Raw genomic sequence first — 110857 nt, forward strand, 5'->3', positions numbered from 1 at the left:
ACTGGCGGGACGGTGGGCCTTCCCCAGCCTGGGAGGTCGTGGATTGGCGAGCGAGTGAATGAATGAGAGCAGGAGCAGCGGTAGCTGTTGGAAAGCAGCTCAGGATCCCAAAGGGCAGCGGCTCCGGTGAAAAAGAGAGGAGTGCGTAGTGGTTAGAACAAGGGCTGGGAGTCAGACTTGGTCCCCTGGCCTGCCTTGGCCACGGTGAACTTGGAACCTCTCTGAGCCTCTGTTTCCTCATCTGTAACGTGGTTCCTTCCTTCCTTCCTTTCTTTTCAAAACTTATTTTTTTAAAAATATATTTTATTGATTTTTTACAGAGAGGAAGGGAGAGAGATAGAGAGTTAGAAACATTTATCAGCCGCCTCCTGCACATCTCCCACTGGGGACGTTCCCGCAACCCAGGCACATGCCCTTGACTGAAATCGAACCCGGGACCCTTGAGTCCGCAGGCCAACGCTCCATCCACTGAGCCAAACTGGCTTCGGCTCAAAACTTATTTTTATTGATTTCAGAGAGGAAGGGAGAAGGAGAGAGAGATAGAAACATCAATGACGAGAAAGAATCATTGATCAGCTGCCTCCTGGATGCCCCATACTGGGGTTGGAGCCCGCAACCCAGGCACATACTCTGATCAGGAATCGAACCATGGCCTCCTGGTTCACAGGTCGAGGTTCAACCACTGAGCCACACCGGCCAGGCTGTAACATGGCTTCTACATCAGCAGGCACTGTGAGGATAGGAGATCACGCCCACCAAGGGCAGGCACCATGTTAGTCTCTAGCTCCTTGGGGTCCATCATGATCAAAGGTGGAGGGGGTGTCGTTTCTACCTTCCTGTGGATAAAGAAAGACAGGGGAAGGGAACTCGCCTTTATCTAAGTCAACAGTGTACCAGAAACTTTATATTTTATTTCTCCAAACAAGAATCTCACGAGGCAAAGCTTTGTGAACTTAAATGTGTGCACGTATTTCCTGGGGAATCTTGTGAAAACGTGGATTCTGACTTAGCAGGTCTGGCGCTGGGGACCGAGATGCTGCATTTCTCACAGACTCTCAGACCATGCGGATGCTGCCGGTCCATGAGTACACTTGAAACGACAATAAGGTAGGCAAGTATTACTGCGCCCATTTCTCAGGTGAGGACACTGAGGGTCAGGGAGGAAACCCAGGTCTGCCTGACTCTAAAACCTGTGCTCCTTCTCCCATGCCACTAAAGGCTTCTCAGAGGCCGGATGACATCTCGACTGCCATAGGGAAGGAAGGTACATCAGACAGGCGCGGGCAGCGTGGATCCGAGGCAAAGAGAACGAAGGAGGGGCACATACTGGAACGTTATTGAAGCGCTTCAGGTGGGAGGACATACAGTCCCAGAATAGAGTGAGTAGAAAGGTGACAGACACAGTGAAGGGGGTTGTTTCTGAACAGAATGTTATGGTTTTATTAACACAACTACAGTGTGCACACAAGCCGTCTCTTCATTTTCCGTGCTGCGCAGCCTGGCATTGGATTGTGACCCCGATGGCCAGCAGGGCTGCTCTTCCCGCAGCGGCTTTGCGGTTCTTGCAGGAAATGTGAGCGATCTCCGCACAGTCAGGCTCACATCAGCAGCACTTCAAGCTCCCTGACGCTGTGGACCAGGAACTTCCAAAGGCCGCTGGGCAGCACGTGTTTTGTGTCCTTGTCGCTCTCTCATAGCCCACGCTGGGCATCAAGAGCTGGCCCTTGGGTCTTCTACACCTTCCATGGCCAGTGCCTCTGGGTGTCCGCCCGTTGTGCTTCGTTTTGACATGTTGGTCTGACCGGTGCCGGATGAACTTCTTGGTCCTCTTTGTGATGATCTTGGGTTTCATGGGGGGTCTAGGTGGCCATGGTGCGGAGTAGGAGATGGTGGCCAGCTACGTAGGCAGCCCTGAGGAAGAGCTGCTGTGAAGATTTGGAAGGAGACACGGGAGTGTGTGGGTGAGGAGGCTTTGGGCCCAGTCAGGGTACGGGGGGTTGGAGGACATGAGCAGCGTTGAGTCCAGGTAAGCTGCGTTTGTATCAGTCAAGGTCAGCGGGAAAGGGCAGTGCACCTCAAGGGAATGGAATGAAGGGGCAATTTACAGAGGCTTGGTAGTGGGAGGAAGCGAAACGGGATTGAGAAACCCCCACAAGCTGCAGCAGGCAGCCAGGCAACCCCTGGCCTGAGCAGGGAAGAGGGGAGAATCTACCAGCATTGCAGCATCAGAGAGAAGTTGACCAAAAGGAGCTGTGGTCATGGCCAAAGAACGAAGCCACTGCCCAAGCAAGGCCAGTGTGGACAGAGCATGAACACCCTGGATGTCTCTCCTCGCAGCCTCTCATCTCCTGCTCGTGCTTCCCATTGGCCAAATCCAAGGGAGCCGGAGGGATGAGCTCATGGAGACCAGCTTCGTGGGCCACAAGGCAGAGAGCGAATCTGGAGACTACCATGTCCTTGAATTCCCTATCTACTGCTTACTGGACGGCTGGTCTTGGGCCAGAGAGTTATCATCTCCGAGCCCTGGTTTTCATGACTGTAAAGTGGGACATATAATGGTACCTCTCCCATAGAATTACTGCAAGCATTCATAAACATAATGCACATTCTCGCCCTAACTGGTTTGGCTCAGTGGATAGAGCGTCAGCCTGTGGACTCAAGGGTCCCAGGTTCGATTCCCGTCAAGGGCATGTACCTTGGTTGCAGGCACATCCCCAATAGGGAGTGTGCAGGAGGCAGCTGATTGATGTTTCTCTCTCATTGATGTTTCTAACTCTCTATCCCTCTCCCTTCCTCTCTGTAAAAAATCAATAAAATATATATTTTTAAAAAAACAACCAAAAAACCATAATGCACATCCTTTTTTATTTATTTTTTTAAAAATATATTTTATTGATTTTTTTTTACAGAGAGGAAGGGAGAGAGATAGAGAGCCAGAAACATCGATGAGAGAGAAACATCGATCAGCTGCCTCCTGCACATCCCCCACTGGGGATGTTGCCCGCAACCCAGGCACATGCCCCTGACCGGAATCGAACCTGGGACCCTTCAGTCCGCAGGCCGACAGTCCATCCACTGAGCCAAACCGGTTCCGGCAGCACATTCTTGTCTCTTATAATAACTCTGCTGATCAGGAAAGAAGCTTTGGGGAAAGTACAAGGTTTTCTTTCTGATGTTGAGAGCTTAAAACATGGTGTTTTAGTGTCAGCTGTCCAAGTTGGAGTCTGACTTTCCAAATAAAAAGACCTCTAGGCCTCTGTCATATAGTCCTGACCCAGTCCTGAATCATTACTCCCATGCTGAAGCATAGTAACTCTCCCCATATTTTGATAGTTTAAATAAAGCACAAGAGACTATGAAAATGCCAGTTGATGTGGTTTTGGCTGCATCTCATCTGATGACTGTTGGAGAAACAGCAAAACATTTTCAGGAGACGGGAAGCTGAAAAACTACACCTTGTTCCTGTCACTGTCCTGAGTGAAAGACTCCACCACATTCCAAGATGCACATGCCAGAAAGCCAGGGGGCATCCTTTACCCTACCCCCTTACTCATATGTCCAACTTATCACCAAGTCCTGTTGATTTTATAAATGCAGCTCACTTCCATTGCCAGGACTCTAGTCCCAGTGCCCACTGTCCTTCACTAGGTTTCCACTCTTCCCATGGGTCGTCCATATAGCAGCCAGGGTGAGGTTTCTGAAATTCCAATCTTAGCATGTCATGTGTTGAAAACTTTTAATAATTTCCTGTTGTTCCAAGAATATTTGTCCTTTCAGGCCTCTCACAAGCCGATCTTGTGCATGTCTGTAGCCACCTATCCTGACCTGCTCACTCACTAACACTTGCTTCCTTTCAATTCCCCAGACCCAGCCCTCTCTCCTCCCCAAGCCTTCCTGCAGCCCAGACTGATGTTCTTTTCTGTCCATCCTCCTCCCCTCTTTCAGGCTTAACTCTGACTTCCTTAGGGAAGCCCCTTGGCCACCCTGACCAGGCCCCATCCTCTGTTACACTTTCTCCTGGCCCTCTTGTATTTTCCTTCACAGCACTTAAGTGATTGTGCATGGGATACATGGTTTGATGGGGTGTGGCCATTTAGAACGTTCTGTTTGCCCACTCACTGTCTGCCAGTGCTTAGCATAGTGCCTGGCATATAGTAGGTGCTCCAAGAAACATTTGTTGAATGAATGAATGAATGAATGAATGAATGAATGAATATGGAGAAATGGGCTCTCCATAGGCCCTTTCAGTCTCCAGCTCCTGAACCTTAAAATTCATTGTGTTAACATACGGAGGAGCTGACATTAGTTTTCTCTTTGAGGGCGTTCATATCCAGGGCTTTGGTGTTGAAATGAGAGAAATTACCCACAGATACAGTTGCGACTCTTTTATGACTTCTTAAAAAGTCATAGTCATAATCATAAGCTTCTGCGGACCACACATGGATGTCGCTAAGTCCGCCTGGGAAGCTCTGACCAGGGGCTGCATTATCCTGCAAATCCACTCCAAGGTGAGGTGGTGGTGGTGTGGTGGAGTATCCAGCTGAGCAGAAAACAGACATAACAAAAGTTAATCACTGCCAGCACTTAAGAAGAGCCAAGGCACCGTTCTAAGAGCTCCACTCATTTAACACCCACATTATGACGAAGGTCTTACTATCCCCATTTTACAGATGAGCAAACTGAGGCCAGTTAAAGACCTAGCCCAGGTCACTTAGCTAGTAGGTCTGCAGAGCTTGGTTCCTTGCCCTCTCTCCCTCTTTAGGCTTTGCTGTCTCTGGTTGATGCTGAATGCATCTCAACCAGTTTTTTGGTGCTATAGGCCAAAGGGATTTTCACCCTTAAATTCTGTGAGTTTTGATCCTGTTCAGGAGCCAAACCTGCTTCTCCTGTCTTTGTGTTTCCTTTCTCTTCTCTGTAGCAGAGGGCAGTGAGTAAGTACATCAATTCCAGAAGCAAATGCCCAAGTGTAAATCCCAGCGCAGACATCCCTTGGTTTCAAGCAGGTCAGTTAGCCTCTCTGTGCCTCAGTTTCCTTAGATTCTAATACTTGGATAATGCCTGGAGCTGCCTCGTAGAATGTGGCTATGAATACATGAATGAGTGCTGGTGAAGGGCTCAGATCAGCGCCCAGCACAGAATACATGCAACCTGTGTGCTTGGTGTTACTGTATTTTAAAATAGCAACAAACCATATTTCCCCAAAGAACAGACCTTGGTTGGAAAATATTTTAATCAGCTCATGGGTGGCCAGACAAGCCACCTTGCTCTGCTGTGAACTAGGAGACCCCGCCCCAGCCATGGCCCTGCCCTTTCCAACGGTGTGGCTTTGCACAACTTTCTAGCTCTTTCCGAGCACCAGTTCTCACATGTGTGACAGCAGGTGTCCCCTTCTCCACAGTATCCCTGTACATTCAAAAAACACGGCTCAAAGGCCTGGCTGAACCCGAGAGTCTCTTCTTTCTCACCAATTACCTAAGATTCACGCAGGCAAATAAACCACAGGGAAGCAGCCTGTTTCTCTGAGCTGGGCTCATGCCACCCCTGGGAAGCCCTGGGAGCCACTGGTAGCACAGCCTTAAAGCCACAGCTGCTTCTTCTCCAGTGTTCCACCTCGTGGGCTGCCGGGGGCTGGAACTGTCACCTCCACAGTGGGGTTGGCCATTGTATAGAAAGAACACCAGGAAGTCTCAGTCCTGACAAAGAAAATAATATCCCAGTGGCTCTTCAAGGCTCATGGCCTTCACCGCAAAGGCGCTGGAACGCGGGCCAGCAGCTCCCGCCGGGGGCGTCCCATGACTGTCCTGAGATGGAGGCTCCGGAAGAGATGGAGGTTCGGGAAGAGATGGAGGCTCGGGAAGAGATGGAGGTTCAGGAAGGTTTGGGTCTTTGACTGGCGGTGCTGGCAGAGGTGGGTTGTGCTTTCTCAGGGGGATTTGCACAGAACCTGCTTAACTCTCTTCTTGGTTGTGCTGCTGAACAAAAGATGGGTGCAGACCCATGGGCTCCCAGCAGGTGAGGAAGGAGGTGGGGAAGGAGGTGGGGAAGGAGGTGAGGGAGGAGGTGGGGAAGGAGGTGAGGGAGGAGGTGAGGGAGGAGGTGAGGGAGGAGGTGAGGGAGGAGGTGAGGGAGGAGGTGGGGAAGGAGGTGAGGGAGGAGGTGGGGAAGGAGGTGAGGGAGGAGGTGGGGAAGGAGGTGGGGGAGGAGGTGGGGGAGGAGGTGAGGGAGGAGGTGGGGAAGGAGGTGAGGGAGGAGGTGGGGAAGGAGGGAGGGAGGAGGTGGGGGAAGGAGGTGGGGGGAGGGAGGAGGGTGAGGGAGGAGGTGGGGAAGGAGGTGAGGGAGGAGGTGGGGAGAGGGAGTGAGGGAGGAGGTGAGGGAGGAGGTGGGGAAGAGGTGAGGGAGGAGGTGAGGATGCGGGTGAGGGAGGAGGTGGGGAAGGAGGTGAGGGAGGAGGTGGGAAGGAGGTGAGGGAGGAGGTGGGGAAGAGGTGGGGAGGAGGAGGTGGGGGAGGAGGTGAGGGAGGAGGTGAGGGGAAGGAGGTGAGGGCGGAGGTGGGGGAGGAGGTGGGGAAGGAGGTGAGGGAGGCCGGTGGGGAAGGAGGTGAGGGGAGGAGGTGAGGGAGGAGGTGAGGGCGGAGGTGGGGAATGAGGTTGGGAAGGAGGTGGGGAAGGAGGTGGGGAAGGAGGTGGGGACAAGGAGGTGAGGGAGGAGGTGGGGAAGGAGGTGGGGATGCGGGTGAGGGTGAGGGATGAGGTGGGAATGGGAGGTGAGGGAGGAGGTGGGGGAGGAGGTGAGGGAGGAGGTGTGGGAAGGAGGTGAGGGAGGAGGTGGGGAAGGAGGTGAGGGAGGAGGTGTGGGAGGAGGTGGGGAATGCGGGTGGAGGGAGGAGGTGGGGAAGGAGGTGAGGGAGGAGGTGGGGACGGAGGTGAGGGAGGAGGTGGGGAAGGAGGTGAGGGAGGAGGTGGGGAAGGAGGTGAGGGAGGAGGTGAGGGAGGAGGTGGGGAAGGAGGTGGGGGAGGGGGGGTGGGGAAGGAGGTGAGGGAGGAGGTGGGGAAGGAGGTGAGGGAGGGGAGGTGAGGGAGGAGGTGAGGGAGGAGGTGGGGAAGGAGGTGGAGGGAGGGAGGTGGGGAAGGAGGAGGTGAGGTGAGGGAGGAGGTGGGGAAGGAGGTGAGGGAGGAGGTGGAGTGGAGGAGGTGAGGGAGGAGGTGGGGAGGAGGTGGTGAGGGAGGAGGTGAGGGAGGGAGGTGGGGAGGAGGTGGGGAGAGGAGGGGTGAGGGAGGGAGGTGGGGAGGAGGTGAGGGAGGAGGTGGGGGAGGAGGTGAGGGAGGAGAGTGAGGGAGGAGGTGGGGAAGGAGGTGGAGGGAGGAGGTGGGGAAGGAGGTGAGGGAGGAGGTGAGGGAGGAGGTGGGGAAGGAGGTGAGGGAGGAGTGTGGGGAGGAGGTGCGGGGAGGGAGGTGGGGAAGGAGGTGAGGGAGGAGGTGAGGGAGGAGTGTGCGGGTAGAAGGTGGGGAAGGAGGTGAGGGAGGAGGTGGGGAGGAGGTGGGGAAGGAGGTGAGGGAGGAGGTGCGGGAGGAGGTGGGGAAGGAGGGTGAGGGAGGAGGTGGGGAAGGAGGGTGAGGGAGGGAGGTGAGGGAGGAGGGTGAGGGAGGAGGTGGGGAAGGAGGTGAGGGAGGAGGTGAGGGAGGAGGTGAGGGAGGAGGTGGGGAAGGAGGTGAGGGAGGAGGTGGGGAAGGAGGTGAGGGAGGAGGTGGGGAAGGAGGTGAGGGAGGAGGTGGGGAGGAGGTGAGGGAGGAGGTGATGGAGGAGGTGGGGAAGGAGTGGGGGAAGGAGGTGAGGATGGAGTGTGGGGCAGGATGTGGGGAAGGCATCGGTGACGGGAGGAGGTGGGGAAGGAGGTGAGGGAGGAGGTGGGGAAGGAGGTGAGGGAGGAGGTGAGGGGAGGAGGTGGGGAGGAGGTGAGGGAGGAGGTGAGGGAGGAGGTGGGGAGGAGGTGAGGGAGGAGGTGGGGAAGGAGGTGGGGAAGGAGGTGAGGGAGGAGGTGGGGAAGGAGGTGGGGAAGGAGGTGAGGGAGGAGGTGGGGAAGGAGGTGGGGAAGGAGGTGAGGGAGGAGGTGGGGAAGGAGGTGGGGAAGGAGGTGAGGGAGGAGGTGGGGAAGGAGGTGGGGAAGGAGGTGGGGAAGGAGGTGGGGAAGGAGGTGGGGAAGGAGGTGAGGGAGGAGGTGGGGAAGGAGGTGGGGATGCGGGTGAGGGATGAGGTGGGGAGGAGGTGAGGGAGGAGGTGGGGAAGGAGGTGAGGGAGGAGGTGGGGAAGGAGGTGAGGGAGGAGGTGGGGAAGGAGGTGAGGGAGGAGGTGGGGAAGGAGGTGGGGATGCGGGTGAGGGAGGAGGTGGGGAAGGAGGTGAGGGAGGAGGTGGGGAAGGAGGTGAGGGAGGAGGTGGGGAAGGAGGTGAGGGAGGAGGTGGGGAAGGAGGTGAGGGAGGAGGTGAGGGAGGAGGTGAGGGAGGAGGTGAGGGAGGAGGTGGGGAAGGAGGTGAGGGAGGAGGTGGGGAAGGAGGTGAGGGAGGAGGTGAGGGAGGAGGTGAGGAGGTGAGGAGGTGAGGGAGGAGGTGGGGAGGAGGTGAGGGAGGAGGTGAGGGAGGAGGTGAGGGAGGAGGTGAGGGAGGAGGTGAGGGAGGAGGTGAGGGAGGACGTAGGGAAGGAGGTGGGGTAGAGCAGGAGAGGAGAGAACCTTCCTCCAAGGGTTGAGATGCTTCTGTGCACACAAGGCTGGGGCAGGGGCTGCAGCTGCTGTTGCCTCATTTCTAAGGACTGATTGATTGGCTCAGGAGAGGGAGAGGGGTGACGGGGACCAGGGCTAATACCGGGCTCCTGAGCGTGTGGCCTGGGGACCACCACTGGTCAAGAGGTGCCTTCCTCAGGCTTCCTGTGCAAATGGTCAGCAATTCTCTGGACGTTCATTGTCACATACACATAACGGATGCTTAGTAGTAACGAAAAAGCGAGTTATTAAAGAAAGGTATTGTAATCATTAAGTTTGTGGCCAGGGGACAGGAAAAATTATCAACAAAAAGCATGCATGCCCTTCTCGGCCCTTCCAAGTGGGATTGACAGCAGATTGACTGGCCTGCTCTCAGATCTCTAGAGTTCTGATCAGGGATGGGCTACATGTGTATGAGAAAGGGCACGGAAACGATGCAGGAAAGAGAACAGACCTTCCAGGGGCCGGAGGTGGGAGAGAGGAGAGCGCGAGGGTGTCAGGGAGAGGAACGCCGGGTCAGCGGCTGCTTGCGGTGGGGCCCTGGGGAGAGATCCCGGCACAGAGGAGACTGTCAGGTTGTGGCCGCCCGTGTTTCTTGGGTCCTGTTCCTGCACGTGGCGACACACCCACCTGAGCCTGAGCCAGACGCCAAGCTGGACTCTGTGCCAGTTCCGGTCCCACAGGAAGCAGGTGCCGGTGGAGTTAGACGTGCAAGAGGCTTACAGGGCAGGACACCACGCGGTGGACCCGGGAGAACCTTCCGCCCACAGTGCGGGCCTGACCGAGAAAGGAAGCGAAAGGAAGGAGGCTGGGTGGGAAGTGCCGCAGCCGCAGGGCAGCAAGGAGGAAGTCGGCCAGGCCGACGGGAGCCCTGGAGGGAAGGCGACCCTGTGCAGCAGCCGGACATGGGCCAGACTGGCCTGCACGCCGGCCCTGCCTGCTCCACACGGGCTGCGGGCAGAGACGCTGCGGTGCTCTCTTGGAGAGAGTTCTGAGCCGTGTGTCCCCGTGGCCACCATCACCCCGAGAGCACAGGGTGACCCCAAAGAGGGCAGGTTTGGGAGGCAAAAGCCTGTTGCAGGAGCCATGGTTAGAAGGTGGGGAGGGGTCCCAGGATGAGGGCAGCCGGGACCCCCTGGGATGGAGGCAGAAGCTCAGTGTCAGTCACCCAGTTTGTGGTACTGGGTTACTTTACAGCAGCCCCAGGAAATGATACAGGACCCATTCCAGAAAAATCCGGTTCAACCCTGGAGGACGACAGCTAGCACTTCTGAAGAAGGGGCGGGCAGGTAGCAGGTGCGAGGGGCCGCACTCATTTGCTGTGTCGGCAAACTCATTCGTCAACAGAGCCAAATATCAACAGTACAACGATTGAAATTTCTCTGGAGAGCCAAATTTTTTAAACTTAAACTATATAGGTAGGTACATTGTTATTAACTTAATTAGGGTACTCCTAAGGCTTAGGAAGAGCCACACTCAAGGGGCCCAAGAGCCGCATGTGGCTCGTGAGCCACAGTTTGCCGACCACAGCCCTAGGGTAATGCCTGGCCCTGGGGATCTTGTTAAAATGCAAATCCCTACCTACAGCCCTGGACTCTGTGTTTAACACCTGCCAGGACAGCCTCACCACCACGGATTTGGGTCTCTGGGTGGTCAGGGCTGGGAAGATAGTGGCTCCTGAGTCCCTTTCTTTTTGGAGCAGGGAGAAAAGCATCACGTGTTTAAAGAACCTCTTCTGTGGCCCACCCTGATATAGTGAGCCTTCCGTTCGGTTCATTTAGTGTATTTAATCATCTGAACACCTCCTGGAGGCCGCTTCTAGTCTTACCCCCTTTTTGCAGATGGGGAAACTGAGGCCTAGAGAGACAAAGCATCTTAGTGTGCTATAAACAGTCAGACCCACAGCCAGCTGTCCGATAGCACACTGTCCCCGAATTCACTCTGACTGTGGGCCCCTTACCCTGCACCGTCCTGAGTTTCGGTGGAGCTCTGTTTAAGGCCAGTGCTTCTCAAGCTTTAGTGTGCCTTTGAGTCCCATGGTGACAGGGCAGGTCCTGGCTTCCATCTGCCAATACACAGAAGAGAGGAAAGACCGGCACCTTGGGGAGGTGGGGCAGGCGCCGTCCTGTTTTCCAGCCATTTGAACACCTGGACACCTGGACACCTGGAGAAGGGGACCCCGGGAGCAATTGTGTTACAGAGCAATTGGCAATTAATAGAGCTAAGAACCACCTGTTAATGGATTTCCTTGAAAATGAAACAGCTGCCCAATCGCCTGGTTAATCTCTCTAAGCACCTGCTTGCAATTACCTTCTCCCAGCAACGCAGTGGCCCCAGGAGCGGCTTCCTCTACAGTAGAAACAGCTGGGAGCGGGCCCATCATTAAAAACAGCATGGAGAGGCCTGCTGGAGCCCCGTTACCAAATGAGCCCTGGGCGGTGGGTGGGTGAGCGGCGGGCGCTGGCGGGTGAGTGCATGCGGACGGATGACCCTGGCTCCCTGCTTCCCTGGAAGGATCCTGCTGGAACCGGTCCGCCATGGAACCGCCGCAGGTCTGTAGTGACTTACAAATGCTGGGCGTTCTACAGAACAAGGCCGTCGACCTACTGCCTTTAAAAACCCTCTTTCTAACACGGAGGTGATAGAATGATTTTTCTTTATGGAACAGAGGCGATGATAAATGTATTACTTTTTTTTAAGTTCTTAGTTGATAAAATAAGCAGGCAGCCTTGTTTTAGCCCCTTGATGTCTTAAGTAGCCTGTGAAACCCACAAATCCGGAGACCTCGGCGTTCGGCCATTAGGATAAAGATAAGTGTACAAGATGTTAAGGGTAGCATCGCGCATAAGTGGGAAAGATGGGCAGCAACCAACATGCTTATCCGTCGGGGACGGGCTTGGTTATGTATTCTCAGACGGGGCGTATATGAAAGTGGAGGTTTGTGTGAGCCCCTCGTATATTAAGTGGAAGAAAAAGTCAAGGTGGAGACGGTAGTGGCTGCTGGAGTGGGCGCTGGGGCCGTGGGCTGACGTGACTGTGAGTCTCTGGGAGAAGCACAGACGCTTGGCGGTGGCTGCCTGTGGCGAGAGGACGCGGAAGGACGGTGGGAAGGAGATTTCCTTCTTATGACAGGCTCCCTGGGGCTGTGTGAGCGTGTTACCGTGTTCACGTATTAATGTTCCGACAAACGGTCTAATTAACCAAGTGGACGTCTGGGACCACAGCGAGGCGGGGTGTCAGGGAGGGGTCCAGGGAGGAAGCACCGGTGAGTGGCCTCTGATATGGGCTGTGCTCCTTGGCAGCGCGGCTGGGAGAGAGCCGGCCGCCCCGGGGTCCCCCGGCTGGTTCACATGGAGGCTGTTAGGATGTATGTGAGCCTGGGGCCTCACCCCTTTTAGGCTCTGCTTCTCACACCTGAGGGGCATATGAATTGCTAGGAAGGCTCCTTAGCACACAGCTTGCTGGGTCCCCCCTGACTCTGGAGGCCCGCCTGGGTGTGAGGGACCTACTTTTCTCGCAGGTTCCCAGGTGCGCTGACCTGCTGGTCAGGCCCCACGCCTAGGACCGCAGCTTCCAGGGTTCCAACCCCGAGGGTGCTGGCACTTCTTTCCCCAGAGGAGCTGCTAGCCCTTCCCACACGCAACAGGCAGCAGGTGCTGAGGGTTGATGGGAAGCAGAGCAGGGCGTCCAGCGGCTGCAGCTGGGAACCTTCGGGAACGTTCAGAGCACCCAGGCCTGAGCCACGTCCCAGACGGGTCAAGTCAGAACTTTTCGGCGTGGCCTCGGTCACGGGTGGTTTAAAAAACACCGCAGGTGAACAGGCTGTGCGTGGTGTCCTGTGGCTGCCTTGGCAAAGTACCACACACTGTACGGCTTAAACAAAAATGTCTCCGATTCTGGAGGCCGAGGGTCCAGGTCAAGGTGGGTCTCAGCGGGGTGGTTCCTTCCCCCCGCCCCCCCAAGGGTGGGGAGGGAGCGCCTATTCCAGGCCTCTCTTCTCTCTGTCTCTTCACAGCATCCTCTCTCTGCACGTGTCTGTGTCCAATATTTCTAGACAAGGACACCAGTCCTATTGGACTCAGGGCCACCCTAACCCAGTAGGATCTCATCTGAATTAATTACACCTGCAATGACCCGATTTCTAAATGAGGTCCCGGGGTCAGACTTCACCCTGTGCATTTGGGGGGACACAATCCAACAAATTCCAAACTGCGTGTTAGGTTTGCCTCTCAAACAGTCACGTGCACGGGCCTGACTTGGGGCCTTAACAAGATGCAGACTCTGACTGGCAGGTCTGGGGGAGGGCCTGCCCCTCTGCATTTCTAACCCGAGTCCAGGCTGGGTCAGGTCACAGGCGGGAATTACTTTGTCAGGTGTGATCATGGCATTGTGGTCGGTTAAGAAAGTGTCCTATTTTACCACGAGATGCAGACGGACACATTAAGGCTGAAATGTCAGGGTGACAACCATGTTCTTCCAAACAGTCCACAGCCAATAGGAAACACGGCAAAACGGAACGACTGTTAAATCCAGGGGTTGGGTGTGAGGAGGTTTATTTTATTGGTCTGATTTTCCTCATGTTAGAAAGTTTTATTTAAAACTTTCCAGGTGACTCCAAGGTGTAGCGGGGGCCAAGTGCCTCTGGGATGGATGGAAAGACAGATGGGCAGATGGGGGCTTGGTTCCAGGCCCCCTCCTGAGCTTGCTACCTGGGGCGATAGCTGTGTGCACCAGCGCCTTCTCTGTGTCAGCACTTTATTTTTATTTTTCTACCATCGTCACTTCCTTCCACTTGTCTCTGAGTCGGTGCTGGGAGGTGTCAGGAGCGGGTGGGATTCTGGGAAGCCGCCGCCTGGTTTCCCTGGCCTGGGGGGCTGAGGACAGGTTATGTTTCTGACCTGCAATCTTTGCTTCTGTGTCCCCAGCCCTTAGCATAACGCCCAGCACAAGGCAGACAATCAATACACGCGCGGAATGAATGAGCAACTGTACACTTACCCTGGGGGCCGGGCCTGCCCTGGAGGAGCCAGGCTCGGGGAGGTCCAGGGACCGGTCCCAAGGGCCGAGCCGGGTCGGAACTTCTAAGACTGCCCTGGAAGCAGGATGGAGCCCCAAACATGGTTCCGAATGTTCTAGCAGCCACATTTTCAAAGTGAAAAGGGATGGGCTACATTAATCTCAAGGATACATTTTATTTAACCCAAATGGCCAAGGTATTATTTCAACAGGTCATCTCTCTTTTAAAATTAAGGGGCAGAGGAGGAGGAGGATCTTCGTGGGGAGGGAATAGTTCTGGGCCTTGATTGCAGTGATGGCCACACAAATCCACATGTATGGTAAAAAGACAGAATCGTACACACGTACCCATATCAGTTTCCTGGTTTTGACACTGTATGATCATTATATAAGACTAGAAGCCCGATGCACGAAATACGTGCAAGAGTAGGTCTTCCTTTCCCCGGCTGCAGGCACCGGTTTCCCTCTGGCCACCAGCAGGCACCCAGGGCCCAGGCTTCCCTCGCAGCCCTGGCTTTGTCTGGAAGGACGTCCAGTCTAATTAGCATATTATGCTTTTATTATTATAGATGTCACTATAGGACAAAGCTGAGCGCAGGTATCTGGGATTTCTGTGAGCTATCTTTGCAATTTCTTGGGAGCCTATTTATTTCCAAATAAATGTTAACATTTTTGAGAGATTTTGCTACTGAAAATAACTTTTTAACCTAAAAGTTAAAAACTGAGTCTCTGAGCTCTGGTGTGCATGTCTGCGTGTGGACCAGCTCAAGCACTTGGTGGCCACGTGTGGCTGTGGCTGCTGCCATGGGCGGCCAGCTGTGGCCTTTAGTTCTTCCCTGCAGCACGGAGTTGCTGGGGGTGGATTCCGGAGGCCTGTCGGGTTGTCTGGGAGACGGCAGATAAGTTACTGACCTCAGGTCACTGCCTCTTCCGAGCCTCAGTCATCTGTGTCTGTGAAGTGGGGCTCATTGTGGCCGTTAGTCCCCCCCCGGTTGCTGTGAGATGTGAAGTAAGCTACTGTGCCTTGGGCCTTATCAGTAGCCAGCATTTCCTAGTGTTGCCATATTTGAAACCCCAAACGGCAGCTTCATCTGGCTCCCCTCATGTGACAGTACCTCCTGCCTCTGTCTGCGGGTCTCCCCCCAGCAACACACACTCCAGCATCTCCTCTGTTTTGGCTGCTGGGCAGGAAGCAGGATGGCATCGCCCCTGTGTACTTGGCCCCTCACTCCTGTTGCTGTAGCTAACACTGTCCCTTCCTGGAAGGTAGCAAGGGGGCTGGGGCTGGGGGCTGGGGACTCGGAGGCAGTCCTTCTGCGAAGATCCTTGCAGAGCCAGTTTCGAAACTGAGGTCTCCTTTGTGAGGCCCGGGCTGCCCCTGCGGAGGCTGCTTTTCACCATATAAGGCCATCCCTCCCGGGACGAGGATGACACAGGTGAGGCAGCTGCACCGCAGGGTCTCGCCCAGCTACACCGAATCGGCGCTAAGCGTGTGCACAGAGCTTAGCAACGAGGAGATTTTGAGGCCTTTTATGGTTTTAGCAGAAGAAAAACCTGTTGCCACAAAAGCAGAAGCACAGAGCTTTACGGTGGTGAGAAATAGGTTGACCTCAGGCGACACTTTCAGCCCAACCAGGATGTAACGCACCCAGAGCAGGTGCTCACACACACCCTGATGGGGCTGTCTGCTGGGGTGACACTGGTGGGAGATGCGGTCACAGGGATCAACTGCAAAATTTAAGCCAAGTGTGTGGGTGGAGGGGGGGTGTGTGGGGAGAGGGGGTTTGAACGAGGCATAAATCCTCCAACTCTGCCCCCACCCCAACCCCTCCTGAGTCTCAGGGCTCATCCCTGGGGTCTTCCTGGCCTCTGACCAGGTTAGGTTTCCCCACACTGACCTTGAACTCTGTTCTGTCTTCAAAAGACTTCACCCCTCTCTGCCCCCACTTTCTCATCTGAGCATCTGCGGTGGGGAGGAGAGGAGCCAGGAAGGTCTCCGGGAGGCAGGATTTTAGCTGAGGCCAGGGGGTGAGGAAGTGCAGATGGTCCGGACACTCTTCCAGGGGGAGTGGAAGGGCCAGTGCGAAGGCTCTGAGCTGGGGAGTCGGCAGGGTCCGGGGCAGAAAGGCCCTGTGTGCGGGGAGAGGTGGCCAGGCCCGGGGCAAGGGAAGCTGCAGCCCGCCCCCTGCACCCGGGACTGTGGGAAGGCACTGAAGGACATGGCATGGCTTCCTTGGTGGGGTCTCCCGCCGACTGCAGGTTGCAGGTTGCCTGGCGTGGACAGAGGCAGGAGCAGCCAACCAACCTTCCTGCATTCAGCCGCCTCCTGAGCGCCACCTGCGGGCCGGCTCAGACACAGATGAAGGCCCTGCTCTCAGGTCTCTGACTCCGGGCTGCTCACAAGGCGGAGTGGGGGGGCTGTCCCTCCGTTCTTCTCACATTGCTCTTCTCTGGGCTCTCCTTCCTCTGACCCCTCAGTGACTCCGATGGAGTTTGACGTGGGTAATTGGGGAGGCAGGAAGAGGCAGGCACCCCAAGGAATTGGCTTCTGCTCTGAACTTCCCAAACCGCTGGGCTGCACGTCTCCGCGTTGTTCTTACACCTGCTGGGAGAACACCCTGTCCTCTCCACCGTCCTAACTGGAGGGGAGGGACAGGCAATGGTTTAAAAGGAAGGACAAACCTTTAAAAGATACATGAACCAAAGAGCACAGCCTGGGAGAGGGACGGAGGAAGAGTGACTGGACGGCGCAGAAACCGGCCAGACGGCACCGCGGCCAGATGACCAAGGTCACCACCAGCAGGGATGAGTCCGGGGGCGGCATGTGCTCTCGATAGGGTGTCGGGAGTCCTTTGGGGTCTTCATCCGCCAAACCCACAACCTCAGTCTAACAAGAGAAAAACGTCAGACGGATCGATAGAGGGCGTCTCATAAAACCCCGACCAGCATGCCTGCCGACTGCGAAGGCCGTCAAAGCAAGGAGAGAGTGAGGCACCGGCACAGCCCAGGATGGCTAAGGAGACACGGCAAGGAGACACAAGGTAGGATCGCTTCTCCAGGCAATCTTCCCTCGTGGACACAGTCTGCGAGGCACAGTCCTGGCCGGTGAGGGGGCGGCATTTGGGGCAGCTACCAACCAGAAGCCCCCACCCCACTCCACACCCTCCCAAGACCTGTGGAGGGAGCACTGACTCAACTCCGGCTGTTCGTCTCCAGACGGAATCCTGTAAGTGACGTCATTCTCACAGACTCCCATTGGAGTTGCGCCATTGCCCACTTGGTCATTTTGGGGCAGGATAGTAAGAAGCTAGGAAAGTTCCCGGGCAAGTGGAATGAGGAAACGGAGACAAGATAATCAAACAAGGCCAGACAGTTCCAACAACTTACTGTCAGCCAGTGAGTCCCAGACTTTATGTCCTCCAACCAAGGACACTTGAGAGCAAGTGGTTTACACCCTCCTCCCCAACCAGAGAATAAACAGCTTAAGTCACCCTGGTCGGGGCGGTAGAGAACAGAGACCCCCTGAGTGCCATTTGTGCCAGCCAAACCCAAGGACGGATGAAGTCGGGGGGACAAATACCAAAACCCCCATTAAAGCCACACAGACTCCAGATAAAGGTCAAACAGTAAAGTCGACCAAAGAAGAATCCCATACTCATTTGGCTGCATCAGCATATTGAAAACATGCCTGGGAAGCTGACGAATATTCACCTCAAACCCCTCCATAAGATCCTCGCCCACGGATGCAAGAGAAAACCCTCACGACAGAGACCTGGTGCAGGCTCGCTCTAGAGCACGCCCGCCTCTTCTCGGGCACGGACTTTTACTTCCTCCTAAACTCTGAGGGTCCCCACAAGACTTGCAACTCGGGGATCAGCGGGCAGCGGCAGCTCGTCCCAGGCTCACCCGCTGACCTGTCTCCCTTTTCTCTGACTTCCCAGTGAGCTAACGCAGCCCCGCCCTGGCTCCTTTACTCTAGCGCAGCGGTTCTCAACCTGTGGGGTGCGACCCCTTTGGGAGTCGAACGACCCTTTCACAGGGGTCGCCTCAGACCATCGGAAAACACATATATAATTACATATTGTTTTTGTGACTAATCACTATGCTTTCATTATGTTCAATTTGTAACAATAAGATTGGGGGTCACCACAACATGAGGAAAGGTATTAAAGGGTCGCGGCATTAGGAAGGTTGAGAACCACTGATCTAACGTTTCTAGGGCCACAGCAGAGCCCCACTGAGGCTCTCTCCTGCTGCTGCTTCTACCCCACGTCCCTCCTGTGCTGCACTGTCCCCAGCTTTAATAAACGTGCTTCAAAATCACCTGGACTCCCATTGTGACATCTTCCCTGTGTGACGTCAAGAATCCGGGCACTGCAGCTGGCCTGAGGCAGACCTGCGCTGGGCCACTCCCGTCCAGTAACAACTTGGTCAAATTGCTTCAGGTCACAACCAGCCTTTGAAAACCTGAATTGAAACCCGAATTGAAAAGTGATTGTCGCATGACACATGGACAGCGGTGAGGTAAGAGGGACGGGTTTGGGGATACCGCACCAGCTTCTGAAGGCTGTAAAGGGAGTTGGGATGCCTCAAAGGCTGCAGCACAGGCTTTTGAGAGCAATGGTCATGAATTGGCACAAGCAATCATGGTGCAACCATAACATCGCCACAGGGTGCTGTGACGAACTGGGAAACGGATGCCAGCGTCCCGTCTATCACCTGGCACCACCATCAACATGATAGAGGGAAAGAGCGGCAGAGACTGGATACTCCCGAGCCACCTCCCAGTTCTGGGGGTGATTGGCAGCCCTGCTTGTGCCTTTCCGCGGGCGAACACCTCAAACGTGTGGTGCGCAGCACAGGCCCTGCACGGCGCGAGGAGGCGCTGCACGCAGCAGAGGGAGTGGGACCCAGCAGTCAGCGGCGCTCCTTTCCTGGCCCACCTCTCACTGACAGAACGAAGCTGGAAGAGCTGACGGTCCCAAAGGGCTGTGCTGTACGGGTTACAATGTGCCAACCTTTGCAAAGCCAGCACCAGGGGAAGACTGAGCTGGTCCCCAGCTCCCTCCTCTCCACTATTGTTGTCTCCTACTCTGTGGTGTGATATTTCTTTGCTCTGAATTCCATATAATGGATTTCACCAGTGAAAAATTCCATTGCATTCCATCTGTGATGGAGATCAACAAAAATAGTTAATGAAACCCAAAGAGCTAGCCTTTGAGACTCATGCAATTATGCTTTCTAATTTGAGGGGCAGTTAAGAAATAGCCATTTGGATGAAAACCCCCAGCAACTATGCAGTGGCTGTATTAAATGATTTGGACTCTAAATAGAATATTGCCCCCATGAAGAAGAGCGTTAAGCACCTTGTGAATACAGGTGTGTGTTTTTTAAAATAAAAATCAAGTTAGTTTCAGAAATCATCACAAAAGTAAATAAACATAGGATGGGATTGGCCCATTAATGGGGACAAATGTATCATAGGAACGTAAGACGTTAGTCAGGGGAAAGTGGGGGTGGGCGACGCAGGAACCCTCTGTATCAGATTCTCAATCTTGTGCATCTAAAACTTCTACAATTTGTGTTTTAACAACCATGGCGCGAGCACAGTATTTTGCAGTGATCATAAGCGCCACCTTGTGGGCACACAGCTACATTACCTGTGACTGGTCCCCACAAAACAAACTAAAAGGCAGGGTCACCAACTCCGGGGCTGGGAAATGGCAAAGGCCTGTTTCCTGCCCTGCAGTGACTCCTAATCAAGGTGCGGGATGAGGTAAAGCAAATACAGGATTCCTCATCACAGCTGGCATCTAGCTGCACCGTCACCTCGGGCTAGAGACTGAACGGATCCATCCCCCTGTCACTGGTCCAACACAGCTTCGTGGGGTGTGATCATGACGTCAGCTTTATTTCCTGTAGCCCCTTGAACCTGCTGGGGAGGGGGAGATAGCCACCCTCTGGTCACTAGAAAAAAGGCCCAGGACTTCCCCATGATCTTTCTTTTTTTCTTTAAAAATATATTTGTATTGATTTCAGGGAGGAAGGGAGAGGAAGAGAGAGATAGAAACATCAATTGGCTGCCTCCTGCACACCCCCTACTGGGGATCGAGCCCACAACCTGGACATGTGCCCTTGATGGGAATTGAACACGGGACCCTTCAGTCTGGAGTCTGATGCTCTATCCACTGAGCCAAACTGGCTAGGGCTAAAAATGTTCTTTTATAGAGTTTTGTATATTTAATTGTTTTAGTAAAAACCTATAAAATTAAAATATTACAGTAGAAAAAGGGGGAATATAATGGGTTAATAATTTATAAATACATTTATAATGTGTTTTGTTTTTTAAGAAAGGGGAAAAAACTAATACCTTTATACAGGGCAACCCAAAATATGTATACACACTCTGAATAATTTTAAAGGCAGTGTTTATTAAGATACATTTCATTTTCAAAATGTAATAGAATCTACAGACATTGTGTGTATACATTTTTGGGGGGGACACCCTGTATTTGTGTGGAAGAGTTAACGTAGCGAGTTTGAGACTACCATCTTTAGAAAGGCCTGCTTCCAGGGCTCGTCCATGGCTGACCTCGGGAACTTGGCACTTGAACTATTCCCTGCATTCCCTAAGGCAGTGGTTCTCAACCTTGGCTGCACATTAGAATCACCTGGGAATCTTTTTAAAATCCTGATTTCTGGGCCTCATCCTCCGGAAATTCTGTTTCTTTGTTATGGGGTGGGGCCACATTAGTAACGAAGAAACAGAATTTCTGGAGGATGAGGCCCAGAAATCAGGATTTTAAAAAGATTCCCAGGTGATTCTAATGTGCAGCCAAGGTTGAGAACCACTGCCCTAAGAGGAAGGGCAGTTCACTGTACCTGGGCTGCTTGCACAAACAATATGGCTTATACCCAACACCTGCTTTCCTTTTGGGAGTCTGGAATTTGGGAACCTGCCAGGCAGAGGGTGCCGGTGTGACCAGCCCCTAACAAAAACCTGGGCACTGAGTCTCTAATGGGCTTTTCTGGGCAGGAAAACTGCACCCGGTATTGCATTTTCATTGCTGGGGGGAGAGGGTCGTCTGTGTGATCCTTCACGGAGGGGAGCCTGGGGGAGGCTGGGCATGGATTCCCCCAAATGCCACCAGGGTCTTTCTTTTTCTTTTGCTGATTCTACACTTCTATGGTAATAAAATTAGTCAACTATATGCTGAGTCCCTAAATCCTTCTAGTGAATCACTGAATGTGAATGGTCTGAGATTCCTGGAACATCATTCATTAGTAAGATTATTCATTAGTAATCCTATATAATAAAAGCCTAATATGCTAAGTGTCTGGTTGTCCAGTCGGCCATTCAACCAATCAAAGTGTAATATGCTAATAATATGCTAAGACTGCTCAATTGCTTGCTATGTCATACATTGACCACCAGGGGGCAGATGCTCTGACCAGTAGGTTAGCTTGCTGCTGGCGTCGGGCTGATCAGGACTGAGCAAGATGGGCCCGACACGCCCTGGAGCCCTCCTGCAGTCTTTCCCCAGCTGGCCAACCTCCCAAGTCCCTCCCCGGCCCGGATCGCACACTGGTGGGGTCCCTCGGCCTGGCCTGCGCCCTCTCTCCATCTGGGCTGAGGGACCCCCCACCCCTGGTTGCACAATTTTCGTGCACCGGGCCTCTAGTCATCAATAACATAATGGTTTCTGCTTAGAGCCTTAACTGAAAATTTATTGATTGATTTGTTGAAATTGACATTCGTGGCATATGCGCGATGCAGGATGTGCCACGGGGGAGCCGGAGGACCGCCGGCGCGCTAGGCGAGCTCAGAAAATCCTGAGCATTTCAAACTCACCGGGGGTTCTCCAAAGAAACCCAGTTTTTAAAAGATATGCAATAAAAATGTACAAATTTGAAGCTTACACCAATATTATTCAAAATAGAAGAGTAACAGCAGCAACTGTCAAGAACAGAAGTCAGGAAACCGTGGCGTGTAAGTCAAATCTGACGGCTGCCTGTTTTTGTGTAGCCAGTGATCTAAGAAAGGCGTCGACATTTTCAATGGTTGAAAAAAGGCAAAAGAAAAATATAACATGTAACAATGGTGAAATTCAAGTTTCAGTGTAAATGTCGCAGCGGCGCACAGCCCTGTTCAATTGCTTGAATATGGTCTGCGTCCACTTTTGTGCAGCGGCAGTGGGAGTGAGTTGTGACGGAGACCTTACGGCTTGGAAAACCTAAAATATTTACGCTGTGGCCTTTCACAGGAAGAGTCCTCCAGCCCCGGGTTTGGTGCTGACACCAGGAGTTGTCCCCCACCCCCACCCATGGTGTCAGTTACCCACAGCCAACCCCACTCTGAAAATTCCAGAAATAAACAATCATATTTCTTAAGTTGCATGATCAGATCTCGCGCCACCTGCTCGGTCCTGCCCTGCACGTGAATCATCCTCTGTCCTGCCTGTTAGTCACATCGTAGCTTCTGGGTTTTCAGATTGACTGCTGTGCTTGTGTTCAAGTCACCCTTATTTTCCTTCTAATACAGCGGTTCTCAGCCTGTGGGTCACGACCCCTTTGGCGGTCGAACGGCCCTTTCACAGGGGTCGCCTAAGACCATCCTGCATATCAGATATTTACATGACGATTCACAACAGTAGCAACATTACAGTTATGAAGTAGCAACGAAAATAATTTTATGGTTGGGTCACAACATGAGGAACTGTATTTAAAGGGCCAGAAGGTTGAGAACCACTGTAATCTAATACCACGTTCACACAACTCTGATTACAGAATATCCTTATGATTGTCCTATCTTATTAGTTACTGTTAAGCTCTTACTATGCCTAATTTATAAATTGAACTTTATCATAGGTATTTTTGTATGTATAGGAAAAAAAATATAACAGAGAGTTCCGTACTGTCTGTGGTTTCGGGCATCCACTGGGGGTCTTGGAACGTAAAGGGCTTTTTCAAGGAAGAGAATTATGTCACTGATGTTGCTTGGAATCGCTGGCTCTTGGTGATACAAAGCAGATCGATTTTTAGTTGTTTTACTGTGTTTTCATTTGTAAAGCCAGGCTCCTCCCCTTCTCCCCCCTCCCCTGCACCTGGGTCGCCTGGATGCGCCCTGCCTGCCTTTGATTTGCTTCAGCTACAGGAAATCAGACTGCAACTGCCTGGGGCATTCCTGGGAGTGCACGAGGCTGTCCACAGGCTGTGTGCGTGAGAAGTACACGTACACCACCTTGGCTGCAGGTGACCGGCCGAACTCCAGTGAGCGGAACTGAAGGGCTGGTTACTCACTCCTGTCACTGAGGGCGGGTCTCTCATGGAGCTGCTGCTCCTTGGCCCGGGACCTCAGTGCTCAGGCCATATTCTCCACCAGGACTGTGCCTTATGAGCTGTCATCAGTTAGGCACAGCCCTGGGGCAGGGCAGGCCCGCCCGAAGGAGGTCTCTTGTCTGCTCCAACTTGGAAAGTGGCCAGGAGCTCTGAGTGGCAGGCGGGGTGGGGATGAAGGTGGGATAGAGCTTGGAAAGGCAGGAGACCCTTGACAAAGGAAAGGAAACGTTCAGATGGCCTCTGAGTTCCTGAGCCTGGAAACCCCTGTTTATTTCTTCACATCCCACCTGTTTCCTGAGACGGCCTTTCCCCCTCAGCCTCTCACCGTCCTTGATTTTTTCCCCTTTTAGCTTTCCCAAACTTCTTATCCACAGCGATTCCCTCCCTCACCCTCCAACCATCGTCTCCATTTAATTTAATCGCCTTCGCATTCGAGAAGTGGGCATTGATGAGGGCAGGGGCTCTGTCTTTCACTGTTGTGTCGCCAGCACCTGGCATGTAGCAGGTGCTCAGTATGTATCTGCAAGCTGGAGGGACAGCCTGCCCTTACCACCTTGGGACCTTGTGGTTGTCCTAGCCCAGTGATGGCGAACCTATGACACGCGTGTCAGAGGTGACAGGCGAACTCATTTTTTTGGCTGATTTTTCTTCGTTAAATGGCATTTAAATATATAAAATAAATATCAAAAATATCTTTGTTTTACTATGGTTGCAAATATCAAAAAATTTCTATATGTGACACGGCACCAGAGTTAAGTTAGGGTTTTTCAAAATGCTGGCACGCCGAGCTCAAAAGGTTCGCCATCACTGTCCTAGCCCCACCAAGCTCTGGCCATCAGGATCAAGTCCACAGTCTGACAAAGCAGGTATTAGCTGATAGCACCAGGAGCCCCGGGCAGCTCACCAGTAAAGGTAAGAGTTTTCATAGGATTTGTGGAACGGTGAGGTGACATGAAGCAGTGTTTGGGCTGCTCTGTGCAAAGCAGGGCCATATGTGAAGGGCCAGCATCAGGTCTGGGCTGCAAAGCGGGCCTGGCTCCTGTTCCCTTAGCAACCACCAAGCCAAGGCTCTGTGGGATGTTGCGCTCTGCACCCGGGCTGGAAATCCAGGCTCTCTCTTTTTTTTTTCCTTAAGTAATCCCAAACTCACAAAGCTTTGGCTAATTTTATTTATTTATTTTAAATGTTTTAATTGATTTTAGAGAGGAATGGAGAGGGAGATAGAGCACTGATGAGAGAGAAACATCAGTTGCCTGCCTCCTGCATGCCCCCTATTGGGGACTGAGCCCAAAGCCTGGGCCTGTGCCCCGCCTGGGAATCAACGGGTGACCTCTTGGTGCACAGGAGGGCGCTCAATCCACTGAGCCACCCCAGCCAAGCCCAGGCTCTTTTCTGGCAAAGTGATTTACATACTCTAGGAGGGAGCTGGGAGTTTCATTCTTCCTGGGAATTTCAAACAGTAAAGTTTCTGCTAATCTAGGATTTTAGAGTTCACAGTTCTCTTTGAGTAAAAGAGTCCTTCCTTAAAAAGGGGACTGTTTTACACTACAGCTTCAGCTGGGTGTCCTTGGGAAATACTGTCCCTGTGAACTGGCAGCCGGCTTTGTCGGTGTCGCCACTTCGGCCTGATGAATGGCCCCGGGGACGCTGTGGTGCTCTCTCAGTCTATGGGGCAGGGCAGATCTTTGTGGGTTCAGTGTAGGGATGAGCTGGAGGAGCAAAGATGCCAGGAAGGAGGCTGCTACTTCGATCTAGGTCTAGCCTGGACCTATATAGGGGAGTGGGTGGATGCAGGGCATATCTTGGAGGTAAAACAGATTTAGTCAGTAATGAAACATGGGGAGGGGGTGGGGAGGACACATCCAGGGTGGTCCCAGGTCTCCGACTTGGCCATGGAGGGAGGTAAACAGGAGGGAAGAGGCTGCGTTTGGGTCAGCTGGGCTGCATTTGATGTGCAGCCTTGTGGAGATGTCGGATAAGCACCTGGACGTGCCTGGGTGTGCAGGTTCGGGGGCCAGCACTGCGGAGAGGTGGGGATTGAAGTTATGAGGAAGGATGTTATCTCAGGAGGACGTGCAGGGTGAGAAGACGAGGTGGCCGGAGGGAGCAGCATGAGGAAGTCCAGTAGAGCAGGATCCGGGAAAGACTAAGTGAAAACCTACAGGGAGAGGGGAGGAAAGCCAGGAACTGAGCGACCTGGAAGCCCAGGAGAGAGCTTGAATAGGGAGGCAGGAATGACAACCGGGAACCACTGCATATTGGGGCTGAAAGTGCCGATACGTGACAGGGATTTAGTGACAGGGCCCCTGGGGCCAGGTTTCAGTGGTTTGGGGACTGAAGGGAAGGTGAAGAAATGGGGACAGCAGTCTTGAGACATGTTGGAGTGGAGGCAGGGTGGGTACTAGCTGGAGAAGGGCATGGGGCTCAAGGAAAGTGTAGTTAGCAAGACTGGAGAGACTTAAGCACGTTTAAATGCTACTGGGAAGGGCTAACAGGAAAGAACGCAGGCAGGACTTAGGTACCAGTGTTACCGGACGGGGGACCTGGCCCTGAGCGGGTAGTGTGTGTGTTCTTGACTTGGTGTTTGCAAAATTTCACAACGCGAGTCCGAGTGACTATGGGGGCACATTTATTAAAGCTGGGGACAATCAAACAAAGAAGAGCTCAGCGTAGAAGAAGCAACAACAGAGAGCCTAGGTGAGGCTGCTTTAGCGCACTAGGAAGTCAGAGAGAAGGGCCCTAGAGACAGGTTCATGGTTAGCCTAGGTGGCTGCCACTGCCCATTGCTGCTCTGGTTGCAAGTCTGTGGGGTCCCTTAGAGTTTAGGAGGTGCGTGTCTATGGGGAAAGAGGATGGGGATGGCACAGGTGTGCTCCCCAGAGGGAGCTCCCCCCACCCCCCCAAACTGAGTCCTTTGTCTTGAGGCTTTTATCTCTTTTGCAGGCGGGAATTTTAGGGGAGGTCTCATGGGAGGGTTTCAGCAGGTTATTCATCGTTTTCTAGGTGTGCCCCTCCAGGGCGGTGGTCTCCACTGATTGGTCAGTGTCAGGGCAGGGCGTCCTTAGCCACTGCGGCTGACCCTGGCTTCATCCACCTGGTTTTGCTGCTTTTCTGGGTCTGGAGCTGAACTACAACTGAGGCCCAGAGGTCATCTCTAGGGAGGTGACCTTCTGTATCTGCTGTAAATGGGTCTGCCCGTTTATTCAGCCATTTGTCTCAGTTTCCCTGTTCCACGTGTCCTGGCTCACTGGCCTGTCGTTCCTGGGGGAGGTAAGGGGTGGCCTGCAATGCCTGGCTCTGGTTAGGGGTTTGTACTCTCTTCAGGTGGGAGAGGGCTCCTGGCCCAGAACCAGTGGTGAGGCGAGAGGGGGATCAGTGGAGAGCGGCCTGGGTCTTAATCCAGGGGGCCTAGCAGTAGAGGGTCCCACAGCTGGGTTACCTGCCTCTCTTTTCTTTCACTATGTCTCCATTTTAGCCCACTCTTCTCCTCGGGTTATCTTCAACCCCATGCGCAGTCTGTTTCCCATCTACACGCTCATTTCCAGCCACACCCCCTTCCCAGCCACACCCCTGCTTTTCCCACAGCCCAGCTCCCGTTTTCTACTCCAGTCCAGACACCCGATCCCTCCCCAGGCTGGCTGCCCTGGACTCTCCCCTGAATTACCAGCTTCTGTTTTCCCCAGTTCCTATTCCAGCTGCACTAGCATTACTCCCTCCACTCCCACCTGCAACTTCCTGCCCGAAACCACTGCCCCTCCCACCTACATCCCGGCCCCGCCCAGTCTGTGGCCCCGCCCTTACCCGCCAAGGCCAGCCCATTCCCCATGATATGCATCGCCATTGGCTGACTCCCTCATAGGACTCCGCCCCCTCAGCCTCCACTTCTGCCATTGCGGCAGATAGACGCCCGTCAGTGCCGTCGCCTGGCAACAGGGCTGGCCGCTCCAGGGGGAAAATCCTTGAACAGCCCGACGGACCGGAAGGTGAGTCCAGTTTTCGGAGCTGGAGCTGCGAAGGTGAGTTTAGTTCCGCGATGATGGAGGGCAGAGGTGAGCGGAGGAAAGAGGCGCTGGCTCTGTGGCCTGGAGGCGGGGGCAGCGATCAGGGGCAATGACGCTGGTCCTGGGAGCGAAGCTACCCCGAGCCGCCCGGGCCCTGCACCTCCCTGCCACGGGCGCTAGGTGGGGGGAGGTTAGGGGCGATGGGGAACAGCTTTGAGGGATGGAGGGTCTCTCCTTGGGGTCAGAGCGCACAGTCACCCCGCACCTTCAGCCTTTCGTTTGCTGGAGAGAAAAGCGGCCCAGCCGGCGCCATCTCCAGGGCCGAGGCCACTGTCTGGAAGGGTGAGCAATGAAGCTGGTATGGACATGGGAGGGACAGGGGAACGGCTGTGGGAGGAGGAGTCAGGAGGTTGAGGTGGACTGTGGGGGGAGGGGGGTGGAGGAGAAGGGGGGCCTCCTTCTCGCATTCTGATCACAGCCTACTAGCTTTCCCCAGGTTAGCTGAGTCTGATCACTAGACTCAGGGCAGAGGGGAGAGGGAAAGAGAGCACCCTTTGCTGACATCTCTGCAGATGTGTCCGTGGGGCTCTCTGGGGGAGGAAGCCGGCCTCTGCAGGACAGTGCACCTTCCGGCCAGCGGGACTCTGCGGCCTGAAGGCTGGCTCGGGTCCAAGCCTTCTGCAGAAGAGCTGCTGGTTCTGGGCCATAAGCAGGCCTTGGAATGCTCCTGTCCCGACGAGGCGGTTGGATTCTTCCCAGAAAAGGAGGTACTTGAGGGTCAGGTCACCACTCTCAGAACTGTGGCCCCTTGAGGTCGGGGTTAGAGATTGACAAGCCAGGGTGGAGAGCATCCCCCAAAGAGCCAGTTGGAGAGGTTCTGAGGGGTTGACAGCTATCCTAGGACGCCGCCCATTCAGCAGACAAGGGCTCCCGCCCCCTCCCCTGCATTGAGGGAGTTTCTTCCAGGCTGTTTCTCTTGTTTCAAGGCAAGAACTCAGTGTTCCCTTGTGGGCTCATCTGTTTCTGTCTCTGGCTCCAGAAAGCAGAATTAATGCCCTATGTTACCTCACTTAACCCTTTCACCTCGTTACAGGGTTGGTGGCACTTCCTCCATTTTACTAAGGTTCGAAAAGGCATAGTACCTTGCCCTGGTCATACAACCAACAAGTGCTGAACTTGAACTCAGAGGTGCCCATCTTTGTTACACCATCACTCAGAGCCTGGGGCCCTGCGCTGGGGCAAGTGTTCTGGGTTCGATTCAGTGCAGTTCCGTGTGGACTCTCCCGCTCTGCCCCGTGGCCCCGTCCTTGGAAGCCAGGATTCCTCGCCCTCTGCCCTTCTGACATTTAGGGCCAGGGAATTTTTTGTGGGGTGGGCCTCCTGTGCACTGCAGGATATTTAGCAGCAGCACCCCTGGTTTCTACTCGCCAGATGCCAGCAGTGACTCCCTTCGCAGTTGTGACAACCAAAAACCAACTTGCCAAATGTCCCCTAGAGCAGCGGTCACCAACCGGTGGTCCGCGGACCACGGGTGCTCCGTGAGGTTCGAAAGGTTGGCGACCGCTGCCCTAGAGGACAGAACCACCCCCAGCTGAGAACTAATGGGTGCGCAATCTTGGCGTAACGTTGCGGTGCGTCCTCCTGAAAGAGAACTTGGTGTAGGGACCTACAGGAGACGCCGGCCAGCGGAGGGTGGCTGTATGCACAACTTGCCAGGAAAAAGCCGGTGCCGCATGGCGAGGTGCACCTGGGGCATTCCCATGCGAAAGCCATTGCTGGGACTGAAAGAAAGCCCAGGAACTTGCATTTGGGGAGAAGTAAGGACGCATAGAAGGCCTTCCTGTCCTTCCCAAAATTGGTTAGAGCAGCGGTTCTCAACCTGTGGGTCGCGACCCCTTTGGCGGTCGAACGACCCTTTCACAGGGGTCGCCTAAGACCATCCTGCATATCAGATATTTACATGACGATTCACAACAGTAGCAACATTACAGTTATGAAGTAGCAACGAAAATAATTTTACGGTTGGGTCACAACATGAGGAACTGTATTTAAAGGGCCAGAAGGTTGAGAACCACTGGGTTAGAGATTTCTGGCATGTTCACAGCGATCGAGGCTGGGATGGATGAACGGGGACACTTTGTACCATTATTTCCTCTGGCCTTGCGGGAGCTGTTTAAAAAGAGGCATTTTGAGATGTGTCCCTTCTCCAGTGCCCCACAGGCTAGGAATGGTGGGGCAGGGGGAGGGCATGTTGTTAGAAGCTGCCCCTCTTCCCATAGGCCTGAAGCTCCTATTTGAGGCTGCGACACACACACTCCTTCCTACTAGAAAAACTGGTGTTGCCTTGGCCTATCCTGTGTCTCCAACGGGCGCCGCCGCCGCCCTGTGCCCACCCACAAGCTGATGGCCAGCACCTCTCCTGGGCATTGCTCTGCCTTGGCTGCTCGCCCAGTCTTTCCTCTCTTGCAGTGTTTGGGCGCTGGGCAAGGCTGGCTGGGCACTGGGCAAGGCTGGCTGGGCACTGGGCAAGTGTTGATTTGTTTTCAGACAACAGTGGAGGGACTTATTTCCTGTGGGACAGAGGAGGAGGTGGGGTGGGCTGGAAGTGAGGTGCAGACAGAAGTCCCCTTGCTCTGTAGTCCCTTCAGGTACCTTCCCCACGCCAGGCCTCACCTCACCGATCTCGGGGTTCACCCCACACCCAGGTGAGCCTTCTGTGGGTGCCTGAAGACCCACCCAGCCAGAGCCTGTCTCGACTCCTGTGTTCTCACCCCGATCCCCACTGACCCTGCAGCGCTTGTCTGCCTCTCCCTGTTAAACAGGAGTTCCTGCAGGCCCAGGCCTGCCTGAGGCTTCTCTCCGACACCTGCTTTCTCTGACAGCCCAGCCCGGGGGAAGCTGAGCTGTTCATTGAAGGAATAGATGCATTTGCTGACGTCAGGAAGTGTCCTGCACAAGGCGGGACCTGTGGCCCCGTAGTGGCACAACCCCTGGGTACACTATCAGTTTCCGAGGAGCGGCCTTTAAAAGTTGGTGACCTTTTCGCCCCAGTCAGTAGGGCAGAGGGTGAGAAACCCCTTACCGAGGCTGGTGTCCCCGAGTAGAACAAATCCTTGGTTTTGAGCAGGGAGGGAGCTTGCTCAGCGTTCTGGGAACCTGAGGTGTGGCACTTGGATGTCTTCATAGGTTAAGGAGAAGCCAGAGGGGGTGTCATCTCGAGATCCTGGCCTTGCTGTGAGCTCTCCCCGGGGACTTCTGGGCTTTGTTGTTCTTCAGGGTGGGACAAATTGCTTCCTTGTATGTGCCGAGTCCCTGCCGTGGTCTCGGCCTGACAGGCCGTGGGGTACAGAGATGAGGCACCCTGGAGCCATCCAGTTGTGAATGGGAGAGAGAGCACTGATCCAGGGGGCCCCTGAGTGCTGTGGGCCCCTGGGAGCGAGTCCCATAGGAACTGAACATGGGGAGCTTGGGCCTTCTCAGGACCTCGGCCAGGCCAGCCTCCTGGGGTTTATACCTGGGAGCCCACAAGGAGGGGGGAGAATGGGCTGGTCCGCCTGAGAGGCCAGCAAAGGAATGACACATCCCCGTGCCTCATGCGCCAGGTTGGCTTAGGTGCTGGGCAGGTGGCTATGGGGTAGAGTCTCTTTTGTGACTCAAATTCTAGTTCTAGTCAACCAAGTAGCCATGAACCTGGGTGCTGGAGGTGGGGCGGTGAGGGGCAAGCAGATGAGCAAGCAGGCCTGTCTCCATTTTAGTTAAGGCAACGGTCAGTTCTAGGAAAGTCACAGATGCGGGTGGCCTCGGAACCCGAAGGCTGAGTGCAGTGGTGAGGTGTGCAAGGTGGACAGGGAGGGCCCTCCGAGCCAGACGAGGGGCAGGAAGGACCTGGTGCCCGAGTGGGCCTCACGCATCTGTGAGGCTGGCCGTGGGAGCCTGCCTGGGTGGGCGCAGCCTGGAGAGTTCAGCTTTGATGTGAAGCTGTGCTGACGTCTCTAAAACCTTCCCCTCCCAGGTGTTGGGGAGCTCTTCATCTCTTCCAGCGTTTAGGTGAGTCGTGGCTTTCTCATGTGACAGCCGTACGGTTTTCTAGAGGAAGGAAAAAGTGTGCTCTCTGGTATGAACACCCCATCCATCGAAGAAGGAGATGAATTCACTAGGGTACATTTTTGTACCATTTTCAGGATTTCAGCAGAATAACAAGATAGGACGCAGGGAGAGTCGTGTGACCAAACTTCTGGTGACCTGATAAATTGACACAGATTTTTGAGTGACTTGAATTACTTGGTTGTGGTGTGTGTGGAGGGGAGTATGAATTTAAAAATACTTTGACTGTCATGATTTACCAGTGATATATGTCAGGCTGTGACAGAACAGAGCAAAAGCAGGACCAGGCTGTACAGACAAAGATAAGATCACGGTGCATGCTCCCCAGATAATCCCCCCCGCCCCCTGGTAAACTCAAGCCGTGCAGCATCCTTCCTGATGCTAGCTGTAGCCCCTTTCTGTCCTTCCTGCGTCTTTGTTAAACATTCAGACACCCAGTCACTGATTTGCACCCAGTCCAGACTGAACCCTGCCTTCCCTGAACCTTCCAAGAAGGCAGCCCCAACGCCCTCCCAAGCCCCCTCACACGCTCTAACCAAGACCCCCCACACTTCCTCCCTGCAGCACCTTGGAAATGCAGCTTCTCGCTCATCTTTAGGGGGCAGCGACGTACTTTCCATTGTGGTTCCTGCTGGGCATCACCTTAGAATGTTTCATGAAGCGAACAGCGTGCAGGATGTAGGAAATTCACCTCAGAGTCAAAGATGTGTGCGCCCTGCTTCTCCCTTTGCTTTGCACTCTTTCCCGCTCTCTGCTGGCTCATCCCCTAACCCAGTCTTAAATGATCAGGCTGTTTCTTGGGGCTCTTAGAATAACTGACGGGAAGAGGACCGGCCAGTCTTGGCTTGGCTGCTTGAATTGTGCCCCTGGAGGGGACTAGGGGCAGCTGTGGTTAGAGATAGTAAAGCTGCATGTAGGCTGGACCTTGAGCCAGGGCCCCGGTTTCCTCCTTGGCACTTACGCTGCTGAGAAACTTGAGGAGTGGAAGTATTTAGATCAGATGGCCCGTGAGTGACAGCCCTACCCTGGGTTGCTAAGGCCTCGTTTGCAGCCTGCGTCTGCAAGTGCTCTGTCGTCCCTCCCTGGTGCCTCTGCTGGAGCCTTCCTGTTCGGGCTGGCGGAGCCCCCTGCCAAGATGGCAGTGATAAAAAAAAAAATGATGGAAAAAACAAGAATGTTGGAGAGGATACAGTGAAATCGGAACACTTGTGCTTTGCTGCTGGGAATGGAAAACAGTTTGGTGGTTCTTCAAAAGTTAAACATCAGATTACCATAGGACCCAGCAACTCCACCCCAAAGTCTGTACCCCCAAAGCTTGAAAGCAGGGACTCAAGCAAGTACTTGTGAATATTGCTGCTAAGAACATGCAAGTACTATATCTAAAAGGAAGAAACAGCCTAAAAGTCCATCAACAGATGGTGGATAAACCAAACGTGCTATCTCCGCTCACTGGAATATTACTCAGCCACGAAAAAGGAACACAGTAACAGGATGAGCCTCGAAAACACTCTGTTGAGTGGAAGAAGCCAGTCACAAAAGGACACACATGTATGATTCCATTTACATGGAAAGTCCAGTGTAGGCAGGTCCCGTAGAGAGGGGAGCAGTTAGTGGCTGCCAGGGGTTGGGGCAGGAGGAATGGGGAGTGACTAGTCATGGTTACAAGGTTTCTTCGGGGCACCATGGAAACGCTTTGGAACCATATAGAGGTGGTGGTGTACAACGTTGGGAATGTACTAAATGCACTGAGTTGTATCCTTTAAAAGGGCGAGTTTTATGTTAAGCGAGTCTCACCTCAACAAAAAGAAAGAAAAGATCCCAACTGTCCTCCATTTCCCCTTGGGGTTTTAACAGCCGGGACCTGAGGGGCCTGTTGCACACACTTGGCGCCCTCTGAGATCGCTGCCCCGCCCTCGCTGTCCTGGTGGGAGCTGGTTGACACGGGCAGTTTATGGAGTGCTTGTCTCTCTAGCACTTTCACCAAAGCGAGTTTCCAAATGAAGTTTAGGATAAGAATTAAGAAGTCACAGCACTTGCCCCTTAAGAGATTTTTTTTTTTCATCTGACTTAGCTTTTCTCTCTGAATCCATGGATCTGTAACGAGGTCTATGGTAATGAACGAAGGTCATGGGCTTTGGAGTACTAGTCTGTGCAAACTCCTGAGCTCGCTGGCTGGATAATTTAATTATCACAATGATCTCTGAGGTAGGGCTGTGATTTATTATTTTTATTTATTTATTATTATTTTTGTTAATCCTCACCCACCCCCATTGATTTTTAGATTTTTAGAAAGAATGGGAAAGAGAGTGGGAGGGAGAGAAGGGAGAAGGAGAGAAAGAGAAACACCCATGTGAGGAGACACGCACCCCGATGGGGCGAGGGGGGGGGGGGCGGAGGGGGGGTGTCGCGGGGACTGAACCTGCCATCCAGGTATGTGCCCTTGACTGGGAATCGAACCTGCAACCCTTGATGGGCAGACCGATGCTTTAACCACTGAGCCACAGGGTTCAGTAGTTTGCCCAAGGCTGCACAGCTAGGGAGAGGCAGAGCCACGCTCACAGGGGAAAACTTGTCACACAGCCTGTTCCCTTTGTCCATGATATTTTCAAGGTGCTGATTGTATTCGAATACATGTGATCATCCAGACAACAGGTTTTTAAAGTTTTAAACTCAGATTTAAAAAAAAAAAAGAATATTTAAATTAAATTACTGGGCTTTTTTCCTACTTTTTAGTTACATTAACTTGAGAACTGTGTTTTCAAATAGAGAAATCTAAACTGGCAATTACAGGCATGTTTTCAGAGATCATAGGAATCAGGATTGGGTTTTTATATTGACTATCAAGTCCCACCACATCGAAACAACACGACCTGGCTCTGATGCGTTTTAGCCGCATTTTACAGCTACGTCAACATTTATTAACTTGATGGTGTAATTATCAACGTTTACTTTCTATGGTTATGACATTTTGATTTTTCTCTCTACCTCGGTCCCTTCTCCTTCTGCAGAGAATCCTGCCAGCAATAAGGCAAGATGGGGAGCAGCGGGAGTCGCCTGGGGCAGAGTGTGAATTCGCAGTTTCTTCCTGAGGAGCAGGCGGAGGTGGACCGGTTGTTTGATGCCCTGTCATCGGAGAAAAGCAGCGCAGCCTCGCCCAGATCCTTTTCTCTGAAGGCACTCAAGGCAAGAGTCACAGCCGTCAATGGGGCTTAGTCCAGAGCGGGAGTCTGCAAACTATGGCCCCCGAGCCAAAATCGGCTCTGTGTTTGTAAGACTGAACTTGAAAAAGTTCCTTTCCTGTCAGGGTCAGGTAGCACACATGCTCAGCGTCGTGGACTCCTGTGGTCTCTGTCGCAGCTACTCTGCTCTGCCTTCGTCTCACCTTTCTAATGAGATTGAACAAAGGGGCCAGCCCCGCTTCCCATCTCCGGACCTGTCGGGTTCATAGGTCCAGTAACTGCGAAGGGTTCCTTTTGCCGTTAGGATTTGTTCAGTGTTTGATGTTCTTTTTGCCCTTAGGCTTTGTTAGGTGTGTGAAGTCCTAGGGACTTTATGGTTCGCCTAAAAAATAACGATGTTTCAAAGTCAAGGTTCATCGGACAAGGAGTTAAAATGCCTGTTTCCCCACCTTTTTGCCTTGTTCCCGGGGGGCTTTCACTGCCTGTCTGAGTGCTCAGACGGAGGGAAGACACCGGCAGAGGACACGGGCTCCTGTGCCTGGGCCGGGGGCGGGAGGGCCCTGTGTGAGGCGCTCTGGCAGCCTCCTCTGGTAGCGCATGCAGAGCGGGCGCCGATGGGCATCGGGGATCCCCCCGCAGATGGGCAAACTGGCCAGGGAGGTGATGTGGGGCACAGCCGTGTGGTGTACTAGTATGTGTGTGCATTTGTGTGTGCACACGTGTGTGCACAAGTATCTCCACTGGACCCAAATCACCCCCATCTGCCTGGTCACCCACCATGCTGGAGCAGACAGAACCAGACTAGACTGGAGGGCAGAGTGGGTGGCAGCATTCCTCAGTGTTTGTTGAGATAAATATGGCTCGAGTTGATCGGAAAGCCTTGGTAACTATATAGTTTCCGTTGGGAAGGAATTGGAGATTGCTTTTCCAGTAGACATCCAGAAACACTGACGGAAGGAGATATACTCCTTTGGAGAGTCAGGGTGGGGACCAGCTTTACAGGAACTGCAGAGCATCGCTGTGTCACAAACGGGGTAGTAGTGTGAGTGGTTCCAGGAGGATCCGTGTGCAGATCCCACCAGGAGGGAAGTTCGTGATTGGCTTTCTCTCACCATTTATTTTAAATCTCTGGACCAAATCTGATCTGATGTCGGTCAAAAGGAAAGCAGTGTTTACGGAATGTTATTGGCAAGACATTAATTAAGAACTAGGTTTAAAATTGAAATAAACATTAATGTAAAATGCGTGTTAAGCACACAGAACTTAGATAAGAAGTGAAAGCCAGCTACTATCTTTGGAAGTCCCTAAGATAGAGGAGACCAGATTAGCTACAAATAGACATATGCACCATATGTTAATAAATTGAGACGTGCAAATGGCAGCTGTCCGTGTAGGAGGAAGGAGATGTTCTAAGCAGAGTGAAGAGCAGACGATGGCCAGACGTAGGCATGACATGGCCAGCCATGGGGAGACTGGGAAGTTTGGAGAGAGGGGAACAGATTGTGGAAGAACCTGAGGGCCACGACGAGCCACAAGCCAGGGCACGCTATGCATGTGGGTCCTTGGTGATGTGAGGCCCTTCGGTGGGGGAGCGATGGTGCGTGTGAGGATCTGGGAAGGCTACATGCTGGTAGAAGCATCATGGCCTGGCAGTGGTTGGTCGTGGTCCCCTCGTTACCATGTTTAACTTGGACCCTGCCTAGCCCTTTCTCCTCCTTGCCCTTCACAGAGCCACATCGGGGAGGCGCTTCCCCCAGAGATGGTCGCCAGGCTGTATGACGGCATGCGGGGGGTGGACCTGGCGAGACCAGCGAAGGGGCCCAGCGAGAGCGTCTCCCAAGAGCAGTTCACACTGTCGATGTCCCACCTGCTGAAAGGGAGCTCCAGGGAGAAGAGTTTCATGATCCTGAAGATGATTTCTGCCACAGATGGTCCCGTGAAAGCACGGGAAGTCCAAAAGGTAGGGAGGCCCCAGGACCATTGCAGCCCTCCAGGTGGCATCGGTGTCCATCAGTGGGAGACTCGGGGGGATCAAGCCACTGGTGGAAGCATCAGAGATGCCCACCTTTGGGGAAGCCTAGGTCACATAACCGGTGGACAAAGGCCTTGGCAAAACCAGACCGGCTGAGGGATCATTAGGAAAATGAGTACCCAGGTTACATGATTTTCCCCCAATGTGACCATTGCAGTTGGCATTAAAGAGATAAAACACCCCCCCTTGCTGATAGGACGTAGGTCACCGGTCCTGGTAGAGATGTCATTCATGGTGAAATTGTAACCTTCAAGTTTACAGAGGATCTCGTCGGCTCTCTGGTGCATGTGCTGAGCCACAGGCAGGAGCTGAGAGGCTGGGCGCAGAAGAGCACTCCCGGCCCCCCGCCCAGGGTGCAGGCTCTAGCTGTGCAGCTGCTCTCCGAGGTGAAGTTTGCAGGCAAGTGCCCTGTGCGTGCCCACACTCCGAGGCCTTGGTGGTGGAGAGTGGTACCATCTGTCTCGATACTGTAGGCTTGCAGTCAAGTTTTGGAATCAGAAAGTGTGAGTCTTCCACCTTGGGAAGACTGTGTAGATCAGTGGTCCTCAACCTTCGGGCCCTTTAAATACAGTTCCTCATGTTGTGACCCAACCATAAAATTATTTTCGTTGCTACTTCATAACTGTAATGTTGCTACTGTTGTGAATCATAATGTGAATATCTGATATGCAGGATGGTCTTAGGCAACCCCTGTGAAAGGGTCGTTTGACCCCCAAAGGGGTCGCGACCCACAGGTTGAGAACCGCTGGTGTGGCTTGTCTGATTGATTGGTTGGCATATCACTGTTCATAGTATTTCCCTATAATCCTTATGCTGCAGGTTGAGGTGAGTAGCTATAAGGACACGTGATCGCCCACTCATACTGTCTCCCCTTCCCTAGACGGCGAGAAGCTGCTGGGGCCTGAGCAGCTGGACTATGACTGTGACCCCGCTGTGATCGAGGACTGGGTGTTCAGGGCCCACCTGGTGGCCACGTTCCTGAGTGTGGTCATCCACAGGGGCTTTGGCCTGCACTGGCCCCTCGATCTGTCCACGCTGGTCCCCGAGTGTCAGGTTGACCAGGGGCAGGAGTTTGAGAGCGTCCTGGACCTCCTGTCGGTCATCTACGTCAACTCCCACCTGCCCAGGGAGCAGCAGCACCGCTGGCACCTGCTCTTCTCGTCCGAGCTCCACGGCCACAGCTTCGCCCAGCTCTGTGGGCGCGTCCCACACCAGGGGCCCTCCCTGCTACTCCTCAAGGACCTCGACGGCCACGTGTTTGGTGGGTTTGCCTCCTGCTCCTGGGAAATCAAGCCTCAGTTTCAAGGTAAGACGTGGCCACCGAAACCCAGCAGTAGCAGGGTGCGCGTCAGGAGTTCTGGTCCGACGGCTGCGGCCTGGGGACCCCTGAGCACCGGCAAAGGCTGTAGGTGTTAAGAGGGTGAGCCGTTCTTCCGGCTGCTCCTCCACGTGTTTGCCCAGCTGTGTCTGGGAGGAGAGGGCACCGTGCTGCTGCTTTATGGTGGGTGAACGACTCATGTGTTTCCTTTGGTTCCGACGGCAGGGTCAGGTAAGCAGGCTGCGTATCCTGACTTGGATTTTAGGTTTTTTTAAATGGTGCCAGGTCCAGGTCGTGGGAGAGGCTGGGCTGTGGATGCCTCATGCGGGACCGGGAGAAGCCGGTTCTTTCCGATGGGACCGTCTTCCTTTCCCGGAACCCCTGTGTGTCTGCTTGCTGCCGCTGCCATGGAGTTTTGGTTTTGTGACTTTGTTGGAGTTTGGAAGCTCTTGTGGGAACTCGAATGCAGCGAGATCTAAATGGCTCTAGTGAACCTCCCCCTTCCTCAAAGAAAAGTGCTCTGATAAACGTTGTTAAAGGCCATTTTGAAAATGCTCATCTGCTGGCCATACTCGGGGGCGAAACTGCCTTCTGAGGGTTTGGTGTCGCTGTGTGTCCCCTGATGTGTGGCCCGTCTGCCCGAGTGTGTGTTCTCAGCAGGGTTCCTCGGGGCCAGTGGCCGTGGAGGGCTTTTCCTCGTGGCTCTGAGCGCAGGCACATTCCCGCTCTCACTCCCATGGGCTAAGTGAATTCTGGGCAGGGTCCCTCCCCGTGAGGGGCGAGGTTAACACCCTCCCTGGCTGTGTTAGTGGAAGGGAGGTTCCAGGGACCTGAGATGCGGGAGACGGAGGAGAGAGGCCTCTTGAACGGAGACTGCACATCCGAACCAGACGGTCACCAGTTTCCCTCCATTCTGCTGCGTCCCTCCCGCCTCTTCGTCTTCCTCTCGCTTTCAGCAGCGTGGGCAGCTGCCTTCTCACGGGCCCTCTGCTTTTAGTCTCGCCCTCCAATCCATTTGCCATATCCCAGCTCTTCTCCTGGAAACTCTAACAGACCCACTGCCCTCGGGGTGGTGCGCCTTTCATCTCCACTCTCCCGGCCCACTCCTGCCCCTTGCGATCCGCGCTCAGTCCCACTGAACCTCCTGGGTTTCCAGAACAGGCCCCGCTCCCTCTCATCTCAGGACGTGGCACATGCTGCTTTCTCCCGCTTCCACCTGTTCGGGACTCAGCCAAGGCCACCTCCTCCAGGAGGCCTTCCCAGCCACACGAGGGCCGTGTGCTCCCTGCGGTTCTCAGTCGTGCCGCAGGCCTCTGGGATTGTTCCTGTCTTCCCCGCTAGGCAGAGCTCCTGTCGGCTGGGGAGCCACATCCAGCTGCAGAGGTTTTAGCAGTGGCGGGCCGCCCGGTGCCTGGGATGGGGTGGAAGGAATCATGAGATGAAGGTTGGGTACCTCTATCCCAGAGATCCTGTTATTTCTAGGACTTTATTTTCTCTCGGTTTTAGAATGTTCTGGATCTTCAGTCTAGGTGCTCTCCCAGCTCTTCCCCACTGTCTGGGGTCCCCAAGACCACCCACACCTCATGATCCACTGGCAGCACTCATGGACTCAGGGTAGAGCTGTGCTCACAGCCATGGTTTATTACCGTGAGAGGACGCAGAACAAGATCAGCACAGGGAACAGGTTGGGGTGAAGTCTGGGGCAACCAGGCACCAGCTCCCAGCGTCCCCTCCCAGTGGAGCCCCCCAGGACATGCTGCCCTTCCCCAGCAACAGGCCCTGCCAGCACGTGTGAAGTGCTGTCCACCAGGGAAGCTCAGTAGGGGCTCAGCGCCCAGGGTTATACTGGGGGCCGGCCATGTGGGCTCCCTCTGCCAGGCATGAAGCAAAATCCCAGGCTCCCGGGAGGAAAGCAGCGGGTCAGCCCCTATCACCCTGTGTGTGCAAACAGTTCAGGCACAGGGAGCCACTCCGATCAGTTCTGGGAGTGGGGGACCCTCCCAACATCCATGTTCCCAGACCTCAGCCCAGGGCCAGCCTTAGAAGCTCTTCTGGGGCCGCAGTCTCAGGCCTGCAGCGGCCCCGTTCTGCATAGCCACCCTTCCCTGTCAGTGTCACAGGCAGTGGGACCCCCCCCCCCCCCCAATCTCCATCTCCAGGCTCTGGGGAATGACGAGGTGCTCTGTCCTGTGGGTGGAGGCTGTGCTTTAGGACATGGAAAAACGTACCCTGAGAACCATTAGAAATGAAAGGTTCGCTTCTTCCAGCTCCTTTCATATTAGCGCCAGGTTAGCGCTTCTGGGTCTAATGCAGCGGTTCTCAACCTGTGGGTCGCGACCCCTTTAGGGGTCGACCGACCCTTTCACAGGGGTCACCTGAGACCATCGGAAAACACATATAATTACATATTGTTTTTGTGATTAATCACTATGCTTTAATTATGTTCAATTTGTAACAATGAAAATAACATCCCGCATATCAGATATTTACATGACGATTCATAACAGTAGCAAAATTACAGTTATGAAGTAGCAACGCAAATAATTTTATGGTTGGGGGTCACCACAACAGGAGGAACTGTATTAAAGGGTCGCAGCACTAGGAAGGTTGAGAACCACTGGTCTAACGTTTTATTAACAAGCAGCGTTAACCTTCCTGAAGAACGGCGGAAATGCAATTACAAAGTTCTCCAACTGAGTTCGTTCTGTTCTGAAATAGGAGGGTGGAATCCCAGCAGAGGGCAGCCTTGCTGCAGAGCCCGTCACATTCAGAGAGAGCCTTCTTGTCCATTTGCAGTTGAAAGGCCCGTGGCTTTGGACTGGGCACAGAGCCTCGAGTCCGGCCCTGGCCCTGGGCAGGGTGCCTCGGTCCCCCAGAAGTGTGGGACGTGGCGCAGTGGGAAAGCAGCTTGTAAGTTGTGTCACGTGGGTGGTTGTCAAGCGTCGTCACTGTGAGAGTTACTGGTCGGTGGGAGCCTCACCGTCGGTGTGGTTTTGGCAGGTGTTACTGACTCCCTGGGTCCTTACCGCCATGTTCCAGGAAGAATCCTCCCCACGTGGCCTCCCTGCCGAGGGCAGCCCCCGATGGACTAGAGTGGGGTGCATTGCAGCCGAGGGGCCTCTGCTTTGTGGCCCCGTCGCTTTGCCTAGCAGCGTCAGGCTGAGTAAATGTTGGTTGAAAGACAGTCCTAGGATTGTGGAACAGAGTGATGCTGTGACCTGCATGGGGGCAGCAGGGTGGGACCAGGTAGCTCATCGCTTGCAAAACTGCCCCAACCTGCTGGGGCCACCCAAGCCCCTGGACTCAAGAGTCGGGTCCTAGAGTCGGGTCCGCTGTCATCTGGCTGCTGTGACTGCTCCAGGCTCGTCTCCCTTGTTGCCCGCCCCAGCGCTCACACACCCTTCAGACAGGAAATGGCCCCTGCTTTTCCCCACACGTCTTGTCCCTGGGCAGGGGGGTGGGGGACTCCTCCAGGGAGTGGCTCTCCCCACAGCCGTCTCCATCTCAGGATGTCCTTCGAGAAGCTCGGCCTCCAGAAACTCCCTGACCATCCTGACCGCACCCTGTGGATCTGTCTGGATTGAGGCCTGAGCATCGCTTGCCCAACTCTGTCCTTCCTGCTTCTTGAGGCCCCTGGGCTCGAAGCCCCCTTCATGTCTGTCCTCCACGTTTGTGCCCCATTAACTTCCCGGGCCCTTCCTTCTGTCTCATGAATTGTCTGACCCCCGAGTACCATGAACTGCCTCGCTGTGGAGGGGTAGGCTTTCAGGCCAATCACACAACTGTGGGGGTATCTCTGGTTTGGCTGCCCCTGAGCTTGGGCTTTCTGGGGGCCAGGGGTGCCTCCACCCCTCCCCTGGAATATGCTGAAGGTGCTTCTGGAATGAATGAATCAAGATAAGGAGGGTCCTGAGTCTTAGGATGTGTTCACACCCACAGTTTTGACTGGTACCTGCTCCGAGGCAGCATGCCCAGGCCCAGGCCCTGTCCATGGACAATGGTAGCCGGTCACCTTTCCCTGCCTGCCCCGTCCTTCCTGCGGGGCAGCGGGGCGTCTGCAGGTGTCCTCCTCTCCCCGTTGAGCCCAGTGTCCAGTGCCGACTGGAGGAGGCTGTGCCCACACCAAGTCAGGACCTGGAGTGACCACCGGGCTCCTTGCTCTGAGGTGAAAGGACACCCGCCCCTTTTGACTTGGTCGCATTCGTCCGATGAGCAGCAGGCAGAGTCCCCATGACTGCTTCCCTGTCTTCTGCGGGGCCTGCATGATGGCTGAGCCCCTGTGCGTGAGCTCAGGGCACATGTGAAGACCCATGTGATGGCCTCGCTGCTTTGCCTCCGAGCGGTGGCTTGTTTGCAAGCCCTGCTTCTCTCTGCCGGCTCAGATCAGTGATGCTGCGTATGTGTGCTCTGGTCACTTGCAGGGGACAACAGATGCTTCCTGTTCTCCATCTCCCCCAGCATGGCCGTGTACACCTGCACGGGCTACAACCACCACTACATGTACCTGAACCACGGGCAGCAGACCATCCCAAACGGACTGGTGAGGACTGGGGAAGGGCTGGGGACGTCCCACCTGAGTGTCCATCCCGGTGGAGTCAGTTCTAATACCCTGGGAGCTGTGTGCATTCACTCACCCGCGTGCCCTGTTCGCTCATTCTGCTCGGTGCCAGGGCTGCAATGAGTGAAGGGAGGACAGAATTTAGCTGGTGGAAGGACGGAGCCTCGGCTGGGGTGTTTTGGTGGCTTGTGTGTGATGGTGGATTTGGCCAATTTTCCTGGTAATCAGGTGGCCCATGGCCTTTGTGGCTGGACATGGTGTCGGTGTCAGACCTGTCACTGGCCTTGCTGCCCTGCCACGTGCCTGGGGGATGAGCCAGGGCTGGCCTCCCTGGAGCCATGAGAAATTGTCAACTGTAACTCACAAAGCAGTGTGTGGGGCTCCAACTGGGGTGACTGCACCTCCTGTCTGCTCTGTGCTCCAGCCTGGAGACTCGGCTATGGGAAGGGGAGAGTGAGGGTGAAGGCCAAGGGCTGGGGTGGGTGAGGGGGCAGGCGCCCATGCACACAGCAGCCCAGCACCTGTGGGCCAGCTAAATGTGGGTGAGAAATGTGCCTCTTACCAGCACTCCCGCCAGTTTTTTTCTCTCTGCTTAATAAAAAGCTCGTTTTGGGAAACTCCAGCCCTGGGTTTGCAAAGCCAGGGTCTAGGAGGGCTGGTCCCCCTGTCAGGATGGAGAGCACCCCCATGCTCTTTCCCAGGCTTGCTGCATGCCTGCCACGGGGCCACCTGAAGGCCCCCGACACCTCCCAGAAAGGGCAGTCTGGTGACCACAAGGGCAAAGGCTTTGGTCTCAGGAGCAGCACCCAGTAGGTCCCCAGGAATCGCCAATCATCAGTCCGAGGGAGAGAAGCCACTGAGAATCGCCTGCACTTTCTTGCTTTGGTCTCTTGCTCAAAAGTAGTTCCAGGCCACCAGGGCCACGAGAAGAGGTGGAGGTGGCACCCAGACACCTGATCAGGGAGGTGGAGCAGCAGTTCTGTCCTCATCTCCAGGAGCTTGGAGCCAGCACTGTGGGCGGGGGGCAGGGGGGGGGGGGCGGTGGCAGAACAGCTCTACGTCACTCCCCGGGCCTGTGTCACCCCGGGCCTGCTTCCTGGTTTCCCTCCTTGTAGGTGACGCACGGAGTGAGGGACTTACACCCTCAGCGCAGTGCCCTGGTCTGTGGGGCACGAGGGTCCCTGCTGCAGGTTTTCCATGAAGTTCTCTGTGCCCTGATGTTGTGTTTCTGTCAGCCAGTGTAGCCCCAAGAGAAAGCCATGCGGGTGGGAGTCCGGACACCTCAGTGATTGTTCCAGTAACTTGTGCTGGGATATGAAAATCGCACCAGTCAGTATATTTCACTTCTCATCCCGCGTCTCAGCCAGATGGCCGAGGCTGATGTGGGCTCGGAGTCGGACATGCAGGCTGGGGAGATGCTGACGGCCTTCCCTTCGCAGGGCATGGGAGGGCAGCATCATTACTTCGGGCTGTGGATCGACGTCGACTTTGGGAAAGGACACAGCAAGGCCAAGCCCACGTGCACCACGTACAACAGCCCTCAGCTGTCCGCCCACGAGGACTTCCGGTTTGAGAAGATGGAGGTGTGGGCGGTTGGAGACGCCTCCCATTCCAAGCTGGTAAGCGTGGGGCATTTCTCCACTTCCTCAGCCTCACCCCTTTTGCTAGATGGAAGCATCTAGAGACAGTTTCTTCCACGTTTGTTTCCCGAATTTGCTGGCCAGAGGGATGCCAGTGGGGGCACAGCAGAATCCTGTCGGGGTCCCTTGGGGCGGGGGATTAGCAGAATGAACCACCGGGAAAGTGAGGCCTGCCCAAGGTGGGAACTGGGGTGTGAGGGGCCCCCATCTGCAAGATGAGGTGGGTGGGGTGCCTTCTAGTTCTGTGGTTCTGCAATGAGTCATGGTTGGGCCCTCTGCCCCTTGTCACCTCCCAGCGATGGCATGCCAGGACAGGGAGACCACAGTGAGGGAGCCAGAGCCCCCACCACATTTCCTGTGGCAACAGTAGGCTGTTGGCCCCTCTGATAAGCTTGAAACATCACCTCCGGCTCTGGGCTGCACATCATTGGTCACTGAACACACCCATTTCCCTCTTTCCCAAGGCCAACAGCCAGAAGAGCATTCTGGATGCGGACCCTGAGGCCCGGGCCCTGCTGGAGATCAGTGGGCGGAGCCGCCACAGCGAAGGGTTCCGGCAAGCCCCTGACCAGGAGTGAGGAGGAGCCTGGACCGAGGGTGGTCCTGGAGCCGAGCGTGACCCCCCTGGACAGAGCGCTCAGCCTGCAGACCTTCTCCCCATCCTGTGGGTGCTTAGCTTTAACCTAGAGCTGCCTGTTCGTATCCTGAATGTGCTGACTCAGGACACAGTCACCCCTCCGATGCCATACATTGATTAGGGGGTGTGTCTCCCAGAAATCCTGTGTGTCAAATTAGCCACTTCAGTCTTGCACTTGGTAAATTTGGTCTCACTGAAGTGCAAAGACACCGAGACACTTGAGACCCCTGTTGGAATCAGCATTTGATGGGCATGTGGGTTCTGTGTGTAGGGGGTTTGGCCCGCTCAGGGGTCACTTGGCCTCTGAACAGGCTGTCACAGTTAAAGTGCCTTGACGTTCCATTTCGACTGGTAAAGGAGGTGTTTGCATGGGAATCGCGATGCTTTTTTATGTATTAATGGGGGGAAATGGCCGAAGATTTCGGGAGATAGCAGCACCCTGGGTCTGCAGTAGGTGTCTGTGAGGGTCCACTTCTGCCTTCTCAGCTGTTTTTAAATGAGTCTGTGCCATGAGCAAGTAGGAAATGAGCGTGACAGAGAAGTTACGTTCTGTTACTTATCCAAGGGGCATTTGGAGGCCCTGCGGCCTGTTTTATAAATTAGTGGTACCTTGGCAGCACTGGCCTGGGTTGCGGGCCTCCTGACACGCACCTGTCAGTCTCACCTCCCTGCCCAGTGCTGCTCCCACAGGGGAGGGCTGGCTCCCTTCAGACAAACCCCATGACCCTGAAATGCTAACGACCGCTTAGCTTAGGTGGGCTGGGCTTCCGAGCAGAGCTGCCATCTCCCAGGCCTGAAAAAACTATAAACACCCTATGCAAATCCCCGCCTTCAGGAAGCTGTGGGTGCCCCTCTCAGACATGTCACTGTGTCCTTGAGTCTTTTGCTCTGAACTTTGGCCTTTTAGAACAGCATTTGCCCTGATTATAAGCCATAGCAAACTGAGCTGTTTGCCTTTTGTAAGTTCTTCACTTTCTATCAGGAGGCTCATCAAACTGTGCACTCAGCAGTGCCCGTGACTGAGCAGAAGGCCCTGCGAATTAGCCTCCCAGAGAAAAGCACCCGCTTGGACGGTGTGCGGAGGGGCAGCGGCGTGACACGCACGGATGCAGTCACGCTTGATGTTCCTTATAAAAAGCCAGGTTATAATGGCTTCTCCGGTACCTTGTGTGACTTCCTCACAGATGGATTAGCAGTTGCAGGACCCTGGGACCCTCAGACATCCTCACCATAAATCTGAAGAATTCGGTCTCAAATCTTCAGCTTGTTGTGGAATGTTTTTTTCTCTTTATTTTTTATAAAATGCAATTAAATACCTCATTAATAAAAGTCCATTGGTGTCCGTACCTGGAGTACCATTTCCTGCTGCCTCTGTTTGTGGCTGTCGGGGAGGCGGAGGTTTTGTCAGCCTGCGTGCTTCCCGCCTTGCGCTTGCACTGATGAGAGGGCATGCAGGTTAAAGGGGGTTGCGTTTCCCAAGCTGCACACTTCCAGGGGGAGGGAGGGTGCCCAGACCGGGTGTGTGGTTACCTGGGGGACGCTGCCCTCACGGTGGGCCTGCGGGTGTGAGCACACCCTGATACAGTATCAGTTGTGGCCGGGCCACTGGCCGGATGCACCATGCTCTACCTGGGACCAGGAAGCCGGTGATACTAGTCTTAACAAATGTTCTTTTATGATCAGGAATAACAATTCAGGTTGTAAGGACCAGTGGTCTCTGTAAGTGCAGACTGACCAGCACCCAAAAAGGTGCTAGAAGGAAGAGGTGAAAAAATGCAGTTCCTGATACCAACATGCCTACTATTTTTCCCATCATATTTCATGGTAAAAAAAAAAAAAGGCCAAAATAGAAAGGGAAGTCTCCCTCCTGCTCCCTTCCCAGCATTTCCTTCCCAAGAGGCAAAAGCAAGGCAACTCCTTGCACACTCAGCTTGACTGTTTTCCACACTGGTGTGCCCCTCACTTTTTATTGGGTGGAGATGGCTCCATATTCACCCATCTGTCTTTTTTGTTTTCATTGACTGTGTAATGTCCCATTGTACGGACGCGGTGTCATTTCTAGGGTTCAGCCATCCCAGCTGCGGACGTTTGGTTTGTAGCTCACTGTGGCTGCAGCGACTACCCTATGTGTCTTGGTGTGATTTCTGTCTGGAGGATAAACTCTTAGAAGCTGAATTGTTGGATCAAAAGGTACATGAATTTTTATTTAGATATTAACCAATTAACCTTTCGAGCTCAATTTATATCTTTAACATTTCAGAGTGCTTGTTTGCTGTATTTTCGTCAACATGATATTAAGATTTAGTTTTTGTTTACTTGATACACAAAAACTAACTTTATTTTCTGTTTCTTTCATGTGTGACAGTGAGCAGCTCAATTTTTAAAAGCCACCTGTATGATGTCCTTTATCTGGCTTTCCAGGGTGTGGGTCTTCTCTAATTGATTGGCAAGAGTGCTCTTTTGAATGAGGCAAATTAGCATTTGATGTGTATGGCAAATATTTTTTCCAGTTTGTTCAACTTTATTTTTCTTTACATAATTTTTGCATTTTGTGCCATCATATTTGCCAGCACTTCCTATTAAGGCTTCTGAGATTTGAAGTTTTTCTCCACTTTTAGGTTTTAAAAAAAAACCCTATTTTCTACTTCTTTTGTGCTTTCTATTTTCATGTCTACATCTTTGAACCATTCAAAATGTATTTTAAAATAAACTTCTATCTTACCCCAAAGTAAATTCCAGTGCCTTTTATATTAAATGGTGTGCCTCTTTCCTAGTGACTTAAAATGCTACTTTCTCCTTAACTGAATTTATGAATGAACTTAGATTTTTGTCTCATATTTTAATTACTGGAATTTTATGATAAAAAGATGTAAGAGCTATTCCGCTATGACTACTGTCGGGGGTTTTTTTGGAGTTTTCCTCCATATGCTTGCCTACTTATTTTCCACCACCCTTGGGAGCACTTTATTTCTAAAAAATCTGATAGCACATTTTCGAGATAGCATTAAATATAGATTGCTGTAGGCGGAACTGACACTTGGCTAAAAATGTATGATTCTTGCTCTCCAAGAACAGGAATATCTAAGTTTGCTATATAAAGTTTTGTTGTCCTTGCTGGCACTGTAAGGGGATTTATTTTTTCTAAGATGATTATTTGAACATAGAAAAGTTCTTAATTTCCCCACATAGTTTGTACCCAGTTACTGTGCTTTTATCCAGTGGTTCTCAGTCCTGAGCCTGCAGCAGAATCATTGAGAGCTTCTTCAAATTCAGATGGTGGAGCTCCACCCCTAGCGTTTGGCTCAGTAGGTCTGGGAAGGAGGGAACCAAAGAATTTATATTTCTAATAAGATTCCCAGGTGATGCTGATGCTTCTGTTTCTGGGACCTCCCATTGAGTAGCACTGCTGTTCATTGTTGTTTTTTTATCCTTACCCGAGGATATGTTCATTGATTTTTAGAGAGAGTGGAAGAGAGAGGGAAAGACACAGAGAAACATCGATGTGAGAGAAACACATCAATTGGTTGCCTCCTGGGTGTGCCCCAACCAGGGGCCCGGGCCAGGGAGGAGCCTGCAACTGAGGTAAGTGCTCTTGACCAGAATCGAACCTGGGACCCTTCAGTCCGCAGGTCAACACTCTGTCCACCGAGCCAAATGGGCTAGGACAGTGGTCGGCAAACTCATTAGTCAACAGAGCCAAATATCAACAGTACAACGATTGGAATTTCTTTTGAGAGCCAAATTTTTTAAATTTAAACTATATAGGTAGGTATATTGTTATTAACTTAATTAGGGTACTCCTAAGGCTTAGGAAGAGTCACACTCAAGGGGCCAAAAAGCTGCATGTGGCTCGAGAGCCGCAGTTTGCCAACCACGGGGCTAGGGCATAAGACTTCTATTTTTGTCCCCCCAGCTTTACTGAGATATAATTTACACAGAACATTGTGAAGGTTTAAGGTATACAATGTGTGATTGCAGGCATTTTGATTGCATACCTGGAAATAAGGATAATTTCCCCACTCTTCTGTAATCTAGACCTTTTATTCCTTTCTCTTGATTAAGTGTATCAGGAAATGTTTTGAGAACTTTAAATGTAATGATACATCCTTCTCATTTCTGATTTTAATGGAAATATATCTAGTCTTCTATCATTAAGCATGATGCTGGCTTTTTTGAGATATTTTATATAAAGGAAGTAATTATTTGTATTTATATTAAAGAGTTTATATCAAGAGATACTGATTTTTTTCAGTTTTTTTTTTTTTTAGCATCCATGGTTTTCTTTCTTTTTTTAAAAAAAATATATTTTATTGAATTTTTACAGAGAGGAAGGGAGAGGGATAGAGAGTTAGAAACATAGATGAGAGAGAAACATCGATCAGCTGCCTCCTGCACAATCCCCTACTGGGGATGTGCCCGAAACTAAGGCACATGCCCTTGACCGGAATCGAACCTGGGACCCTTGAGTCCACAGGCCGACGCCCTATCCACTGAGCCAAACCGGCTAGGGCCATGGTTTTCTTTTTCAGAGTTATTAATAAAGGATAGGGTTTGAAATCTTGAGCTATCTTTGTATTTTAACTCACTTTTCCAATGTGTTAATTCAGCTGGCCCGTGTTTGGTACTTTTGTAGCAATGTGTATAAATGAGTTGGTCTGTAATTTTTTGTTTTGTTTTGGTCAGATTTTATGTAAACCATGCTTTAGTTTTAAAGTTGTGCTGGCTTTACAAAAATAATTTAGAACCTTTCCCTTTTCCAGGTTCTAGAAAAATGCAAGTGAAAGGAGCTTCTTAAAGTTTGGGTAAAATTCACCTGGTCCATTTTGATTTGGGGGGTGAGGGAGGACAGGGTTAACTCTTGATGAGCTTATCCATTTCTTTTATCAACTGGGTTGTTTTTAATCTCTACCCGGATCAATTTTGATAATTTTTATATTTCCATTTTATTTAAATCTTCAAATTAATTTATATAGAATTGACTAAAATATTTGAACTCTTTTTCTGGGTTTTGTCTCTTGTTTTCCTTTCGTTTTTCTTAGCTCGTTCTACCAATTTAAAAACTTAATTTTGCTTTCATATTATTTCTTCCTTCTTAATGTTTATTTTTGTCAGTGTTTTAGAGGTGACTGTTAAATTATTAAATAAGAAGCATGAAAGTAAATGAATATATAGAGCTATTACTCCTTCTTTGAGTTCTGCTTTGTTTAGCAGTATTGCATAAACACAATTTCTATAGAATTTTAGTACATGTCTAGATTTGTCTAACTACCACTACAATCACTCCCCTCCCCCAAACTCCTTCAAGTTTCCCCTATTCTCCTAATCTTTTTTCTTTTTGGGGGGTTAATCCTCACCCAAGAATATGAAATATTCTATAATTATAGAATATAGGGATTATAGAAACATAATTTTTTAAAATATTGATTTCAGAGAGGGGAAGGGAGAAGAGAGAGATAAACATCAGTGATGAGAATCACCGATTGGCTGCCTCCTGCACGTCTCCCCCAGGGCATGTGCCCTTGACTGAAATTGAACCTGGGACCCTTCAGTCCGCTATCCATTGAGCCAAACCAGCTAGGGCTATAATTTTTTTTTTTTTTCTTAAGAGATACTGGAAGGGAAGGAAGGAGGGGGAGCGGCAGAGAAACATTGATGTGTGAGAGACACATGGATTGGTTGCCTCAACCAGTGATGGGGAATGAACCTGCAACCCAGGTTCATGCCCTTGACCGGGAATCGAACCTGAGACACTCTGGTGCACCAACCACCGCTCTAACTGCTGAGCCACACTGGCCAGTGCGTGCTCCTCCTAATCTTAATCACTGGCAACCTCTAATCCATTCTCCATCACGATAAATGTCACCTTGAGAATGTTATGTACATGGAACCACAGTATGTAACCTTTTAAGACTGCTGTCACTCAGCATAATATCTGTGAGATCCATCTAAATTGTGATGTTTATGTTCCTTCTCTTTGTTGGGTAATACTTCATTGTATGGATAGGTCACATTTTTTTATTCATTCACCCATTTAAGGACATTAGGGTTGTTTCTAAGAGTTGGCTCTTACAGATAAAGCTGCCGTTAACAGTCATGTACAGATTTTTGTATGAACAGAACTCTTTTCTAGGAGTAAGATTGCTGAGTCATTGTAGAAAGTTTACATTTAACTTTACAGGACTTTGCCAAACTGTTCTCTAGAGTGGCTGTAGCATTTACATCCTCACCAGCAATATTTAAGATTCTAGCTGTTCTGTATCCTTGTCACCACTTAGTATTGTGTTTTTTAGTTTAGCCATTGTAATAGGTGTGTAGTGTATCTCATTGTGTGTCAAGGTTGCATTTTCCTACTGGCTCATGATGTTGAACATCTTTTCATGTACTTACCATCTGTATGTCCTCTTTGGTGAAGACTCAGTTAAGACTTTTGTAAATTTTCCAAAAATTTTTAAGTGTTAAAATTTTGCGTTTTTAAAAATACTCTGGATCTCGTCTGTTGTTAGATATGTGATTTGAACATATTTTTCTTCTAGTCTGTGTTATTTGCTTAATAGTAACTTTCATGAGTAAAACTTTTTCATTTTGGTGAAATTCAATTTATCATTTTTTTTCATGAATGGTACTTTTGGTGTCATGTCTAAGAACTCTTTGCTTAACCCTAGATCCCAAAGATTTTCTCTTTTGTTTTTTACTGTTTTGGTCTATAGCTCATTTTGATTTAATTTTTGTAGAAGGTATGAGTTTTAAGCCAAGGAATGCCCAGTTTCAATACTATTTGTTGACATTATCTTTTCTCCATTGTATTCCTTTTGGATTTTGTTAGAAATCAATTGGTTTTACCTGCGTGGGGCTATTTCTGGACTCTATTATGTTCCATTAATCTATGTGTTTATCACTTTGCCAATATTACAGTGTCTTAATTACTGTAGCTATTATAGTAAATCTTAAAATCAGGAAACATGTTTCTTCCAACTTTCTTCCTCTTTTTCAAAATTGTTTTAGCTATTTTAGTGTTGTTGTTTTTTTGTCTTTTCATATGAATTTTAGAATATGAGTGTTGCCAAAAAAGACTGCTGAGATTTTAATAGGAATTGTGTTAAGTCTATGGATCAATTTAGGGAGAACTGCCATCTTTACTATATAGAATCTTTCAATCCATGAACACAGTATGTCTCTTCATTTTTAAAGAAGGTTTTCTTTATTTTGTGGTTTTCATCATACAGATTCTATACATATTTTATTTATACCTATTTCATTTTTAAAAATTATAAATGGTGTTATATTTTAAATTTTTAAAATATATTTTTATTGATTTCAGAATGAAAGGGAAAGATAGAAACATCAATGATGAGAGAATCATTGATCAGCTGCCTCCTGCACATCCCCTACTTGGGATCGAGCCCGCAACCTGGCATGTGCCCTCAACCAGAATCAAACCTGGGACACTTCAGTCTGCAGGCCAATGCTCTATCCACTGAGCCAAACCGGATAGGGCTAAATTTTAATTTTCGATTGTTCATTGCTAGTGTACAGAAAATACAAGTGACTTTTTTTGTTCATTTTGTATCTTATGGCTTTACTAGACTCACTTATTCATACTAAAAAGGGTTTTGTTTTAGACTCCTTGAGATTTTCTGCAATGTCATCTGTAAATAGGATCAGTTTTCTTTCCAATCCCTTTTCCATGCCTTTTAACTTTCCCTTTTCCATGCCTTTTAACTTCCTCTTCTTGCCATGTTGCAGGAGCTAGGAATTTCAGTCCTATGTTGAGTAGGAGTGGTGAGGCTGGACATCTTTGTTCCTAATCTCATGGGGGAAGCATTCAGTCTTTCAGCATTAAGTATGATGTTAGCTATAGGTGTTTTCTTTTCCTTCCTTCCTTCCTTCCTTCCTTCCTTCCTTCCTTCCTTCCTTCCTTCCTTCCTTCCTTCCTTCCTTCCCTCCCTCCCTCCCTCCCTCCTTCCCTTCCTTCCTTTTTTTGTAGATGGTCTTTATCAGGTTAAGGAAGTTCCCTTCTATGCCTACTTTGCTGAGCTTTTAATCATGAATGGGGTTTAAATTTTATCAAATGCTTTCTCTGCTTCAGTTGATATGACCTTGTGGTTTTCCTCCCTTAGACCATGAATATGGTGGATTACATTGATTTTTGAATAGTGAACTAGCCTTCCATTCTTGAATTGACCCTACTTGGTCATGATCTTGTACTCTTTACATATGGCTGGATCAAATTTGCTAATATTTCATTGAGGATTCTTGAGGTCATGTTCATGAGACATGTTGGTCTGTAGAACTGTTTTTATCTGGTTTTGGTATCAGGGAGTGCTGGCCTCATAAATTGAGTTAAGTGTTCCCTCCTATTTTATTTTTTGGAAGACATTGTGTAGAATTGTTATGTCTTTAAATGTTTAGTAAAAGCCACCAGTGAAACCAGATTTCTTTTTTGGGGAAGAGTTTTAGACACAACTTCAGTGTCTTTACTACTTATAGGACTAATCAGATTATCTATTTCATCTTCAGTGAGTTCTGGTAGTTTGTGTTTTTCAAGGAATTTTTTTATTTCCTCTAACTTGTTGAATTTATGTGCATAAAGTTGTTCTTAGACCCTTATTGTTGGAATACCTTAAGGAGTTTATAATGATATTAGTGGCCCGATGCACGAAATTCATGCACAATAAAAGGGAATTAATTAGAGGAAATATTTTAATATTGCCATTTGCCTTTTCTCTATAATAGAAGTGTCAGAGATAAAAGAAAATTAGTAAAATGTATATGAAAATCTTCTTCCTGTCAGAGTCTAGGGCATGCCACGGGACCCAGAGTCAAGCCCTTGCCCACCCACGTGCACCTCGAAATCGTGTGAGATCCAGACCCGGCTGGCCCCACCCCCATTGGGCGAGATCCAGGCTCGGCTGGCCCCACCTCCGTCAAGCCCTGCCGGGCTGGGGGTGCAGCCTCAGGTCCCCCGGCCCAGCACCGGGCAGGCAGAGCAGCCTCAGGTCCCCTGTTAAGCTCCGCTGGGTGGGGGGGCGCAGTCTCAGGGCCCCTGTCAAGCCCCACCGTGCCAGCCCCTGCCCCACCCTGCAGGCACCCGTGCATTTTTCACGCCAGGGCTGCACGCATTGAGGTCTCGCACAAGGACACAGGCAGACGTGGTTTATAAAAATCATCGTGATTTAATAAATAGCGAGGTGTTTCTGTGCAGCCTCCTCACAGTCCGTCCCAGAGCCCGAGGGGCCCGTGTGGATGCGCCTGGGCCGAGCTTCCTGCTGGCCTCCCGGGAGAACTCGGTGAGCGATCCGCACGCTGCGTGTCCTAGAAACGCCCCTTCTCTGAAGAGGGCCCGGGGGAGGGGCGCAGTCACATAAAAATATAGCTTATCTGGGGCTTCTACATGGTCGGGCTCCACTACACGTCTTCCTGGTGGACCTGGGCTTTCCTGGCCGCGGAGCAGACTCTCTCACAGAGTTTGAGGAGCTCTGACAAGATGAACACGGATGAGGCCAGCCCGGTTAAGAGCAACAAGTCTGTGAAAAGGTGAGGAGAGAAAAGGGTCAGCTCTGCCCCCAGAGTTGGGCAGTGCCCAGCACGGAGGTGGCCTCCCATGCAGCTCTCAGGACCCCTCACTGCGGAGCTGCTCCCTACACCTCGTTCTAATTAGACAGGCAAGGGGGCCAGGAGCCGGGGACAAGCCCTTCCATGTCCCTGAGCAGCTCCACAAGGGCCAGTAGCCTTTCTAGGGGGTTCAGGGCAAGGGGCAGAGGGGCGGGGCAGTTTGCAGGTCACCCAGGGCAGCTGCCCCTTAACCATCGCTTCTGGCCCAGCCCACCCTGGCTTGTTCTGTGGGTTAATTCTTAAAGACACCCGACCCGACCCCACTGTATGTTATTGCTCAGAACCATCCCTGCTCCCTGTTGTCAACCATCTGGGACAAGTGGTGCCCAGTCATGGTGTTGCCTTCAGACCTGGTGAGCTGGCTTCGTTCCCAGTGGATGGAAAAATCCACGAACATTTTTTTGAGCGGGCGGGGTCTTTTGTCTGTGCCCACCGGGCGTTCACAGGAGACCCAGGAGGACACTGCTTTTTAGATTTGGGGAATAAAGCTGATTTCCCCAGTCTTGCCTCAGACCCCGTGCTCTGCCTGGGGGCCGCCTCACCTGCCTGCCCTGGGGTGGGTTGGCCAATGGAAATCTTGGGCGAGAAGAAAGGGTGGAGGTGGGAAGGGGTGGTATTTGCTCTGCTCCCTCCAAGTCCCTGTGGTCACGGTCTCTCTCTAGGGACTTCCTTCCCTTCAGGACCCAGCCCTCCTCCCACTTCTGCTCAGTCATCACAGCTGCAGGCAGAGGAGGCCAGGCCAACCCCGGCAGCTTCCCAAGAGAGAATGGGGGTCTGGGGAGGCCTAGCGAGGATGGGGGAGCCCTGGGGCTCTGCACAGGGAATGTGTGCGCCACTGCAGAGAGCGGGTCATGAAGTCGCGTCCCTTTCAGCAGTGCTGTCCCTACTGGTGGCCACTCCCTGTCTTCAGGTAAGTGGGTGTCCAGGTCACCCCTCCGCTGGGGCACACAGCATGTCACAGCTGAGCCCAGACTGTCACTGCACCTGCTGTCTGTGCTCTGAGCCTCCTTGCACAGGGAGGGGACGAGATGCCAGTCCCCTTCTGCCCTGGGCGGTCCTGCCAGAGGCACCTGCTCGCTGCAGTTCCCTGGGTTGTCCCTGTCCCCAGCAGCGGCCCTCCTACCCAGTGCAGGTACCTGTCTGGTCCTTGGGGACCCCGCTCCCCAGTTACGAGTATGTGGTGGCCATGGTCTCTGGTGATCCCGTCCTCAGGTCCCCTCCTACTCACCGAGCGCCCCCAGGTTCTCCGTCTGGAAGACCTTCTGCAGGGGGGGCACGTAAATCACGGCCAGCTGCCCTAGGACGGACCCGAGCACCGAGTACAGGAACATGTGGTTCCCGAGGAAGCCGATCTCGAATATCAGCTTGGTCTGCGGGGAAGGCACACGCCCCCGTCTCAGACAGGGATGCCCGAGCCCCAGAGCCCCCGAGGGAACCGGGCAGGGACCCGTCTCGCAGAGGACCCGGTTCAGTTCCCCAGGGAGGAAGCCGAGAGGCGGCAGGTCTCACCTGAGAGCGACAAGTCAGGGCATTGAAGAGGTCAAAGAACACAAAACAGGTGAAGGTCATGGTCGTGGTGCGCGGGGTGCTGGCCTTGTCCGCGGGGATCTGGAACACAAGTGCACGGGGGAGGTGATGCAGTCCCGCCCTGAACTTGGCGTCCACTGTGAGCCTGGCCAGAGCACCTGCAATCGCCTTGGGGTCCAGGCCACTGCACGTGAGCTGGACTAGACACGGATCGAAACCTCCCTTCAGTCCTGGGTCAATGGTGCGGCCCAGAAGTGTCTCCGAGCCATCTCCAGGACCTGGCCCTGCTGCAGCACCTGGGAGGGACCGTGAGCCTTCACTCCAGAATTGCATGCTGGGGGGGACCTCTCGTAAGTAAATGGAATGTCCCTTCCTCCAGCAGGTGACACTGCCACAGGTACATCCACTTTGCAGGAGGTCGCTTCCCACGAGCAAGGCAGAAGGCCCCCGACCCCAAGGGGAACCCAGCCTGGGAGGCTGAGTGAACAAAGCCACAGGCCCCTCCCTCCTCTGGCGCTGTTGGGACCCGTCTCAGGTCCCCCGCCTGACAGGGAGGGGGCGTCCAGGGTGAGAGGAGCTGGCCGTGCTCCAGAGCTTCCCTCTGCCTGACTCAGGTGGCCATGAACCCTCTCTGGCGCAGGTGCCCGTCACCATTCCTGCCTGAGACCCTCCGCGGGACCAGAGGTTCACCCGCCTCCCCTGGGGGGACACTGTCCAAACAGGCAACCGGGGGGCCTGAGAATCTGCATTTCCCCCCAAGGTCCTGGGTGCTGATGCCACGGCGGCGGCCCCTGCTGAGAACAACTGTGTTCCAACAGGAAGGTTTGCGTCTCTCCCTCCACCAGGCTCAGGACAGGGCGGTGGCGGCCCAGTGTCCCATCCCGCCTCCCGCACACGGGTGACGGGGGTTAAGGGTCTGCGTGGGCCACCTGCCTAGCTCCGTCTAGCTCACTGGATGCCTGGGGAGGGCCTCCTGAACCTGCAGGCCATGACGAGACCCTGCACCAGTGACCTCAGGGAATAAACAGATTTCAGACTGTTTCCTGGTGACAACAGAGAGGAGAGGCATGTGTCCCACTTAGAAAAAAAGTCTGCATTCTTTCTCTGCCCCTGAGGCCTCACATCCCTCTTGCCTCTTCCCACCTCTGCAAAGTCAGCTCCCAGTCCCCCATCCTCCACCCCCACAGCAGGGACTGTCCTCCTGCTTCCCACACGCCCAGCCCCGCAGTAGCCGCCAGGCACCGAGGGGCGCCGTGAGCACTGTCCGCACCTCTTTCCAGAAGATGAAGAGGGTCCCGCTGATGATGACAGAGGCCGACAGGAGGATCTTCAGGATGAGGGCTCTGCTGAGGATCATGTCTTTGACCTTCCTCGGCGGCTGCCGCAGGGTGTCTTTGTCCACCGGCTCTACGCCCAAGCTGCTCGGGACAAAACATTGGAATAAACCACTGAAAGAGGAGCCTGAAGCAGAGATGTGCTCAAGCCACCATGAAAGGCTCAGCCAGGATGGGGAGGTGGCAAAGGCATCCACGTTGCCCTGTGTGAGCCAGGGGTGTTCCCAGTCTCATGGGGCCCTCCATGTCCTCGCTGGGAGCCTGCCTTTCCCATCTTCCGACCCCTTCCCCCTAACCACCCAGTCCCTTAGCTCCATCTGGGGAGACCCCCAGAGCCTGGACTCAGGGCAGCTTGCCCACCTCCATCTATAACCCCCTCACCCGCATGCACACACACCTTGATCTTGGACCCACACGTAGTCATTTTTCTGCTCAATTTCTACCACAAGGGGATCCACCCAGAGCTGGGCCTGGCCCCATCCCAGCTGGCCAGACACATAGGATGCAGGCCCTGCCCACCACAGAACTCCCCATCGACTAAGGGACACCTGCCTCAGCCCATTCCGAAACAGTGGTAGGTGGTGTGGGGGCACCGAGGAGGGAACAGGCTGGGTGAGGCCCCACTGTGTGCAGATATGGCTGAGGTCCCAGCCCTGTGCTCAGGAAGAGTGTGTAGAAGGGGGAGCCTCTACTTTGGGGATGTGAGGTGAGGATAAAGTACAACCCTCTTTCCTCAGCAGCTGTCACTGGTGATGATGATATTAATCATAGTAACAGGAAATCAGCTACATCTGAAAGAACACCCACCATGTGCTTAAGCACAGTGAAGCGCCTTGTTTGCTTTGGTCATCCCGATTCCAAAGCTCGTTCTTCCTCCTGCACCATTCGCTAGCCTAACTCTGCTTTCTCATTCATTCAGCCACTAATTTACCCAGCTCCTGCTCTATGCCAAGCACCATTCCAGGAGCTGGGGATACTGCAGGGACCAAAAAAACCTTGCCTCCATGAAGCTGACATTCTGCTGGGGACATGGATTCTATATAATCAGGTAAGCAAGGAAGTACATTTTCCTGTCCAGGGAAAAATAAAGCAGGGTAAGGTGGCTAAGAGAGGAGGATGCTGTAGAGAAATCAGGGAGGACTTCTCGAGGTGGTGACCTGAAGGAAAGGGACTGGGCCATGCAGCTAGCCCAGGGACAGCATTCCAGGCAGAATGTCCATCAGCCCCTGCCCTTCCTGCCCAGGCACTTCTCCCTGTGCCCAGTGCACCACACTTAAGTTTTCCGGGGTTTCCTATGGCCAGTGACCATGTTTGCCCCCCCCCCCCCCCGCCAGCCCCTGCACAGAGTAAGGGTGCAGTCCGTGGAGGCTGGCAGAAGGGTGTGGTGGTCCCGGCCAGCCCAGCGCCTCACCTCTGTGCTGGCGGCCCGTCCATGATGATGTTGATCCACAGGATCTGCATGGCGTTGAGGGGGTTGGGCAGGTTGCACATGGTGGACAGAGCGATGAGGCTCAAGGCCGCGATGCTCCTGCGGGCACAAGCGGCAGAACAGGGCACGGTCAAGAGAGCTGGCCGCGCCAATGCAGCCCTCGGCCCTGGGTGAGGCCGGCCTCGACTTACGTGCTCAGCTGAAATCGGACAAAGTTTTTGATGTTATGGAAAATCCCCTTGCCTTCCTCCACTGCACTCCTGCAAGAGAGGAGGAAGCACTGATTCACAAGGAGGGCCTGGACTCCCAAAGGGCCTACTGCACCCCTGACTCACCCTGACAAGGGACACAGCGAAACCAATTAGATCCAATAGTTAGGTCCGGGGCACAGCAGGAAGAGAGAGCTGGGTTCGTCGCCTACTGTGTGTTAGAGGAGCCCTTTGCATGGGAAAGTCCTGGGTCACTAATGAAGTAGAAAACTGTCCAATCCCTCCCTTTTGTTACTAAAAAATTTGCAAAGGAACGAAAGCTGCAGAGCTATATACTAACTACATTTTCTCACCAAGAGGAACTGTTTTACGAATTCCTAAGGTGATTCCTTTTGTCAAGTCGGCAATCACATCAAACTCCAATATTTGAGATCAGGTTTAAGAAGAGTTTTTTCCCATCCCCATCGGTGTTAACGATCTGGGCATTTCTGTCCAATCTCTTTTCAGTTCATGAAATGCATGTATCAATGCAAACACACCATAGACTCAACCTGAACGTACTCATTTCTCTCACTCTGATGCCCTTCATTAACACCACAGTGTGAGCATGTCTCTGTCATTAAAATGTTCTCCAAAATGAGTTTTCTAATGGCCACGTCGTATTCCCGCCTCTTGCTGTTGGCACTGAGGGTGACCCAGGATTTCCTTGCACATGTGCTGCAGCTCCCCCCTCCGCCCCAGGCTTTCCCATCTGCTGCACTGTCTGCAACATTCCCCGGGTGCCGCCTGTGTCACCCCAGGTGGCTCCCATGACCCCACTTTAAGTGGTGTTTGGGCCTGAGGACACCTTATATCTATAGCACAGCGGATCCTAGGGGGCTGCTGGTTAACCCACTCATTTTTGCCACTAAAACAACACCCAAAGAGCAGCTTACATGATGGCCGAGAAGTCATCGTCCACCAGGATCATGTTGGCAGCCTCTTTGCTGACATCTGTCCCCGTCTGCCCCATGGCGATTCCAATGTCCGCAGCCTTCAGGGCCACCGCGTCATTCACCCCATCCCCCGTCATGGCCACAATCGCCCCCGACTCCTGCAAAGCCTTTGGAAAGAGGAGGCGAGTGGAGGCATGCAGCCTGAGGCCCTTCCTTCTAGATCAGCCGTGGGCAAACTACGGCCCGCGGGCCGGATCCGGCCCGTTCGGCTGTTCTATCCGGCCCGCGGAGCCGAAAGAGCGGAGGGTTCTCTTGCTCTCCCCTCCGCTCCTTCACCAGCAGCAGTGTTAACATGTATTAGTTCACACAAACACTCCATCCATGCTTTTGTTCCGGCCCTCCGGTCCAGTTTAGGAACCCATTGTGGCCCTCGAGTCCAAAAGTTTGCCCACCCCTGTTCTAGATCCTTCCTTCCCTCCTGACGCTCTGTCTCTCGCACTGTGGCTGACAGCAGAGATCCCTCTGAAGGGCACCGACATCAGCTGGCCTGAGTCTGAATCCCAGCTCCATCTGCAAGCCTACTATGTGCCAGGGTGTTCCAAGCATGGAGTCACCTCTGGCTGACCCTGGGAAGTGGGCCAGCCTTGAGCTTCTCAATCTCAGTTTCTCCATCTGCACAATGGGAGCAACAGCCCTTCCTTCCCAGGGCTGGAGTTAACAAGAATATGCCAGAGACCACTCGACTAACCAAGGCTGCTAGCCTCTTTTTATATTTCCCTTTGCATCACCCAACCCCCACTTCCTGATTTTGGTGCAGGAGGTGAAGGGCTCCCCATCAGTTCTTCCCTCCCCAGAGGCTGGGAAAGGCAACCGCTGACGCAGCTGCCCTGGACCCAAGGGAGGAAGCCAGGCTTGAGGACGGCCGGGATCCCGCCAGCTCAGGCCCTGCGCCATCCTGGCTGCCCTGGGCTGTGCCCCAAAGGACAAGCGAGGCAGGACCTGCCTCCTCACAGCTTACCTTTATGATTTTGAGTTTGTGCTTCGGGCTGGTCCTGAAGAAGACAGACACCTGAATATAGAGGCATGAAAGGGCAGAGTCCGTGAATGGGAAGCTGGAAACACAGCCCCCTCCCGCTCCCAGCGAGCCCCCGGGGGGACCCTACCTTCCCCACGCGGTCAGCCAGCTTGCTAGGCTCCATACTTTCCACCTCCTCCCCGGACATGGCACTCAGCTTCCCGTTGCACAGGCCGATGTTCTGTCCTGCGTGGTGGGGGGGATCCGCGCTCAGGGCATGCTCCAGGCCTGCAGCCGGGTCCCTGGCCTCACCCCTCACTCCACCTACCTGACATCACTCCTGCCTTGGCCACAGAAGAGCAAGGATAAAACCCACGATGGCTACCATTAGCTGAGCACCTGCTATGTGACATGATCTAATTCTACCCACAGAATTAGCCCACAACAAAGGCCATCTTATCCCAGGGTCACAGGGCTGGCGGGTGGTAACTGGAACCTGGCAGGGTTCCGTCTGGCTCCACGGTGCCAGGCTGCCTCGAGACGGAGGGGCAAGAAAACGGAGGTGTGGCAACCCTCCTAGCAATAAGAAGAAGGGGAGTAGGGGAGCGGGGTGGCTAGCTAGCCCTCTGCTGAAGAAGAGCCTGAGGGTCAGAGTGGGTCAGTGATTTGCCAAAGGTTCACAGCTGAGGGCAGGAGCCAGACGGAAACTATGCACTGGGTGGGATCGATGCTGCCTGTGAAGGTGAGGATCATGGATGAAAAGCCCTGGCACATAGTAGGCTTTCATTATACACGAGGGCTTTCCCCCTTTTGGAGACCCTGCCAACATTTCAGAGACGACAGCCTTTGAAGGTGGGATGCTGGGACGTGCACACTGAAAGTTCAGAATCTCTCCTCAGTGCCGAGCCGGCGGGCTCTCCGAGGAGTAACCAATGGCAGGACCCCACCGTGAAGAATGGCAGGTCCTGCTTCCTCCCCTGCCGCCCGCTTACCTATCGCCAAGGCCGTCTCCAGGGCATCCCCCGTGATCATTTTCACGGACACGCCGGACTCGGAGAGGACCTGCACGGCTTCCTTCACGCCCGCCCGCGGAGGGTCGATGATGCCCACGAGGCCCAGGAAGGTCAGCTGCCCCAGCTCGGGCCCAGAAGCCAAGGCCAGCACTGCGGAGAGAGCAGACCACAGAGGTGTCATGGGGCCGAGGGGACCGGTTTTAGCCGCAGTCAGCCCTGGCCCCCCTATGTCGCAGCTCCTCCTGGCGGTGGGGGGCTTGGGCACCGAGTTCCCGGACTCCGCAAGGGGAGGCAGAGATCTGTGCGGTGGTCACAGGCCTGCACAGGGCAGCGTGCCTCACCCCAAACAGAGATGCTAGAGACCCCTTCCCTGGCCCCAAATAACCTCTGGACAGAGGTTCTGTAACCACCCCCCTCCCCCCCCAAACGAGTGCCACGAGGAAGTCTGCGAGACGGCCTGCAATTCTATGGGTTCTCCTGGTCTGCCCCCAGCAGCAAAGCTTAGGGAAAATGTTCGGGCAGGGAACACGGGGGAGAGGACTCCTGTTTCAGTGGTGCAGAAGCCAGGCCCAGCTCCTGGGCGAGTGCTCCAGGGGGGTGCCCCTGACTGATAATGGAGGGGGCTGTGGTCCGAAGCCTCCAGCTGCGCCTCCCTAGGACAGCTGCCCTGTGCCCGACGCAGGTGCTGTTCTCCCCTTTCCCGAGGCCGAGATCCCTCCCCTTGCACCTGCCTGCTAGCAATGTGTTCCTAAGGGGGAAACCAGTGTGGCGAGCCCCGCTGCCCATCCCCCGAGGGATACACGTGTCCCGCGGTGTTTTCCAATACTTTCTCCGAAAGCCGACAGGCCGATAAATGACGCGACAGGACACGGGTTTTCAACACCCAGCCCGTAGGGGAGGCCCCGGCCCTGGTGCAGAACACTGGGGATGGCCAGGGAGTGAAGCGTCTGCCTTGACTGACAAGAGCTCTAGGCTTTCCTGACAGTAAGCGCTGAGCGAGACCCAGCAGGACAATCGCTGTTTCCGGGGCACCCCATTCACCTTAGGAAACTCAGGGACAGGGGCCGCCTCTCCTCATCCTGAGCTGCACCTGCATTAATGGGTGTCTTTGGTGGGGGGCTCCCTATCCATTCCACACTTGCTTGACTCTCAGTGGCAACTGCCTGCTGCCACTCTGACCACCAGCTCACAGACTGAGGACCCTGCATCAAGGCGCCTGAAAAGTCAGCGCGACATGCAAACGCCAAACGCGGGGCTGGCCACAGGCACTGACCCCGCAGGCCGAGCGACCCCATCCTCTTCTCTGCCTGCTGGCACAGGGACCTCTGCTGGGGCGTCAGCGGCAGGGGGATGCCCCCGTTGTTGTACATGGTACAGTAGCGAACCACCTCTTCGAAGGCCCCTTTCATGAAGTAGATGTCTTCCTGCCCCTTGGAAAGGACAAAAGGGAAAAAATCTGTCACTGGGTGCTTCCGGGTGATGTCACCTCAGCCACAGAGATGTGCACGGCAGGTGACTTACAGGGGGCTGTCAGCTTCTCCAGTGTAGGAGGGATGAGGTAAGTTTCAGGAAACCCACGCCATGGAACACCGCACAGCCCAGAAAGGCACGGGCTGATCTCTGACCCCCTCCGCCCCGCCCTGCATTAAGTCCCCATGTTAATGTCACTCAGCATGTTCCTTTAATGGTCATATCTCAGCCAGTGTTGTGTGTTAGGTATGTGACTGATTTTGCTAGATGTCTATTTCAGAACAAGACTGTTAAGGGGAGGTACCTCAGGTGGGGGATGGGAAGGGAGAGAAGGGGGGCAAATTATAAAGAGCTTTTATAAAGTCACATTTCCATATTTTTTTAATCCTCACCCAAGAACCTGTTTATTGATTTTAGAGCGCGGGGCAGAGGGAGGGAGGGAGAGAAAGAGAAAGAGACCATGGATGTGAGAGAGAAACAACAATCGCCTGCCTCCTGTAGGTGCCCCAACTGGGGAGCAAACCTGCAACTTTTTGGTGCCCTGGATGATACTCCAACCAACTGAGCCACCAGCCAGGGCCCATACTTTTTTCATGAGACTATATTACAATCACCTTCAGGGGCATGATTTGAAGGTATTAAGACATTTTTTACAAATCCATAACCCCTTTCAAACACCCAGAATTGACATGCCCACCCAAGACCTGGAATGAGCTGGTGGAGCTCCCCGCTGGCCTGAACGAGTTGAGAAATCTCAGCATAGACATAGATTCCAGAAAGAACGGGGGAGAGGGGGATGGTTGGAGGAAAAGGCAGAAGGCAATAAAAAGCAGTTTTTAAAAAAAGATTTTTTTTTTTTGTGCTAGCTGGTTTGGCTCAGTAGATAGAGCATTGGCCTGCGGACTGAAGGGTCCAGGTTTGATTTCAGTCAAAGGCATATGCCCGGGCTGTGGGCTCGATCCCCAGTAGAAGGTGTGCAGGAGGCAGCCAATCAATGATTCTCTCTCATCATTGATATTTCTATCTCTCTCTCCCTCTCCCTTGCTCTCTAAAATCAATAAATCTATCTATCTATCTATCTATCTATATATATATATAAAAGCCTAAGTGACCGTCCAACTGGTAGCTATGATGCACAATGACCACCAGAGGGCAGACACTTAACGCAGAAGTGCTGAGCTTCCTTGACTTGGCAGCAACGGTTCTCGAGTGACACACCTGGAACCAGAGAGGAGGGAGCCTGATTCTGGGGTGCGTCACCTGAGAACTGCCCTCTCACAATCTGGGACCCCTCAGGGGATGTCGGAGAGCTGGTTTCACCTGGTCCCTGCAGGCCAGGCTGAGGGACCCCACCTGCTGGAGGGATCCTGCTCACTCGGCAGACGCCCCAGGTGCGGCTGGCCAGGAAGGGACCGTGGGAGGTTGGCTCCAGGGCATGTCTGGCCCATTTTGCCCAGTCCTGCCCTACCAGCTACCTTCTAATTAATTTCCTTTCAATGTGCATGAATCCCTGCACTGGGCCTCTAATATATATATATAATTTAAAATTAAAAAATAAAGATTATTTTTATTGTAAAAAATATGTAAAGCTACAGAAAATTTAAAAAGAAAAATAAAACAACAGTCAGCTGAATCCCCACCCAGGAATAGCCACGAATAGTTTGGTATATAGTCCTTTAATCACTTATAACATGCACACGTGTGTGTCAATGCATGTGTGTATACATGAGCTCACTGTTCACATCATTTGTGGGGGACCCCCTTCAGAAATGAAGAATTGGTCCTTCACTGTGACAGTTAAATAAGCTCACGTGTGTAAAAAACTTAGCATGAGATGCGAAGGAAGGACCCAAGTTAGCCATGGCGTCAATTTATCAGAAGCCTAAGGTCGCTCTAGTAGTAATTACTCAGCAACTATATTACAGGCCAGCGGCTCTCGCCTTGAGCGTGCATCCAAATCCCCAGCAAACACAGATTACTGGCCCTACCCCTGGGTTTCAGGAGTCCAGGTGGAACCCGAGACTCTGCATTTCTTTTTGTTTGTTTTTGTTAATCCTCACCCGAGAGTATTTTTCCATTGACTTTTTTTAGAGAGAGAGTAGAAGGGAGAGGAGATGGAGAGGGAGAGGGGGAGGGAAACAGTGAGAGAGAGAGAGAGAGAGAGAGAGAGAGAGAGAGAGAAACATCGATGTGAGAGAGACACATCGATTGGTTGCCTCCCACACGTGCCCCATAGGGGCCGGGGATTGAGCCTGCAACTGAGGTATATACCCTTGACCGGAACCGAACCCATGACCCTTCAGTCTGAGGGCCAACACCCTAACCACTGAGCAACGGGCCAGGGTGAGAACCTGCATTTCTAACAACTTCCCAGTTGGTGCAATGATGGGCTGGTACAGGAACCCCACGTGGAAGACCAGTGACTCAGTTAAAAATCTCAGAAGACCCAAGATAGTCAAAGATTTGATTGCTATCAACTGTACTGTCATGTATTTGGAACCTCACAGAAGCAATGGAAACTCTAACCTCTCTCCCTGATGTCTGCATTTGCTTGATTTGGGGGGTGGGGGGGCTTGTGGTGGAAAGGGGCCGAGAAGCAAACTCACCTCATTCTTGGGGCTGCACTTTACTGCCATCCACTTCTGCTCTGAACTGAACGGGATCTCTTGTTTTCTCACGTAGGAATCTTTAACATCGCTTAAGTCCATCTAGGATAATAAAACGAAATTTTCAGCGAGGCATTCTAAAGCAATTTCTATGCAAAGCTCAGTCCATTTACTAGTAAATGACTCCCTAATGAAACCATCTCGGGCAGATGAGAAATCCAAGCGTTTAGCTCACGGAGAAAGGCCATTTGCTTTCAAATGTCCCAACCAGGAAAAAAAACAGCCTCTTTATCTTGTCCCAGGTGCAGAACCACGTGTCCCTGAAATAGCTCCAGCTGAAACTTGCTCAGAAACGGGAGCCTGTGGGGTTCTTGTCAGAAGAAACGTCAGACTTGAGGACGGAGCCATTTCCCCAAAGCGGTCCCCTGGGTTAGAGGGTGGCCTGTCGTCACAGCCTGGGGTCCTTGCCAGACCTGACATTTGCTGGCTCTTTGATGGTTTGCGGGCCACTTAGTTGACAGCTTTGAGCCTCAGTTTCCCCAGCTGACCACCAGTCCTAACCTGCGCATCCCGTTGCCTCACAAGGGGTGGAAAGCGGTCCCTAGGAGGGCGAAATATCCACTTTCTAAGTACTTAACGCGCAGACATGCATGCAGTACACCAACAGACATACAACATATCTGTGGTGTTAAAATTCCATGGAAGGAGTGACTAGGGACAAATGTCTAAAAAGGCTCCTGAAGGAAGGTATTATAGGTTGCACTGTGTCTGTCCCCAAGACACGGTGAAGTGCTAATCCCCAGTACCTGTGAATGGGATCTTATTTGGAAATAGGATCTTTGGTGATGTAACCATGGTAAGACGAGGTCCTTAGGGAAGGCCTAATCCAATATGACTGGTTCCTGGTAAGAGGAGGACAGCGCCACGTGAAGATGGACATACAGGGAGGACACTATGTGGAGACTAGAGGGATGCGTCTGCAAACCAAGGAGCACCAGGGATCACTGGGAGCACAGGAAGAGGAGCAGGGGGATCACTAGGAGCACAGGGAGAGTAGCAAGGGGAGCACAGGGAGAGGAACACAGGGAGAGGAGCATGGGGAGCACTGGGAGAGGAGAACAGGGAGCACTAGGAGCACAGGGAGAGGAGCACAGGAAGAGGAGCACAGGGAGCACTAGGAGCACAGGGAGAGGAGCACAGGGAGCACTAGGAGCACAGGGAGAGGAGCACTGGGAGAGGAGCACAGGGAGCACAGGGAGAGGAGCACAGGGAGAGGAGCAGGGGGATCACTAGGAGCACAGGGAGAGGAGCACAGGGAGAGGAGCAGGGGGATCACTAGGAGCACAGGGAGAGGAGCACAGGGAGCACTGGGAGAGGAGCACAGGGAGCACTGGGAGAGGAGCACAGGGAGCACAGGGAGAGGAGCACAGGAAGAGGAGCAGGGGGATCACTAGGAGCACAGGGAGAGGAGCACAGGGAGCACTAGGAGCACAGGGATCACTGGGAGCACAGGGAGAGGAGCACAGGGATCACTGGGAGCACAGGAGAGGAGCACAGGGAGCACAGGGAGAGGAGCACGGGGAGCACAGGGAGAGGAGCACAGGGAGAGGAGCACAGGGAGCACAGGGAGAGGAGCACAGGGAGAGGAGCACTGGGAGCACAGGGAGAGGAGCACAGGGAGCACAGGGAGAGGAGCACAGGGAGAGGAGCACAGGGAGCACTGGGAGAGGAGCACAGGGAGCACAGGGAGAGGAGCACAGGAAGAGGAGCAGGGGGATCACTAGGAGCACAGGGAGAGGAGCACAGGAAGAGGAGCGGGGGGATCACTAGGAGCACAGGGAGAGGAGCACAGGGAGCACTGGGAGAGGAGCACAGGGAGCACAGGGAGAGGAGCACAGGGAGAGGAGCACAGGGATCACTAGGAGCACAGGGAGAGGAGCAGGGGGATCACTAGGAGCACAGGGAGAGGAGCACAGGGAGAGGAGCACAGGGATCACTAGGAGCACAGGAAGAGGAGCAGGGGGATCACTAGGAGCACAGGGAGAGGAGCACAGGGAGAGGAGCACAGGGATCACTAGGAGCACAGGAAGAGGAGCAGGGGGATCACTAGGAGCACAGGGAGAGGAGCACAGGGAGAGGAGCACAGGGATCACTGGGAGCACAGGGAGAGGAGCACAGGGAGAGGAGCACAGGGAGCACTGGCAGCAGCCAGGCAGCTGGATCGCCAGGCCAGCCTCCCTTCCCTGCAGAGCAGCGGGAGTTGTTGAGTGGAGCCGCCCTCACTGTGTTAAAAGGGCAATAAGTTCCATTTGAATTACTGACATTTTCTTCCGTGCGTGAAAGGAATGTCTTAAAGCGCCTTGTTTACCTTTACACGGACGTACTGAAAGGGTAATCCTTCTCCCCTCATTCCTACCCTGCACTGGCTCCTGCAACATGGGGGAGAGGCAGAAATGTGGGTGCCCTGGCTCGTGCTGGGGAGGAACAGGTGGACAGATGGACACAGGACAGTGCGATGAGTGACAGTGCGATGAGTGACAGCTCAGGGTGCCTGGGTGAGCAGAGGCGTCTACAGAGGTGGAAATGGCAGTGAACTTGAAGAGAACGTCTGAGGTGGCCGTGAGTCAGGAGCAGAGTGGCTGGGAAGGAGCGGGAGGGTCCACTCCACAGGACAGGCACCCATGAGTGGGCTCCTACCTCGACAGAGGGGTCTGATCGGACCTCTTCTGTCATTTGTCCCCTGAGCACAAAGCAGAGAGGCACACCCATCAACCCACCACCTATCCCTTCAACACTCGGGAGCAGCCAGCCGCTCTGCACGGGCACTGGGCAGCGTGGAGGGCACTTCTGCCCAGTCTCAGAGCTCAGGGGCTAACCGCTGAGCCCTGGGACCAAGTGAATGTGTGAAAAGGAAAGAAAACATTCCCCACCTTCATTGCCAGGGCGATCAAGGCACCTTCCGTGGGCTGTCCCATCACGGTGTTCTTCCTGATGACAGCATTGTTGGCGACACAGCCTGCCTGCAAGGGGGCATTTCTGAATCTTTAGTTAATATTCGGAGCCGGCCCCTCTGGGTCCTGGGCCCACTCGGGCTGGAGAGAATCCCCACCAGCCCCATTGTAAATGTGTATTTCTCTCACGGTGCTGCTGACACCTACCTCCACCAATTTCCCCACGGAGACGTTGGAAAACTCCTTAACGACTTCCTTTGACGGTAAAAGACAGACTGTCCCTTGGCCATTGTACCCAACTCCGCTGACCTGCAGGGCAAAGGGACAGAAAGGATGTCATTAAGAGTCAGAAATACACTCCCCTGGTTGAGCCATGATATCTTTTCTGGGGATTCATTCCAAGGACAAAATCCTGGCCACACCCACGGCTTCAAGCATGGAGACAGATGCTCCCTGCAGACTGCATGTTAGCGGAACCGCTCACTAACAGCCACGAGTCGGTAAACGGCAATAATTTTGCTCTGCAGCCAGGAAAAATCTGGGTAAGAAAACCAAGTAACAGCACCGGAGAGTGCTTACGTTCTAGAAAGAGCTAGGCAAACCTTTCCTTCTGGCGCCAGACAGCAACTAGTTTAGCCTTGTGGCCCATGCACATCTCCGTTGCGACGACTCAGCTTTGCTGTTTGGCATGAAAGGAGACACTGACTACCTATGAAAGGGGTGGCAGCGTGCCAAGAAACTTTATTTGCAAAAGTAGGCCCTGGCCCAGGGCTGTCACGGCTGACCCCCTGGTGTGGAAGATTTTGTGAAAAAAGCAAGATACAAAATTGCACATTCCAGGAGCCTACGACTGTGCTGACACAGGAGAGACTCAAAGCCCAAATGGACTAATCGTGATGCGTTTACTGTGGGAGCTTATGGGTAAGAGTCTTCTAGCTTTTATTTTATTTTTTTTAATATATTTTATTGATTTTTTACAAAGAGGAAGGGAGAGGGAAAGAGAGTTAGAAACATCAATGAGAGAGAAACATTGACCAGCTGCCTCCTGCACACTCCCCACTGGGGATGTGCCCGCAACCAAGGTACATGCCCTTGACCGGAATCGAACCTGGGACCCTTGAGTCCGCAGGCCGACGCTCTATCCACTGAGCCAAACCAGTGAGGGCGTCTTCTAGCTTTTAGATTTTATAATGTGCTTATTATTAAATATAATAAAAATGAAGATGGCACCGAACCGGTTTGGCTCAGTGGATAGAGCGTTGGCCTGCGGACTGAGGGGTCTCGGGTTCGATTCTGGTCAAGGGCATGTACCTTGGTTGCGGGCACATCCCCAGTAGGGGGCGTGCAGAAGGCAGCTGATCAATCTTTCTTATCGACTTTTCTAACTCTCTATCCCTCTCCCTTCTTCTCTGTAAAAAATCAATAAAATATTTAAAAAAAATGAAGATGGCTATCTTAAATCAGCCATGTTCCTTGCAGCTGTTGGTAACAAGGACTTTGCTCTATTTGTTTTCTCCGTGTTTTCTAGAAGTCTCCCTGTGCTTTCTCCAGGAAGGAAAGGGTCTGGCAGGGCACACCCTTGTCTTGAACCTTGTAATTCACACAGCACTCACCTCGGCATGGAGCCCATCAGACGTTACAAGCTGGCTGACAGTCATTTCGTTGGCGGTCAGGGTCCCCGTCTTATCAGAACAGATAACATTGCAGCAACCTGCCAGGAGAAACAGCAGAGTTTATAGAAAAAAGCAGTTCATCACCACCAACTCTCAGGCCTGTGAAATACCCATGTTGAATGAACATGGCACCAAAACATCCATTCAATCCAATTTTTAAGGATTCAATTAGCTGCGCTCCCTCACCTAGAGTCTCCACGATCGGCAACTTCTTCACAATGACCTGCTTCTTGGCCATCCGCAGCACTCCCAGGACCAGCGTAACCATGACAACGATGGGCAGACCCTCTGGAATGGCAGCCACAGCCAGGCTGGATAGAAAGGCCAAATGGGTCACTTTTAACATGGACTTAAGAATGATATGAGTTCCCACTGGGATTGGCAACACTTTCCCCTGGTGAAGCTCATCTCTAGTGTCCCCAAAGTTCCTGTTCTATTCTCTGTTCCCCATTCCATGGTGCACCTGCCTCCTTCTTCAACATCCATTGCGCTGAGCCCCAACCACCCCCTCCCTTCCGCCAACACACACACACAGTCCTGCTTTTGGGGAGGGATCTTATCTATCAGACACCCACATTTTAGTGTGAATTAGTCTGCCAGCTGTTTTGTCTCTTCAAGTGTTTCTGCATCTAAATTGTTCTCATTTATTAAAGAGAAAAGTTTCTGGGCCCTGGGAAAGGAATTTCCAGAATCAGGCAATTAGTAGGAAGTGGAATTTTTTGCTTCAGTGGGTCCTCCCTTAAATGTTCACTTTTCATTGCTCTAATGGTTTAGACACTTCTGGTAGGGAAGCCAGACAGATAATTAAAATTGAGGGAGGCAACGTAACACGGCTATGCCTTTAGCAGACCTGTTTGGGGTATCCGCTCACTTCTTTATCATCCCTACCCCTTCAACTCCTTACTGTGGGACCTCGCTCTCCCACGGCCATAGTTGACTGGATTAGAGGAGACCATGTGTTCCAAGCTGAACCAGTGAGCTTCTAGTATTTGGGAATCTGAACCGGGATTTCGAACATGGACCCCCTGCCTGTGGGCAGGATGTCAGCATGTGGTAGGCTGTTAAGAAAGGGATCTTTGTGCCTCAATTTGGCTCCAGAGCATCAGGGCTGACTGCTCCCCCATCCCACATCCCTGGGCTGGCCTGACCGAGGGCAGAGGGCCAGATAATGACCAGCTGACCTCAGGCCGATGGGGGAGGCTGGAGATGAGCGAGTGAGAGGGTCCTTTTGTGCAGATCTGTGCAGTAAGCATCACCACACCACACCCACCAGGGTCACCCTCTGCATGGGAACCTCCAGCAGAACCCTGCAGGCCTTCAGTAAATATTTGCTGAATGAACGAACTCACAAGTGAATATGTGGCAGGAGTCTCGACCCGCACTGGCCTAGCACATAGCGAGCATTCTACGTGGCTGGTTAATAATCAGAAAGCCTAGCTGAGGAGGCCCATTCAACCAAAGTCACACACAGCTAACATATTTCACCCAATTTCAAGACAAGGCTGCTTGTGAAAAACACCATTATCTTGGGTATACTAAGAAAAAATACCGCCAATTCCTCAGCAACACGGTGCTTTATCGCAAGTCTGACTTCAGAGAAGTTAAGATGTGAAAAAGGATGTGCATCTTAGAATTAAAGAAATGCGGTAATGATGGTGGCCTTTTACCCGGAGACAATGGAGCATTCAGCTATAGAAACCAAGATGACTGACGTTGGTCGAGGGACTGTGCCTGGTTGCCATGGGGATGGCAGCGGGCCTGCGTGGTTTTATGGCACAGGCTGCCAAGGCTAGCTGAGCAAACATCTACGAGGGTTATGAGGGGCCTTCCCCCGGTGTGGCGTGGGGAGGGGGGTTTTGTACCAGGAAGCTTTCATAATAACAAAAAATGAATCCACAAACTGATAAAGATAAGGATGGAAAAGCAAGTATACCATGGGTCCTCTTGAGTGTCTCTCGAGGCAGAGGGAACAGGATAAAGTGTTTAAAAGAATGCCTCCCATTCATGTATTTTGAAGAGTCTCTTCCTCACTGGCTATCCTGCCATTTCTACATTCTAACGTGGTGGTTCCGCGTGACTTCAATTCTGCTAAAAACCTCCTTTCAAAGTCACAAGTGAAATGGACAGTCAGTTTTCTCTTAACGGTAAGTTACCCCCGATGCAGTAAAATGAATGAGAGGAAAGGGAATGTTAAGACAGGAAATCAGGAATGACCTTGAGGAGATAGGGTGGGATGGACAAGGAAGGCTTTTTTGTTATTTTCCTGGAAAGAGTTAACCGTCTTTGGCTCACAGGACTTCCCATGGTGTATAAGATGGGAATGGAAAGCTTCATTATTTCGGGGAGGTCTTTGGCACCATGGCACCTGGGAGCTCAGGCGTCCCAGTCCCTCTGCCATCACCCGCCTCTGACGGCGTAGTCACCGGAGGACTCCCTCCAGGGGCTGACTTCTTCCCTGGCCCTGCTTCTTGCCGGACGCTGCCTGGGGCAGCTCCTCGTCACTGCCTCGCTGCTCCGAGTGCTTCCCGAACCGGGAGCATCAGCACCCGTCCTGTCGCTAATGGTCAGGTAACCGTGTCCCTTCATTCACACAGATAAGCTTGAGCGTGTGCCAGAGCCACCCAGCCCTACGGCGAGGCTCTCCTGCCCACCGCTCAGCCCTGGCGAGCAGCACCTATGGCCTGCGAGCAGCACCTATGGCCTCCGGTCACTGCGAGGTGCGTCACTGCAACTTACTGTAACGACAGCTGCACACAGGTGTCTGCCAACACTTGACTTGTTAATATGCACCAGAGAGGCTCGGGGACCCGATGAAACACCGCATTCCTAATGGTCTGCTCCACGCTCTCCTTTGTGGTCTTTTTTTGAGATACAATGCACATGCCCTAAAATTCACCCTTTTAAAGTATGTAGCTCAGTGGTTTCCAGTAGAGTCAGAGTCGTGCAACCACCACCAAAATCAAGTTCAGAACATTCTTAGCACCCCCGAGAGAATCCCTGCAACTGTTAGCAGTCACTCCTCGGCCCGGCCTGGAGGCCACGCGTCTGGCTTCCGCCTCTATGGCGTTGCCCAATTCGGACATTTCACATGAACGGCGTTACACAGTCTGTGGCCTCTGTGTCTGGTTTCCTCCACTAGCATCGTGTTTTCTAGGGCCACCCACGTGGCGGGCGTCGGTGCTTTTTTCCTTTTTGTGGGTGAATAATATTCCAGGGATGATCTTTATCCGTTCATTAGCTGATGGGCATCTAAGCTTGTTTACCCCATGGGTTTGGTGTCCTAAGTGTCTATGTTTGCTCACAGACATTAAAAGAATTTCCCATGTATCACCTAAAGCAGTTTGCAGACACCAACAGCAGGGGGGCCACGCTCCGGAAGCCACGGGGCTTAACGTGAGCCCAGAAACGTGTTGGCTTTTGTGTGCCCCAGAAGGCTCACCAGCTGCCCTTCTGCTGGGACATACCCAGTTAGAGACCGTCCCTGGCACTCTGCCTCCCTGGCCGTGGCGAGTAGCCGTGGAAAAGCTGGGGCAACTTCAGCCACTGAGCCTGCACCCTGCTCATCTCCGCATCATCCACCGGGCCCGGGGGTGTGACTGTCGCTTGTTAGAGTCACCATGTGGAGGGAAGGCAGGTTCCTCGGGCTTAAAGCCAAGGGCCCTGGTTCTCAGCCCTGCCATCAGCTGTGTGGCCTCAGTGACATGACCTTTATCATCTCCTGTAGATTCCTCCGTAAAAGAAAGACCTAGAGGGTACTTCAAAGGGATACTAGGAGCAAACACACACTGTGCGCTAGGATTGTTGCAGGAACCTTCATGGGCTCTCATCTCATCCTCGCCATGACCGCAGGAGGGGCTATCTCATCACTCCCATTTTACAGAGGAGAAAACTGAGGCACAGAGAGTGTAAAAGTCTGCCTAAGGTCACACAGCTAGCAGTGGTAAAGCCAGAATGTAACCCTAGGCAGGCAGGCAGGCTCTGGAGTCCACACCGTTAGCCAGAAAGATCCAAACCCACGGGCAAAAAAGTAATGGGAACAGGGGGTCCAAATCATATGCTTTCATTTGTTTCGCAAGCTTTCCCTGGGCACCCCCACCTGCCAGATAATGTATTCTTGGGAGCTGCGCTTGGGGTGAGGAGGGCGCATCTTCCCCACACTGTTCCCGCGTCCCAATCTTCCTGCCTTGTCTTGCTGCACTGACGAGGGAGGGAGGGCATGGAGCCCTTACCTGACCCCAATCGTGAACATGCTGAGAAGGTGCTTCCCCTGCAGCCAGCCAGTGAGAATGATGACGCCTGGAGAAGAGACCAAAACAAGACAAAACATGTGTGTACACACACACACACACTTCAACACCTAAAGGCATGACAGCATTTCAAGTGTTTATAGGAGAAGAGACACAGGGCAGTGATTAATAACCTCAAGGACTTGTAGCCACTTTTTCCTCTTTAAGAAACCCTTATATCTACAAAGAAGAGTGTTTTACTTGCTCTGGAAAAGATCCAGCCAGTTCAAGTCAAGAAAGGAACAACTGGATTGCTCTGGGCGATTGTAGACAGCTGCAGATTATTCCAAGAACCCCCATGTGCCGTGCGGCTCCAGGACTCGCCCCGAGGTGGCTGAGGTGGCAGGCGATGCCTCTTCCGTGATGGGCAGATGGGCCACAGTTTCCTGAGTATTTTTATCTTGCCATGTTCACGATTAAATACATTCCCCTTTCCATGTTCTCCTTCATCAATCATTTACCCAATATTTACTAACCACCAGGCCCTGTGTTAGGCTCAGGATACATGGAGACTGTCAGGGGCGGACCCTTGAGGGCGAGAGGTGGCATGAGCCATGCCGGGACCCGTGAACGTTCACAAGAGGTCGGGCAATGGGGAAAAGTCCTGGGGCCTCTGGGGCAGCTTCAGTTTACTCATCTGTAAAGTGGGGATAATGACTATGCCTTCCTCAAGGAGTTGTTTCAGGATTTAAGAGATAACACATCTGAAGTGTTTAGCTCAGCCCCTGGCCCACAGCGAATGCCCAGTCATTAACTGTTGCTGCAGCTGGATGGGAAGTGCTGGGAAGGTGAGTGGGAAGGTGAGTGGCCTTCCTGTTGACACTGGGGGATTTGCTAAAGATCATCAGCTCTGTTTCGCAGGAACAGGGAGCAGGGCAAGTTATGAGCTGTGTGATGGTGGTGGTGGTGGTGGTACTAGTGTGTGTGTGTTTGTGATCACAGGTTCTGATTTGTTATGTGGTTGCTGTTTCATTCATACTATAATTAGCTACAGAACTCAGTAGTCAAATGAAATCTTAGCAGGAATCCAAATAAATCCAGATGCAAAAGGTTGGAGGGCAGCAGCTGTTAGAAATAGGGGTGGGGCAGTGAGTCTGGAGCCCTAACCGTTAGGATCAGAACCACCCCTGCCCCCCCGCCCCATCAGGCCTCCCTGCAGAAGGCTGCAGCCTATGTGCACATCTGACAAGTCATGTTCAATAACTTCACATTGGCAGCTTGAAACTGGCCATGCTGAGAGTACTGACACCACAGAAATTGGCAAACGCTACTCTGCCCTGGAAAGTTGTTAAACATGTATCAGGGCACCACTGCTGCCCTGCATCTCCCACTTGGGTCCTTAGCGATCCATGGAACCCAGTTGCAAAACTCCAGCTCCTCTAGAACAATTCTTGAAATATTTATTATGAAGTAAAAGGTCTGAGTGGTAGTGTGGGCTGGTCACACACGTGCCAATTTAACTAAGCTTTAATTTAACTTGAGGAATAGTGGCTTAATGTAAGGCAATGGCCTTGTAGGACCCCTGACTTGGAATTTTTTATTTTTTATAAACAACTTCATCTTGGGGAAAGTCCTGTGAATACTACCTATTTGACAACTTAAAGCACATCTACTTGCTATTTGTTCTCGAGGCTACTGGGGTAGAAGGAGCAGTGCCCACTACAGCACTATGTCCTGCAGGTCACTGCAATTGCCCAGAGCACGTGTCAGAAAACTTCTTCTGTAACCAGCCAGAGGGTAAATAGTTTCGACTTCATGGGCCACATCGTCTCTGCTGCAACTCAGCTTGGCCACTGTAGATAGCAGGTGAATGGGTGTGGCTATGTTCTAATTAAATGTTATTTATAAACACCGAAATCTGAATTTGAACTGAAACTTGAATTTCATATACTTCTCATGTTATGAATACCAGAGGCCCAATGCACGAAATTCATGTAAGGGGCTTGGCCCTCGCAGCTCCTCACAGCCCCGGCTTCGTCCCTAGGGTCGTCCGGATGGTCTTTCTGCTGTTTGGTCTAATTAGCATATTAGCTCTTTATTGTATAGGATTATTCTTCTTTTGATTTTTTCAATCACTTAAAAATGTAAAAGGTATTCGTTGCCTGTGGGCCATTACAAAACTAGGTGGCGAATCCAGTTTGGCCCAAGAGCCACAGATTCCAATCCCTGCTTTGGAATGTGAAATGCCTCTGGGCATTCTAGTCTGCCCTGAAGCCTGGGCAGTATGCAACCCCAAGGATGGCCAATAAGTGGCGCTCACAGCCACTTTCCCTTGTGTCACTCATCCTCCCAGTCCTCTTGGCCACCACAGTCCCACAGTCCCCTCACAGCACAGCCCCACTGGCTTTCATCAGACCTGGCAGATTAAAACCCATTTTTCATCACAGCTCCAGGACAAAGGAGGGCAGCGAGGAGGGAAGAGGGCATAGAGCTACTTAAAAACAGTAAACCCAGTGAGTCAGAAAACTCTGAGCAGTTAATCCAAAGTGTGAATTTGGAAAGAAGACTAGGCTGGAATGTTGGGGAGGGGTGGCCAGGGAGGGAAGGAGACAGCCAGGGCGCATCCTCTTAACCACTTTGCTAAGTTCACCACCTCCTACAGGCGGTAAAGGACTGGGGATACCTTCCGTACTTCTGAACTTATTTTTTCCCATGCCCGGAATGCCCAATCCCCTCTTTTGTCACCTGGCCAACTCCTACTCATCTTGCAAGACCTGGTTTAATGTCACCTCCTCCTTGGAGTCTTCCCAACCCTTCCACACCAGATTAACGGCTACATTCACATTTCATATTTGTTCAGGCATCTCTGCTCTATTTGCCTGGGGCCCTCCCCTAAACCACATCTTCCAGTCTCCCTTGCAGATAGGCAGGCTGTGTGACTCCATCTGACCAACTGAACATGAGCAAAAGTGACGACTTCACTTCCTGGTCCGTGCCTTGAAGTTTTCCCACACAAGCCTCTGTGCTCTCTGGCTAAATAGAATTATGACCAGCTCCAAGGACCCAGAGGAAGGGAGAGCAAAGATACAGTGGGGGCCTGGGCCCCTGAGCTGGCATTTGAAGGTGAGCTGTCCAGAAAAGCCAAGCGGTCGCCAACATTTCAGACCTCACGGACCACCAGTGGTCTTGCAGACCACTGGTTGGCGACCGCTGCTCCAGAGGTTTCCTTAAACCAGTGGTCGCCAACCTTTTGGACCTCACGGACCACCAGTGGTCCGTGAACCACCAGTGGTCCGTGAACCACCAGTTGGTGACAGCTGCACTAGACCAAGAACATGCCCGTGGACTATGATATGGGCAGGAAATAAACTTCGGCCATGTTAAGTCACTACAAGGCAGGGGCTGCCTGTTACCTCGTCTGACTAATACAGAAGCCTTTTGTCACTGTCAGAGTCTCTGACCCCAAACCCCCATCTTCACCCAGGTGGGCAGTAAGCTATTTGAGCAACAGCTGGGCTATTTGGGGCGCCCTCCCCAGTCCCCAGGACCGAATGCAAAAGCTTCACTCACCAATTATGAAGAACGAGAAAAGTGTCAGTTGTTTCCCCAGCTTGTCCATGCTTCTTTGTAGAGGAGTTTTAGGTGTCTGCAGGATGGGAACAGAGGGTTTCTTAGAGGACATCCCAGCAGTATCCCACGGTTTCTGCCTGGCTCATTTCTATCCTGAGCTGAGTGACAATTCCACAGGGGTACACATATGTAAAAACTCACTGACCTCTACATGTAATATCTGTGCACCTGACTGTCTGTAAGTTATATCTTGACAAAAATCCTAACACATGTCTTAAAATAAAAATTAATTTTTAAAAATTATACTCACATTAACCACACGATCCTCATTCCTAACAGGCCGGCAGGACTGGCATCACTAGCCAAGAAGATCTCAAACCCCAGCTCGCAAGAAAACCAAAGCCCCCACGCGCCCTTACCTCTTCAGCCCGCATCATCTTAAACACTTCTCCGAACTGAGACCTCTCCCCTGTTCCGATCACGACTCCCTGGGTTCAGGAGAGAGAAGTGTAAGGTCTGAGGCCGGAAGCCTGCTGGTGACAGAAGCCATGGCCCCCAGCGCGCCTCAGGGCTCACCTGCCCCTTCCCGTACTGAACCAGGGTCCCCATGAAGACGATGTTTCTCAGGGCGGTGAGGTCCCCCTCGCCGGTCAACGGGGTGTCCGTCTTGCTGCATGGCTCAGCTTCTCCCGTGAAACTGGACTCGTCTACCAGGAGGTCTGTGACCTGGGGGAGCAAAGGGAAAGGTGTGGAACCTGCCCGCTCGCCCTGTGCACTGGTTTTCACGGCACAGGACGATGTCTAACCCCTCCGTGTCCATCGCCAACAGACAACATAGAATTCCTCGAAATCAGGGGACAACAACCAGAACGTGACCCGAGAGGCCTCAAGAATCAGAAAGCTTTGAACGTGTGGCTCCTCTCAAAAAACAGGAAAGTCTTGTATCTTCTTTTACATTATTTTAAGTTTTAATATAACATCTAAACAACACATAGGCAATGGCTAATTTAGAATATACCTTTCAAAGCAACCATGCCTTTCAGCTAACATTCCACATGCTGTCCCCCCGCCCCCCCCTTGAAGGAGGCCATGAAATCGGTGAGGTCTGAGCATCACTGAGTCAGGTTATTCAGTGACAGCCCAAGGTCATATCAACACCAGAAACATGGACACTGACACACTCATTCTCATATTCTCTCTCTCTCTCTCTCTCTCTCTCTCTCTCTCTCTCTCTCTCAAAAAGGAGGAGGAAGGTGCCAGCATTTCTTTAACATCTACTGTGTACTAAGCCCTGCACTGAGCATGTCACACAGCTTATCTCCAATCCTCACACCCACCATGAAAGATGCTATCATTTCCTCCATTTTTCCTATGGGGAAACTGAGGCACAGTGATACTGTGCTCAAGGTTAGACAGCTACTCAGCGGCAGAGCAGAGGTGGAGCCAAGGCTCTGCTTCCAAAAACTGCCCTCCCAACCATCTTCCAAACTGACCACAGACCCAGTAGGCATCGCTCAAGAGGTGAGTCTGCTGTGGCCAGAACTGTTAACAGGCACTTTTGAGGACATTAGGGGCCTAGGATGGCCCGACCCCTCAGGACCCTGTTATCTGAGCATGTAAGACCCACTTAGAGAGAGGAGCCATCTTCCTGCAAACTCACAAGAGAACCGTTAGGTCACCAATTCTCAAATAGGAGCCGGAGAGTCCTCCGATTTCAAAATTTTAAAATTCAATAACAATCTTTTAAAAATATTCCCAATGCTATGGGATCCCAGTCCCCAAGAAGGCAGGGGCTACCACTTGCTATGAAATGCCCATCTCCCGGTCCTCTGTAACAGAGCTCCCAGGGTGTTGGGAGCGGTGAAGTGCTCCACCACACAATCCTACTTCCCAGCCTCCCTTGCAGCTAGCTCAGTACCACACAATCCTACTTCCCAGCCTCCCTTGCAGCTAGCTCAGTACCACACAATCCTACTTCCCAGCCTCCCTTGCAGCTAGCTCAGTACCACACAATCCTACTTCCCAGCCTCCCTTGCAGCTAGCTCAGTACCACACAATCCTACTTCCCAGCCTCCCTTGCAGCTAGCCCAGTACCACACAATCCTACTTCCCAGCCTCCCTTGCAGCTAGCCCAGTACCACACAATCCTACTTCCCAGCCTCCCTTGCAGCTAGCTCAGTACCACACAATCCTACTTCCCAGCCTCCCTTGCAGCTAGCTCAGTACCACACAATCCTACTTCCCAGCCTCCCTTGCAGCTAGCTCAGTACCACACAATCCTACTTCCCAGCCTCCCTTGCAGCTAGCTCAGTACCACACAATCCTACTTCCCAGCCTCCCTTGCAGCTAGCCCAGTACCACACAATCCTACTTCCCAGCCTCCCTTGCAGCTAGCCCAGTACCACACAATCCTACTTCCCAGCCTCCCTTGCAGCTAGCCCAGTACCACACAATCCTACTTCCCAGCCTCCCTTGCAGCTAGCTCAGTACCACACAATCCTACTTCCCAGCAGCTAGCTCAGTGTCTCCAGAATGAGACAACAAGACGTAAGAAGTCACCATAGTACTGGGGAAGATCTTTGAAGGTGGCGGAGCTGATGGGCCCCTTTTGCCCTTCTTACCTTCCTCGTTCCCTGCCTAGGGTTGCTATCCTGGAGTTCCAGAAGCCACCTTACATGCATCAAGGGGATGGCCACTCCAGGGAAGGCAGAGTGGAGACTGGGGAGCCCAGGTCCTTCATTCCACGGACACTCCACTTCTGGATACTCCGTGATGTGAGAGAGAAATAAATGGCCCTTTGGAGCCAATATATATATTTATCTTCATCTCAGGGCATGTTCTGATTTTTGTCCCCTGATTTCAAGTCAAACACAGCCACCAACTGATCTAGAGTTTGCATCTGTGTCTTTTAATCCCGAGGGCATCAAAGGAAAGCCAAAGAATCTCATGGGGCAGCTCCTGACCCACAATGAAAGAAAAAATGGGAGAACTGAGCCAACCAGCACCACGGGCTGCTAACCCAGAGGCCTGGGCAGCAGACATTGGCACCACATCCCAGTGGCACTCAGAGATCTCATTCCCAAACACTGTCTAGTGGGAACTGACAATAATTTGGATAAGTTGTACTTGATTTGAAAACTTGGCTTAGGTTCACAGTTGTATATAAGTTTGAAGCACATGGAATTTGTACGTCAAACTTATATACTTGTTCACATTTAAGTAACACTGTAATAAAAACAAGTCAACACTGAGAAGGGAACCCCTCCACTGGCTATGAGAGATGTAATTGGAACCATCTGATGTTCTAATCCCGTGGTCGGCAAACGGCAGCTCGAGAGCCACATGCGGCTCTTTGGCCCCTTGAGTGTGGCTCTTCCTAAGCCCTAGGAGTACCCTAATTAAGTTAATAACAGTGTTTAAGTTTAAAGTTTATATAGTGTAAGTTTAAAAAGTTTGGCTCTCAAAAGAAATTTCAATTGTTGTACTGTTGATATTTGGCTCTGTTGACTTATGAGTTTGCCGACCACTGTTCTAATCAATCTAATCTGCAGCTGAAGGTTGGGGTGGGAAGTGGAGGGTGGAGGGGCTGGTGTGGGATGTGGGGGGGATGAGCTGGGAGAGAAGGGCTTCCTGGGGGTTCTGGGATTGGATCAGACCTTGCAGGATGAGCAGGCTTTTGGTGAGTGAATCGGGCAGACTCTCCAGGGAGGGAAAACAAGGCAATTTGGGCAATTGATGGTGGGAGAACATGGTAATCACATACTTGATCAAAGCAACTGAGATGGGGGAGACAAAGAAAAGACTCCTCCCAGCACACATCAGCACTGAAAGGACAGGAGCCAGGAGCATTGGCACCAGTCCACCCTTTGGGCTACAGGTTCTTGGGAGTGGGCAGAGGCAGACGCTGTCCCGGTTCTGAAGCCACAGCGGGGAGGAGAGCTGCCCCTGCCCTCAGGGAGCACTGAATGGAAGATAGGGCTCTACCAAGACGCGAGGGCAAAGGCGGGAAGTTTGGTCCACGTGGGGACACGTATGGGGACTAGTTTGACTAGAGCAGAGCATTTGTGAAAAGTGTGGTTGGAACCCAATTGCATTTGGCATTGATTAAGAAATTTGGATACTGCCCAGCCAATGTGGCTCAGTTGGTTGAGCATGGTCCTATGCACCAAGAGGTCACCGGTTTGATTCCTGGTCAGGGCACATTGCTGGGTTTCAGGCTCGACCTCCAGGAAGGGGCATGCAGGAGGCAGCCGATCGATGTTTCTCTCTCATTGATTTTTAGAGAGAGGAAGGGAGAGGGAGAGATAGAAACACCAATGATGAGGATTGAGGCTGCAACCCAGGCATGTGCCCTGACGAGGAATCGAACAGTCACCTCCTGGTTCATGGGTCAACACTCAGCTACTGAGCCACACTGGCCAGGCTGAAGAACTTTCTTGAACCTGCTGTTTCCTGGCCCTAAGTGGCTTCAAAATGTATATAAACTCTCCTGGATCTCAGAGCTTACGAGCTGATAGAACTATTAACTGTGTTGCAACTCTGTTGGTATGTTGTCCAACGGGGTTGCAACATACCAACAAGGAAATCTGTAGCGTGTTCACAGGTGGCAGCTGGGTTAAACCCTTACGGTGTCAACAACCAGGGACAATTTGATTTATAGAAACAGGGCAGGGAGAAATCCAGTAAAGTTGTAAAGATGTTATTTGGGGTTTTAAAAAACTTTTAAAGAACTATTGTGGAGACCGGTAATGATAAACAACAAAACCAGCAGCTAATTCGCGGTGACTGCTAACCCACATCAGGCACTGTGCCAAGTAGGCTGCAGGTGTTAGCTTGTTTCTTCTTCCTGATAACCCTGCAAGGTGGGAATGAACATTGTCCCCTTTGATAGATGAGAAAACTGAGGCTCAGAGAGGCCAATCCCTCCCTCAGAGTCACATGCTGGCAGGTGCTGGGTGGGGTTTTGAAACCCAGGGCCCCCTGACATCTAACACATGCCCATCACTCACCGGTGCCAGGCACCATTCTGAGCACTTTGCATCTATGAAGTCACTTGATCCTTACAAGCACCTTTTGGGGCATTATCACCGCCCTCATTTTACAGATAAGGAAACTGAGGCTCAGAGAGGTTAAGTAACTTGCTGCAGGTCACACAGCTTGTGAATGATGGACATCAGGTTCAAGCTCAGGCTAACACTCAGCCTCTGCGCACTAACCACTTAGGAGCACTGCCTCTCCATAGCACCTGTGGTGGAGATGGCCAGTATCAGGACCAACCCTGTTCCCCTGGAATCCCCAAGTTGGGAGGCAGTGCCCCCTCTTGGTGGGGAAGTGGACAATGTCAGACTGGCTTCCCAGGCTTTCCGGGGGACAATGGTTTCTCTAATGGGATCCCAGTGCCCCAGACCTGCGTGCTGGATGCCAGCACAGGGAGGAGCGGAGGGCGAGGAATCCATTCTGGTGTAGGAAGGGGCACCAGCATGAGGTTGAGAGAGAATGCCTACACACACACACACACACACACACACACCCGCCTGGTCCCTGCCCTGCCCGGAGATCTGAAAGTCAGGGCAGAGAGGCAGAGAAGGCTGAGTGGCCCTCTGGCCCTGCCTCGACTTCAAAGCCTGGCCAGCACTTGTAAACGCAGGGCCCAGGAGTTGGCTCCTGGCCTCCTCACCTATCTCCGTCCCCCGCCCTTCACACCACCTTTTAACAGCATGCTATTAACCCTCCAATTCCTGAGAAAATAAATAAGTCAGGCAGATAACCTGTGCTTAATCCTCTATCACTAAACGCTCTGAACAATTCTTAGGCTTTATTGGAAAGAGTCATAAAATAGATTACTCCCATCAACAGACCCTCTGAACTGGATTAACCTTTGTTCTCGGAGCCTCAGGTATTGTTCTGTGAAGCTGTGGCACCCTGGCACCCACAAAGGTTAGGGGAATAGCTTGCCTACAACCCATGTCCCTAAACGGAGCAACTGTAAAAAGCTTGTGCTACTTTTTATGTCTGCATCGGTCTGGTTCCCTTCTCGTTCCTCAGCAGTTGCTATCACTCTTTCTGACATCAGTGCGGCTGTTTCTAGAAGGAACTCTTGCCTCCTTCCTCAACCCCACCCTGGTTCAATTTGCTGCTGCAGTCTGTATAAACCAGAGTCATGCCATCACAACGTGTTAGGCTTATAGCTAAAATGGGAGTACTTGATTTGTGAAATACAACTTGAGGAGCTTTGTGCTTAAAATTAGCTTGTTTGCTAACTCCCTGGCTTGTGTGGTGCATGTGTGTGCGTGTGTGTGTGCACGGGTGTGAGGGAGAATGCCCGCCTCTGAGAAGCTAAGCGTCTGCACATCCCACCGACCAGGGCCTGGGACCCTCACCTCAGTGAGACGGATGTCTGCAGGGATCCGGTCTCCGATGGAGAGAGACACGATGTCCCCGGGAACCAGGTCGCGTGCCAGCAGGTGCTGGAGCCTTCCTTCTCTTATGCTGCATTTGAAACAGTAAAAAGCCGAAGCACGCATGTTAACATCCCAGTTTTATGCACTTTGATAAATATGAGCAAAGATGATGGAAACACACTTTCCCTTTCAGGTATGGACAAACCTTTGCAGTGTTGCTATTTTTTTAAAAAATATATTTTATTGATTTTTTACAGAGAGGAAGGGAGAGGGATAGAGAGTTAGAAACATCGATGAGAGAGAAACATTGACCAGCTGCCTCCTGCACATCTCCCCACTGGGGATGTGCCTGCAACCCAGGTACAGGCCCTTGACTGGAATCGAATCTGGGACCTTTCAGTCCGCAGGCCGACGCTCTATCCACTGAGCCAAACCGGTTAGGGCTGCTATTTTTTTAACTCATGTATCCTAGGAAATGTTTGGGGAGCGTGTGTGGCTTCTGGGAGACCCTGGTCCTTGTCTGAAGTGTGGAGCTTCCCCTGTTTACCCGCCTGGACACGAGGCTGGGCCACACGGCCTCCAGCGCCTGCAGCTCTAGGTCAGTGGTGCTAACGCTTCCTTAATGGAGGCAGTAGCTTGTGTCCTCAGAGGAGACACCACCCGGGTGTGCAGAGCCCGTCTTGAGAACTCAGGGATGGCAGAGCCTTGTCAGAGCCCGGAGGAGCATCTGCAGTGTCCGAGCAGCCCAGGCCCACCCTCCCACAGGGCCAGGACCATTGCTCAGGGCCATCCACCTCTAGACAACAGACGTGCTTCTGTGCACAGGTTGCAACTGTAATCCCACCACACACTGCCCTCCTCCAGTGGCCTCCCAGATGGACTCCTGCCTCCCCTCTGGCTTCCTCAACTCATCCCGCACACAGCAGAGAGCTCTTTGGGTACAAAATCAAACCCTCCAGTGGCTCTCTGATGACCTTGCCATCAAACCCCAAAGCCCTGCTAAGGCCCTCTCGATCCAGACTCGTCTCCTCCTCACACCGGCCAGCCCCTGAACACACCCAGCTCTTTCTAGTCTCAAGGTCATTGGTGACCATGAATGCTGGAGCAGGCATTCTCCTCCTCCTTGATAATAGAATTCAGCCTTGTTCCGGTGTCTACCCTTCCCCCCACAACTGTGTGCCCCAGGGATGGGTCCTGACTGGCTGAGATCAGCGGAGTGATCCCACCCCCTGCCCACGATTGGCGTAGGCACAGGCATGTTTTGCAACACTGGCCTTTGAGACATGAGTGGACATTCTGATGGGGCTCATGCACCTGTTCACACACACACACACACACACACACACACACACACACACACACAGAGCCTTGTCTCCTGTTTGATCCTTCATGTCTGGCTGTGATGCTGGAGCTGTTGCAGCCTCTAGGACCATGAGGGGAACCAGCCAGAGAACAGTCAACAAGCTGAGGATGGCAGAGTAAAGACATTAAAAGGACCAGGTCCTTGGTGCCAATATCTTCAATTAATTAACCCCACTGCCCGCCCCCCCCCCCCCAAGGCCCCTTGCCATGAGACAACACAGTTTCTCATGTGTTTTGTGCAGTTGAGTTTTCTGTTCCTTGTAGCCAAGAGCACCTATCAGATACACGGCGGCTGTTCTCTCAGCTCTTCCCGGGGCTGGCTCCTTATCTTTCTCGGGCCTCAAATGTCGGATCGGGGGGCCTGGCCTCCAGCTACTTGAAGTTGTCCCCACTCCTCCACCAGCCACCACTGTACCTCTGTAGGGATTTTTGTTTGTTTGTTTTGGTTTTTGTGGGGCTTTGGGTGTTGAGGGGTCTCGTTGGCTCTAACGCACCTAATCATGTTCACCGTTATAACCCAGCACTATTTTCCCCAGCACACAGTAGGTGCTCAATAAATATTTAACGGCTGCACAAAGGGTGGAGGGAATGCAGGAAGGGTCTGCATGGCAGGTGCCTCTCCTAATTTGTAAAACAGGCCTTGGAGACCCAGAGAGTGAGGCTGCATATCTGCGATGCTCTTTCAACTCTGCCAGGCTGCCTGCCACCGCTGCTCCTGAGAATAAAATGTCTTTTAGGAGCAAAACTTCTGAGGACATCAATCATGTATCTATTCACCTGAAAGGTCAAGACTTGATATTTAAACTTAATGTCACATCAAACCACATCAATCATTTACGCTTCCCTTTGCTCACGGGACGAGGCCACACATCACACACCTGGATTTCCAACAGCCTTATCCATCCCCTCATTAAGCCCAGGCATCCTTACTGTCCCCAGTGACCCTTCCTGCATTGATTCATCCTCCCTCGTGCCTCTGCATACCCTTTTTGTCTCTATTTCATTATTCATTATTCTCTATGTTACACACACACACACACACACACACACTCCTGATTCCTGGAGAGGTGGAACTCTATTTCACAAGATCTTGCTATCCACCAGCCCTGTGGCTCAATGGTGCCATATACACTCAATATATGCTAAGGTTCTTTCCCCAGAATTATCCTTCAGAAAATAGGTACTGTATGCTGAAGTCCTTCCAAAATACCTCAGGTCATGTAATACCTGCCTCTGACACATTGTAAATCCTCAGTAACCATATTTAACTGGACATGTACTAGACAGCACAGATTACAGAACATTCCAGAAAGTTCTACTGCACGACACTGTGCTAAGCAGAAATGCCCACGAGGTATTGCCAGATATTTTTGTCTTTTCCTTTTTAAATATCGTTGGTAAGGGCTGCGCGATCACAAGCAGCAACGTGGAAATGCCTGGACAGGAGAGAGGCTGGTGGGCTGCTAACCAACTCCCTGGAATTCATTCCCATGTCGTCCCACCCTTCAACCCATGTCCTGATGCCTCGGCTTGTTAAAGCCCCGCATCTCAGCCTCTTGAGTCCACCCTTTGAGAATCCAATGAAACCTCTGAACGCTCTCTTTTGGGAAAACGCAGTTTTGCACAGTGTACGACGGGTTTCAGGGGCACCCTCTTCCTGAGACCATTTCCATCGGTGGCCCCCAGGCCAGGCACCCTGACTAGATGCTAATGACAGACTGGAAGCCCAGAGAAGTTGAATGACACACCCAAGGACTCAGGTAACCCACTGGCAGGATGACCGGCCCAGAACCCCAGTACAACATGGTTTCCCATGTCACCCTACAAGGGATACAGAGTGTGCCAAACTCACCAGCCCACTGGCTCCCCTGATGAACCAAAAAGTCCCAGAGGTCTCTGACTTACCAGTTACACTCGGGAGGTACCAGCTTGGTCAGCTCTTCCAGAGATTTCTCCGACCTGTACTCCTGGCAGGAAGCACATCAAACATGCTTTTCAAAGGTGGGGATTCCACAGAGCTCCCGCCACGCCCGGTCACCCCAACGGGGGCCTCGGGAAATAAATACACACCTGGATGAAGGCGACAGTGACCACGATCAGCACGGCCTAAGGAGCAAACGGGAGGGGCGTTAACACCGGCTGCACAGCGCATGAGTCCAGGGAGTGAGGGGAGGTCATTGTCTTTCAAAATATATTTCTTTTTTGTTTGCTAAATAAGTGTACTGTGCAGAACCTTAGAAAAGAGATAAGCCAGAAAAGAGCAGCAAAATCACCCCAAGTCCTACCATGAGAGGTTCACGTTGTGGGGTACCCCTTTAGATTTTTCTGCATAGACACACTTATCACACAGGGTCCTTATAGTGTAGACATATTCTTTTACAAACTGCCTTTTCACTCAACAGCATCCTGTAAACACCATTCCACATCAGAAGGTGTGGCTCTAGCCCAGGGGTGGGCAAACTTTTTGACTCGAGGGCCACAATGGGTTCTTAAACTGGACCGGAGGGCCGGAACAAAAGCATGGATGGAGTGTTTGCGTGAACTAATATAAATTCAAAGTAAACATCATTACATAAAAGGGTACGGTCTTTTTTTTTTTTTTTTTAGTTTTATTCATTTCAAACGGGCCGGATCCGGCCCGCGGGCCGTAGTTTGCCCACGGCTGCTCTAACCCCAGCCTTTTAAACCGAAGCAGCAAATAATTTCATGGGGTGGAATGAGTCCGTGTTTGTATTTTGGGAGTGCTTGACAGACAGAGAAAGCCGGAATGACGTCCATCAAAAGGGGTTCAGCAGAAGCCAGACATCAGGTCACACATTGCGTGGTTACATTCGCATAAAATATCCAGGACTGGGGACTCCACAGAGACAGAAAGCAGACTGGTGGTTGCCAGGGGCTGAGGAGGGGAGATGGGGGGCGACTATAATGGGTATGGGGTTCCCTTTGAGGGCAATGAAAATGTTTTAGAACTAGATAGAGATGGTGGTCATACAACATTGTGCATGTACTACATGTACTGCATTGTTCACTTTAAGATGGTTGATTTTTTTATTATGTGACTTTTCACCTAAATTTAAAAAAAAATGTTTTAAGGCGCTCAGTGGTTCTCTCTAGGTAACAGATTACAAACAATTACTCTTTTTAAATATATATTTTAAAAAATATATTTATTGACTTCAAATATATATATATTTGAATATATATATATATATATATATATATATATATATTGACTTCAAAGAGGGAGGGAGAGGGAGAGAGAGATAAAAACATCAACGATGAGAGAGAATCATTGATTGGCTGCCTCCTGCATGCTCCTTACTGGGGATCGAGCCCACAAGCTGGGCATGTGCCCTTGACCGGAATCAAACCCAGGACCCTTCGGTCCTCAGGCCGATGCTCTTTCCACTGAGCCAGACTGGCTACGGCTGCACACGCAGCCAGGATCGAGCAATTCCATCTGGGTCATGGGAGAGGAACTCCTTGCCACCGTGTTCCAAACGCCAAGCACCTGGGCACCCACCAACGGAGCGATGGCCACATAAACCCCGACACCCCCACGGGGGCAGAGAAGGAGATGGATTTGCTTCTCTTTCTTTCTGCCGCATTCTCTTTTTTTCTCTACCGCCGAACTCTGTTTTCCTTGCACAGTAAGTAAGCAAACCCTGGCAAGCCCCTGGGCAGTGAGCGGGTCTGGGGACTGGTGCTGCCCGGGCGCCGTGCACTCACCGCGGTGATACTGATGGCGTCCTCATAGTTCTTCGTGAGGATGCTCACCAAGGCCGAGGCCAGCAGCAGCAGGATCAGCGGGTTCTTAAACTGAAAGATGAAAGCAGGGCAGGTGGGTTCTTCGCTGGGCTTCTCACTGTGCAGCAGCGTGTGCGACCCGGGTCCTTACCCAGAGCCAGGCTTCCAAGTCAACAGCTACAGTGACCCAGGGCTGGGGGAGAGAGACCCCCGCCATCCAATGGTCCCCCTCCTGTAATGCCCCCACTGCACTTTCATTGACATCGGCTCCCGGGGGTCACACAGCAAACAGGTGAGAGAGCCAACGGGAAGCACAGCCCACCTGCCACCAGTGCTGCCCTGGCCGCGGATGATCAGACTCTGCCTGGCTCCTGGAGCCCCTTCTAAGCCCACACGGTCAGGGAGAGGCAGCGAGGGGCTTGTTGGAACCTCACTGTGAGGGGAGCTGGTGATACACTGGGCAAGCAGCAACAATAAAAACAACCACCATTTACTGGGCACACGTCCCTGTTATGACTCCTGCTTGATAAGGGAGCAACCAGAGGCTCTGAGAGAAACTGAATTTCCCCAAGATCCATTTAGGTCAGGCTGACTCCTTACCCTGTGCACTTAACTGCTATGCTCCAATCAGGGCCCACTTATAGATACAGGACAACCTTTATTGAGCAACTCAGTACGTGCTAAGCTTCTTCTTATGGAAAACTCGGAACAGTGTTTATTAGTCCCATTTTCGAGATGGGGAAAATTGAGGCTCAAGGAAGGCCAAGAACTTGCTTAAAGTCACAAGGCTGGAAAGCGGGATTGGAGCCCTGAGAGCCCGACTCTAGTACATGCTTCCAGGGCGGCATGTCTTGGGTCGTGCTCAGGTGGAATTCCTAACGGCGAGTCTCCTGAGTTGGAGCAGCAGGGCTGCCTTGTGAAGTGGTGAGTTCCCCGTTACTGGAGGAGACGGATAGGAGATGCACAACGTCTGGCACACGGCAGGTGCTCAGCGAGTGTAAAGAGTTACTCAGTGAGTGCAGATGGGCTTTCTGTACTCAGCAAGGGGGTGGGGCTGGAACAGGGCCTCAGGTGGGGATTAGGGTTAGGAGAGGCAGGTGTCAGGGATGGGAGAAGGGGTGCAAAAGGAACTGCCTTCCAGGATTCCCACCGATGGACCAGGGACAGACAAGGTTGAGATGAATAAACATTCCCACTCTTAGAAAGTGAAGAGATTTTATTTATGGAAAGGCCCTGGCTGGAGGCTGGAGGAGAACCTTTGGTATGAGGTTGACAGGGCAGAGACAGGAAGGAGGATGGCTGGGGAACTATGGGGGGCGGGGTGGGGTGTCCTAGTGGAAGGGGCAGGCAGGGCAGAACTGAGGAGGCCCGACTGTAGGAGGAAAATGTGCCCCACAGCCAGTGTGTCCGCCTCCTTCCCTGAACCCCAACTTCCAGGAACCTCCACTATCTCCTTCCAACACCGGAATTCCAGAAAGCTTCTGGGCAGCCAGAGCCACCTGCATGCAGAAGACCATTTTGCTGCCAACATGCATCAGTGAATGGCATCCCAGTGCCCTGAGAACCAACCAATGAGCAGGGTGGGGACTGGAGGAGAGTGTGAGGATGCTGCAAGGAGTGCTCTGATTGGTCCCTGAACCAACCAATCAAGAAAGCTTTAAATGCTGAGCCAATAGAACAACAGCTGAAGCCTGGATGGGGTTGGGGCGGGGATTGGGGTTAGGAGAGGCAGGTGTCAGGGCTGGGAGAAGGGGTGCAAAGGGCCAGGGAGAAGAAACCAAGGCAGCCTGAATGCCTTCAGGTATCTGGGAATATCTGCCTGCTAACTGGGGCTTTCTGAGCTGGTACCGGGTGGGTGATGGGGATCTTAAGTTCTAAACTGGAGCTTGCAGCCATGTCCATTTCCAATTTTTCTTTCCTCTTCCCAGCGGTTTCCAGGCATTTGATTTGTGCGCCCTCCATTCAGCACCCTGCCTGCACCAACGGGGGCGGGGGCCCTGCAGCTAGGCGCCTGGCTCACGGCCCAGCATCGCACTTGCTGCTGACTGACTTTAGGCTCCAGTTGCCTGATACACAATAGGGCGCCAGTAAGATCGGAATTTCAGATAAACAAAAAACTTTTTTTTGTTATTGTTTTTTGTAGATGTAGGTCCCATGCACCATTTGGGATCTACTTATACTATTGTTTTTTGTTCCTCTGTCTAAAATTCAAATTTAACAGGACATTCTGTGTCTCTATTTGCTAAATCTGGCACCCTTACACAGTCTGGAGATATCTCCATTTTTTTTGTATTCACCCTCCTCATCTCAAAATGGAGATTAGGAGGAAGATAAAGTAAGTTAATGTTTACTTACTCAGCTAGCATGGTGCCCGGCAGGTGGAAAACCCTCTGTGAATGTAGCAACTGCTGTTCCTGATCATGGCTGCCTGGGGAGTTAGTGAAGCCTCGTGGCTGTCCCTCCTGCTGGCTGAGAGCAGCCTGAGTGCAGGAGAGCCTTCTTTATTTTTGCCGTACAGATGCCCCACGCCCTGGGACTGGTCCAAGGACACCCTCACTGAATATTTAAAGAAAGATTGTCCAGCCAGTGTGGCTCAGTGGTTGAGCATCGACCTATGAACCAACACATGCCCGGGTTTCGGGCTCAATCCCCAGTGGGAGGCATGCAGGAGGCAGCTAATAGATGTCTCTCTCATCAATGTTTCTTTCTCTCCATCCCTCCCCCTTCCTCTTTCTCTAAAATCAATTAAAAAAACTATTTTAAAATATTTTTTTTTAAAAGAAAGACTGCCCGCCCTCCCCATTAGACATGCAGGGAATGACACCTACGGTCCTACCTGATCGAGATATTTCTTCCACACGGGTTCAGTGTTGTCCGCGACAAACTCGTTCCAGCCGTGGACCAGCCTGCGCTGGGTCACCGAGAACTCTGACAGCCCGTTCTGTAAGTCCACCTGGAGGGAGACGGTCAAGCCCACGCTCACTGGTGGGCCAGTAAGTGCCGAGGAGCCCACGCCACAGAGTCCCCACTCTGCACCCAGCCACTTGCACCACCAAAGACCGTAAGCACATAAGGGCAGAGAGAGAAGGAAACCCACAGCCCGATTCTTTTTCAGTCAGACGGCACTCCTGCCCTACAATTACAGCGGAAAACAACAACTCTCGGCCTAAATTTGTCACAGGGAAATGCAGACACACATTTTCTTCTTGGGAAAAAAAAAGTCCTTGGAAAATGGTACAGCCACTGTAACAAAACAATATGGAGCTTCCTCAAAATATCAAAATAGAATACCACACGATCCAGCAATTTCACTTCTGGGCGTGGATATACCAAAAGAGTTGGAAGAGGATCCTGAAGAGATATTTGTGACGTGTGTTCATAGCAGCTTTGTTGTCAATAGCCAAAAGGCGGAAGCAGCAGAAAGGGAGAGACTGTCCAATGGGTGCAGAGTGTGCATGAATGCGCTGCGGAGATTGGTTGCACAATGTGAATGTGCTCATCACCACTGAGCTGGACACTTGCAAATTCTTATGATGGGAAGGTTTATGTTGTGCACTCACCACCGTTAAAAATAAAGTAAAATGACAGAAAGAAGGCCTGTCCCTAGCCACAATACTAGCTAAAATTATTGTACCGTGCACACATTGTGCCAGGCACAGCTTCAAGCTCTTTACACAAACTAACATTAAAATAGTTCACTTGAGTTGGTAATTGCGTAAGGAAATGGCACGTTCTGGCTGAAGCAAAGCTACCCTTGTTTTTAAAAAGTTGACAAGACAGCTCTCCCAGGCGGTAGAGGTGGCAGGGAACGCTGAATTGATTTCTGGATTCCTTTCAGTAAAGAAAATCAAGCTCACTTTCAAGGTGGTGTAAAAAGTCTAGGCAAGGAAAACATTTCCTCTCTCTCTCCAAATACTAACCAGCAGGACTTGAATTTAAACAGACTTTTGAATTCTTCTCCAGGAAAGCCTGGCATGAAGCACGATCATCCAACTTCCCTGAAATTGTGGCCTGTGCCCACAATTAGTAATGTGTTTTTGTTGTTGTTTTTACCAAGTGGGCCATGAGTGAACACTCAAACACAACGTTATGTTTGCTCAGTTTTCTAGGTAAAGAAAATTAAACACGTGAAGCAAGCAACATCCTTCAGCCTCAGGGAAGAGTTTTATAGAGTGGGGTGTTCCCTCCCCTCTCCTCTCCTCTCCTTTCCTTTCCTTTTCATTTTGCACTGCCCAGAATGCAAGAATTTGGTTTCAGGAATTGGCAACATCATAGATGATGAAAGATGAAGGGTGAGAAGAGGTGGTGGTTAAGAATTTGAGCTTTGGCCCCAGCTGATTTGGCTCAGCAGATAGAGCATCGGCCTGTGGACTGAAGGGTCCTGGGTTCGATTCTGGTCAAGGGCATATGCCCGGGTTGTGGGCTCGATTCCCAGTAGAGGGCCTGCAGATTCTCTCTTATCATTGATGTTTCTATCCCTCCCTTCCTCTCTGAAATTAATAAATATTTTTTTAAAAGAATTTGAACTTTGATGTCAAAACACGTGGATTCACCACTGGCTGTGCTACTGTATAGCTGTGTGTGTTATGACTTCTCTATGTCTGATCCAGAGAAACAAGTAATTGAGCATCTGGGAGAGGGGGGTGCCAGTCCTCTGGAAAGGGCCTCACAGGAAATCAGAACAGTTCAACATAGAGGGAGAGAGGGAGACAGAGAAGGAAAGAGGGAAAGAGAAACATAGATGTAAGAGAGAAACATCGATGGGTTTCTCCCACATGTGCACTAACTGGGAATCGAACCAGAAACCTAGGTATGTGCCCTGACCAGGAACTGAACCCGAAACCCTGCGGTGCACGGGATGACGCTCCAACCAACTGAGCCACCCGGCCAGGGCAACAGCATTCTTTAAACAATGATAACAAAAGTGTCAGCACAGAATTCTAAAGCAGCTTTCAGGACACTGTGTTCCTTTCTGCTTCATCTGAAACCTTTCCCACAACTGGCATCAAGTGCAAATCCAATTCTTACGTAAAGTGCTTCGGCCAAATCCTCTCTGCGGCATTTGCTCGCCTCCTTGGGTGGCAGGGCTGCCACCGTCTTCTCCTTCTCGATGGCTTTCAACTCACATTGTTCATCAAACTGTGAACAAAGCAGATTGCTGTTAAGCAAGCTGAGGTTTTGTGCTTATGCATCTTTTGTTTGTGTTTTTGTTAATCCTCACCCGAGGACATTGTCCATGGACTTTTAGAGAGAGTGGAGGGGAGAGGGAAAGACAGGGAGAAACATCGATGTGAGAGAAACAGATTGAGCGGCTGCCTCCTGCATGCGCTCTGCAGCCGAGGTACGTGCCCTTGACCGGAATCGAACCTCGGACCTTTTGGTCCGCAGGCCGATGCTCTACCCATGGCGTCAAACCAGCTAGGGCCGGATGCGTCCTTTTAAAGTATGACATACAATTAGAAAGTGGGCGCATCTTCACTGCACAGATCAAAGTGTCACAGACTGAGCCGTATAACCAGCCTCCTAACCACGAAACGGACAAGCCGGCCCCAGGAGCTCCTGCAGGCGACCTGACCCCCTGGAGGGGAATGGCCGTCATGGTCTCACCAACGTAGGTTACTTTTCCTGGGGTTTGAAGCTGATATAAATGGTTACGTGTAACACATACTCTCTCCCACCTGGTTCCCTTCTATTCAGTGTTCTTAGTGAGAGTCACCAAGGCCGTCGCATGCAGCAATGGTTTGCTAAGTCTCATGGGTGTATAATATTCCACTGAATAACCATAGCAGCCCCCCTCCTCATCCATGGTTTCAGTTACCCATAGTCAACTGTGGTCCGAAAATACTAACCAAGGAAGTCCAGAAATAAAAAATGTACAAGCTTCAAACTGCTCTCTGTTCCGAGTAGTGTGATGAAATCCTGCCCCCACCTGCTCCATCCTGCCTGAGGTGTGACTCATCCCTTTGTCCGTGTACCCACCCTGTGTACGCTCCTCACTCCCAGTCACAGCTGTCTTGGTTATCTGATGCACTGTCACTGTATGGCAGTGCTGTGTTCAAGTAACCTTTATTTACTTGGGAATGGCCCCAATGCACAAGAGTCGTGATGCTGGCAACTCAGGTATACAATAAAAATTAAAATTAAAATTAAAATAAAAAGTCAGGCCGGCGTGGCTCAGCGGTTGAGCGTCAACCTATGAACTAGGAGGTCATGGTTCAATTCCCGGTCGGGACATATGCCCAGGTTGTGGGCTCGATCCCCAGTGTGGGGGGTGCAGGAGGCAGCCGGTTAATGATTCTCTCTCATCATTGATGTTTCTATTTCTCTCTCCATCTCCCTTCCTCTCTGAAATCAGTAAAAATATATTTTTTTAAAAAGAGTCATAAAGCGCTTTCTTTAAGTGAAAGGGTATATATGTACAGAACAAAACCCCATAGTATATATAGGGCTCAGTACTATCTGAGGTTTCAGGCATCCACTGGGGGTCTTGGAACATATGCCCAGCAGATAAGAGGGACCACTGTACACCACGATGTATTTATCTGTTCTGCCGTTGTTGGGCATTCGGGTTGTTTCCGGTTGTTGGCTAATACTGACACATCTGTTTTTAAAGCAGCCTTATTTAATAGAATCGGAACTCACAAGGCTGACAGAGCAGGGCAACAGTTTACATAGCTAGAGCCCTGAACCTTGAACTCCTGGGATTCTCCATCAGCTTGCAGCATGTTGTGGAGTGTCCCTGATGGAGACAGGGGTCTCGCAGCCTCTGAACTAGCCCAAGAAAGGGGGAGCCCGCTGAGCTCTGGGTGTCTGACCGGCCTGGGAAGAAGCATAGGGAGCACCTGGAGGGCATGGGAGGACATAACACAGAAAAAACCTCAGAATCCAGAAAACATGCAGTGCTTTTGCAGAATTATTCTGAGAATTCCTATGCCCAGGACACGATAACCATCTGTTCCTTTTCTACCAGGTTGTTGGGCCCGGGCAGGAGGAAGGGCTCACCTCTTCCCTCTTCCTGCAGCCAGAGCAGAGGCCGCAAATTCCTCTCTCCCTTCTCGCCAGCCCCCCGACAGCTCCCACATGCCTGACTCGCTTAGAAATGTTCTACTAACCACCTCTGTCCCCGGGGTGCTGCCCGCTTAGGCAGGGGCCAGGAAGCACGCGGGGATGGCACCGGCCACTCAGCAGGCTCCTCGCCCGGCGTGAGCTTTCCGTAGGCCACCGTCACGGTCGCTGTACGAGACTCACTAAGAAAACTGCCTCACAACATGACACAGAATGCTGCTTCTGTCCTCACATACCAGGTAAAGGGCTCCATTCTCACTCACACCACAGACAGGGGCGTGCTCCCCTAAAGGACCTGCTCTCCCGGCTGAGCTCGGTCTTGCCATTTCTTTGCGGCATGACCATACCCAATCCACTTCTTGTTCAGCATCCCGCGTGGCCCTGGAAAATGTAAATCCAGGCCTCTCTCTCCCTCCCCCCACCTCTCTGCCCTCCTCTCTCATACACACACACCATGCCTGAAACACGTGGGGAGATTCCAGCTGCTCTGAGGAGGAAAACCCAGCAGCCTTCAGTGGGCTTCAGCAGGCCCCACCCCCCATGTTCGCCCACAAGCCTGGTACGTTTGGGCAGCAGCACACCAGCTCACAGCCTGCTTCCGGGGCCCATGAGACACATGCTGTCCATGGAGGAGCCCTGTGCCCCCCGTGAAGGGGCCTTGCTAGTGGCCCTAAGGAGTCCCATGCACATTTCGTGGCCGCCACACCAGGCTCTAAGGCAGGATTCTCAGCCAGGGGCGGTTTGCCCCCAGGAGACTTGGGCAACACCTGGAGGCATGTTTGGTTATCATAACTGGCGGGCGAGGGTGCTGCTGCGTCTAGTGGGTAGAGGCACACATGCTTCCAAGCACCCCCCAAAGCACAGGACAGCCCCCCGCCCCCCCAATGATCTGGAACAAAAAGGTCAGCAGTACTGAGGGTGAGACACTGCTTGGAGATAGATGGATTATTCTGTCTTGACATCTTCCCAGATCAGATCAGTCAACCTGCTCTACCCTCATCATCCTGACTTCTTTGTGATGCCACTGACACAGTCACCAGCAAGTGGTGGTCATTAAACGCCTTTATCCGCTCACAATGCAGCCACTCCAGAAGGCAGGACCAATGTCTGGTACCCCGGGCTGCTCCCAAGGCAGTTATCAATCAGAGCTCAGGACACCCCTGGAAATGTGCATGCAGTTATTTCTGCTGGCCATGTGGAACGAATACAGGCTCTCAGCCACAAGCCTCAGTTTACCTAACTGTCATTTCCTGCCAAATGGGGTCGATGATGTCTCCCTGGTCATGCTTTCGCAGAATCAAGCAAGTGCATACATATCAATGGCTTAATGCAGCCCAGACCCACTGGGAGCTCCCAGTAAATGCCAGCCCAGGACCCCCTGTGGGGACCAGGCCTCAGCACCTGGCTGGAAACACGGTGATGGTGACATTGCTTGGGTGGCTCAGCTACTTGTAGGAAACTCAAGAACAGGAAGGAGCAGAGTGCAACAAAAGGAGCACAGAGGTTGGAATGGCACAGGCCAGGTTCAAATCCTGCTCTGTCACTGACCGGCCCGGTAGGAATGAAACCAATTCATAGAGACAGGAAGGAGAATGGTGGCTGCCAGGGGCTAGGGAGGGAAGGGCAGTGAATATTTAATGGGGACAGAGTTTCAGTCAGGGACAATGGAAAAGTTCTGGATGCCAACAGTGGTGATAGTTGTGCAACAATGTGAATGTACTTAATGCTGCTGAACTGTACATTTAAAAATGGTTAAGCCCAGCCGGCATGGCTCGGTGGTTGAGTGTTGACCTATGAACCAGGAGGTCAGGGTTCAATTCCTGGCCGAGGCACATACCTGGGTTGTGGGCTCGATCTCCAGTGTGGAGCGTGCAAGAGGAGACTAATCAATGATGCTTTCTCATCATTGATGTTCTATTTCTCTCTCCCTCTCCTTTCCTCTCTGAAATCAATATTTTAAAAATAGGTATATTTTTAAATGGTTAAGATAGTAAATGTTATATATATTTTACCATAATAAAAAATATCCAGAAAATCAACAAAACAACTTCCCTGCCTTTGTGGATCAAGGTTAGCAGGAGTCACCCTAGCCAGTGCTGCTCAATGATTGGAGCATTGGCCTGCAAACCAACGGGCTCAGGTTTGATTTCTGGTCAAGGGTATGTACCTGGGTTGCAGGTTTGATCCCCCGCCCCAAGGTGTGCATGGGGGAGGCAACCAACTCTGGCATCAAAGTTTCTCTTTCTCTCTCTCTGCTCCCTCCCTCCCTTCCTTCTTTCCTCTCTCCCCCTCCAACCCTCCCTTCCATTCTCTCTAAAAATCAATGGGAAAATTATACTTGGGTGAGGATTAACAAAAAGGCTAGCAGGAGTGCACACCCTTTCTCAGGAATTGGTGGGCTCTGACAGGTGCAGGGCAGGGCTGCCCAAGCTCTGGGAGCCAGCCAAGTGGCTGAAAGAGGCCTGTGGGGTTACGGGGGAGGGGCAGGGATAGGCAGCCTGGAGGGGAGGTCTGGCTGAGGACACGCCTACCTACCATGTGGTCAGAGTCTGAGACCAGTGGGAGGCCTCCAAAGTAAAAGCCATCTACACACTCCCAGGTATGTGACCACAGAACTGAAAGCAGGGACTCACATAAATGCATGTTCATGGGTGATCCCAGCAGCACCATCCACACAGCCAGTGCCCAACCATGAGTGGTGGACAAACACCACGTGCTCCAGCCACACAGTGGAACATTATTCAGCCACAAAAAGGACTGGGGTGTTTCCCCTCAAAAAAACATATCAGGAAGTCCTGACCCCAGGGGAGGGGGGTGGAAGTGAGTGCTAATGGGGTGAGGTTTCCTTTAGGGGTGACACAAATGTTCTGGAACCCTCTTTCGGGGTTCCACTAGAAGTAGTGGTCTCACCGTGCTGTGAATGTCCTAGATGCCACTGAATTGTTCACTTTAAAATGGTTAATTTTACATTATGTGAATTTCACCTCAATAAAATAAAGATGAAGCCATTATAGGTCACAGATAGGAACTCCCTATACTATCTTGAACCCCTGGAGGTCTCAGACCTCCGCCCCGCCACCTCCTCGCCCTGCCCTGCCACCCCCTCCGCCTTTCATCTCCTCTGTCCCCACTCTCTCCCGGAAGCATTTCAATATTCTTTCAGGTTTTCCACCTGAACCAGAGCCTCGTGCCTGGGCTCACAATAGAGACGTCCACACTTCCTTCTCTCATTTGCCACAATCAAGCTCGGTAACAAAGTCGTCCACACTCGCTGTCTCCAATTGTTCACCTCCCATCCCCTTCTCAACCCATTTGGGGGGCCTCCCAGGTCCCTCCTGTGGCCCGAGGCTGCTAGGATGGGGCCCGAGGCTGCTAGGATGGGGCCCGGGACCCGAAACACCACCCGCGAAGGCTCACTCTGTCTCATTCCCAGGGAGCAGAGCCCTTGGGCCTGGGACTGAGCACGTGGCCTCGGGCCCCTGCCCGCATGGGGGTGACTTCTGCACAAGGTGCTCACATGTGGCCTTCTCGCTCCCTTAGGGCACACACTTTGTAGGCGTCTGTCCGGCTTGTGTCATGACATGTTCCATTGGTAACGAGAGTGGCACGTCCTGATGGAAGTCAGGCGCCCCGTGGGGCACCCCTGTCAAACCTGCGTCAGGGGGAGCCCCCCCCTCCCTTCTCCTTTGTGTCTCCTTTTTTTAAAAAGTTCTTTTTTATTAAGGTGAGAGCCACATAGCATAAAATTAACCATTTTAGAGAGTTCAGTGACATTTAGCATATTCCCAATGTTGTCCAACCACCACCTCTATCTAGTTCTGAGACATTTCCATCACCCCAAAAGGAGACCGCATCCCATTATCAGTCACTCCCCATTTTCTCCCCCCTCCCCACCCCCGACCCCCAGCTCCTGGCAACCACCCATCTGCTGTCTGTCTCTATGGACCGACCTACTCTGCATATTTCGTACAAATGGAATCACACAGTGCGTGACCTTTTGTGCCTGCTTTGTGATCCCCAAAGTATTGTTTGCCCACAGCAAACAGACCCACGCTGGCATCCCAGGGTAGGCGATGGCGAGTGGGGCCTCCCTGAGCCCCGAGGAAATAGTCCGGAACGAGGATGTCTTAGAGTGTTTTCCCCAAGCTGACAGCTCAGCGCCAATATTTAACCGAGCGGAGGCTTCCGGAGGGAACCGCACAGGGCAAACATGGCATTGCTGAGAGACGAGCTGGCTGAGAGAGCAAGCACGTGGCACCTGAGGGCGGGCCAGCCTCCTGCGCCAGAACTGGGCTCTCTCTGCCCTTCCTCCGGGCTCAGAGTCACTTCATTTCAAGCACTGACTGGCTTAGACCCCAAGGATTGCTTCCCTGTTCAATGACTGATGCAAGCACTTATTTCTTCAACGTATTTGTCCAAATCCACCCATTGGCTGCCTTAGTTTCCCCTCCAGAAAGTGGGGGTTATAATAGCAGCGACTACAAAGTTGGGGAACCTCTGGGATCTTGTAAAAATATACCTGCCATGGCCTATCCTGATGGCTAGGTCAACAGAGTGGGGCCTGCTTTTCAGGATTCCTAAAAGCCCCGGTGATTCTAATATGCAGCCAGAGCTAAGCTGAGGATACCTGGGTGGAGACGCATTTAAAGACCAACCCCATAGGGTCCTGTTCTTAAGAGGCCACCACGTTGGAGGGCAGAAAAGCCCATGGCTCGCAGGCCAAACACCAGGCGGGAAGTGCCTGGGCCCTGGAGAGCCGTGGGAGTCCAAGCAGGTGCCCCCAAGTCTTTCTAGAAGTTGGACCGTCAAGGGAAGGAGCTAGACAATACAAGCGTGTCCAACTAACAGGTTACAGCTAACAGGCCATGATGATGACAGGACAAAACAGCCAATCTGAGGTGTCTACCTGGGTGCCGTTCTGCACGTGTGCACCTGAGTAACCCCACCAGGATGCAGCCTGGCACCTCTCCAGCTCCCAGAAGTTTCCCTCGTGCCCTTTTCACCCTGTGAAAGCTGACCAACGTTTGGACTTCTATCAACATGGATGTGTTCTGCCTGTTTTGGGACCCCACACACATAACATCACATCAGGTACTCTTATGTCTGGCTACTCTCAATCAATGTCATTTACTGAGATTCATCTGTGTTGTTCCATGAATGTGGTTTCACAGCTGGGATTCATTCTCTTTCATTGCTGTGTAGTATTTCAGGTATCCCACTGCATGGATGTGCCATAATTTATTTTACTACCAGAGGCCCAATGCACGCAATTCGTGCAAGAGTAGGCCTTCCTTCCCCCGGCTGCCGGCACCGGCTTCCCTCTGGCCACTGGCAGGCACCTGGGACCAGGGCTTCCCTCACAGCCTCAGCTTCATCTGGAAGGTTGTCCAGAAGGATGTCAGGTCTAATTAGCATATTACACTTTTATTATTATAGATTTGCATGTGATTGGGCACTTAGTCTAGTCTGGCCTATCATACACGACACTGCTACGAACAGTCTTTGAGCAGATATAAGCCCTCATTTCTCCTGGGCACATCCCCAGAAGTGGAACCGCTGGGCCACAGGTATCCACCCCTTGGGTTATAGTAGACACTGCCAACCAGTTTTCCCAGGAGTGGTACCAGTAGCAATAGATTGGGAAGAAAAAGATGTACAATATTGTACCACATTAGCCGATGTAACACAAAAAGGAGAGTGTGTATTTGCTTGTTTATAAGGCACACCTCACACCAGGCTGGAAGACAGAGGCAGTGAGAGGCTCCTACTGGACACCCTTTGGTACCTTTTTGAATCCTGCACCACAGTCAGAATTGATGATTCAAAGAGGGAAAACCCAGTCCTGACCAAGCGTGGGGGCAGAGCCCGTGCAAGAGGGGGCTTCCTAGTACAGGGATACTCAGAAAAGGAAAGACAGAGCAGGTGAGCAGATTAACTCAGGAAGGTGGGGGAAGAAGGGCCCCAGGCACAGTGTGGGCAAAGTGGTGCACAGGGGAACCACGAGGAGCTGGCTCTCTGTGGAGCACAGGAAACAGGAGGCAGGATCCTTGGGCAAGAGCATCACAAATGGACTCAAGAGGACCTGCCCAACACCTTTCAATGTCAGGGGGGAACCCCTAAATGTAGCAAGCCAGGGGGAGGGAACAGCACTAGGCCCACATCTCACTAATCTCGGCTTTAATTCTAGTTCCCCCGGCTACCAGCTGTCTGACCTGCAGCAAGTCCCCGAACTCCTATTGAAGCATCCATCTTCTATAAAAACTGCGGTTTGAAATTTTAACCTGCTATTTTGGCTTCTGTAAACGCTTGCTAGCTTAAATGATAAGGAAAATAAGATTACGCCCAGTCCAGAGAGGCCATAAACCATCCCCAGATGGAGTTATCAGTGCTGGCGCCAGGCCAGGCCTTTGGTTGAGGTCTCAAAGCCCCAGCACATAGGGCTCTTTAAGAACTTGCAAAAGGGACAGGAAAAACCCTTATTTGGGAGACAAAGAACTGGAAAAAAGTATAAATAGGGAAAGCTTCCTCCATGTTGTTTGCCCAGCATTTGAAAGGCATTTTTCTCTGGGCCTGCACTTAATAATCATAATCATAAAGTGTAACTCCAGTTCTCTAAGCATTGCTTGGTTTTCTCCGGCCTTCTGCAACACTATGAGCCTCAGTTTTCTCTTCTGTCAAATGGGAATAAGGTATTCCATAAGGAGGATTGCTGAGGCAGGGCTCCTTCAACTCCAGTCAAGATGGGTTCAGAGGTGTTTCCCAGTCCTTGAAATTATATCTAGGTACTGTGTGTGTGTGTGTGTGTGTGTGTGTGTGTAATGGTGGTGTGGCCCCAGCAGCAAAGAGCTACAATAGGATGAAATGTGACATCCAGAATACATATCTTGTTTACAGGCAGTCAAGGCCCAAGTGAGGAGGTGGCCAAGCAAGGTGGTGGCCAGTTTGACCCCGAGCCAACAATTGGTTGGCAAGGTGAGGAGACTTCTTATATACAGGGAGGTTGTGCAATAAGTAAATATACTGAGGATAATGGGAGCTGCCCTTCTCACTGTTGGTGAAGGGAGTTACACATACAGAGAGCTGGCACTGACCCTGCGGAATTGATTGATTGAAATCTATGGTTTCTCACACACACACACCTCTGAGAGGGCCTAGAAGCAGTGACACCCCCAGCATGCGCACACCTCGCCCCAGATCTGGTTCTCCATGTTACTCTTCAGTAAAAAGAGCCGAGAATCCTAGGAGAATTGGCTGATCCAGGGCTGGGGCAGGGAAGGTACCAAACGAGGCTGGAATTTCTTACTGTGCCAGAAAGTAGGAATGTGCTCAAAGAATGAAAAAAAAAAAAATGTCCAAGATTCAAGATGTCACCATGGAGAGGCTCCTGTTGGCCAAATCTGGGACAATCTGAATATCAAAATGAGGGATGCTAACAAAATTTTACACCCTTAATAAAATAGGAATCCATGACTTGACAATGATACATGAATGAGGAAATAAATGACCAAATACGTAAAGGGGAAGCTCTTCCTCATACCAAAATGCCAAGGAACCAAGGAGGGAGGAATTCGCAGACACTGTAAGAGTAATTGATTCGAACAAAGATCATCAATGGATGCTAAAACTAAAGGTCTGAGAAACAGGCTACCGACAACCTCAACATGGATCTCCATAAAATACTTACTAATGACAGTGGGGAAAACAGAAACTTATAGAGAGAAACCAGGCCAGGAGAGAGAAAACTCCATAACAGAATCCAGGCAGCCCTGGGTTCCAACCCTGGACAGGCCACTGCACCCTCGAAGCCTCAGATTTCTGCGGGGACGTTTGTAAGGATTCAAAATAACGTGGAGCCTCCACAGATGTCCATTGGAACAATGTTCTAATCATTAAAACAGGAAACCATCTGAATGCCCATCCATGGGTTAAATAAAAACGCCTACACAGCAAGAAACTGCTCCTGAACTGTCCTAGAGTATACTTCAGAAATGGGGAGGGTGCAGGTACACAGAATTACCCTATGTATATTTTTAAAAACATAGGTTTTTTTTAAAAAAAAATAAAAATAATAGGTTATCTAAGTGGTTAGAGCATCGGCCTGGTCAAGGGCGTGTTCTTTGGTTGCAAGTCTGATCCCCGGACCTGGTCAGGGTGTATGCAGAAGGCAATCAGTCAATGTGTCTCTCTTACTCTCTCTCTCTCTGTGTCTCCCTCCCTCCCTCCTCTCTCCCTTCCACTCTCTCTAAATATTAATGGTGAAAATATCCTTGGGTGAGAATTAAAAAAAAAAAGCATAGAGTTGGGTGTGAATAATAAATACTGTGGTCAGGTGCTGCCCTAAAAGCTTCCTGTGACCATTCCACTCCACAACAGGTCTCTGTCGTGTGTGCAGTCATGACCTCATGTACAGAAGGAAAACCAAGGCATGGCAGACTGAGGAATGTGCTCAAGGTCTCACTGCTGGCAAGCGGCAGAACCAGAATGCGCATCTAGGTAGCTAGGATCACAGGCTCTAGTGCTGCTAACCACAGCCTTTCAGGAACTGCAAGGAAGGGGCCAGGACTGCCCAAGCAAACAGCCATCTGATTACTGCAGACTGATTAGATGCAAATAGTACCCACAACCTCAAAACACACCAAGGAGGAATGTGGGAGCAAAGTGGGGGAGTGAAGGAGAATTTCACATTGTGCAAGTTTTCCTTGTGGTTTATGAAAATAACCATGACACGTTTAGGAAGGAAAAAGAAAGGGAGAAAAATATATATATATATATAGTTCCTGGTTCATAAAAAACAGATTTAAAAAAATCTAATAGGAGCATAATTCAATGAAGGCAAAACTGTCACTCAAATGGCAATATGCTGGTATTGGGGGGAACAGTCACAATTGCATGGGGGACAATAATCATGACATGCTGAAGGGGTGAGAGTTTCTCTGTGGCTCAGCGAGAAAACCAGTGGCATCATCGTGCAGCAAGTGCTCGAGGCACCCATGAGTTAACCCTCAAATGTCGCACCACTGAGAGGTGCCGTCCCATTGCCAGCGGGGCTTTGTGTGAATCCAGTCTTTGTACACAGCTGCCTGCCACAGTCGATGAGCAGCAAGATGGTCATCAAGACCAAGTGAAGAAATATTCTTTCCACAATGCCCGCCGCTCATTTCCTCTCCCAGTGACCCAGCCAGTTCTACAGTTACCCACTGACAGCCTCCCAAGTGGGCGTTCACAGGCTGCTGGCCCCAAACTAAACCAGCAAACACATTTTTGAGACACTTAAATGCCATTTTGTACATGTAAGTAGACATTCTCAGCCTGAGCATTATCAAAATCCAATTTAAAAGAGTCTAAATAAATAGAACTTAAGACTAATAAAAATACTAACAAAACTCGCTAACTCTGGATCACACCATGCACATGGTTTTTATGTGAATGATCTCATTTAAGAAACGATTTCTTCCTACCACTGAGAAGAAAGCTTCTCTCTGCTGACCTGATGGTTGGGTAGCTTTCTTTCTACCACGGCAGCCTCTAAGACACCCCCCAATCATCCCAGCCTCCCCGAATTCACACCCTAGTAATCCTGCCCCCTTGAGAGGAGGCTAGGCCATTCATCCTTGGGGAAGCATCCTTGAGGCAGCCCTGGGGAGAGGACTATCTAGCCAGGCTCAGAGACCCGCAAGCAACCACGGGAGTGAGCATGGGAGCCGATCCTCCCCCTGCCATTACACGAGTCTGCTGGAACCCAGCCTTCCCCCTGCAGAGTTCCAGGAGGATGAATCCGCTCACCAACCAGGAAGGCGGTGCAGGTGGAGCCAGGCAGTCTCAGTTAAGAGGTGGGAGCCCTGAGGGTCCAAGACAACCTTCACCGAGTCATCCTGGAAGCAGGTATTTCTGGTCCAGCATTCTCCTTACCCAACCATCAGGTCAGCAGAGAGAAGCTTTTTTCCCAGTAATAAAGGGGGTTTCTCTTACACTTTTCTTTTCATTACAATGGAAATACAGCCAGAGTGAGATGTCCTAGGCGCCATGAGAACTGTGCTTAGTTCCTGCCTCTGATGCTTCTAACTCTGGCTCCATACTAGTCCCGTCTCAACCACCTGTCCCCCACCCAGTCACTCTGTTCTTTATTCTCCATCACATCTGGGACCTCTGCATGTTAAACATCTCTTGGTTTCTCTGTTGGCTGTCAGCCTGCCCCATGAACTCTGTTTTATAGAGAAGTACTGTTAGTGCCTGGCCCCGCTGTGAGCCTTGACATCCCCATCTCTCATGGTTACAATAACACTTCTCTTGAACTGAAGAGACCCAGGAGGAAATGCAGCAAGTTCTCAACAGTAACCACTATTATAACTGGGTGACGGGGCAAAGTGGTTGGGAGGTTGAGACTGCCCAGCGCGCCGCGTACAACATGTGCTCATAAAAGAGTGAGGACTATTGTGGAAACAATCACTGTAGCAAACTCTGCTTCTTTTTTCAAATTTCTTGAGAGGAAAAAGAGTTCCAATTGGAGGGCATAAAAGTGAGAGCAAAGGAGGTGTTTGGGCTCTGAGCTGAGCTGGCAGTAAGCAGGTCGCCTCCCTGGGGTGGGCTGGCCTCCCTCCCTCATCACACTCCCCATTTGCCTTTACACTGTGTTTCTCCGCCTGCCTTTGATGCTGGCTGCCTGGGTCACACTACACTGACAATCATCCCACACCCCCTTCAGGGTGCAGCGGAGAGCACAGGTCCACAGCCCAGGGGGGAGCCCCTGCTCCTCACACCTACAGACAGGCTGAAGCCCTGTCCCACCCTCTTGAGGCCCCTTTAAAAATTTGGGGGGGAATGAAGTCCATTTCGGTGCAGAGATCGAGCTCACCCCAGCAGCTCTACTCATGCTATTTCATCCCCATGCCTGGCACACCTGGATGATACCCGGGGCACCTGGACAGCTCATAAAATCTGATCATAACCAAGTACATACACAGCAGGAGTGTTTGAAAAATACCAAGCGCAATGCAAAAACCAAACAGTGGAAAGAAAAACAACATAGAAAGGGCAACCATGTTAGCAAACTAACCTCAAACTTCTTTAACAAAACTCATCGCATGGCATCTCAGGAGAGAAATGGATTTTGGCAAAATAATGGAACTCTTTACCCAATCCATGTTTAACACACAGTGCTTCAGAAAAATAAATTTGAGAACTACTAGTTACACAGCCCTGTGGTCCACCACCCTAGTGCCAGAATTCACCTGCTAATATCCTAATATGCAAATTGCCCCCTGAACTGGGAGTTCAACCGGGAGTTCCAGGGGGGGTGGCCTGGCAGCCAACCGCCTGCAGTCACCTGCCCCTGATCACGCCCCCACCCCCCCTAATTGGGAGCGGGCTGGCCAGCCAACTGCCTCATCCCCTTCTCTTCCCCGCCCCACCAGCAGTCTGATCACCCTGATGGGGGCAGCCGGACCCCACCCATGCATGAATTTGAGCACTGGGCCTCTAGTCCATTTATAAAATGCCACTTGAAAATGCACCAATATTTAGGAATCCTACAACCAAACTGTTTGACTATTGTCATTCTTTGGGAGGAAATTAAATATTTTAAATCAAGTATTTCCAGCTGATCTGTTCATTAAAAAGTAAACTTTGAAGTTTCCCTTCACCACTCGAAAGGCAGGTGAGCGCCCCCCCGGGGGACTATTTCAGGATTTTACTTTTCAATGACTGGTTAAGCTTAGAAATTCGGGGCCCTCTGCTCTGGTATCCTGCTGTGAGTTCTGATGACAAGCTAAGGAGAAAGTAGTAAAGTCACCGGTCACCACTGTCACCTCTGGCTCCTCCAAGTGGCAGGGCTTTTTGGGGACAGATGTGTCAGCTAGTAAGCACTCCCCTCCCTGCGAATCTTGTTGGTTTATTCTAAAGAGTCACCTGAAGGTTGCAAAGTCAATATACAAACCTGAGTGGTTTTTTAAAAGGGCACTGGAGACATGGGAAGCGAAGCTGGGAGGCCTGGCTACTGTTACCTTGACTTTCACCATTATTTCTATGATTGCTAAAACATGCGCGCAGTTTTCTGTTGCTGCTGGTTTTACATCACTCCTCCCCCCGCCCCCAATTCAAGTAGCTTTTGAAAATCCATATAGCAGCCTAGCTGTGGAGACCCGGGAATTTCATTTCTCCGGAGTCGGGAGTCGGAGAAACCTGGGTTAAGTTCCTAGCGAGGTCGTTTTCTAGCCCTTGGAGGGACGTCTTTAACTGCCTCGCGCTCAGTTTCGCATCCGCCAAACGGGGTTAAGAGGCAAGAGCGCTGGGCCGGAGCAGAAACGCGAGCTGGCGTGGCTCTGAGACGCTTTTCTCCAGAACCGGGCGGTGGAGGGCGGGCTGGAGGTGCGCGCCACGCGGACGGGCTCGGGGCGTGGGGTGCGGAGGGTGGAGGGTCAGGTCCCACGCTCCGCGCCCCGTCGTCCAAACTCACCAAGGTTTCCAACTCGCCCCTCTCCAGCCGCTCGTACTGATGGCCTGCGCCCGAGAAGCCGAGTTTCTGCAGGAACTTGGAGCAGCGTGTCTTGACCATGGTGAGCGGCCGGAGGCCCCTCGCCCAGCCTCCTGTCCCGCCGCCGGCGGCCCCCGTGAGCGTGTCTGGGTCCCTGGTGAGGCCGCGGCTGGCTGCGCGCGCCCAAGCCTCCCGGGCCAGGGCCCGGTTACCAGGGAGCCGCCTACCTGCGGCCGCAGGTGAGGCCCCGCCCCGGGGCGGAGCTGCGCACCGGGCGGCACTGGGCGCACCTGGCCCGCCCCCGCCCCGCGAGCTCCCGGGACTTCCAGGAGAGAAGTGGCCGGCGAGGCCGGGAGCTGCAGCTGCGCCTCAGCACCCGGGCTGCTTCCCAAACTTGCCAGAGATGAGAGCCACCTGGAGCGGGGGACGGGGAGCCAGAGGGCGAGCAAACGCTTGTTTAAAATGCCGGTTCTTTGACCCCGAGTCCTTGGGTCTGAAGCGCCCGCAGCCGGACTTTAACAAGCGCAGGTGACTCGCCTGGGGGCAGTGGTTAACCCCAAGGTGCCGAGAGAGCACGTGGACAGGAGCCGAGAGAGACTCCTACCTCTGCTGTGGCCCCTGGACCAGCCACGGGGACTCTCTGAGCAGAGGCTCCCTGGTCTGGAGTGGGAAAAGGCCAAGATCTCACCTCGACTGAGGGCCTTGAGGCCCCCACAGCCTTTGTGCTCTGTGTGGTCTTGGGGGATCTCTGAGCCTTTTAGTCTCATCTGCAGAATGGGTTTCTGCACTTGCCGATGGAGGGATCTCGGGCAGTTTTCTTAAAATTTCAGCCTTAGTTTGCTGATCTGTAAAATGGTCACCATGATAGTGCCTCCTTCATAGTAAAATGGAGAGGATTTCCTGGACAGTGTTGCATAGGGAGGGCTCAGGACAAGGGCAGGGCTTGGCACAGCGTATGCTGGTGGTCTCCTCATCACCGGGGAAGCTGCTGGGCTCAAATGCCTCCCAAAGTATGTGAGTGAATGTGTAGTGTAGACGGTGCCCAGCCTCCAAAGGGATGGATTAAAAAGTGTAAGGGCTTTGGCTTCCTATGGGACAGAATCCGTAAGAAGAACCACCACTTAGGGAGGTGGCTTTGGGGAAGGCTGTGCCACTCCTCTGGGCCTCAGTTTTCTGCTGTATAGAGTGGGATTACTTAAGGAATGTAGGACACGGCATGTGTATTTGTCCATTACATTGGGCTGCCCCTTTTGAGCAAATATTTGCCACCTACCTCAACTGCAGGGAGTGGCCACCTCAGCCCATTCAACCAGCTGGGAAGTTCTGGTGGCCCTTCGTGTTTATCCTGACTCGTCCCCCTTTACAGAAATAAAAGAGCCTGACAAGACTGTACTGTCTGGCTCCACCAATTTCAACAAAGGCCCAAGGATAATGGAAAAGGCAGAACTCTGGTGTGAGTCCGTCCAGATTTGAATCCGGGGCCTGTTCCTTTAAGATATGTGACCTTAAGCAAGTTTCTTCACCTCTCTCCACCTGTTTACTCATCCACAAAATGGGGATGATACTACCTACCTGGTCACGATCCCAAGAGAAACAGATGGCACCCTCAAACTAAGTGTTCTGGGGAGAGTTTGATAAACAGGATATTAACAAAGGTGTGGGCAG

At 52.0% G+C, this 110857-nt stretch overlaps 2 protein-coding genes and 1 pseudogene across 8 annotated transcripts; 2 read left to right on the forward strand and 1 right to left on the reverse strand.

Moving 5' to 3' along the window:
* The first annotated feature begins 18205 nt into the window (after window positions 1-18205).
* Window positions 18206-18874, forward strand: LOC118674750 (annotated as a pseudogene).
* An 8116-nt stretch (window positions 18875-26990) lies between these two features.
* MEAK7 (MTOR associated protein, eak-7 homolog) lies at window positions 26991-46417 on the forward strand. 5 transcript variants are annotated; one of them, XM_036345648.1, is made up of 8 exons: window positions 26991-27125; window positions 34223-34397; window positions 36123-36353; window positions 36680-36824; window positions 37306-37731; window positions 42165-42283; window positions 43669-43920; window positions 44406-46417. In XM_036345648.1, exons 2-8 carry the CDS (start codon window positions 34248-34250, stop codon window positions 44517-44519), a joined length of 1437 nt encoding a protein of 478 aa, XP_036201541.1. In that variant the 5' UTR covers window positions 26991-27125; window positions 34223-34247; the 3' UTR covers window positions 44520-46417. The 5 variants fall into 5 exon arrangements, with proteins under 5 accessions (XP_036201541.1, XP_036201546.1, XP_036201545.1 ...); XM_036345653.1 differs by having other exon boundaries at window positions 43741-43920; XM_036345652.1 differs by lacking the exon at window positions 26991-27125 and adding an exon at window positions 27135-27158.
* A 7311-nt stretch (window positions 46418-53728) lies between these two features.
* On the reverse strand, window positions 53729-109407 carry ATP2C2 (ATPase secretory pathway Ca2+ transporting 2). Of its 3 annotated transcripts, XM_036345896.1 has the most exons (27): window positions 109175-109407; window positions 94687-94797; window positions 92495-92611; window positions 89641-89730; window positions 87982-88017; window positions 87817-87878; window positions 84529-84637; window positions 78725-78874; window positions 78568-78636; window positions 78149-78224; window positions 74582-74648; window positions 70539-70663; window positions 70293-70390; window positions 68887-68988; window positions 68659-68748; window positions 65729-65830; window positions 62926-63082; window positions 61632-61802; window positions 60788-60885; window positions 60643-60693; window positions 59625-59791; window positions 58672-58740; window positions 58463-58579; window positions 56988-57135; window positions 55700-55798; window positions 55419-55560; window positions 53729-54102 (listed from the first exon to the last, which is right to left on the reverse strand). In XM_036345896.1, the coding sequence occupies exons 1-27, from the start codon at window positions 109271-109273 to the stop codon at window positions 53984-53986; spliced, it is 2841 nt and encodes a 946-aa protein (XP_036201789.1). In that variant the 5' UTR covers window positions 109274-109407; the 3' UTR covers window positions 53729-53983. The 3 variants fall into 3 exon arrangements, 2 of the variants coding, with proteins under 2 accessions (XP_036201789.1, XP_036201790.1); XM_036345897.1 differs by lacking the exon at window positions 89641-89730; XR_004973614.1 differs by lacking the exon at window positions 53729-54102 and having other exon boundaries at window positions 55700-55917; window positions 109175-109273.
* Window positions 109408-110857: the final 1450 nt, after the last annotated feature.

Source organism: Myotis myotis, unplaced genomic scaffold (genome assembly GCF_014108235.1).
Source record: "Myotis myotis isolate mMyoMyo1 unplaced genomic scaffold, mMyoMyo1.p scaffold_m19_p_19, whole genome shotgun sequence".
NCBI lineage: Eukaryota > Metazoa > Chordata > Mammalia > Chiroptera > Vespertilionidae > Myotis > Myotis myotis.

Excerpts from the sequence above, each read along its gene's own strand:
- MEAK7 (XM_036345648.1), top strand. The coding sequence starts at position 34,248 with ATGGGGAGCAGCGGGAGTCGCCTGGGGCAGAGTGTGAATTCGCAGTTT. Across the intron at positions 36,825-37,305 it reads CTCCGAGGTGAAGTTTGCAG|ACGGCGAGAAGCTGCTGGGG; the intron begins GCAAGTGCCCTG and ends CCCCTTCCCTAG. Across the intron at positions 37,732-42,164 it reads AATCAAGCCTCAGTTTCAAG|GGGACAACAGATGCTTCCTG; the intron begins GTAAGACGTGGC and ends GGTCACTTGCAG.
- ATP2C2 (XM_036345896.1), bottom strand. The coding sequence starts at position 109,273 with ATGGTCAAGACACGCTGCTCCAAGTTCCTGCAGAAACTCGGCTTCTCG. Across the intron at positions 78,225-78,567 it reads AGATGATGCGGGCTGAAGAG|ACACCTAAAACTCCTCTACA; the intron begins GTAAGGGCGCGT and ends CCCATCCTGCAG. Across the intron at positions 58,580-58,671 it reads GTCCGATTTCAGCTGAGCAC|GAGCATCGCGGCCTTGAGCC; the intron begins GTAAGTCGAGGC and ends TTGTGCCCGCAG.